Source organism: Bidens hawaiensis, unplaced genomic scaffold (genome assembly GCF_021521415.1).
Source record: "Bidens hawaiensis isolate Kalapana, Puna unplaced genomic scaffold, B.hawaiensis_p1.1 tig00032518_1, whole genome shotgun sequence".
Classification (NCBI taxonomy): domain Eukaryota; kingdom Viridiplantae; phylum Streptophyta; class Magnoliopsida; order Asterales; family Asteraceae; genus Bidens; species Bidens hawaiensis.
The window spans coordinates 20,081-164,259 of NW_027495560.1; the positions used below are offsets into that span (position 1 = coordinate 20,081).

General features: G+C 37.3%; 6 protein-coding genes, 1 long non-coding RNA gene and 2 pseudogenes across 8 annotated transcripts; 5 read left to right on the plus strand and 4 right to left on the minus strand.

The window, feature by feature from the left end:
* Positions 1-22,067: 22,067 nt before the first annotated feature.
* On the minus strand, positions 22,068-23,117 carry LOC143583773 (uncharacterized). Its single transcript, XM_077065993.1, has one exon. The coding sequence runs from the start codon at positions 22,923-22,925 to the stop codon at positions 22,392-22,394; it is 534 nt and encodes a 177-aa protein (XP_076922108.1). The 5' UTR covers positions 22,926-23,117; the 3' UTR covers positions 22,068-22,391.
* A 6,111-nt stretch (positions 23,118-29,228) lies between these two features.
* On the minus strand, positions 29,229-37,538 carry LOC143583774 (uncharacterized; annotated as a pseudogene). The gene is made up of 12 exons (XR_013144241.1): positions 37,358-37,538; positions 37,204-37,277; positions 35,137-35,208; positions 35,008-35,036; positions 34,678-34,728; positions 34,510-34,560; positions 34,303-34,362; positions 33,940-34,022; positions 33,185-33,332; positions 32,790-32,840; positions 32,074-32,177; positions 29,229-29,469 (listed from the first exon to the last, which is right to left on the minus strand). The product of XR_013144241.1 is annotated as an uncharacterized LOC143583774 (transcript).
* An 8,500-nt stretch (positions 37,539-46,038) lies between these two features.
* Positions 46,039-49,047, minus strand: LOC143583775 (uncharacterized). The gene is made up of 3 exons (XM_077065994.1): positions 48,750-49,047; positions 47,754-48,092; positions 46,039-46,833 (listed from the first exon to the last, which is right to left on the minus strand). Exons 1-3 carry the CDS (start codon positions 49,044-49,046, stop codon positions 46,351-46,353), a joined length of 1,119 nt encoding a protein of 372 aa, XP_076922109.1. The 5' UTR covers position 49,047; the 3' UTR covers positions 46,039-46,350.
* A 5,252-nt stretch (positions 49,048-54,299) lies between these two features.
* Positions 54,300-55,078, plus strand: LOC143583776 (uncharacterized). The gene is made up of 3 exons (XR_013144242.1): positions 54,300-54,605; positions 54,699-54,791; positions 54,823-55,078. It is a non-coding gene; the product is annotated as an uncharacterized LOC143583776 (long non-coding RNA).
* A 31,435-nt stretch (positions 55,079-86,513) lies between these two features.
* LOC143583777 (putative HVA22-like protein g) lies at positions 86,514-92,582 on the plus strand. The gene is made up of 7 exons (XM_077065995.1): positions 86,514-86,664; positions 86,831-86,898; positions 87,005-87,103; positions 89,223-89,279; positions 89,384-89,447; positions 89,529-89,726; positions 91,753-92,582. The coding sequence occupies exons 2-7, from the start codon at positions 86,867-86,869 to the stop codon at positions 92,002-92,004; spliced, it is 702 nt and encodes a 233-aa protein (XP_076922110.1). The 5' UTR covers positions 86,514-86,664; positions 86,831-86,866; the 3' UTR covers positions 92,005-92,582.
* Positions 92,583-95,565: 2,983 nt separating this feature from the next.
* LOC143583778 (2-Cys peroxiredoxin BAS1, chloroplastic-like) lies at positions 95,566-98,895 on the plus strand. Its single transcript, XM_077065996.1, has 7 exons — positions 95,566-95,787; positions 97,104-97,175; positions 97,426-97,507; positions 97,602-97,681; positions 97,800-97,925; positions 98,438-98,551; positions 98,662-98,895. The coding sequence occupies exons 1-7, from the start codon at positions 95,593-95,595 to the stop codon at positions 98,776-98,778; spliced, it is 786 nt and encodes a 261-aa protein (XP_076922111.1). The 5' UTR covers positions 95,566-95,592; the 3' UTR covers positions 98,779-98,895.
* Positions 98,896-105,749: 6,854 nt separating this feature from the next.
* On the minus strand, positions 105,750-110,670 carry LOC143583779 (cytokinin riboside 5'-monophosphate phosphoribohydrolase LOG7-like). The gene is made up of 7 exons (XM_077065997.1): positions 110,339-110,670; positions 109,010-109,107; positions 107,505-107,535; positions 106,945-107,044; positions 106,778-106,848; positions 106,006-106,149; positions 105,750-105,917 (listed from the first exon to the last, which is right to left on the minus strand). The coding sequence occupies exons 1-7, from the start codon at positions 110,447-110,449 to the stop codon at positions 105,822-105,824; spliced, it is 651 nt and encodes a 216-aa protein (XP_076922112.1). The 5' UTR covers positions 110,450-110,670; the 3' UTR covers positions 105,750-105,821.
* A 15,226-nt stretch (positions 110,671-125,896) lies between these two features.
* On the plus strand, positions 125,897-128,962 carry LOC143583770 (protein SMAX1-LIKE 3 pseudogene; annotated as a pseudogene).
* A 3,524-nt stretch (positions 128,963-132,486) lies between these two features.
* LOC143583771 (uncharacterized) lies at positions 132,487-133,086 on the plus strand. The gene has a single exon (XM_077065991.1). The coding sequence runs from the start codon at positions 132,487-132,489 to the stop codon at positions 133,084-133,086; it is 600 nt and encodes a 199-aa protein (XP_076922106.1).
* The last annotated feature ends 11,093 nt before the right edge of the window (positions 133,087-144,179 follow it).

The window sequence follows — 144,179 nt, forward strand, 5'->3', positions numbered from 1 at the left end:
GTACACAGCAGGCCTGGTCACTATCAGCCGCTGCCTACTCACCAACTACCAGCAGGGCACGTGCGTAGGCTACTGTTGATGAACAGGAACACTGTAGCAGCCGGCCATACCTCCTTGGAAACCTACCTTCGGCTATAAATACCCCAAATGGTATGATCATCTGAACAACATTACATTATCTTATATCATCATAATATACCTGATATCTGCTCTAGCAATCTCTTAATATACTTTTATATTTAAAGAGCAATCTAGTCTGATTCTCACGCCGGAGGGTGGTCACAAGGAGGAACCCCCCCCCCTTCTCAGTGACGAGCTCACGGTGTCTGTTTTGCAGGTTATCAGAAGAACCATCTTCCAAGGGTCTAACCCCTCGTGGGAAACAGCTATCCAACCCCCAGGTTACCACTAACCTGTCCGGGGTCCGGTTAGTGTTTCTTCATTGGCGCCATCCGTGCATAAAGCTAGAACTACAATTTTCTCCAGTTTTTTCAAACTTCTACAAAGATGGTTAGAGAAATTCCGGTAACCACAACCCCAGCTACTAGGGGGAATACCGGCAACACAGTTTTTACGAACACTACCCCGGCTACCGAAGCCGGGGCAAGTGAAGTAAATTTTACGAACACTACCCCACTTACCAAAGCTGGGGCAAGTGCAGTAAATGACCGCCTACTGGGATCCACCGATACCCAGTTTGAGAAACGAAGACTCCCCCGCCAGACTCTCGATGAAGTTAAGGCATGGGCGGAGGCACGACAAAAGGAATTCCAGGCTGAGTTGGACGAACGCTTGCGTTCCGTGCAACAGGCCGACGAATTCGAGTACTGGGAGGATGACTCGGAGGAATCCGACTCCGACGCGAACCCTCGCCATAGGGCAAAAGGGAAGCGTAAGGAAACGGAATCCCAACCGAAAAGGCATTTTGGACAAGCCTTCAAACCAAAAAGCACAGGTGGAAGTCCACGAGACTTCTCAAAAACGTTCAGACCAAACGTTGCAAATGCAGGAATGTCCAAGTTTGCAAGGGACATTGCGGAAGCAATCGCCCCAAAGAGTGCCAAACAAATGCCTAACATAGGCACATATGACGGTTTATCTGATCCAGACGATCATTTGAACAGGTTCATAGCGGGGGCAACCGTCAGCAATTGGACGGAACCCACGTGGTGCTACATGTTCCAAATGACGCTTGTTGGGGCTGCTAGAGCTTGGTTTGATCGTCTACCGGTCAACCACATCTACGACTGGGCAGACTTCCAACAGAAGTTTAGCCAACACTTCAGCCAGCAACGGAAGTATACCGAGGAGCAATGGACAATCCTCAAATGCATACGAGAGGAAGATGAATCTCTGCCAAACTTCATCACTCGCTTCAACTCAAAGAAGCTAAGTTTGGGCAATATCAGCGAAGATCTTGTTCGCGCTGCCTTCATCCAGGGCGCACATGACCCAGAGCTCATCCGCACCCTAACGGGTAAAGATGGCATGCCATCCACATGGGATGGCATCATGACAGCAGCAAAACGCTATGCGGAAACGGAGAAGCAACTGGGTAAAGATCTCCCACAGAGCACAAACCTCTACACCCAGAGGACGAGAGAGGATAACGTCCTCACAGCCCGACTAAATAAAAAACGAAAGCTAGGCATTTGGCAGTCAAGGGTAAACTTTGACACCTCATCCGGCTTGCAACATCGGTTGGGCGGAAGGGATAATGTACAGCCGCACCAAAACTCCAGATGGACGCCACTCACCAAAAGCGTCACTGAGATATTCGCCACTGAAGAGCTCCCGTGGCCAAAACCTCCGATAATCCGACATCGTCACGATGCTGATCGGAGCAAATACTGTGACTTTCACAAGACAAAGGGCCACAACACTGAAGAATGCATAGATGTAAAAGACATGGTCGAAGCATTTGTCAGAGATGGGACGCTCGCGCACCTCGTGGCGCAATAAAGGCTGAGCAGGCGGATGCGTGTAGAACCCCAGCTGGGGAAAACGAATAAAAATTCCAGCTTCAACATTGAGACTACATGCTGCGTAAAGAACGAGATCCCGAACCAGGTGCGTATCGGCTCGATGGCGCTCCCATCCCAACATGGAAGGGAGCTCATTTACACAGTTTGCATGTAAATCAATTCCAATTTGTAAAGAAAAGGCCAAGAGCCACTTCTAATGGAAATGATTCTCTTTTAAGAACATCGAAGCTGATGATTTTACATTTATACTTTTCTGAACACTAATATGCCGGTTTTCACCGCATAATTACGTGAGGTCATTGCATGGGAAGGCGGTCCTACCCGCACGAACCCAAAAAACGTGACAAACCTTCACGCAACCGCGCGTCGAACGGTTAAACTATGCAACACTGGTGACGGCATTCACATTACGTGAAGTTGTTGCGTGGGAAGGCGGTCCTACCCGCACGAACCCAATAACGTGGCAAACCTTCACGCAGGTCAGTTGAAGGAAAAGTTCAATTCTCCCATTAAATGAAAGTGCCGGTCTATCCGCATGAATCATGAAAGGAAACTGAACACTAACCTATCGACAACCGCGCGTCGAATGGTCAAAAACAAAATTCTTAAAAGGATAAGGAAAACCTACACGCAGGTCAGATAAGGGTAAAGTTTTGCCATCCTACTAAGTGCAAGTGACGGTTCTACCCTCACAATCACGAAAGAGGAAACAAAACTTCACACCTATTATCAACCACCTTCAAAGGTTAACTTATCCTCAAAGGATGAGGAAAACCTACACGCAGGTCAGATAAGGGTAAAGTTTTGCCACCCTACTAAGTGCAAGTGACGGTTCTACCCGCACAATCACGAAAGAGGAAACAAAACTTCACACCTATTACAACCACGTTCAAAGGTTAACTTATCCTCAAAGGATGAGGAAAACCTACACGCAGGTCAGATAAGGGTAAAGTTTTGCCATCCTACTAAGTGCAAGTGACGGTTCTACCCGCACAATCACGAAAGAGGAAACAAAACTTCACACCTATTATCAACCACGTTCAAAGGTTAACTTATCTTAATGCCTTAGAAATTTCGAAAAGGAAAACCTACACGCAGGTCAGATGAAGGCTAAAGTTTAGCCATCCTACCAAGTGCAAGTGACGGTTCTACCCGCACAATCACGAAGGAGGAAGCGAAACTTTAACCCATTATCAACCACGTTCAAAGGTTCTTAATTCTAAACACTTGGAAAATTGCTAATTTAAACTAAGTATGCAAGTCATAAGTTTATAAAGCAAGGAACCCAAAGAAGGAAATAACAATCTTATACGCAAAAAGATTTATATTTCACAAATTAACTATTACAAGAATGGCCGGGTAACTACCCGCCCAAAAGAATAAAACTATACAAGTCTATCTTAGCAATGGGAAGGGATCTTCAGGATCAAGCTTCAGGGCCGCTTCCACTTGGACCCGCTCCGTCAGAAGAACGGGGTGGTTCGAGGAACGCTTTGAGGACAGCTAACCCATCATCAGCAGCAGCTACTTCGTCCACCTTCTCCACCACTGGATGCGGGAAGGCGGCGTATTGGTTCAATGCTTGGTCATAAATGGCTTCGGTATCCACATCGAACAAAGGGAAGTTGGAAGGCGGGACGCCTTTCTCAACAAACCCTAGACCAAGCAGGAAGCCGGCCTTTTCCCCATCCTCATGAGAAGCGTTGAGGGCTGCGGTCATAGCATCATCGTAAGAGGTCTCTGAAAAGACCCGACGCACAACCTACAAAGAAAACACAAGTATTAGAACCTTTTCTTACAAAAGAAAAGCGTGAAGATAAAACTAAACATACCTGAGGCAACGCTTCTCGAAGAAGCCATTGGAGGGCAGCTTGGGCTTCGTTATGGGCGCGTTCGGCTTCGCTCTTGTTAAGGTTGGCAAGTAAAACTTCCTTTGCGGCAGCCTCTTCGACGCCCTTAAGCTTCCGCTCGGTGTGGTCAAGCACCCCTCTTTGGTCCAAGATTTCCTGGAGTTTCTTGGCATCTTCCATTGCCAAGGCATCATGAGCGCGTTGGAGAGCCTCTAATTTGGCCTTGAGCTCCTCATTATCCACACGCAAAGGCTCAGCAACGGCTTCAGCCTTGGCAGCCCTCTCGGTTGCGTTTCGCGCAGTCTCCCTGGCCAGCCGAAGCTGTTCATTCACAGCTTGGGCAGCCTTGGAGCGGGCCTCGAGTCGCGCCTGAACTTCAACCTCGAGGGCCTTGAAGGCCTTCTCCTTGTCGGCGGCAGCTGCCGCCAGCTGTTGGTTCTCCTCCCGGAGAGCACGCGCCTCAGATACGTCCTTGGCGCGAGCTGCCTTCAACTTGTCGTTTTCACGACAAAGCAGCTCGACGCGCGGCTGCATCCGGGCTTGGAGAACCCGAAGCTCATTGGCTAGCCTACCCTCCTGGTAGCTAGCCATGGCTTCCCCCAACGCACCATGAGGAGCAGCGTGGCGAGCCCAGTCCACGCACTCCACAGGGGTACGAAGGGTTGTTCCTCGGCGTATGTTCCATCGCGGAACATACACTTCATTGGAATCCGACACTGCAAAAGAAACAAAGGCAGTAAGGAAAAGATGATAAAAAACATAAGGGAAAAAGAAAAGAACCCTACGCACCTGTAGGGTCAATGACAGGCCGATAGCCGCCAAACCCATCACCTGAACCTAAAGGAAATCCATCCAACAGGTCAGGCAGACGGGAAGGGGGCAAAGATCGGCGGGAAGCCCTGCGCGTACCTGATGGTCCGGCCGTAGGTGCCGGTGGCGCGGGCATGGTGGCAGCCGCCGTGGTCGCCGTTGTGGTCGCCGCCGCGGTCGCCGCCTCCTCAGCAGCAGCAGTAACCGCCGGCTCCGTGAAGGATGCTGTAAAAATCGCACTCACGGCCGGCGGTGACGTCATCTCGGCCGGAACAGTTGGCTCAAAGGAACGAGCAACTGGACCAGCGGATGTAGGCGCAGGCGCCTGGGTCGATGCCTCAGGAAGGCTGACCGAACCTACCGTCATTGGCGGGGAGGTACTCCCCTGCGCTTCACCCCGGAATGCGTCAACATCCACGCCTGCACAAAGAAGAAAGTGTTCGATAAATTTAAGAAGTAATAAATCTGCAAAGACATTATGATTGTACTTACGGGTTTTCTTGACCCTGAACGTACGGACGGGCGGGGAGGAACCCGATGGAGCCGGCCTCTTGGTACCGGTCACCGTCGTCTTCGTTGGTTCTCCGGAGGTAACGGTCGTAGCCTCCGGAACAGTGGTCTTCTCACCACCGGGCTTCCCCGCCACCTCTTCCCTATCTGACTCCGAGTCAGATAGAACCACCGGACCAGCCGTGGAGGCCTTCTCCTTCCCTTTCCCGCCGGCAGCAGCTTTCTTCTTCCGCACCAATGGAGGAGCATCTGAGGATTCCTCAGAAGAAGACAGGTCAAGAATTCCAACAGCGGGTACAGCATTGAGAGATTGAGGAAAGAATATCGCCTTACCTGGCCGACGGTGGCTCAGGATCTCGTGGCCCAGCGGATAGACCTCCACAAAACGATCCGCCGTTTGCTCCAGGATGGGCAACTCGCCCTCGTCCAGAGCACGAGTACCCATCCGCGCGGGACCGTCGGTTTCCCGCGGGAACAGAAGCGACTCCAAATTATTTCCCTCTGAAAGAAAAGAAACAGTTAGAAGACAAACTTGTATCAAAAAGAAAGACAAGACATACCATAGGGAATAGAGTTCAAACCGTATTCGAGAAGGATGGGAACCTGGGACGCATCCTTCCACACCCGGCTCATCCCTAACATGACCATCCCGGACTCCGCAAACCGGTAAACCGGAGATTGGATCCGGGATATCTTCGAAAACCATTCCGCCTCCTGGTAGTTGGGGGCGTGAAGGCTCGGTATCGCTTGGCCATTTTTAAACTTCATGGCAAGGGGGATGGCGCGGGCAGAAATGTAGAAGAATTCCTGCTTCCACGCGCGAAGACTGCGCTCGGTGTCGCAAATCTTCAGACCCTTAATACGGGTCGTCAAGGTGTACCACCCCTGGATGCACCTCCAGGTATAGAAGGTCATCAGGCGGTCCACATGGGGCTCGATGCCCAAAATCCGGCACACCCACTCAAAATGGCGAATCCTGGCGATCGCCATGGGGTGCAGCTCGGTCAAATGAACACCGTGCCTCTCAAGGACACGGTAAACAAATTTTGTCAATGGGAATCTAAGATTCCCATAGACAAAAAATGCAGCATAAACCCCGATCTTGCCTCTGGGGGCATCGTACACGGTCTGGTGGGATTCAGGAAACTCAGGCTCGAGATGATCGAGCATGAACTTCCTGACAACATACCGGTACTGATCGCCGGGCAGAGCACACTGGCACTCGCCAGCAGTACCCCTGTCGTCAGCTATAGCTTCAGCATCACGAGAAGACATCTTGCAGAGAGAAGAGAACGATTTCGAGAGAATGCTCGATTGAATAAAGGAGTATTCGCCGGAAATCGCCTTAAAGATGAAGAGAAGAAGTGAAAAGTGTGAATTGCAAATAACCCTCTCCCCCTTTATATAGTAATCGCAATTAATGCGGTGAATTTAATGCGGAGGAGAGAGAAATCGAATGTGCAATGAAACTATGACACGTGGCAAAAAGCAAGCTGGCAACAGCTGTTGAAAGGACGTGTGCCAGTAATTTCGCGGCCACGCGCCCGAAAAATCGCGCCCACGCGCTTGAAAAAGCGACTGGAATGACCATGTTCTGTCACGTTACCATAACTTCCTGCACGTCCTGACACAGTCAGAAGAAACCGTCGCACGACGTTTCAGAGGTTTGGACTGTTCTGATCTTTTCACCAACTTTTCGAATTTCAAAATTCAAAATTCGAAAATATTAAAAAGTAAGCGGGAAAATACCCCTTTACCCCTTGGCAAACAAGTAACCGTAAGACGGATGCGGGTACCGTGTAAAGGCAAAACCCTTCACATACCTAGCACCCGCAGGGAATTGAAGCCAAATAAACCTTGGCAAACAAGTAACCGTAAGACGGATGCGGGTACAGTGTAAAGGCAAAACCCTTCACATACCTAGCACCCGCAGGGAATTGAAGCCAAATAAACCTTGGCAAACAAGTAACCGTAAGACGGATGCGGGTACAGTGTAAAGGCAAAACCCTTCACATACCGGGCACCCGCAGAGAATTGAAGCCAAGTACCTCGGCAACCAAGTAACTATAAGACGGCTGCGGGTACAGTGTTCAGGCAAAACCCTTCACATACCTAGCACCCGCAGGGAATTGACGCCAGGAATACCTTGGAAGTAAAGTAACCGTAAGACGAGCGCAGGTACAGTGTCAAGGCAAAACCCTTCACATACCTAGCGCTCCGCTGGGAATTGAAACCAAGAAGGATCTTCTGGGCAATGCTTGCGGATACGGAAATAACATCCCCGCATAGCGGGAACGTCGAGAACTACGTTGTTTGAAGCTCCAGGATGGAATTGGTGGTCTTAACATAATTGATCACTATGTTCAAAACTACCAAAACCTCATGGAAAATCCATACAACTGGGACTCAATGCTCCTGACTTGCGAGGAGGTTACAGACCTACCCGCATCATACCCAAAGACCAAGCAGGAAACTCGGGCATTTCTGCAAGTGACAAGGACTTCCGCGGAAAGAATCCCCATGGAAAACCTTACAAAACCCTTTTCAAAACCCTTTGCTCAAGTCCAAAAGTTCACCTCACTTTATTAAACACTCATGAGAAGAACATTGGACTGGGGGGACTTGAAGAGGTAGGTCCCAGCAGAGCCCAGTTGGACCCGCAAGACTCACCTTAAACAGGGAAGTCTGCGCAGAGACCAACTGGATCCGCAGAACCAACCATGCTCAGAGACGTGACGTCCTTACGCGCAGTACGCAAGCTGGTCCCGCAGGAAATGCCTCCCAATGGTGAAGGACTCCGCCTGTCCCCGCAGCCTCGGATACAAGCCATTAGGGAAGGCCACCCGCGCAGCATGGCTACACGCACAAGGCACTTAGCTCTCGATCATTCAGTGTCACCTGAAGGAATGAGCCAAGCCGGGAGCAATCCCGCACAGAGGCGGGAGGGGGAATACTCCCGCCCAAATAAGCCAGTCCGTATACTGAAGGATCTTTTACTGTACCTGACGAGGTATGGGCGAAAGATCTGATCAGAGATACGACAGCTCACTGATACAGTATGGCGAGCAGCATGCTCCTGTACTGTATCACTATTAGCCGCTGCCTACTCACCAACTACTGTCATACCACGTGCATAGCCGGCAGTTGGTGGAAAGGGAATAGTACACAGCAGGCCTGGTCACTATCAGCCGCTGCTTACTCACCAACTACCAGCAGGGCACGTGCGTAGGCTACTGTTGATGAACAGGAACACTGTAGCAGCCGGCCATACCTCCTTGGAAACCTACCTTCGGCTATAAATACCCCAAATGGTATGATCATCTGAACAACATTACATTATCTTATATCATCATAATATACCTGATATCTGCTCTAGAAATCTCTTAATATACTTTTATATTTAAAGAGCAATCTAGTCTGATTCTCACGCCGGAGGGTGGTCACAAGGAGGAACCCCCCCCCCTTCTCAGTGACGAGCTCACGGTGTCTGTTTTGCAGGTTATCAGAAGAACCATCTTCCAAGGGTCTAACCCCTCGTGGGAAACAGCTATCCAACCCCCAGGTTACCACTAACCTGTCCGGGGTCCGGTTAGTGTTTCTTCATTATCCGCGCAGCATGGCTACACGCACAAGGCACTTAGCTCTCGATCATTCAGTGTCACCTGAAGGAATGAGCCAAGCCGGGAGCAATCCCGCACAGAGGCGGGAGGGGGAATACTCCCGCCCAAATAAGCCAGTCCGTATACTGAAGGATCTTTTACTGTACCTGACGAGGTATGGGCGAAAGATCTGATCAGAGATACGACAGCTCACTGATACAGTATGGCGAGCAGCATGCTCCTGTACTGTATCACTATTAGCCGCTGCCTACTCACCAACTACTGTCATACCACGTGCATAGCCGGCAGTTGGTGGAAAGGGAATAGTACACAGCAGGCCTGGTCACTATCAGCCGCTGCCTACTCACCAACTACCAGCAGGGCACGTGCGTAGGCTACTGTTGATGAACAGGAACACTGTAGCAGCCGGCCATACCTCCTTGGAAACCTACCTTCGGCTATAAATACCCAAAATGGTATGATCATCTGAACAACATTACATTATCTTATATCATCATAATATACCTGATATCTGCTCTAGCAATCTCTTAATATACTTTTATATTTAAAGAGCAATCTAGTCTGATTCTCACGCCGGAGGGTGGTCACAAGGAGGAACCCCCCCCCCCCCTTCTCAGTGACGAGCTCACGGTGTCTGTTTTGCAGGTTATCAGAAGAACCATCTTCCAAGGGTCTAACCCCTCGTGGGAAACAGCTATCCAACCCCCAGGTTACCACTAACCTGTCCGGGGTTCGGTTAGTGTTTCTTCACAATCCTATTACTAATCGAGCTAATTAAGCTCGTATATATTTTAATTTGTTTCAATCCCTATGTCCTTTTTTTTAATCTTCTTTTTTTTACTAGAAATTTTCCATTTTAAAATCTCTTAAACCTAGCACTTAAAAGGATTTCAATCCCTACGTGTAATCGTGAATAATTTGTCGACCTTTTAATTTTGTTATTCCATTGTTTTATCTATATATGCATTTTAATATATATTTATAATATAAACTATACATGTATAACATATTAATTACTTGTTTTTCTATCACAATACTCTTAACTATACTGAAGAGGTAGGTCCTAGCAGAGCCCAGTTGGACCCGCAAGACTCACCTTGAACAGGGACGTCTGCGCAACGACCAACTGCTTCCGCAGGACCCACCATGCTCAGAGAAGACCTTACGCGCAGTACGCCAGCTGTACCCGCAGGGAAAGCCTCCCAATGGTGAAGTACCCCGCTTGTTCCCGCAGTTGCGGATACAAGCCATCAGGGAAGGCTACCCGCACTGATAGCAAGGCTACACGCACAAGGCACTATTGCTACTTCAGTAGTCACCTGAAGGAATGAGCAAGGCGGGAATACTCCCGCCCAAATGAGCCAGTCCGTATGCTTCTGGAAGATCTTTTGTACTATACCTACCAAGGTATGGGCAAAACAGACGATCTGACCAGAGACGCCCATGAACCAATCACAGGGTGACAGCTCACCGACAACAGTACGAGGAGGAGCACCCTCTAGTACTGTTTGTCACTATTAGCCGCTGCCTACTCACCAACCCTTACTGTGGGACGTGCGCAACCTACAGTTGGTGGAACAGTGCATAGCCGGCAGTAAAGGAACAGTATACAGCTGACCTTGTCACTGTCGGCCGCAGCCTATCCACCAACCAGCATGGCTTGTGCGTAGCCCACTGTTGGTAGAACAGGAATACTATTCAGCCGGCTGTACCTTCTAGGAAACCTACCTTCGGCTATAAATACTCCAACACCTTGGAATGGTAAGGACATCATCTGATATCTCATTATCTTATCTTATCTAGCAATCTCTTAATATACACTTATATTCAGAGCAATCTAGTCTGATTCTCACGCCGGAGGGTGGTCACAAGGAGGAACCCCCCCCCCCTTCTCAGTGACGAGCTTACGGTGTCTGTTTTGCAGGTCATCTGAAGAACAACCTTCTCTGCTGGACCTCATCCTCGTGGGACACATTACTTAACCCACAGATTATCCGTAATCTGCCCTGGATCACTTAGTGTTTCTTCATTGGCGCCATCCGTGCATAAAAGCTAGAACTAATTCTTAGTTTTTTCAAAATTTCTGAAGAAATGGTTAACGTTACTCCGGTCCCAAGGCCAGTAAGTGACCAAGAAACCCCGGTGACCACAACCCCAGCAACTGGGAACACCGGCGGTTATACAAATTTTACGAGCACTACCCCGGTTACCCAAGCCGGGACAAGTGCAGTAAACAATATTTCACTGGGGTTCACTGATGCCCAGTTGGAGAAACGGACGAGGGTCCCTCGCCAAACACTAGATCAAGTTAAGGCGTGGGCCGAAGCACGTCAAAAAGAGTTCCAAGCTGAGTTGGATGAACGCTTGCGTTCACTTCAACAGGCTGACGAATTCGGCAGTACTCGCCAACATCTCAATATGAACAGTGAGTGCGAGTACTCAGACGATGAGCGGGAAGAATCCGATACCGACGCAAACCCTCGCCATAAGGCAAAAGGGAAGCGTAAGGAAACGGACTTCCAACCGACAAGGAATTTTGGAGAAGCCTTTAAACCAACGAATGCGGAGAGAAACCCGCGTGACTTCTCCAAAACCTTTAGACCAACTGCTGCAAATGCAGGAAAGTCAAAGTTTGCAAGGGACATTGCGGAAGCAATCGCCCCGAGAAGTGTAAAACAAATGTCCAACATCGGCACTTATGATGGTCTATCCGACCCAGACGACCACTTGAACAGATTCATTGCGGGGGCAACCGTCAGTAACTGGACGGAACCCACGTGGTGTTATTTGTTCCAGATGACTCTGGTTGGAGCGGCCAGGGCATGGTTCGATCGTTTACCGGTCCACCACATCTATGATTGGGCGGACTTTCAGAACAAGTTCAGCCAACACTTCAGCCAACAAAGGAAATATACTGAAGAACAGTGGACGATCCTCAACTGCGTTAGAGAGGAGGATGAATCTTTACTAGACTTCATCACTCGATTCAACTCCAAAAAGCTAAGTCTGGGCAACATAAGTGAAGATCTTGTTCGCGCCGCTTTCATCCAGGGCACCGAATACCCAGAGCTTATCCGCACATTGACGGGTAAGGACGGCATGCCATCCACATGGGATGCCATCATGACGGCGGCCAAGCGCTTTGCCGAGACGGAGAAGCAACTGGGAAGGGATCTTCCCCAGAGTACACACCTCTACACGCAAAGGACTATAGAAAACAATGTTCGGATCGCCCGGCAGAACAAAAAGAGGAAGCTAGGTATTTGGCAGTCAAGGGTAAACTTTGACACCTCATCCAGCTCTCACCCTCTTGTTGGCGGAAGAGATAACACACAACCTTCAAGCCGAAAACACCGGTGGACGCCACTCACCAAAAGCGTCACGGAGATATTTGCCACCGAAAAACTACCATGGCCAAAAGCTCCAATGATCCGGCAGCGACCTAATGCGGATCAGAGCAAATCCTGTGACTTCCACGGGACAAAAGGTCATAGTACGGAAGAGTGTACATCCTTGAAGGATATTGTTGAAACATTCGTCAAGGATGGAAGACTTGCACACCTTGTGGCATCAATCAAGAAGGGAGGAAGGAATGATAACCGGTACAGAGGCAACGGACGAAAGCCCGTTGACATCAGCATCAACATGGTTCATGGTAAGATGAGAGGAAGAAAAAGGCGAGCGACAGAATCATGCACGTGGAAGGAAGCTGAGGTGCGCTTCCCGCGAGTGCCAGGAGGACCCAGCAAAGAAGGCCCTGTCGTCATCAAAAGCCAGCTGGGGCACTACATCACTTCTCGCACTCTTGCTGACAACGGCGCCTCGTCAACGGTGATGTACAGGCAGTTCTTCGACAAGCTAGATGACGAAGACAAGGAAAGCCTGGAAACGATCTACGCCTCGATGGAAGGGTTCGACGGCAGCACAAACACCCCCTGGGTATCCTATCTTTCCCCGTCACTCTTACGGACGGGAATCACTCACGCACAGAAGACGTGGATTTTGTCGTAATGAGGAAGCCACACCACACATATGACATTCTCTTCGGAAGAGACGGGATGGCAAGATTCAACGCCGTGGTATCTTCAGTCCACGGCATGATGGGATGGCCAACAGCTGAGGGTGTAGCGATGATCACCGGCATTCCCCAGGTATGCATCGCATCTGTCTCATCTAAACCCAAACCAAAGATGGCTAAACCAACCATCACCGAACCGGAAAGATGGGCCTTCAACGGCAAATACCCTGACCAGGCCGTTTCCATTGGCCCAACAGTTGTTGATCCCACACGCACCTTACTCAAGCGCTTATTACAGAAAAACGCTGACATCTTCGCGTGGACACCAGCTGACATGACTGGTGTACCCCGAAGTAAGGCAGAGCATAAGCTCAAATGCGATCCGGCTGTTACGCCAGTCGTACAAAAACGCAGAGTAATGGGGCCAGAACAAACTAACGCGTGTAGAACCCAAGTCAAGGAACTCCTTGACGCAGGCATCGTACTCGTTAGTAGATATCAAACATGGGTTGCAAATCCCGTTATGGTACCGAAGAATAACAAACAATGGCGCATGTGCATAGATTTCAAGGACTTAAACAAAGCATGCCCCAAAGATTGTTATCCGTTACCCGAAATTGATCTTAAGGTGGATTCGTTAGCACCGTTTCGCCTTAAATGCTTCCTGGATGCGTATAAGGGGTACCATCAAATCCACATGGCCGTTGATGATCAGGACAAAACCGCTTTTCGGACGCCCGATGGCACATTTTGTTACCAAATGATGCCATTCGGACTTAAGAATGCCGGGTCCACATACCAACGCCTGATGGACAACCAGTTTCATGCCCAAATTGGGAGGAACTTGGAAGTCTACATGGATGACTTGGTCATCAAAAGCCCTGACGCAGAAGCGATGTTGAAAGACATCGAAGAAACTTTCAACACGCTTAGGAAGATAAACATGAAACTCCACCCGGGCAAGTGTGCCTTTGGAATGGAAGAAGGGAAGTTCTTGGGGGTCATCGTCACTAAAGATGGCTTCAGAGCGAACCCTGAAAAGGTCGAAGCCATTATCAAAATGGAATCACCTACTACCATCAAACAGGCTCAGACACTGAATGGACGACTAGTGGCACTTAATCGCTTTTTGGCAAACCACGCGGATAAGTCGTTTCCTTTCGTGTCAACGTTGAGAAACTGTTTAAAGAAAACGCACTTCCGCTGGACACCAGAAGCGGAAGCAGCTTTTCAGGAGATTCGGTCACGCTTGATCGAACTCCCAACGCTCACAGCACCAAAAGCGGGAGAGGAGTTAATCCTATACCTTTCCGCAACAGATAGAGCAACCGGGGCAGTCCTGCTAGTAGAGCGAAAAGGCATCCAGATGCCAATCTATTATGTCAGCCGTATCCTAACAGACGTAGAAACCCGGTACTCTACCCTCGAAAAATTAGTCTTAGCACTTATACACGCTTCACGCAGGTTAAGACGATATTTCCAGGGTCACCCAATCACCATTCTCTCCAACTTCAGACTTGCAAACGTTCTACGCAAACCCGAGTTATCGGGACGCCTAGCCAAATGGGCAATTGAGTTGGGGGAGTATGCGATAAAGTATAAGCCAAGACCAGCCATAAAAGGCCAGGTTTTGGCCGACTTTATTGCGGAAGTGCCTGCATCGCGGGAAAAAGAGTGCCAGGAAGAGGCTCAACCCTCTCCAGCACAAGACATCAATGATGTCTGGCGACTCTACACTGATGGAGCAGCCAGTAACGAGGGTTCAGGCGCAGGGCTGAAACTAACCAACCCAGCAGGCCAAGAATACACTTACGCTATTCGACTGGATTTTCCAAGTACGAATAACGAAGCCGAGTATGAGGCATTCTTGGCTGGGCTGAGAATTGCGCGTAAGATGGGAGTGAAACACTTGGAAGCCCACGTGGATTCCATGTTAGTAGCCAATCAAATCAACGGGACGTACACGGCCGTGAACGACACAATGGCCCTGTACCTCGCACAAGCAAAAACCCTTATGCGCGATTTCAACGACTGCAAAGTCATACACGTCAAGCGTAGTGAAAACAAATCTGCGGATGCGTTAAGCAAGCTTGCATCATTAGCCTTCACCCACTTGGGAAAGGACATCCGCATTGAACTCCTCGAGGCACCTTCGGTCCCGCACAAGGAAATTTGTGCCATCCAAACCGGCACAGAAACGTGGATGACACCAATAATAAAATACCTCGCGGCAGGTACATTACCAGAGTCAAAAACACAGGCAAGAAAACTACGCTGTAAAGCATTGAATTATCAACTCATCGATGACATCCTTTACAGACGTAACTTTCTTGGCCCACTCTTAAGATGCGTGGACAACCAAGATGCTGATTACCTCCTAAGGGAAGTACACGAAGGCATCTGTGGAGTACACGCAGGTCCACGCGCTGTTGTAGCTAAGCTAAACAACGCGGGATACTTTTGGCCGGGGATGCATACGGATGCGCTGGCATACATTAGAAAATGCAGGTCTTGTCAGCTCTACGCACCCAACACGCACCGCCCGAAGAATGAACTTGTTCCAGTCACCTCTTCATGGCCATTTCAGAAGTGGGCCATCGATGTGACAGGCCCATTTCCTACAGCAGCAGGAAATGTTCAGTTCCTAGTGGTAACCATCGACTACTTCACCAAGTGGATAGAAGCAAAACCCTTAGCCCAAACAACCGCGAAACATATCAAAAAATTTATTTGGGAATTTATTATTTGTCGTTTTGGACTTCCACAGAATTTGGTGAGCTATAACGGCACCAACTTTGTTGACAAGAAGCTACAACAGTGGCTGAAAGAACTTCAAATCACCCACACCTTTACCTCAGTGGCACACCCGCAAGGTAATGGTGAGGTGGAAAGAGCAAATAAGAGCATCGTCGAAGGCATAAAGAAAAGACTCTTGGAACACAGATCCGGCTGGGTGGACGAGCTTCCGCACGTCCTTTGGGCAAACAGAACGCTGAAGAAGGCCAGTACGGGAGAAACCCCGTTCAGTCTCACTTATGGCACTGAAGCCATTGTCCCGGTCGAAATTGGTTTACCCTCACCAATGGTCTTGATTCAGCCAGAAGACAATGATGCGGAAAGACGGTTAGACCTTATGCTAACTGAGGAACGCAGAGACTTAGCCGCAGTGCGTGAAGAGAACTACCAGCGACAAATGCAAAAGTACTACAACACGCGGGTAAAACTCTGCAACTTCAATGTAGGAGACTACATACTGCGTAACAACGAGGCTTCGAACCAAGAACGCCCAGGAAAGCTGGCCCCAGTCTGGGAAGGGCCATACATTATCAAAGTTCTGGGAAAGGGCGCATACCGGCTCGAAAGGCTCGATGGCACTCCCATCCCAAGAACATGGAATGGAGCTCAATTACGCAAATGTTATATGTAGATCAATTCCAAACTTGTAAAGAAAAGGCCTAGAGCCACTTCTAATGGAAATGATTCTCCTTTCACAATGTGTTGATAGCCTTACCTTTATACTTATGAACTTCCCACACTGATGTGCCGGTATTCACCGCATAAATAGGGGAAGAAGTAAGTCGTTACGTGTGGAAGGCGGCAAAACCCGCATAAACACAACGGTTAAAATTTCAAGTTTTAAGGAAAACCTCCACGCAGGTCAGATGTAAGTAAAGTTTAGCCATCCTTGTAAATGCAAGTGACGGTCTTACCCGCACAATCACGAACAAGGAGGCAAAACTTCAACCTATTATCTACCACGTCCAAAGGTTAACTTATTCTGAACACTTAGAAAATTTCAAAGGAAAAGATGAGGAAAACTTCCACGCAGGTCAGATATAAGTAAAGTTAAGCCATCCTACTAAGTGTAAGTGACGGTCATACCCGCACAATCATGAAAGAGGAAGCGAAACAAACTTATAATTTGCTACGTTAAAAAGTTAACTTATCTAAGTACTAAAGGAATTGCTAAGTTAGATCAAAACATGCGTAAAATAAACAAGGCAAGGAATTAACACAATCTTTATTCCATCAAAATTCAAATATTACAAAGATTGCTGGGTGCATACCCGCATACAAAAGAAGCTATACAAAAAAAACAAAAATCTATGCTAATGGTGGAAAGGGATCTTCAGGATCATGCTTCAGGACCACTTCCACCCGCACCATCAGTAAAGCGTGGCGGTTCAAGGAAAGCTTTAAGAATAGCTAGCCCATCATCAGCAGCAGCGACTTCGTTTACCTTCTCCACCACCGGATGCGGGAAGGCGGCATACTGATTCACTGCTTGGTCATAAACAGCTTCAGTATCCACATCATACAAAGGGAAGTTGGAAGGCGGGATGCCTTTCTCAACAAACCCTAGACCAAGCAGGAAGCCGGCATTTTCCCCATCCTCATGAGAAGCGTTGAGGGCTGTGCTCATAGCATCGTCATAAGACGTCTCCGTGAAGACCCGATGCACAACCTACAAAAAGAAAAAAAAATATACAAGTATTAAAACCTTTTCTATTTACAAAGAAAAGCGTAAAGACAGGAAAAGCTTACCTGAGACAACGCTTCTCGAAGAAGCCATTCCTTGGCAACCAGAGCTTCTTGGAGGGCGGCTTGAGCTTGGTTACAGGCGCGTTCGGCTTCACTTTTATTGAGGTTGGCAAGCAACACTTCCTTTGCAGCAGCCTCTTCGACGCCCTTTAGCTTCCGCTCAGTGTGGTCAAGCACACCCCTCTGGTCCAGGATCTCTTGAAGCTTCTTCGCGTCCTCCATCGCCAAGGCATCATGAGCCTGTTGGAGCGCCTCTAATTTAGCTTTAAGTTCCTCATTCTCGAGGCGTAGAGGCTCGGCAACAGCTTCAGCCTTGGTGGCCCTTTCAGTTGCGTTCCTAGCAGTTTCCTTAGCCAGCCGAAGCTGTTCGTTAACAGCTTGGGCAGCCTTGGAACGGGCCTCGAGACGGGCCTGAACCTCAACTTCAAGGGCCTTGAACGCCTTCTCCTTCTCCGCAGCCGCGGCGGAGAGCCTCCTATTCTCCTCCCGGACAGCCCGCGCCTGAGCTACTTCTTGAATGCGAGCTGCTTTTAACTTGTCGTTTTCACGACAAAGCAGCTCGACGCGCGGCTGCATCCGGGCCAGGAGAACCCGAAGCTCATTGGTTAGCCTACCCTCCTGGTAGCTAGCCATGGCTTCCCCTAACGCACCACTGGGAGCTGCGTGACGAGCCCACTCCACGCACTCCACAGGTGTGCGAAGGGTTGTTCCTCGGTGGATGTTCCATCGTGGAACATACACTTCATTGGAATCCGACACTGCAAAAAACAAAAAGCAGTTAGGAAAACATGATATAAAAAAAAATAGGCCAAAAGAACCCTACGCACCTGTAGGGTCAATAACAGGCCGATAGCCGCCAAACCCATCACCTTAACCCAAGGGAAATCCGTCCAAGAGGTCAGGTAGATGGGAAGGAGGCAGAGGTTGGCGAGAAGCCCCATGCATACCTGAAGGATCGGCCGTCGTTGCCGATGACGGAGGAGGCATGGTGAAGGCCGCCGCGGTCGCCGCTGCGGAGTCCGCAGCAAAAGTAACCGCCGGCTCAGTGAAAGATGCGGTAAATATGGCACTGACAGCCGGCGGTGATGTCATCACAGCTGGAACCGTTGGCTCAACGGAGTGAGCAACTGAACCAGCGGAAGCAGGCGTAGGCGCAGCCGCCTGGGTCGTCGCCTCAGGTAGGCTGACCAAGCCTACCGTCATTGGCGGGGAGGTACTCCTCCCCGCTCCACCCTGGAATGCGGTAGCATCCACGCCTGCACAAGGAAGATAAGTATTAATGATGGAAAGCTATGAAGTTAAAAATAAAGGAAGTTTGTACTTAAGGGTTTTCTTGAGCCTAAAAGTGCGGACAGGCGGGGATGAACCCGATGGAGCCGGCCTCTTTGCGCCGCTCACCGTCGTCATCCTGGGCTCTCCGGAGGTGACAGTCGCAGCCTCCGGAGCAGTGGTCTTATCACCACCGGGGTTCCCCGCCACCTCCTCGCTCTCGGTCTCTGAGTCAGACCGAGGCACCGGATCGGCAGTGGAGGCCACCTTCGCCTTCCCCTTCCCGCTGGCAGCCTTCTTCTTCCGCACCAACGAAGGACCATCTGCGGATTCCTCATCAGAACACAGGATTAGAGGAATTCCAGCAGAGGTTTCAACATTGAGGGGTCGAGGGTTGAATAACGCCTTACCTGGCCGCCTGGCGCTCAAGATCTCGTGGCTTGGCGGGTAGACCTCCACGAACCGATCCGCCGTCTGTGCAAGGATGGGCAACTCGTTCTCATCCAGAGCACGAGTACCCATCCGAGCGGGACTATCAGCCTCCCGCGGATACAGGAGCGACTGCAAGTCGTTCCCCTCTGAAATAAAAGGCAAAACAGTTATAAGACAAACAAATATAAACAAAGAAGACAGACCGTACCGTAAGGGACAGAGTTCAAACCGTATTCAAGGACGATCGGGATCTTTTGCGCATCCGCATCCTTCCACACTCGGCTCATCCCGAGCATCACCATCCCGGACTCCGCAAAGCGGTAAACCGGAGATTGGACTCGGGATATCTTCGAGAACCATTCCGCCTCCTGATAGTTGGAGGCGTGAAGGCTGGGGAGTGCTTGCCCATTCTTGAACTTCATGGCAAGGGGGATGACGCGAGCGGAGATAAAAAAGAACTCCCGCTTCCACGAACGAAGACTGCGCTCGGTTGCGCAAATCTTCAAACCCTTTATACGGGTTATCAGAGTATACCACCCCTGGATGCACCTCCAAGAGTAGAAGGTCATCAGGCGGTCGACGAAGGGCTCAATGCCCAGAATCCGGCACACCCACTCGAAGTGGCGAATCTTCGCGATCGCCATCGGGTGCACCTCGGTCAGGTGTACACCGTGCCTCTCTAGGACACGGTACACAAACTTTGTCAATGGGAACCTAAGATTCCCATAGACAAAGAATGCGGCATATACCCCGATCTTGCCTCTGGGGGCATCATACACCGTCTGATGAGGTTCAGGAAACTCAGGCTCGAGAGACTCGAGCATGAACTTCCTGACGATGTACTGATATAGATCGACAGGCAGAGCACACTGGCACTCGCCAGCAGTACTCTTGTCATCCTTGTCGGACGTGGATGACGGGTGCTCGGCGTGCACCCCAGCCTCCTGGGCTGTACCCTCAAGATCGTAAGTAGAAGACATCTTGCAGGTATGAAAAAGAGAACGATTTCAAGAGAATGCTCGACTGAAAAGGTGAGTATTCGCCGGAAATCGTTTTGAAGATGAAGAGAAAAGTGAAAGTGTGGATTTCAAAGGACTCTCTCCCCCTTTATATACTAATCGCAATTAATGCGGTGAATTTAATGCGGAAGAGAGAGAAATCGCAGGTGCAATGAAACTATGACACGTGGCAAAAAGCAAGCTGGCAACAGCTGTTGAAAGGACGCGTGCCAGTAATTTCGCGGCCACGCGCCCAAAAATTCGCGCCCACGCGCCTGAAAAAGCACCTGGAATGACCATATACTGTCACGTCGCCATAACTTCCTGCACGTCCTGACACTGTCAGAAGAAACCGTCGAATGACGTTTCAATAGTTTGGACTGTTCTTATCCTTTCACCAACTCTTCGAATTTCAAAATTTCAAAAAGATTCAAAAAGCGGGAAAATACCCCTTACCTTGGCAACCAAATAACTATAAGACAGGTGCGAGTAAAGTGTTAAAGGCAAAACCCTTCACATACTTAGTACCCGGAGGGAATTGACGCCAGGAATACCTTGGAAGTAAACTAACCGTAAGACGAGTGCGGGTACAGTGTCAAGGCAAAACCCTTCACATACTTAGCACTCCGCAGGGAATTCAAACCAGGAAGGATCTTCTGGGCCATGCTTGCGGAAACGGGAATAACATCCCCGCATGGCGGGAACGTCGAGAACTATATTGTTTGAAACTCCAAGATGAAATTGGTGGTTTTAACATAATTGATCACTATGTTGAAAACTACCAAAACCCCATGGAGAATCCACACAAGTGGGACTCAACGCTCCTGAATTGCGAGGAGGTTATAGACCTACCCGCTTCATACCCAAAGATCAAGCAGAAAAGTCGGGAATTTCTGCGTGACATTAGGAAAACCGCGGGAAGAATCCCCACGGAAAACCTTAAAACTAAAAACCTTTTTCAAAACCCCTTGCTAGTCCAAAAGTTCACCTCACTTATTAATAATTCATGAGAAGAACATTGGACTGGGGGGACTTGAAGAGGTAGGTCCCAGCAGAGCCCAGTTGGACCCGCAAGACTCACCTTGAACAGGGACGTCTGCGCAACGACCAACTGCTTCCGCAGGACCCACCATGCTCAGAGAAGACCTTACGCGCAGTACGCCAGCTGTACCCGCAGGGAAAGCCTCCCAATGGTGAAGTACCCCGCTTGTTCCCGCAGTTGCGGATACAAGCCATCAGGGAAGGCTACCCGCACTGATAGCAAGGCTACACGCACAAGGCACTATTGCTACTTCAGTAGTCACCTGAAGGAATGAGCAAGGCGGGAATACTCCCGCCCAAATGAGCCAGTCCGTATGCTTCTGGAAGATCTTTTGTACTATACCTACCAAGGTATGGGCAAAACAGACGATCTGACCAGAGACGCCCATGAACCAATCACAGGGTGACAGCTCACCGACAACAGTACGAGGAGGAGCACCCTCTAGTACTGTTTGTCACTATTAGCCGCTGCCTACTCACCAACCCTTACTGTGGGACGTGCGCAACCTACAGTTGGTGGAACAGTGCATAGCCGGAAGTAAAGGAACAGTATACAGCTGACATTGTCACTGTCGGCCGCAACCTATCCACCAACCAGCATGGCTTGTGCGTAGCCCACTGTTGGTAGAACAGGAATACTATTCAGCCGGCTGTACCTTCTAGGAAACCTACCTTCGGCTATATATACTCCAACACCTTGGAATGGTAACGACATCATCTGATATCTCATTATCTTATCTTATCTAGCAATCTCTTAATATACACTTATATTCAGAGCAATCTAGTCTGATTCTCACGCCGGAGGGTGGTCACAAGGAGGAACCCCCCCCCTTCTCAGTGACGAGCTTACGGTGTCTGTATTGCAGGTCATTTGAAGAACAACCTTCTCTGCTGGACCTCATCCTCGTGGGACACATTACTTAACCCACAGATTATCCGTAATCTGCCCTGGGTCACTTAGTGTTTCTTCATATACATAAACTAACAAACATTTAGAAAACCACAAACAAAATAGTACAAACTTTCATCACATTACTTAAATATGCATAATCAAGTTACATACATATTATAACATCATTTCATAACACAAAGACAAACTAAAACATTACACTTAATATCATAAATGATGTTATTAGCACTTGAAATACTAAATACATCCTACAACTAATTAATTCCCTAAAACCACTTCACCTAAAATCAAAATACAAACACAAACACAAGTCCAATTTTTCAAGTGCTAATAACATCACATACCTAAACCTTAAATAACCTTAAAACCTTAGAATTAGTTAATCAAACCAAACATGAAGTGATGATCACATGCACATGGATTGGTCCCCATGCATGAGTTTGGAAGACAAAACATTGTTCCAGATTTCAGTGAAAGCCCTAATAATAATCCCATGATAATAAGGAGAGTTCAACTGCAAAAAACAATTCAACAACTCTCTCAAATCATCTCTTCCATATATATTCTTCTCCATTATCATTTGCAACATTGAATCCTTAAAATCCACGTACGGATCATCCGAATCTTTCTCCACCGCAAGACTATTGCCACCGATTCTTCCAAACCCTTGAACGGCTCTTAAACTTCTCACTTCTGAGTCATCTCCGGCGGAATATTCCGGTGAGAATGTGGTAGAGGTGGTGGTTGTGGTGGAGGGTGTTGTGGTCCATGAGGTGGAAGTGGATGACTGGTGGTGATGGTGACGACGGTGGTGGTGGTATTTGTATTTGTTTGGTTTAGGGTGGAAAATTTTGGAGAGTTTTATTCTCCTGCAACTGTCACCGCAGCCGACGTCAACTGCGGTGGTGTTGAGTGAGATCTTCTTGTTGATTGTTGGCATTGTGTTACTTGTTTTAATAAAATGGCAATCTCTTATATAAGATTCACATTTGCCTTTTAAAACTATAATAAATGTAAATAAATAAATAAATAATATTTATATAATAATAATATAATATAATATTCACATTTCTAAGCAACGAGTACAAGCTAACGTCACGGTACTTTAGGTTAAGGTTCCATGACAGTCCAATCACTATGGTTGACAGAATATAACCTTTTCCTACTAAAAGAAAATATTTTACTTTTTTTCCTAATAAAATTAAAAATATTTGAAAAATAATACCATATAAGGTTGAAAAAACTTGGATACATGTGATATGATTACCATTTAAATTGGACCCAATTACAAATTTTGTCCTTTAAAAAAAGCCAAATTACGGTTCGTGTCCTTTCCTTGCAGGCGGTGTCCTTTAAACTTTTTTTTTCTACACGTTATGTCCTTTACGCTAACTGGGTTAGAAAAACTCAGTTAAATGCCCTCACGTGAGACGCATGTGAGGGCATTTTTGTCTTTTTGCCTACCCTTCTTCTTCTTCTTCTTCTTCTGTATCTATTAACACACAGATCCGGTAACAATTACGGTATTCCCATGACCTCCACTCTTTATCCCCATCTCTTTCTCTCATCTCTCTCTCCTAGCCACCATGACCTCCACCTGCCACCGTTACTAACACCACCACCATCAGGGCAGCCACAAAACCGGTGTATACTAACATGGTTTGGGCATCACGAGGTTGCTTGTTTGCGACGACAGTAGAGGGTACAAGCCTTCTCGTTTCCGGCGACCAAAAGAAGCTCCCTTTGTAGCGATTGGTGGTGATTGAAGCATTAGACGATGATTAGAAGTCCAATCGGACTAGTGACCAAATGAATAAAGGGACGGTAAGTGTACCAAGACCTCGATTAGTGTTCCGCCGGAAACCCTTATTTTAGATCTTAACGGCGATGTGGTTGTTGTCCGTCGGAAACCCTAATTTCATACCTAATAAGCTATTTAGAACACTAATTTTAGATATTAAGTGCGATGGTGTTATTATGGTTGTTTGGTGGTATGGTGTGCAAGTGGCTGCTTCGATTATGTTGAATTGTTGTTGTAGGTTAATTAGGTTTTGTGGTTTTGTGGCTGCCCTGATGTTGGATCTGGAAGAGATGGGGATGAGAGAAAGAGAGATGAGAGAAAGAGATGGGGATAAAGAGTGGAATCTGGGTTTGTGTCTTCTCCGGAGATGGGTTTGTGTCTTCTCCGGCGAGTTTGACCGGAATCTGGGTTTATGGGTTCTCCGGCGGTGGCTGGTGGCGGAGCTATGGTGGCGGTGGTGATCCCTTGGCGAGTTTGACCGGAATCTGGGTTTATTTAGAGGTGTTCATATCTGAAGAAGAAGAAGAAGAAGGGTAGGCAAAAAGACAAAAATGCCCTCACATGCGTCTCACGTGAGGGCATTTAACTGAGTTTTTCTAACCCAGTTAGCGTAAAGGACATAACGTGTAGAAAAAAAAAGTTTAAAGGACACCGCCTGCAAGGAAACTTAGAAAAGGACACGAACCGGTTTTTGGCTTTTTTTAAAGGACAAAATTTGTAATTCTGTCTTTAAATTGTGTGAAATAGTACTATATATGCATTTGGTATTTAACTAATAATAATAATTTATGTATACCGTTAACATTCTAGTCCAGTGATATGAAATGATGGTCAATGTTTTGGATTGATTTTGGTTTCTTACAATGGTCGATTTGTTTATGGATGAGTCTGACTTATAACGTCTATGTACGGTTGATATCATGTCTTAAAAATACTGACTCGGTATATTGAGGATGGTTCCAAACATTGTTAAAAAATATATATTTATGTATGAGAGTGTAAACTTTAAAGAATCAGTTTTATAAATGGATAACGTAAAAACTAAGTATACTTTTAACTTTTGGGTATTTTGGAAGGAATTGTGTGTATTTAAATATTCTTTAATAAATACTTTAAAGTATACTCCTAAAATAAATATAAAAAGACAACTTTACTTTACAGGTTTCAGTCGAGTATTGTTTAACCCCCACCACACCAGTCACCTGCTAAATTATTTTTTACTTTTAGTTTATTTTATTTTTTAATTATAGAAACAATAAATATGATTGAAGTATAAAGTTTTTATGTGAAAATATGATTTTGAAAGAAATAAGTACGCATGGTTTTAACTTAAATGATTAAAATGGTCAGATAAATATAGAAAACAAATAAATTTGTAGGGAAATGCTTTCTGGCCCGAATTGATATTTTAATTATGAATTTTTTTATGGAAATTGAATAAATGTTATATAATATTGTAGATTTGTAGATGCTGCCAAAACAAGAAAATAAAATAGTATTAAGGTATAATTGGAAGAGTTTGGAAGCTGGCATGACAGTAGATGATTTGATCAAACTGGGAACTATAATTAAAAAAAATATATATCCTTTAATGAATTTAAAAATACATGATCTATAAATTATAGAGAAAAACCCATATAACCCGCCTGGTTTAACTCCAATGGATCCGAGATCCCACCGGATAACATCAATTTCAACACTCCATTTATTTTTCTTCTTTAAATAAAATCATATTTCAGTTTGTCGATTTTCACTATATTATTAAATTAGTTAATAAGGTGATATCTGATAATGCTTGAAACCTGTGAAATAATGTAATTATTTGGCTCTTACTATTTTAAAGTCCAATGACCTTTAGCTCAATAAGTACTCAAACATAACTAAAACTTTGGGTTAGAAAAAGCAAGTTCTCAGGTTTAAATCTGATTCTAATTTGAGTTTTTATTGTAGTAAATTTTTTGGTGGCGGGGTTTTCTCGGAACAGGATATGGTGAGCATGAGCTACCCAGTGTTATCTTCGATTGCAGGCTTGTGGGCCAACAGTGATGAGTGTTTTCGGTACTGGTATCGATTGGTATCGGTACCGGATCGATACCGAATACGATACCGATTTGATACCGTCGGTAACAAATCGATACCAAGTTTTGAGTTTTGGGTATGGTACTGATATTTCCCGAATTTTTCATTGAATACCAGTTGTTCCGAACCGAACATTTCGATACCGGTACCAAATATTTCAAATTTTCGGGATCGAGATTTCTGGGATCGCTACCGGTCAGTATCAATACCATCCCGAACTCACCACCTAGTGTGGGGTCTCCTTTTACCATTGAGTTAACCAAAGTAATCGAGGTAACGAGGTTTATTCATTGGTAGTTAAAAAAACTATCCTTAAAGTATCAATATTATTCTTACGTTAGAATATCATATTTGTGTAGCATGTCACATATTAGGTTGTACGTACATACTAGGTACGATTTTTAAGGCCATCTTCAATAACTTACCGTTTGTCATATAGCGTAACATATCTTATGTTTATTATAGCTTAAGTTTTAACTTTCTATTTATTGTTATTTTCTTAGATTATACACTTGTCATACTGTATTATTGGTATACTAAAATATAGAAGTCTGAGATGTTTAAACAATTTAAATTGTGTTTCTAACAATGTCTAACAAGGAAGGTTAAAATAAAAAGTTCATATTAATTAGTGTCGACTAGCATAAATCTCTCGGTTTATCAGGCCGGGTGACCACTTTGATAACGACTTAGCCAATAATCTTAATAGCGTTGTCCTGAGTTTGTCACAACATAAACGCATTATCAATGAATGTGTTTAACAAAATAAACTTTGATAATTTGTTAAACATGAATCCAAATAAAACAATGACGCCTCTATGAGGAGGATCATATGCGTGATAAAATCTAGAGGTGCATAAAAAACTCGAATTTGGAACCGGTTTTCTTTATACCAGGGTTTTTAATATCAAAACATGTACCTGACCCTACCCGTAGGATATAGATAGGGTATGCATTTTAGTACCAAAACCCGTACCCGAATCGGACCCGATTTTTACTCGGTAATACCCGAAAACCAGAACCGGTTCCATACCGGGAACCGGGTTTTTCAAATACTCGATCTATACCCGAAATTACCCGAAAAATATCTGAAAAATACCCTTAGAAAGTGCAATTCCTAAAAAAAATCCAATCTATACCCGGAAAAAACTCAAAAAAACACGAAAATAGGGTTTTTCCAATGCCCGGAAATAGGGTACTCAAATACCCGTTTCTATATCTGGCCCGAACCCGATACATAAGGTATTGTTTTTAGAGACAATATCCAGACCCGAACCCGCCTATTGCCAATACCCGGGCATACCCGAACCCTGGTTCGGTTCCATACCCAAAATCAGGTATTTGAAAACCCGATTTGTGCACCTCTAATGGAACCAATCGTTAGCCAATTTTACAAAAATAAAACCGCAACTAAGGTTTTACATTTTACAACAAAACAATTTAGTAACTCATGGTATTATGTTGACGTTTGCTATATATTAATGTGACATTTCTTAAGTTATGTTACTTATGTACACCTCATAGCTGTCTAAATACGGTACCATACGCATCAGGACTTGTACTCTACATTAGATAGTCCATTGACAAAGTTTGAGGTCAGTAATTGAAACTAAAGGCTATTTGAAAGACATGACAAACATTACATCCACTTTGCAGACTGTAAAAAAATGGGCATCATGACCCTCTATGGAAATAGTGTAAATATGCATTTACTCCAAACATTTATTTTTTGTTCAGTCTCAAAACTTAATATCATATCTTCCAAACTATGAATCAATAAAAGCAAACACTCAATACCCCACGAAAACAATCACAATTCCATTATTTCAAAAAAATAAATAAATTAATTAATTAAATAAATGAAAACACGTAACACTAGCAGGACGCTAGGCCATGGACATGTTAAAATTACGTTAAAAGAACTCCAATCTTTCTAATCTAAGGCAGCAAATTTGCCTTTGTCTTTCACCAAAGTATATCTCGCATTCTATGTAAACCATAAGGTAATCAAAATGATACATCATCCCATCTTATTGTAAGTCTTGGAACCATTAACACACCTATTGAAACGCAACATATTGAAAGCTGTGCCTCGCATTGTCACGTCTCTATTGCAACAAGTTCTCCGCAAGCCAATTTGCAAGAAATTAGAAGATGATCTGTCGATTCAAGCACCTCTCGACAAGCATGATAAACCGTAGATAAAATGGCTATGCTTCTTTTCGCCAAGTTCATTTTAACCGGGATCCTACCAACGCCAAGTTCAAGAGTGATTTATCTGCTTTGGCCCGATCTCATCATTTTTGTCCTTTTGTTGCCCTGATTGAGACTTTGTAAGATTGCTCTCATTCAAACACATTTAACTGTGAGGTTCTTGTTTCTTCAACAACCAAAATGTCTAAAATACGTTTACGACTTATCATTAATGGCATGATCATCCACAGGGGTTCGTCCTTACCCATGCACATCCCACACTCTCGTAATCTTATATTCTTATCCAATTCATGTCACATAACATTTTCAATGACGTCCTTTACACTAATGGTCATCCCATGGTCTTTCCCCTCTAATATATGGCTCCACATCATCTCTTGGGCTCCCTCATGAGCACCCATTAGAGATGATCTTACCGTATTTCATGTCGCATAATAATTTATGAACAAAAAAGATTTAAACCTCTTGTAGATCATTAAATAACGAGGCACTCATGTAGGCTAGGTGCATGTTAAGCGTTAACGATTGCCAACATTATATATATAGAGAGAACAAGCAAAACTTTGTGCCACAAGATTTTTTAGAATATTATTTTGGCCTTTATATAATTACTTTCATTCATCACTCAATCAACCTATTTGGTTCAATGGTTTTGGTTAACTTTCCCAACTCTCTTGATCATGTTTTACTGACCGAATAAACGTTGTTTAAAATATGTTTATTTGTATTATATGTCATAAGAGTCTCTGCTAATTTGGATGTTCACTAATTTGTGTTTTGTGTTAATACATGTACCGGTACGAACCTAACTGATAACAACCATATTCGTTCCCGCCGCCGCAACGCGACAGGTTGTCGCCTAGTTCTATCTTGACAACTAAAATTTGATACTTCCAAATCACATAACCACTTTCTGAACACAAAACACACCCTAAAGTGTTATGGCAAACGTTTCAAATTAAAGATTCACAACAATGTATTTCCCATTCTAGGGGTACTATATGTTATGCATATAGTACAAGTGTTTCAAGCAAATTTAACCATCTATAGGTTAATGATGAAAATGGGATTTTCATGATACCTATCAAGGGTGCAAAGATTGGGCATAATTATGATAGAGTGAACTTATAGATGATATAGAGTACACACACTGCATACACCTTTGCATTGATTTTTACAATTGATAAGGAAGGTACACACATTTATTCACAAGGTTCACGTTATTGGTCCTACAAAGATTGAACCTTGGGTCCCGTCAAGCTATGGTTTTGTTGATCAAGGTTGCAACGTGACGAGCCACCCACACCGAACCAGCCTCGGTGCAGCAGAACGAGTGGGTATGACCCTCTCTTTCTACTTCCACCACGGCGGTCGGCACCTCTTTCACCACCTAGTATGTTTTAATTAAAAAGTTAGAAATGAAAATAACAATTTTTATGCATGAGGTATCACTATAACATGGCTTATGGCAGATTGGCAGATATTGTCACAAAGGTGTAAAGTTGGAAAAAAAATATATGATATTAATTAGGGGTGGCAAATTTGACCCAAATAATTTTAAATGTGTCAATTTGGGTTGTTTAAAAATTATATGGGTTGGTTTGAGTCATAAGTTTTAATTAAATGGGTCAAAATGGGTCACTTGAAATTTTACATTCTTATTTTCGGGTCAAAATGGGCCGACAAATTTAAATATATAGGTCGATGTGGGTTAGTGTCTTAAGTAAAAGTGGCAGGTTCGGGTTGAAACAAGTTTTGGATTGGAACGAGATCGGTTTAGGTTTTGGCTCGGAACAGGTTTCGTGCCGACACGAGTTTTCACACTGGACGGGTCGATTTCGGATTCGTTTTCATCGACATTTCGGTTTCGTTTAATTTGTCGATTTTTTTTTATTTAGTTATTATTTTTTTATGAACGAGGACAACGGCGAAAACATTTTAGTTTTTTCTACTTTTTTCGTTTTTTATTTATATTTTGAGTTGTGATTTTTTTATTATTTTTTTGAATTTTTTTAGGGGTTTTTAATCTTAATAAAAAACCTTCAAAAAAATTAATAAAAAAATCATAACTCAAAATATAAAACAAAAACATAAAACAACTAAAACGTTTCGTCCATTGTCCTAGTAAAAAAAACCGACCCGAAACCCGCTTTAACTCGTTCCGACCTGGACCCGTTCTGACCCGAACCTGTTGACCCTAACCTGTTCCGACCCGAACCAAAACAACCCTTTTTTTAGTTGACCCATTCTGACCCTAACCCGTTCCGACCCATGACCCGTTCAACTCAGCCCAACCGTGCCACCCCTAGTATTAATACCATAAAAAGTCATTCAACCTAATTTTGATATATTAAAGTCCCTTAACTGTAAAAAAAGTATATAAAAAGTCACTAACTAATTTTTGGTCTTTAAACATAAACCAAATTGGTCAAAAGAAGATCTTATAAACTTTTTTTACAAAGATGTTGAATGTAACCTTTTCAAGTTTTGACCAACTTAGTAGTAACAAGTAAGAAAAATAATCACAAGTGGGTGCATTTTAGACAAGTCAAAACAGATTTTAATATATAAAACCAGTTTAAATTTTTTTCGTGTACTTTTGCAAGTAGAGGGACATACGAAATTAGGTTGAGTAACTTTTTCGTTTAAAATAAAAACGTATACTGGTTTTCTATTATATTAACGCAAAACATACTAAGGGGGTGTTTGGCCTAGCTTTTTTAACCAAGTTTATAGCTTTTTTAGCTTTTTTTTTACAAAATAAGCTTAATTTGGTGTTTGGCTTAGCTTTTTAAGCTTATGCTTATTAGCTTATATAAGCCCATTTGAATAAGCTTATTTGAAGATGGTTTTTTAGCTTATTTGTTAGAAGCTTATTTGTTTAAGGGTGTAAATTACTCATTTGTTCTCAAATGGTGATGGATTAGTAATTATTACTCTAACAAATTAAAGAATGTTGGATTTAACAACTTATTAAGACACATAATTAACTTATAGAATATAAGCTAATCCAAACACTTAAAAAGAGCTTATCAAATAATTGAAAAAAAGCTATAAGCTAATTTTATATATAAGCATAAGCTTAAAAATAGAAGCTACACCTAGAGGTGCACAAATCGGTTTTTTTAAAAAAACCGGTTCGGTTATTAACCGGACCGGTTTTTTTTTGACCGGAAAAAAACCGAACCGGTTAATAACCGGACCGGTTAATAACCGGTTTTTTCATCTCAAAACCCTAACCGGTCTAACCGGTTAGGACCGGTTTAGAAACCGGTTAGAACCGGTTAATAAACCGGTTTTTTAAAAACCGGTTTTTAACCGGTTAACCGTTTTTTTTTTTTTTTTTTTTTTAATAACCATAAAAAACGGTCAAAAAACCAAAAATACGGCTATATGCCCGTTATACAACGGTCAAAACCGGTTTAAACCGGTTAACCGGTTATAAAAAAACCGGTTAACCGGTTATAAAAAAACCGGTTTATAAAAAAACCGGTTAACCGGTTTTTTTATAACCGGTTATTAAAAAAAACCGGTTTTTTTTATAACCGGTTTCAAAACCGGTTTTGGCTCTAAAACTTAAAACCGATATACAAACCGGCGGTTTGTAAACCGGTCAAACCGGTTTTTAAAAAACGGTTTTTTTAAAAACCGGTTTCCGGTTTAAACCGCCAAACCGGTTCGGGAACCGGTTTTTTTGTGCACCTCTAGCTACACCCCCTAAGGTAAGGAACTTTATATTTTCTTCATTTTGAGTAACCAACTTTTTAACTGTTTAGTTTCATGGTAACCAAATTTCAACTTTTACTACTTTGGGTAGGTATGCATAGCCAAAAATGGTCATTTCAACATAAATAATTTGAAGTTTGTACCTTTTTAGGATAAAAAAAAATTGTTACATATTTATGCAATTAGCCCAAACAAATATCTTGAAAAAACACAAACTATTAAAAACAAAGATTATGATTTATGCATGCCAATGACATGAATGGTTTACCTCATCATGCATGTACAATGGGGCCCAATGATCATCATCACCATACAAGAATGCAATCCTATTTCTCATTTTCTCATGAATTCCCAATCTGGTACCTTTACAAGCTATATAAAATAAATAAATTAATAAATAAAAAACAAAATAAATAAAAATAAGAGTGAATTGCGGTTTTTGTCCCTGTGTTTGTCTAAATCTGCAGTTTTAGTCTAATAGTTTCAAATCTGTGATTTTCGTCCCTATGGTTTAAATTCACTTTCAATTAAACCCGAATTCATTAATCTCGTTAAGTCTGGTCGTCAAATCCATTAGCGTGGCCTTCATGTGAGGGCAGTTTTGTCCTTTTTTTCCCAAATACACCCCAGCCCCTCACGTGAGTGGGCTTGCGGATTAGGAATGAGGTTTATTTGGGGAGAAAAGGACAAAACTGCCCCTCACACTAATGAGTTTAACTACCATACTTAACAAGGTTAGTGAATTTGGGTTTAATTGCAAGTGAAATAAAACCACAGGGACGAAAAACCCAAATTTGAAACTATTGGACTAAAACCGCAAATTTGAAACTATTGGACTAAAACCGCAAATTTGAACAAACCACATAGATGAAAACCGCAGTGTACTCTAAAAATCTTGTTTAACAAACTATCTTAGAATGCAATTCATCCTTATCTTTTATTTGTAAAAATCGAATACGTGTTTATAAACTCGGGATTGTATACCTCTTCAAACTCGGTCATGGCCATATAAAGCACATTGCGCATCGTATGATACTGAAACAAAGATAAACAATAGTTAACATAAGAGCAATTAATTATATATATATTAACAAACATAAATTAAAAAAAAACATTACATTTTGAGGATATTAACTTTTGAAAATGAAGCCAGAAAGGACTAAATGGACCACTTGAACAAGAGGAAAATAGGACCCATAATAACTGACACAATAATTCTTAATTTGGATGCATAATAATATACATGTTTGAAGATAATAAATAATCAACACTAAATATATAAAGTGGTACTTATATGTCACATACTTATTATACTTGTTGCAACATGTTTCAAAGTCTTATTATAAATAATTATATACCAGTTTTAGAAGTAGTTTCACCTCAAGAGTGCTTGTACAAAGTGCATCGATAGCAGTACCAGACCACGACTTCGCTAGTGATTTTCTTGCTATAAATCTTGAAACCGAAATTGGTAGAAATCCCAAAAATGCCACTGTTGCACTGATAAGATTAGATAGAAGCCGGGACCTGGATTAACAAAACAAAATTAATAATTAACAGATTATTAATTCTAATTGTTCAGAATCAGGAAAATTATCAGAATATTAACAAACTCTTTTAATAATTATTATTAAATAATTTTAATTCTAATTATTTAATTCTGATTATTCAAAATCAGGATTATTTTCATATTATTAAAAAAAAGTTAATAATTATCAGATTATTACAACTTTAAACAATCTATTTATTTAATCTCGATTATTCAAAAATCACATAATCAATTCCAAAAGCACATAATCAAGATATTTGCAAGATAAAAATCATAAATTTTAGCAGCAGATATTAGGTTTTGGACTTCTGGGCTCAAACCGAACCAAAAACCGAATTTTCAGTTTTTGAGTTTTGAAAACCATACGTTTTCGAATTTTTTGGTTTCGGTTTATTATTTGGGCTAAAAAGTTTTTTTTTTAAAAGGTCCATAATGAATTTGGGCCTAAATCTCTTTGTTAATAAATGATTAGGTAATTATACGTTTGGGCTAAAATATCTGGTTACACTATTTATTAACTTCTTATAAATTACCTAACATTCAAAATAAAAAATGAAACTCCATAAACTCGGTGACACGTTTTACCTTGACAATTTATTTATAATAGATTGCTGCTGAGATCTTTTATCAACTGCCAAAAATGGATATAGCGCTATAAAATACGCAACCTGTTGTATAATATCAAAACACCAGAAGACAGCTTGTTAGTTGTAAGAATTACCGTATCATTAAATATTACCGGTGTCAAGATTGGCGGGTTGGGTAACAGGTTCAGTCAAAACGGGTCAAATCACAAACGGGTCATTTTTGTTCAGTTTTTTAAAAAAATTTACAAATAACATATTACTACAAAAGTCCAAATCTTTAAACAATTTTCAACTTGTTTGACCAGTTTCGACCCATTTGACCCGTTCCCGTTAAGTAAATGGCAATTTCAAAAGCGTTCACCTTTTCAAGAATTTGTTTAAATATTTCCAAAGACATATACGACCCGATTGAGTGTCCCACCTGTAAAGAAAATATGATGTACCGGTCTTAGGTAGTTGATGCAATAGGTGACTTCATTTAAAATAATACGTTTCATTTTTTTATAAACTATAAAATATTTCATATTTATAAACTATAAAACTAGGTGTAAGAAGCAATAAAACACACCACAATAAGAGGGACTTGAAGAGCTTGTAATTCCTGGTGGATGAAATTGATCTAAGGGAACAAGAAAATAATATTAATTATGTCGATATTCAGTTTTTAAACAGCAAAAGCAAGTCCAACTATCCAAACACCGTATCGTAATTTAAAAAAAAATACGAGAAAGATTACCTTGTGATCAATTTGTTCATTTAGTGTGAACATCTTCCCCTGCTCCCAGTCCTTCTCAAAAATAATAATAATAATAATAATAATAATAATAATAATAATAATAATAATACTTTGTGTCCATTGTTGATAACTTCGTTTGTGGGAGACTTAAAAACGTAAAAATCGAATATTTCTCGTTGGAAAAGATTCAACATTTGACTAAGCATGTGGTTAAACAAAAGTGTTTTTGACAATACAACGTAACAAGTTGCATACGCGTTACAAACACCGGATACTAAAAAAGGCGCACACGATGTATAATATTACGGGTTGTAAGACTCTAAAGAATACCTTTTCTGAATGTGATATATGCCCAATTCCTGATCATAAACACACAAACACACAAGCAGTCAAATTACAAAGTTGATCTTTAAAATTTTTAAAAATATATGAACGTAAAACGTTAGATCTAAGTCTCACCTGTTATAGAAGCGGTCTCTCCCATTTGCTCATAAAGAGACTCCAAAAAATCAGTATAAAATGTTATCACTCCTGTATCAACAAATTATTACTACCCGAAAGATTGTTGAACAGAATCATTAAAATCAAGCATAAAACATCTATAGGCTGCTCGAATGATCCGCTTCGGGACAAAATATGCAGGACCGGCGTGGAAAATATGATGGTGATTCGGTATGTCTAATGCAACACTGGTTTTGATCGCATAATCAATAAAAGGAAACTAAGACTTTTATGCGCCTCAACAAACTAAGGACCACCAATAACAAACTAACCGATGTTGAACAGCTGAATGGCAATATATGGTCCAGATAAGTCACCACATGCCATTTCAGCTATAACCGTTTTGTGACCCTCTACGGTGTATATATAATAAATAATAATGATGAGGTCAGTATGTTTTTCGGTAGATATCAAAAACAACACCGAATACATAAAGGACTACAAACAGTAGCAGTAATCCACGGTGAACACAGAAGGTTGAGAAAACTATATTAGCAACAGATAACAAATAAAAAGACACTGAGACATGAATAAGTAGCGCACATCCCCTCGAAAGTAACTATACGCTCCCCTAACAAAACTACGCGCTAAGGCTGAAGATAACTGTCAATGCAACTATTAATGTGATTATTCCAAGTATACTGAGTCTAATCCGCTCATTTCATGTCCGTTTGGGTCTGCCTCTGGTCCTCATCCACTCCATTGTGGTAGTTTCTACAGTTCTTATTGCCGTCTCTTCACATGTCCAAAACAATCTCAACCCCCCCCCCCCCCACCACGGTTATTTTGCAGTCCTATGTGCGACAAGGTCTTAGTTGTTCCACTATTTTTCCTGACATTTTCCGCAGCTTTGTTTGCTTGTTTTGTTGTGAAGCTCGAACATAGTAGAACAAAAACCTATAAACTACAAGTGCGTTAACGCCTTCACAAATTTTTCCAACACGAATATCTCGAGATAGGAGTCTTGAAGACGTTTTGAAGCATATGTCTCCGAGCTTCTGTCCCGATCATGTTCTCCCCAGACAACTCTTATCCATGGGTACAACAGTCAGCAGTCAAAGCAGTTAGTACTGCCAGGGAACTCGAGCACCCAGATTGTACCTTGAATCAACAGTATGAAGACGGAAATCTTGCTGCAAAATTCTTATGTGTGTGTAAGAATTCTGGTGTGTTTTACAGTGAATGATCACCTTAGTATTTGTAGTGAAACCAAGACGAAACAACTTCATGAAAAACTAAACTGATAAATAAACCCGACAGTGAAACCGGCAAGCGCTCGCAAGTTCCATGTGTGCGGGTTAGGATGCTACCCCATAAAGTCCTCACTAGTTCCTTTGTCTGCTTCAGACACATGGCCTATTATCGATATCTCACTCATCTTAACTCCGTTTTGGACACGGTTTGGTTCGTTACGAAGCTCTCATACAATAGAACACAAACCCATAAACTAACAGGAGATATGACACTTGAATATGTTTTGAAAATTGAAACTACAATATGACAGTCCAATCTTTCTCAAATGATCAAACTTTCACCTAACTACAATAGCAGCTAGGGGTGTGGGTGGTGCGGTTTTAGGTTAAAGCCAAACCGAAAACCAAAACTTCGGCTTTTAGATTTTTGAAACCATTCGGTTTCAGTTTTTGCCATTTGAGCTTGAAAATTTTAGGCCGAAAATAATGAATTTAAGTATAAATAATTTTGTTAATTATTAACTAATAGACTATAATACATTTGGCAAAAAGTATTTAAGTTACATATTTATTAAATTCTTATAAATTACTTCAAATATAAAATAAAATTCTAGAAATTCGGTTCGGTTAGGTTCGGTTTTTTCGGTTTTTATTACATGGAAAACCAAAACCAAACCGTTAGTTCAGTATTTATAAAAACGTAAAACCAAACAGTCGGTTTTTGTTTCGATTCGGTTTTTTCGGTTTCTTGCACACCCCTAATATCAGCATATGCTCTACTTAAACTATGTTCTAAAGAACCCAATATCATACAATATAAATATATAATTACCTGGATTTCCAGGCACAAACAGAATATGCAACCTGGGATTTGTTGCATGAATCTCCACTAACTCTGTCTTCTTACTACCTTACCCAAAATCACAAACTTTAATAATAATTACATACTAACCAAATAATAATATAATACATACATACATACATACCCAGAAACATTACACAGTCTGAAATTATGATTAGCATCCGATTTGGAGCGAATAAGCTGAGATTTATCGTGACCCATTTGAGATATGATAGTGGTGGTGTAATGGCTGATTTGAGAAATCAATTTAGGGGAAAGATTGAGTGGTTTATTGACAGTTTGTTGATTAAAGTGATGAAGTGATAGTGAAAGATGATGACGATAGCGGAGGAAGACACGAATCATAAGTCATAACATAACATAGATCCCAAGGAAACACCGAGGTTAAGTTAGATACTTGTAACTTGTGTGTGTGTGTGTGTGTGTGTGTGTGTGTGTGTGTGTGTGTGTGTTAAAACTTAAAACAGTTAAGAGGTACAAGTTTAGGTTGGGTAAGTTGTGTAAATAATGTTATAATTTTTTTTATTTCTATTTTTTTTTCTATTTTACAAATTTGATATATAAAAAAATATATATAATTTTAACATACATATTATATAAAATTTATAAACTAGAGAGTTTTTAACGTTATATGTTTTTTTAGTTATTCTTTTATAAGGTTTTAGGTATTTAGTGAAATAATATATGTATAATTAACTTTTATTTATTTATTTATTTATTATATATAGATATTAAAATTTAGGGTTTAATATAACCGAGCTAACGAGTCGAGCCAGACCGAGCCACGAGCCGAGCTGACCTTGGCTCGAGCTCGGCTCGTTCAGAAATCGAGCCGAGTCGAGCCGAGCTCATTTAGAATCGAGCTTTTTCGAGCTGAGCTTTTTTCGAGCGAGCCGCGAGCTTTTTGAACAGCCCTAGTTGTGTGTTGTGACTAGGTGTTAAAACTTGTAAGGTTCGGTTTTGGGGTTTATGCGATGACGTTTATCTTGTGTTTCGAATAAAAAAATTTACACTGACGTTTCGATAACTTGATTTTGAGAAAGGTTAACATTGAAACTTTGGGAAAAGAACATTAACGTTGTTCACTTGTGGCTTCGAGTGAATTTGCATCGACACTTTGGTTTTGAAATAAAGTCACGTTGAAACTTTAAAAATCGAAAGTTAAACTTGTTGTTTGTTTGTACCTATCTTGAATTGTTGTTAGTATATTTGTTTTCACATTAATGAAATAATGTAATAATACTGCTACTATGAAAGCAATAATTATTTATATTTTGTGGTAAGGAAAAGATTTAGTATTTCATGTAACTTATGTTCGATTCATGTTCCTAATATTTAGTTTCGGCAGCAGTTGGTGATAATGAGAGAGTAGGCGAGTAAGTGACGTTCAGATGGATCATTGAACTAAATGGGTTTTATTTCATCACTGTCATGCCTTTGGACGGGCGTTGGTCTTAGGTGGGGGTTTTTCTCAAATCAAAAGACGAGTGTATCCTGATGTGATAAATTTAACCAATAGATTATTTGAAGGATTCGTTGACCGTTCAAAAATACTACATTTTGTGCTGAAGTCAATTTGGATCTCAAGCCCATAGATTGCTTAGCCCAAATATGCATTAATAATAAAGAAAAAGACAACGGTGGTGGGTTGGTGGCCCACCTCACAAACCACCGTTTTTGATATAAGAATATGATTTATTATTATTATTATTATTATTATTATTATTTACTGTTTAGCGTCGTGTACAAATAAATATAGAAATATAAAGAAAAAATTTGAATAGTATTCGAAATTTCAAGGTAAAAGCAGTGGAAGAGAGACATATAGGTATGTATCCACCTATATTGAATTGCGGATACAGAAATGATAAAATCGTTTTTGATTGGCTCGAATATGAGCCTCCTATAGAAGATGAAAGAAGATAGACAAGAAATCAAAGACAAAGCTTTTTCGAGACAGGAGTCAGCATCTATCTAATGAATTAAATGGTTCCGAGAAAGAAAAAAAGAAACGAGATCGCAATGAGATTTTCATATCAAAAAGGGGGATATGGCTTCTTTTTTTTTCAATCTTAAAATAAAAAGTAAATATATTCAAGAATTTGTATTGTAGAGAGGTGAGTCCTAGTATAAATAAGAAAATATTTGTAGTGATCACTACTAACTTAGTGAGACGTAAAAATAAAATTACTACTTGGTGAAAAGTAAGTAGGTGAGCACTGCCGATCTAGTGAGAAGTTAAAGCGGTGATCGCTATCATTCTAATCAGTGCCGTCCCCGAGAATTTCAATACCTCGGCCGAGCCGATATAAAAAGGCCTATAGGCCTTAACGAAAATTTTTTATTCGCTAATGTGTCTGGATAAAACTTTTATGCACTAATTTATTATAAGCAGAAACCATTCTGAGCATGTAATCGTCTCATTAACCATTGCATTAAACCTTATTTTTAACACCAAAAACATATATATGTAATATGTATAAAAAAGTTTGGGCACCCGACCTTATGTGCCCCGGCCGATGGTGCGGCTCGCACACCCTCCGAGCCTCCCCTGATTCTAATGAGACGATGTGATATTACTACCTTTTAGGGAAACGATTCAAAAGGCGATCACTACCTTTTCGATAAAAAAAAGGGTTCTTGTCTCAACTATTTCTTATTATTCGTTAATCGTGTTAAGTGAACCACATAAATAATAGTGTTACTGAATTGCTTGTACTTAACCGTGTTAAGCACGTTGTAAAATATAAGATTCTTCAATTGCTGACCAAAGTTTTGAAGCTGAATTTATTCCTATAGCGAGATAGATGGTCCAAGAGTAAAACAAATAGATGTCGATACATATCAATATGCTTTCACCATTTAAATTACATTTGATATTTCCAGCTTAGAAAAGCTATCGTTATCAAGTTTTAGAGACGTGAAATAGCATAATTTTAAGCATGAAACTCATTTGAGTTTTGACCCTCTAGTTTTGAGAAGAAGCGAAGAAGACTTGTAGCTACAAACATATAATATATTTTACAAGAAAATTATCTTATATTGAAAAATAATTATTCTTAATTTTTTTTCATATTTAAACTTTTAGTTTAAGCTTATTATCTTTATAAAGTACTAACATAATTTTTATATGTACACATTTAGTTCCAAGTTCCAATAATGGTGCAACAATGACCCAAAGGTATAATAAATGAATAAAAATAAATAGATTAAATATTTCAGAATACAACATAATGAAAGACATAGATATTCTCTAACACTAACTAACGTACTTTTGACAACACAAACAAACAAAACATGCCTTCTAACTTCAAACCGGCAGGTAGCTAACTACTTATTGATCACAACACAAGCTTCAAGGATAAGGGAGTGTACCACCACCACCACCAAGTCCACCGCCACCAAGAGTAGGTAATCCACCAATACCGTTACCTAGACCACCAAAAGTTCCCACACCACCAGCAGAAGCACCCTGTCCACCAAATTGATATTCACTACCAACGCATCCAATCCCATTAGCATTACCAAAGTTACCCCCTACATCGACTCCTGAGCCCATCCCACCCACGAGCAAACCATTGCTTCCAATGCCACCAAACCCACCTGTTCCTCCAAAACCATAAATGTTCTTTTGATTTGTAAGACCAACATTATTCTTGTTTTCTCTTGGAATGTCTCTAGCAGTACCGGTATAAGCCGATACTGCTAACGCTACAACTAAAAATTTATGAAGTGTATGTAATGTAACATAATGTATGGATACGTTTTTTGACAGTTTAAAAAAATACGTGTTATTTTAAAGACATCTTATATGCCTCCCATACATTACGATCTCATTTAGAAATGTATGTTTTGGTGATGCACATTCATCAAGTTGTAGTATAGTTAAATAGCAAGCTGAAGTGTTCTGTTAAATGTTTTTTAACATTTACCAATGAGTCACTAATCCCATTAAGTTCCGTATTTACTTGCTTTGTTAACCAGCCTCATTCAGTCATTCGTTCATTTTCAGTTTTAAAAATCAAATTCAATGTATAAATTCTAATATGCTTTTTACATTAAGAAAATCTTTATGTTTTAAATTTATCAACTTAATTTGTACAAATTTCAAAGGATAAAAATAACTTGTTTGATCAGAAAAACTTTGTATAGTTGTATGCAATATTGCTGGAAGAAAAAAAGGTGATGATGGTAAACATTTTTTTTCCAAATAAATGCACTTAGCAAGTGTCCGAATCTAGGGAGGCAAGAAGGTGTCACTTGCATCCCCAAAAATGATGTGAAAACGCTATTTGTTAATCGTTAATAAGCTAGTGGTGGAGTGGTAAAGGAGAGACTTGGTGTTCATATGATCTAAGTTTGATTCTTGTTCCCATCATTTAGTTTCGGTGGCACCAGGTGATGATGATGAGAAACTAGGCAAGTATGTGACGTTTACTAGTTGGATCCTTGAACTGAACCAGTTTTACCTCACTTCACTGTCGTTTACTAGTGGGTGGATTTAGGTGAGGGTTTTCCCCATATTGAAAGACGAGTGTATCCCGGTATAGTGAATTTAGCCAGTAGCTCATCTGAAATGTGACATTTAAACAGATTATAAAACGAAGCCTTTAAAGGGTCACCTTATACTTCTTTTAGTGAAAGTTGTAACCTTATATAGTTTGTATATCAAGTTGTTGTAACTACGCTTCAACCGGAAAAAATAAGAATATGAACTGAAAAAAATTAAAATTTGGTTTTCAGGTTTTCAAGACAAATCATAAACCAATTTGAATTTAGATTTTGGACTTAGTTGAATGTGGGGATATGAACTCTATGGTTAAGTATGGTAGGATAATTACAAGGATATGTGACTTCTTGAAAAGTCATTATCGAGAAAACTAAAAAGTAAATCCATGTGTTCTTGAATGGACAATCCATAGGAGCAAAGTATATAAACATGGTTAAAAAAAGAGAAAGCTGATAATAGCTCATAATGAATTAAAAAACACAGGTAAATAGGAAAAATGTTTTTTTAACTAAATTTGTGTACTTTATATGGTTTGAAACGATGACCTCCTATTTCATAAGAAGGTATCAACTTTTGCTATAGGAAATAAGATTCACCAATATGACTATTTCAACACGTTTCGTTTCAAAGCTTCAACATCACGTTCTCTTTTGATGATGAAGTAACGGGACAACTCACCCTTGTCGGGTCCCACTCAGCATCAAACATCGTCTTCCGACAAGAATCATTAGATCCGGACCCACTATTTTCTAACACAGCGACCAAGTTCTTGAGTTTTGGTAGATTGTAAATTGTGGAACTTGTGTTTGATATTTCTTTGTTTCTCTCTTTGGTCGTAGGTGGCATGTTTAGGTCGATACTCTTCTTTGAACCATTCGATTTCCAGTGATGCCTAACTGCATAATCGGTTCTGTCACGAAAAAAGAATAAATTAGTTATTAATTCATAAAGAATTATGTTTTGATGTAAACACTCTATTTTACTATTAATAAAAACCTGAACGAATAATTAAATCAAAAAGAAAATAAAGATAATATTTTTACCTTTCCGGTCGGAATCGAGCAATTTCAGCCCACTTGTTACCGAATATCTCATGGTAATACGTAAGAGTTAATTCTTCATCATCTGTCCATGCGCTTTCTTGATCGATGGATCTAACCGATTACCGATCGTACCACCTGAAAAACCATATAGTATGTATAAACTATAAATCAAATGAACTAAGAATGAAAATGTGAATAATTTCAGAGTAATAGTTTTAAGTTATTACCTTTCGCGCCATTGTCTGCCAATTCGACCAGCCATATGACGTGCAATAAACGACCAATTCATGCAGCCATATGACGTGCGATGAGCGTTTAGTTTGACCGCTACTTCTACAAACACAAATAAAAAGAATGTACATCATTAATCTATGATAGGATAAACAAAACATAATACTATAATAGTGATCAATTTACTAACTTGGGGAAACCATCAGTGGAGTCAAACAGGTCATGTTTGCAGGTTGGCGGGTCCCACCCAGCACAAACCCAAAAATTTGACCCAAACCCGAACCCGAACCCGAACCCAAAAATAGCGTATGACACATGAACCCAAATACAATCCGCATATTCACGGGTTGACCCGAAATACGATCACCGTTACATTTAGATTATAGAATATTCTGTCAGTTTCATTTTTAGTTTTTAGTTTTAAATTTTTACATAAGATACCCAACCAATATTTTATTACACAAAACATATTTTAAAGAAATAAAATATATAACAAATTGGTTAAACGGGCCAACCCAACCCGTTTAGTTAAACGGATCCACTGGTTTGACTGGAAACTGACCGAACACGTGAATTTCCTGTTAGTTCTAGTAATGATGATTTAAATAAAGCATGCAGTTTTCTCAGTTAATATCAAAAACATTAAACTTGAAATTTTAAATATGTTTTAAGCAATAGAGAGATAAACCTGTTGTGTCGAGGAATGCAACAAAATAACAACTAGAGTAGCCTTGGAAGATTGGAAGACATATTTGGCTATGTATGTAGCATTAGCATACACCCCTTTTTATAATAGGCAGGCAAGGAAACCATATGAGAATAAAAATATAAAAAAAACATAAATAAGCTGAATTTGTTTGTTTGTATGTACCGTTTTATTCTATTCTTGTATGTTAAAAGCTGAACTGGCCAAGGTACCGGTATGGGTACTATATTGTTGTGATTGGTAGGGGTACCAGCATGCCAAAACCAAAAAAAAACCAATAAACCATGTAACAAAATGCCAAAACTATGTTTAGTGTTTTCTCTAAAACAATATTATCTTTTTTCTTAACAAATCTACGTACACCAAACATTCTTAAAAAAATATGGATTTATCACAAAAAGCTAGAGGTATGAAGAAACCAAGAGCCAATAGTTCTCATAATCCCGAACCATTCAAAACATGCCTTCTCAAATGGGGTTCGGTGTTGTTGTAACTCCACCATCACAATACCAAAGCGTGCATCCGATTGCAACTCCACCAATCCGACTTTTGGGAGTTTTCAATCTTTTGACCAACTCTTGTACGACCTGTACTGTAACAATTCGGATTTTTCATTTCTTATTATGTATTTGTACCCGACCCGTTTCTACGTTCGGGAATTTTTATCAATAAAATATCGCGTTATTCGAGTATTATTATTATGTTATTGTTATTTGTTATTATATTTATGTAATATATCAAAATAACTTTGAAACATATACAATTTATATCCTAAATTATACTTTAAACCCATTTTGTTTCTATCTCTATAGATAAATGACCAAACTGCAACTTATGCTAGAATTATTATGTTATATCAAGTAAACCCAGTAACCCGTTTACCCGTACCCTATGACCCAGTTGTTATCTTGAACCACGATTTTCATCGTAAACATGGTAATTGAATCGTGCATATTGTTATACATGCCATATCCAGCCTCACCCACGCTCGTAATCAGGAAACCTACTTTTGGGTTGAATGTAATGAACTGGAAATTATCAACAGATCAGATGGAGTCCAACTTTGACGTTACTAGGCTCTTTTTAAAAGTTAGCAATTATCATTGAGTTTCTCTTAATTATAAAGAGATGAATCTTTGAATTTTTATTTAATGGAAAGTTGTTATTGGTATGGTTATTGGTAACAAAATAAAAAATGGGATTACCACCGGTCAGATTGTTAGTTGGATTATTAGTGGCCAATGATTGATAGTTTGGATTATTAAAACCCAATTTTTCATTTATTTATACGAGCCACACAAAACCCAAAGGTTTTACTTGTTTAATTCAACCAGCTGACCCGTTATCATTTGTTTAATCCATCTAGTACAGCTCAATTTTTAATTACACCCTTACACCTTAGTTATTATTGCTCATTAACACAATTAACACGTTTAGATAAATAGGTTTACGAGTAATGTTAGAATTACAAGATTTTAAGTGTGCACGAGTGAAGGTTAATTTTTTTTTACATGAATAGATAGATATACAGGCCGTGTTTGGGTTGAACAATTCTACTTGTCAACCATAAATTTGATGACCATACGTGATTCACGACGATTAGGACCCCTGCATAAAAGCATTGTTTTAAGAACTAAACATGATCGACTGGTTAAAGCAGGAACCATTGTTTGTTTGATTACAAACCAATAAACTAGACGTAGAAACAAGTATTATGTGAACCAAATATAATCGATGATCGGGTCAAAACTAATGAAAAACTAGACTATCTGGTTCAAATCAGTAATTTAACAAACTATATTTTGTTGAAAATCTTTTCTAAATGCAAAGTAAAATCATGTTATACTTTTTAATGGGATATATTTTGTATATAAAGACTTTATCTTTTCTCTCTTATCTTTATTCCATTCTTTATAAAAGTAAGGCTTTAAACGAACCAAACGAATACGAACAAGGCCTTATTCATGTTCGTTTATTAAAGAAATAATGTGTTCATGAACGATTCACGAACACTTACCGAACGAGATTTTATGTTCGTGTTCGTTCATTAAGGAAATGAATGTTTATTTGTGGACATTTTCTATGGACATTTTCTCCCTAGTCATACGTTTATTTGTGGATAACTGCAATTGGTTTTCTATGATGTGTAGGAATTTTGTTCAATTGATATGGAACAATTTGGAAATTGCATACGTTTATGCAGTGATTATACTTGGGTTTAGGATTAGAATACAATTACATCTATGATTTAAGCATTCATAAAAGAGAATAAGTATCATTTGACATAGATTGTTATCTTGTTCGCAACCGAATTTAAGAGTATTAAGTTCACATGAAAGAAGATCATAGCTTGAAGAAATATGGATATCAAACCCATGAAGAACAGACCCATTCTTTTATACAGGTCCAATCCACCTATTTAATTACACGCGTTTGTTTGCCGGTTTGCATCCCTATAGAAAGAACAATGTATTCAACATATATATTGCGATTACAGGATTTTGCATGTTTGCAACCTATTATCATTGAAATCTTTCGTTTAAACGATCTTTATGTTGTTCTTCACATGGTGTCATACACGTGGCCCCTTAGTTCTTCATAGTTACAAAGTTGCCGCACCTGAATAATCAAATGTCTTTTGTAAACTCAGAAGGAGGATTAAAGAAATCTTTATTCAATCCCCAAACATTGAAATGAACCTCTTCAATCTTCCATTTTTCTTCAAGCTCCCTCTTATGATTAGATGACTGTTCACCGTATCTAAAGATAGTAACCGATGTTTTCCCGCTATGCGCGATATTTACACCTTCGACGTTTTTATAATCTTCAATAACCGACTCGGTGCTGGTTTCCCAAAATATGCCATCTCCGTTTTCAGGATTCACGGATAGTAATCGTGAGTCCTCAAATTTGACCAAAAGACCCGATCTTTGGCTAAAGTAGCCCCAAATTGTGTGATGTATGATCTCGTATTTTGGATTGGACTGTGCCTCTAGATCGGATTGGCTCGTGTCAAGCTTTAATATGAAGCATTCCTCGTCATTTATGATCTTTTCGCCTATGCATACGGCTTGAAGAAACAAGTCTCCTGTGGACTTCGGGTCCAAGCCCTACAAAATATAAATGATACGGAATATTTTCAGTTATGGCTTGAAGAAACAAGTCTCTTGTGGACTTTGGGTCCAAGCCCTACAAAATATAAGTAATATACTTATATGGAATATTTTCAGTTATGTTTGGTTTTGACTTTCATATATGTCGTTTTGACCTTCCATTCTTACTTGGGTCAAAAAAGTTTTGGGGTTGAAACATGACTTTTTTTGTAGGTGTTGGTCATGTCGTTGGTGTGTGGTATGGGTCGGTTTTAGCTTTAAAAAAAACCCGAAAATATGGTTTTTGGATTTTTTATGTTTTGAAACCACTTTTTTAATATGTTTTGCCATTTGGTAGAAAAAAATGGTCCAAAATCATGAATTTTGGTAAACTTTTTGCCTAATTTTCTTTTTTTAAGTTAATGGTTAACTGATTATTAAATATTTAGGTACATATTTGGGCTATACCGTTTATTAGCATTAGATGAGTTACTTTACATTCAAAAATAAGAATTATAATTCATAAATTTAATAAAAGAAAACTGTTTAATTATTGCAAAATTAGGTTATATAGGTCCAATTCATTTTTTAGGGGTGCAGTTCGGTTATAGATGTCGGTTCCGTTTGTTTTTACAGTGATTAGTGCATGCAAAACAGAAATCGAACTAGAAATTTGATTGTATAGAGAGCATAAAACAACCTGTCGGTTTTGGGTTGGGTTCGGTTATGTCGCAATTTTGGTTACAGGTCAGTTACAACGCTTACATATTTGTATAAAACAATTTACGTGGTTGTACCTATTAGAGATAGACATGGTCGTAGTCCAACCCGTTCTCTTTTCAATCAACTAATGAACTTTTGTTTGACACAGTTGGTATTAAGCACAATCCCAAGTTGATCCATTATAAGTGAACAGGCTGTTAGTTAACCATGAGTACCTGAAGAAACCGACGAAGAGGACGAGCAGGACCTCTGTCCATAGGTCGTAGTTGGTTTGATGATTGTCTCCAAGAATTCTTACCATTGCATCCTGATATGACTTTGCAACCCGAAACGAGTAGCTCTAAGCACCATAGATCTGGATTCTTTTGCCAAAGAACGAATCCGCCTCTTTCCTCTTTGTTTTGTGCCTTGACGGGTTCATCACCTTGGTGGAAATCCGACGCATTGATCTTCACTTGACCGATAGCACATAAACTTTGTACTGAGTTTAAAGCTGGTTGTCCTCCTATCGCCGCCATGTATTGTTGCACTATGTATTTTGCTGTTGATGCTTCCTTTATAACACACGACATTTCATTGGTTAGTTCATAGATGATTACCAATAACACAATACATACCTAACATGAAATTTATAGGTTTGGGCTTGTATAACGTGCCGGTCAGTTTTAGATCGAATTTGCTATTGTAATTATTTAAATGGTTTGTGTTGAGGTTGACATATGCAGGTTGACCTAGTTAAGCCGTTTATTTTTATATTTTAAATAATATGATTGGATCGTTTATCTCAAAGTTTAAAAGATAAAAGAAAAATTAACATTTATTAACTTGTATAGATTAAACGTAATTGATTTATATTCATGTGTGTATCAATTAAATGTTGATTGGTTATAAAGCTGTTTTTAGTGTACAAGTATACAAAAAGAAATTTGTTGGTAAAAATTGGGTCGTGTTTGTATTGATCCAAAAATATGGTGTGGTGTTTTGTTAATATGTTTAACATAATTTTTGGGTTCGTATGTGATCGAACCTGCCAACGTGTTAAGATGACCCATTTAATACCCACACTAATGAGCAATTTTAGATTTTACATAGGTTCGTATGATGACCCATTTAATACCCACACTAATAGTATGTTTAATATGATTTTTGGGTTCATATGTGAACGAACCTGCCAACATGCATGCAAATAAGGAATTTTAGATTTTACTTACGATGGAAGAATTGCGAATAGAGCTAGCGCTTGAATTGTCTAGTTGAATCTGAAGGGGCAGAGTAGGAGATCCAAGCATGTAAAGCAAAAAACTAAGCTCGTTGTAACGGTTAGCTATGATAGGAGAGGACCATTTGTCAATCGTTTGAGCCCTCATCCATGTCGCCATGTTTTGCCATCTTAGACCAACAGTGCTTCCCATGCGTGTAAACATCTCTTCTGGTATCGGTACATCAAGGACAGTCTCCAATGCATCTTCTCTATCGAGATTTGGGCAAAGTACCCTCATATGTACCATTTGATTAGGATTTGCTATTTCAAATTGTCGAGTTAATGCAAATTCAAAGAGATGAATAACTATAATTCTTTGGCTATCTTTGGCTATCACATTTGATTCAAGGGTTGCCATTAATTATAGGGTATGTGTGGCCATTATTTTGGTTTGGAGTTTTTCTAGCAGTCAAATATGTGCCCTTATTTAGACTAATCCATCCTTGAGTCCAACCTTTTTTTTTCCTCTTAGATTTGTCTTAGATATTTAATGGGTCGACATTGATGTTTAAAATATTGTCTAAATGAACTTATTAGAATTGAAACTAGAAGATTCCCGGCGCAACATGTTATTGACAGTCGTACTCGTACAACTTATCAAATCGTGCAGTGTGTTTACGAATCAAGGTGAAATTCGACCAGTGCCATGTTACGAAACCAGTATATAACCCCCCCCCCCCCACAAAAAAAAAAACATTTATTAACGCAAAAACACAACAAATTAACATAACAAAACACGCGTTGCGGTTACGAACCGATGACACTTCGATTGGTATCTGGTTACGACCCATAAAATAAAGCAAACCATAAATTCGTCCACTCTTAAATATACAACAATTGAACATATTTTAAAAAAATTTAAAATGTGGTGAACAAAATAAAAAAACGCGCGTTGCAGTTGCTAACTGATACAAATTCGTTGATTTTGGAATCGATAGATAAAAAAATTATAAAAAACCCCACACATTGCGCTTGCGAACTAACACGAATTCAGTCGGAATCGACGTTGTCGAGACTAAATCGTACATAGAAAACCATGTGTTGTGGTGGTGAACTGATACGGGTTCACCATCGACACGGGTTTGGTTGGTGTCAGGTTACGACTCCGAATAAGTTAGTTCTTCCACACTCTAAATATAACAAATTAACATATTTACATAAAAAAGACCATGGAGAAAACCAAAAATATAGGCGCGTTGTGGCCTTAACTTGATGCGGATTCATCCAGAATCGATGGACTGAAAATAATCCACGGGGTAAAAAAACCTTGGGTTGCGACGCAAGCTAACACGAATTTGACTGGTATCATTTGATGGTATCAACGAATAAAAAAACCTCGTATGTTCCGTTAGCGAACCGACACGAATTTAAAAATGTGACAAATTAAAAATCAAATAAGAAGTTTGGCGACCGATCACGTGATTACGTAGCCAAACTTCTTAATTATTATATACTAGAGAGGCTTTTCTTGAAGTGTTAAATAATGTATGAAAAAAACCTCATTTAAAAATGAATAGGGTAGAAGAAGGTTGTGGGGTCGTCGGCGAAAAATCTAGGATTTTAGGTGATGTTGTCCTTGTCGTTCAACCTGCAACGTTCGTACCATCTTGTTCAAAAGATGCTTCACTTTACTGTTTCCGGACATGGGTTCTTGTTTCCTTGCTATCAAATTTAACAAACATTTAGTTAATTATTTATTTATTTAATATCAACTGTAACGTTATGTCTCCTTCCGTTTTGGGGGATTTTGGGTGGTGTTGTCCTTGTCGCTCAACCTGCAACGTTCGTACCAACTTGTTTAAAAGATGCTTCACTTTAATCGTTTTCGGACATGGTTTCTTGTTTCCTTGCTATCAAATTTAACTTTTATTTATTTATATAACTAGGATTTAGGACCCCGCGCTTCGCGACGGGATCATTAAACCGAACAAAAAGACATACGTAAAATGTTAAACAACAAAAGTGTTTTGAGTCAATGTGAAATTAACATGTATCGGGTACGACATCGAAAGTAAACAAAAGAATAAACTTGTCAATGCCAAAATGCAACAACCTATCACATATGGAAAAAAAGCCGGCATGTTATAGTTGCGAATCGATGCAGATTCGGTTAGTATCGGCAGTACCAACAAAGATAAGTAAGCATGAATTTGTAAGTCAAAAAATCAAATTTTAAAGGCGTGGTATCAAACGTTGAAACGCGAATATAAAAACATGTGATAATTGGATAATTTTAAATTTTAAAAAAAGTTTCGGTCATTTTAAAGACCAACCATAAAAATATAAAAAGCAAAGTTTAAGAAAATTTTTACCAACAAATAAGACATGTAAATCCGACTTTTGCCAACAGGTTTGTTAAATGTACTTAATTTTTTAAAGTAAAAAAGAAAAAGAAAAAAGGAATAGTAAATGGAATAGTACAAATGTGAAGGGAGAAGAAATCCCCATTTTATATATAACTAGAATTCAGGACTCGCGCTTCGTGACGGGACCGTTAAATCTAACAAAAATGTTAGTCGATGCGGAGTCAGTATGTATCAAGTTACGACATCGAAACTAAACAAAAGAAATAAACCCGTAAATGACAAAATACAACAAATTACCAATACAAATTCGGTTTGTGGCGGTACCAACACAAATTCGTAAACATAAATTAGTAATCCAAACTAATATTTTAAAAGCGAGCTAGGTATCAAACGTTGAAACGCGGATATAAATCATGCGACGATGAGATATTTTTAAATCACGAAAAAAGTTTCGGTCATTGTAAAGACGAAATATAAAATATATGAAAGCAAAGTTTAAGAAAATCATTTAACCAAAAATAAGATATGTAAAACCGACACTTGTTTAAGTTTGGTGTTTAAAAATATAGTTAGTTAAATATTTTAATTAGTTGATAAAAAATTATAATTAAGAAAGTAAAAACTATTATTTTTATTAATGAAATTATGATTAATAATTAATTAATGGTTATAATAATTAATAAAATATTAAAAATGAATAGCAAAACGAATAGTAACTTTGTGAGTAGGATGTAATCTCCTTTTAATAATAACTAGTATTTAATACCTGCGCGTTGCGCGGGTATGTGATAGAAAAGAAAGGGTAAAAGTTTGAAAAATACTAATGCTGGTCAAAACATAAATGAAAAAAGGAAATTTATAAAAACGAACCTATTAAGAACAATTTGTATAACCATTCAAAGCAAGTACGCAGCTGTACTTCCAAAATCAAATGCAACCAACTCTTGAAGCCTACAAAATGGAAATATACAAAATTAGAAGAGAAAAACACCTTTTGTTATTTCCAAACAAAAGCAATTGTGTCTATGCATCTTAGTAGGCTTTACCAGCATGCGTTTTTTTTCCCTTTGCTCCTATCTAACTGCCATGCATAGACACAATTATAGTATACCAAAAAGGATTAGTTATAGAAGATAACATAGATTTAATTGTTGGTTGCTCACATCGAACACCCACAAAATCTAGCAGCTCGCTAATGATGTAATGCTCATAAAAGTGATCATAGTTTGTAACCATTTTTAAACCATATCAGTTTATACTAATTCACAAATTCGTATAATAATCATAGAAGAAACCGAAAACTGGTTCATTCTACAAAATTATTAAAAAGAGGATATGAGTAAGAAATTTGGATACTTAGGTAATGAGTTGTGGTAAGAGAACAAATTATCTCGTCCTTGTTATGATCCTTCAATTTGTAAGAATCCATTTTTATAAGGCACAACCAAATATTCATTATTTGTGTAAGCTTCTCTTAAAAGACTAACATAGTTAATTACAAATATTTGTTCTGAAATTACTTATAAATTGTTTTTCTAACATTAGGTTCGGCTCGGTTTTGTTTGATATTGAAACCAGATCGGAAAATTGGTTTTAAAAAAAAAACATAAAACCAAATCGTCATTTTTTTATTGAGTAGGGTTACTTTGATTTTTTGTGTATATCCTCTGTGTATCAATGTGACTGTACAGTACAACCACCGATAACGGTTTAGAGAAGAGATTACCCGAAAGTGAGAGAAAGCTTGACGGAGCTCGGTAATCCTCGGGATGCTATGAGCTTATGAGTTTACCAAAATTGATGTGACACTCAGTCGGGAACAACACAAATGGACCAAACCAAATAGGCCACGTATGAGGCAGACAAGGGTCACCTAGCAAAACACATATGTTTTCTGTTAAAATATAATAAAACCAATTCAACATCTCCAGGGGCAAATTAGTCTTTCGAAATCATGGTTTAGTTGGATGGTTTACCTTCTATGGTGAACATTACGAAGCCAGGTACCTCGTCTAACCAGTTCCTGTAGTCTTCCTAGCTTTCACATTCCGGTTGTCTAAAACCAAAAAAAAACACATAATGATGCTTAATAACAGTCAACAACAAATTACAATGATTTGCATTACCACATGACAAGAGATTCAAGTTCAACGGATTCTTACTTGGTGATAAATATAATAGATATTGACAGGGTATATTAAGTAATAAAGTAACCTATTGCACTAATAAAATGTCATTTGAAGTATAGAAAGATAAGCCAATCTAAAGTTAATTATATAGAGCTTAAATCAAGAACGAAGAATAAAATCTTACGTCACAGATCAGGTTCATGCAACTACAATATTAACAACAAACAGGAATAAATAATTATCACTTCTTCAAGCCTTTGATTGGATTGGATTGATGATGAGGGAAAGTGAGTAGAAGAAATTGACAGGAGGACGAGTGTAAAGCAACATCAAGCTTTCATAGGTTGTACGCTATGCATCACGTTACCCAACACAGATGAATTTGACCGTAATCAATTTTGTTGTGCCACCCTCTAATCAACCATTCATAACCACAATTGCTACGAGGTTGTGTGTCAATACTATCGGCCGATCATCAGGTACGTTTTAATTTCTGTTGACTCGGGTGATTTTTGTTCGTTGATTCGCATATGTCTTCATCGTATCTATTCGATTTTCCCTGTGTTTTTATTCATAAATTTTGTGTTGAATATGAATTTGCATAACTAGAGTTTTAATTCTTTAGTTTCAGTAATATCAATTCGCTAAATAGTATATGTTTAAGATCAATTAGCAATCGATAACGCCTAACATATATATGTTCCAATTATTCCATTTTAGTGACTTAGTGTTTGAGTAAAGTTTTATTTTTAGTGATTTAGTTTCGATTTCTTTGTCGGTTTTGAGACTTAAGCTCCTCCTCAACTAATAAGTGTCTCTATTTTACACACAATAAAGTTAACTACCGAGCAATTACAAAAGAGAAACAATTAAGTACATAGAGGTTGATGTCAGTTGATGTTGGCATTCCATTTATTATGGTTATTACTTATTTCTTTACAACAGTGGCTTTAATTGAAGGTGTTATTCAACTTCAACGAGACATAGCAAAGCCACCAGTCACAACAATGGCACCACCAACGCCATCCAACAAAGCAGCGAAAAAAAATTTCCATAAACAAATAGATTTCTTACCTCTGCTAGCTAGACTTAACGTTACTGACATGTGTTTGGGGATTGAAATCTTCTGTTCTATAGAACTAATATGTGACACTTTAGTCATATTGCTAACAAAGCTTTAAACACAAGCTGTCGAGTCAAAGCTGTGATGTTTGCATATTCTATTCTATTCTTTTTATGAAGCAAATGAACATGGCTTTTCCAAAATGATTAGATCAATCTGACTCGAAAAAATGACAGTAGTGTTTTTAATGGGATTTAATGGGCTAATTACTTCAATTAGAAGTTGGTTCAGGCTTCAAAAATACCTCGGTAACTATCTAGAAATCAAATTTGACAGCCGTTATCGGTTTACTACATAGACAACAAAAGCTCACCTATATCTTAAATCCAAAAAAATTGCAGGTAGGTTAACGCAACATCGAAGTTGCTACTTCTCCTTGGCAACTTCTGCACATGCTTGGGTTTCCATAGGAATTGGACATTAATATTGTCAAGGTTACAAATCATGTTGGGTGCCCGGCGAAAGAAAAGCAGAACGTGGTGAGTATTTAGTTTCCAATGGACTTCTTATTTAAGGCATCTCAATAGTATTTTTACTTTTACATTATTTATACTAGGGGTGTTCATCGGTTTAGGTTATTCCGTTTGGATTAGTTTTCATTGTAATGCGATGATATCGCTATATTTTCTTTAGTAGAAGATAGAAATAAAAATGAAGTTGTGATTGCAACATTGGAATGAATTACTCATGTAGTCATGTGTGTTCTTCAGAATGTGAGAATATTGAGACGGTTTTGATGATTGTTGTGAATTTAATTTCAAAATAAAGGTTGTCCTCACAATGTTTTTAAAGATTAGTAAGCGTGTATTCATGATACTTGATTGTTGTCGGTGTATTAACAACAATACACTAAAGAAAGTTTCATACTTGACCTTCTGCTAACATTATTAACCTCATTTCATGTTGCCATTTTGCAGTTCAAGAACATGTAAATGTTTCATGTATGAAAGCTTTTGTGGCTAGGATTGTAGCATGGTTTCTGGATAATTACTTTTCAGGTTAGTTATTTTTTTTTATTTTTTTTTCCTTTTTGATGATTTTGGCCATTTTCTTTTTAAACTGACCCGTTTTGATCCAAACCTATTTTGATCAAATCAATATTTTTTTTTGGCACGGATTGGACTGCCAAGATCCTTTTTGTAGTAAAACTCAAATTGTTGTGTAATTGTATTAATGTTATATAGTGTGGTAGATTTTTAAATAAAATGATTTCAGATGTATTATTTACTTAATATACATTGTGGGCGAATAATGATTTGTTTTGTCTTCAGGTCAGAATTGAGACCTTAAGTGGATATGGTTTGTATTGAAGAAAGGATCTTGAATCCATGGGTTATGTTTGCCAAATAATATAACTTCCTTCCACTTGTTGCTCGTGGATCTACCAAGTATTACTCAGTTTTCCTCCTATTAACTTTAAATTATTATTGTAACATATGAAAGTTAACAGCTTAAATGGAATGCTATTTTTTAACACTTTAGTATATATTTGTTGATTACATAATTCAACCTGTGTATGTTGCTGATATCGCTTTGTCAGTTGGTTTTGCTTATTTTATTCACTTATTTTGGTTAAAAGGAGCGCACCTGGCCTTGTCAGATATCGAGCATGGGAAAAGTGAATGTTCTTGGTGGGTTAGAAATCTATAAAGTGCATCAATTGGTGAATCAAGTTAAAGACTCTATGTTAAGCAATGGAGTTGGGTTAGGGTTAGTATGCAACCCAAATGATAATTTGATGATTAAAAATTCAAAAGTGTATACATGTAAGTGGTTGTGACACACCACACACATCCGGTTGATTAAATTTCATATGATTAAGTTGGTAAAAAATGATTTAGTGATACAAAGACTGCAATCTATGAATGTTTAATATTGGTTTCGGTATAAGGTGTTAATATGGTTATGGAAGATATAGAGTGATCATTATTTATGAATAAGATTTTAGATATATTTTCAAAAAAACCGCATGCCGAAAGAGAAACTTATTGTGGTTAGCATTCCCAGCCAAACGACAATGAAATGAATGTTTCACGAAAACATAGACTTAAGGGACAGTTTTCAATTTTCCAGGCACTTATGAATGTTTTTGTTTAAATCATATTTAGTTGATTGAAATCCTAATCATCACCATAAGACAGTGAAATAAAGGTTTCATGAAAACTTAGCCTTACAACAAAAGTAGATATGAAATGGTTATATCGATCATTCTTTTATGTCATCATAAAAATCAACAATTTCAATAACCAGGGTCTATTCATTCATGTTTTTACTGGTGGTTTTTTATTTCTTACTAACAATTTATATTTTTTATTGAAATTTATGTTTTCAACATGTATTACTGAATGCTTTGACAACAAAACCTCTAATTTGTTCCTTTTTATGTATTAATATGTATTTGAATTGTCAGTTACACTTTCTTATAGATGTTAAACAACAAGCATGCTAATAAATACATGTATACACCAAGAATTCTTAATTTAAAATGTGCCTAAAATATTATTAGTAGTAGATACATCGATGAATATGGGCATAGAAAAAGAATCAATCATATTTTGACTTGATATTGGCTTTTCAATATTAATTCGATGAGGATACATTGCATAGCGTATTGCTATGTGATAATCCCAAACACTTCTAAATTGTTTTCGGATGTTATAGATGACATTAATAGCATGTTTAATTGAACAACGATAATTTTTTTCCTTCACGTTATCAAATACTTTTTATTTATACATTCTAACTTTTAATTATGTATTATTCTATTTTGTTATTTGATCATGTTCTTTTTTCAATATATGTTAAACATAACTGATGGTGTTAAGTTAAAAACTTTTGTACCCAGCCCCGTGTAGTACACGGGTTATAACCTAGTAATAATAATAATAATAATAATAATAATAATAATAATAATAATAATATTTCTTGTCTCATGATAAATTTTTATATCTGGGCTTGGGCATGGAATTGGGTAAGGTCGTAAGGAGCTGCAGGCTGCTTGCTTATTGAATTGGGCTTGGAGCTGACTTGTTGGCTGGAACTCTGGAAAGTTACTGGATTAATGGGCTGAAGGTTGTTAAAGTTCAAGGCCCACGCGTTTTTTGTGATTTACATAAAAACAAGAGTTATGTTTGTAAAGATACCGACACTAAACCAAAAAATAAATTAGTAAACGACCAGGATAGTAGTGGCTTGTATAACTTATGATGCGAAAATATAATATATTAAAAACGATATTTATTCAGTAGGTAAAACACGGGAGTAGTTTCCGCGAGTCGGCGCGAATTTGGTCGGTATTGGGTACGTTCGTTATGGTGCCATAGCTAAACCCAAAAAATAAATAAATAAATTCCATCGTATTACCTATTTAAAAAAAACAAAAACATGGCCGTTACGATAGCGAACGAACACGAATTTGATCGGTATCAGATAGATTCATTACGATGCTGGGAGGAAAAAGGAAACAACAAAATCAAAATTGTAATGTGTCTAAAATAACTTCAACGCGTGTTTGGTTAGTTGCTTTCTTTATTATTTAGCTTAGATACAACTATTATTTAAATTTTTAATTACTACAAATACTAATTTAAAAAATTAGAACTAATGAAAAGACGGAGGTTAGATAAATAAATTACAATAAATAATATAATACAAATAAAAAAGATAATTAAGTGTCTTTATATTATGTAAAAAAATGTATTACAATCATTACATATATTTGAATTTTAAATCGACAATGAGTTGTTCTACCATCGGTATACAACAATGTAACAATGCAACTAGAAGCAACAATTAAAACAGTGAGACATTTTGATGTGAAAGATGTAGCTAAAACTTTTTACAAAAATGTTATATATTCTATACCCGGCCATAGACAAAAAAGACAACAATTTTTTTTAACAGATTACATGTTGTCCTTATAACACACTATTGTTCAACTATCACAATAGTTTTATACTAAATATAAATAATGGAAAATTTGTCTATGATTTTTAAGACTAAATATTTGTAAAAAGGTTAAAGAAAAATTATTATAGTTTTCTTTAATACGAAGATTTCTCAAAATATTGAATGTTAATGTACTCTTTAAACATAAACTCTTTTATATATACATTTCAGTTTTAAAGAAAATATATTTAGACACGTAATTATTATATTAATAATTTTTTATATTAAGTATGTTTAAAATATAATTTATGGCATTAATAATTCAATCAATTGAGATTGGCCAATTAATACGGTATGTTGAATTTATAATCAATACTATATTTAGAACCAATATTTTTTCCTTTTCCATCAATAGAATAAAAGTGATTTTGGCGGGAATTTGATAGTGAGAATTAATCTCTAAATGTCATGTGTCAGAATTATTTTCTTTTATATGTTGTATTAAAACAATATTACAATAACATACCCTTATATTATTAGAATATATCAAATATTACAATACCATACCCTTATATTATTAGAATATATATCAGTTTCGTTACAAAATGTTTACTATCAGAATTTGGTTTCCATTAATTACACAATTACATCATTAAACTCTACTTCCAATTGCATCTATATAAAAGAATAAAACTTAAGCATTTTAAGCACAACCAACTAAATCCTACCTACCTTAGTAATCTAAATCAAGCCATGGCTCATGGCATGAAAACATACATGTTATGTTTGCTAATTCTTTTTGCACTTTCCTTGGTCGATACAACAAATGGTATTTGTCCTCAATTAATCTGGGATATGGGAATCATTAATGGCCTCCAAAGCGGCGCACTTGTAGTCTACCCTACAGACAAAGATGGTGCCGATTTAGGACCTCACAACTTAAACCCGAGTGAAAATTATGGTTGGGAATTCTGCGAGAAGTTTGCTGGAAGTACTCACTGGTATACACTGTTTTATTGGCAACCACACCAGCAAAATTATACTGTTTTTAATGATACAATCCGATATGAGTGTTTTCGTCATCGTGGATCAGAAGCATGTTATTGGCTAGTGAGAGAGGACGGTTTTTATATGAATCCTTGGAACGATCCATATCCAAAGGGTTGGGTGAAAAAATATGATTGGTAATTATGTTTAAACGTTCTTAATCTAAGAAATTACCTTGCTATAATATGATTGGTAATTATGTTTAAACGTTCTTAATCTAAGAAATTACCTTGCTATAATAATGATATAGTTTTATTTATTATGATTAATCGCTAATTAATCATAATAAATAAATATTGGTTTAACCAAGCGATAAATTTATGCATGTTATTTGAATCAAATTTTAAATATCGTTTCTAATGTTTAAAAATTACATCTACTCTCTCCAGCTACGCTCTTTGGTCTCATCTTTGTTCAAAACGTTAATTGGGTTGAATTTTGCTTTTAAAGTTAATTGGAATTTACCTTTTTACCCTTATTTTTATAAAAGATAATAAAATAAATGTATATAAGTAAAACTCACCACCATTACTAAGGACATGTGTAATGGCGATGATTTGGGGCGATAAGTGGCCAAAATGAGCGACAACACCGACCCCTAGGCGATAAATGGGGCGAAAAGGGGGGGGGCGACGGGTTTTTGTTGCGTGTTGTGTTTGCTGGCTTTTTATTATTATTATTATTTGTAAGAATAAATATATTTTATATATTTATTTATATGGCCATCATTATCATTTATATAATAATAAATCAAAATAATTAATTATACCTTATTATATATCAGCTTGGTAATTGTTAATGGGTCATATTACTCTTAATAGCTAATAAAGGGTTTCCCCTTGGGTGTATATATAGAGAGATAAATATTAACATCATAACATAATCACACACACATAACAATATTGTGTGCCTCCTCTCTCCTAAACCGGGTTCCTCTCAAGAACCCTAACACCATCCTTAAGTATACATCCTAAAGGGGAACTCGATCAAGATGACAAGCATGTCGATTACATCATACCCTGCTGTGGTTACTACTCTTCATGCTGTAACAGGTTCATAGGTTTAATATTTATCATGTTTTATATTACTTACATGAAGAACTGATCAACATTATTATTATAATAGTATGTCTGTATGGATCTCACCAAACCCAAATAGCTCTTAAATGTGTTATAAGAGCATTCTCAGCTATTCCCTATATTTATGTGAGGGGATTTTGTAAATTATATGATATGGTTTTGAGTGTTTCTGAGTAAATGAGAGAGAAAATATTATATGAGAAAGTTAAATTTGGGGTTTCACTGTTCATACCGTATAATATTTTAATATTTTATAAAAGTCGGTGTGAGTGAAAGAGAGAGAAAAGATAATGATAAAAATAAAAAAAAAATATTATTTAATTAACCAGAAGAGAGAAAATACAATGATTTTTAGTGTAATTATATGATATATATATATATATATATATATATATATATTGATATAAGGTAGGGAATAGGCTGGGAATGTTCTAACCTCTCATTGAATTAAAAATTAACCTCATAAAATATTTGATATGAAAATACTATAAAATAGGGATATACTAAATATTAATATCCGATTTTGTTTAAAAAGATATTATTTATGAGGGTTGAGTTATAGTAAGAAGATTAGTTTTTGTAGGAAAGATAGAAAATAATCTTGTCCATTCATTTTAGACTTGGATTGTTGAGATTGGATTAGAGAGAAAATCAAGTGTAAAACAAGGGTAAAGAATAATTGGGATAAAACATTTGTTGACTATCTCTCTCCACATGCAAGGAAAATGTCAAATTCCCCCATCATTATAAAACGTTCATAATTTTTTTATACGACATTTTTTTTCAAAACAATTTCACCTTAATAACGAGTGTTTTTTTATCTTTTATATGAGTACCATATTGCTATATAAAAATAAAAAAAATCATGGTTTTTTACAAATTGTGTTTTACCAAAATTATGTTTTACAAAATTGTGTTATGCAATTGTGTTTTATTTTTTTCATAGTGTTTTTTGCATTGTGTTTTTTATTGTGTTTTTGTCATTGTGTTTTTATTTCATAGTGTTTTTTACATTGTGTTTTTTCATAGTGTTTTCCATTGTGTTTTTTCCGGTGGCCATTTTCAGTTGATCATTTCCGGTAATTGTTTTTCAGGGAATTTTCGGTAAATTTTTCGGCGATTTTTGCGATGAAATTTTTTGGGGATTGTTTACCGGTGACTTTTCGACGAATTTTCCGAAGACTTTTCTGGTAAGGTGGTGGCGGTGGGCAGTGGTGGTTGTAGGAGATGAGTGAAAATTTAAGTGGGTATTTAAGATTAAATAAATGGGTTTTGAAATTAAATTAAGTGGGTTTTCAATATTAAGGTAGTAGACTAAAATAATCTCCTTCCTTGCCTTCTTAGAGCATTCCCAGCCCATTCTCTAAAGTTGTCAAACCCATATAATTTATGATAAATTTTGAGAAAATGTAACATCCTAAAATATTATAATGTTAAATAAAGAAAGTTACGTTTAGTGATTTCGCGTTATTAATTTATTTAATATCGAGTAAAGAACGGATCATGGACTTAGATTAATTAAGGTGGATTAAGTGGTAATGGGCTTTAGGTCCACGGGCTTCAAGAGGTATAAATATCCTCCTAAACCACCATAAAACCCTAAACCTCATTTCATTCCATCTTAATCTCTACACACTCAAAAACACACACATCTTTCACCTCACACGGCCGCGAGAGAGAGAGAACGGGACTCGAGTCCAAAATCAAGCCAACATTATTAGACCTTTGATATACGAGCTAGATACGAGATAACCAAGCAAACCGCGACCACACCGAACGCGTAAAGGTATGCCTTTTACCTTAAAGTTTATGTTTTTAGGATCGGTTAGCTTTGAAACTTAAACATAAAGTAAATCGGGTCTAAACGAAACGTAAAGTAACAAACTTGATGTTGGAAATGAACTTGACAAACCTATGGCTATGTACGGCGACTTGTTATTAAACGTTTTAAGCCGAAAGCTCCAAACTTTATGTCTTTCCGGGCTAAGTTTTACCCGAACTAGGCCATGGGAATGATCGCGGAGTTAGTTAACGTAATATCCAAGAAATTCTCGATGAAATAAGGGTGATTGTGGTGATTAAGTTTGAACAGAGACGGCAGCTAGGCAACTTTGCCTGCAAGCCATAACTTCGCCTTCATGCAAGTTCGCTTGCAAGCAAGTTCGCCTAGCTGATAACTATGACAAACTGAAAATTTTTCTTACTTTTTCAGACACTCATCACGACTTGACTCAAATTTTCGGGACGAAAATTCTTTAACATGGGAATGATGTGACAATCGTCAATTTCTGGTTAACTCCGTTAACTCAACTCCGTCAATTCAAACTTAAAGATTACTGAATCTATAACGCACACCTCATTACATTTAAACTAGGGTTTAAATGACGCTTGACACTTACTACATGTGTAGTCTTTCTGGAATTGCACCGAAACGCAAACGAGTTGACGCAAACAATTGATGAATAAACGAAAAACGTCAATTATGTGATAATTATGTGTTAGACTTATGTGTTATGTGATAACATTGTTATAAACGTTAACTCAATGTGCTAGAACTAGTTAATTAAGCTAGAAAAATAACATTTGAAAGTGGAGGGACCTAGATGTAACATGATTATTATTAATAATATTATAAAAACCTAACTCTCCTCCCTCTTTCCCTCACATAAGTCGACGGCAGCCCCCCCCCCCTTGCTTCTCCCTTGCGATCGGCCCTCATACACACATACAATCAAGATTGTTCAAGTTTGATTGAAGATTAAGGTGCTAGGAAGGTATAAACGACTATCCTATGCATCCTTTATACTTAATTTCGATTTTTAATGGGTTAATTACAAACCCTAGATTCCGAAAATTTCATATATTGTGTTCATATGATTTTTGTTTGAGTTGATGATGTATTAATGATGATTTGATAACTAGGATTGATATTGTTACATGTTAATTGTTGTGTCTTTGATTTTAAGATCAAATAAAACCCTAACCATGTATGTATGGTGTAATTTATGTGCATGGATAGTGGTTATGGTGTCTAGAGTGTCATATGAACGGATTATGGTCTATAGATGATTAATATGTTGAATTTTGTTGCAAACAGTTTCTGGACAGATTGTGTTGTTGATGTTCAATTGACTGTATCAGGGTGTAAATGTGAAAATTGGTTGAGAATATTGATACTACAGTAAACTAGGTTGAGTCTAGTTTCTGAAGAATATAAATTTGCAATTTTTGGACGGTAAAAGTTAACCTTTATGATTTTACAAAAACGTTGTGCAAAGCTGAGTTGTTAGACCTGCTGTTAGGTTGTTTTGTAAATATTATATCTCATGAACTACGAGACTAATTGGGTTGGTTCCACTTCTGGAAGTTGACTTGTTGAGTTAAGAACCTAACCCAAGTGGTCTTGCATTTGTTGGATTTTTCGTTTAACGGGAATTTCAAATAACATTCTGTTGCGCATAAATTTGACTGTTGTGAGTTTGCTGTGGTAAATTGATCATTGTGAAAAATATATATGGAATAAAAATACAACAAAATATGTTATGGAAACCTAACACATACATGCTTTTGTGATGATTTTTGGTAAATTAATTGAGATGCTATGATCGGTGGAATAGACTAGTTTTTCAAGTAGAATTCTGTCGATAAGAAAACTAGTTGCTGAATTTTGCAAAAGTTGCATGAAACATGGTAATTGCTAATTGATTGTCGTGTTTTGACCAAATTGCCCTTGCGGGGAATAATTGCTAGTTAATTGTTATAATTTGACCAAATTGCCCCTGCGGGGAATAGTTGCTAGTGATGTGCATTATTAATACATGACACGTAAATAATTGTTTACACATGTATCGTATCACAAATGTACTTGTTAAGTCACACACGATTCACAAACGAACACGAAACGTATCTTGTGGTTAGGAATTATGTGCCGGGTCTAGAGACTCGATATTAGTTCCGATACTTAGAAAATCTCCTTGTTGTTTTAGAACGCTAGAGAGAGTTTTCTGTGACGCGCATCACTTGGTGATTTATTTTGGGAATTCTTCGCAAACAGTGAGTTTCACTTACCCCTTTAAACTGTTTTTAAACGCTTTTCACTTGTGGGAGATAACATACTCCGAAAAACGCATTTAAGATTTTGTTAGTAGATTATATATCACTTGTAAAGGCTAAGTGGCAAACGAAACAATTGAAGTCCTACACATCGAACCGGTTAATATTTGGATAATAGCGAGTCACTGTTGAGTAGTACTACTGGGTTTGACAAACCCCACCCAACGCTAAACTCGACTGGAGGTCGAGCGGGTGTAATTTTGGCTAACACATACCATGGTCTGGATGACCTGGTGGCAAGGCACTTGATAAACAGTTAGCTTCAGTGTCGAACACTTAGTAATACTTGTTGTATAGGCTAGCTATCTATCGATATATAATTGATTTAACACTATCTGGTAACGCAAAACGCTAAACGCAAAACGCAAAAACGCTAAACGCTTTATTTTATATAAACTTGTGAACTCACCAACCTTGTGTTGACACTTTTAGTATGTTATTCTCAGGTAGCCGAGGCGGGCGCACGGTATAGGATCATGCATTGCTTGAAAACGCTTTTGTTATGCAAACTATTTTAAAACTGTTATCATTGGGTTTAAGTCGTCCTGCGTGACGCAACATTTATTTTATGGTTTTTACGCTTCCGCATTTAATTACTCGTAAACGTTTTTATGGTTTGATTATAACTAATGAATCCGATCCTGTTAGTTCACACCCTCTGACGGTAAAACTCTGTTAGTGGATTTTGAGGGTGTGACAGATTGGTATCAGAGCCATTGGTTATAGCGAACTAGAAATTGTATGCATACTAGACTATAACCGCGACGACCCATTTGTTTTAATGATACGCACTGCATATGTTTGTGTATTCTTTGTTATCTTATCTCTTTACCTCTTTCACTCATACGCGCGCGCATACACGGCTTACCTGTAGGGATGTCGACGCCACGATCATCATCATCCGATCCGATGACTTATGCTCATGGGAAGGAACCGCAGCTACCTACCTCATCGCCACCTCGTGTAGTCCCGGAACTCGAAGCTCCAGCACCGAAGAGGTATCGCTTATCCGGAGGTATGTACAAAAACGAAGTTAGCTGGGATTGGTACCCGAATATGATTAGGCGTATGGTCTATCGCGAACAAGTTCCCCCACTACCTCACTCGAGCCATCCTGCTTACCCCAACACCCTACCACCTATTACCGAACCTGTAGAGCGTGTTCTCGCAGCTGTTGTTTCTTGTTTGGAGCGTGACGTTGGTTATATGCGCTATACGAGAGCGAACGTTTCAGGACTGTTAAAGGATGGAACCGAAACTAAAGAGGAAAATTCCCGCCTGAAAACGACTATAAAGGAAATGCAAGATGCTAATGATCAGCAGATGAAGATTATGAGAAAAATGCAAGCCGAGATGATAGACTTGCAAGAGCAACTCCAAGAGGCAAGGGCCCGAACAGAGATAGCTTTAGAGCGTTGTGATGTCCTACAAATGCAAGTTGCTCAGAACGCGGCCGAACCCGAGGAAGATCCCGAGGAGGAACCCGAAGAGGAACCGGAGGAAGAACCGGCTGAGGAGGAGGCACACTCAGAGGCGTCCTCAGACGATGACATATAAGGATGATAACACCTAGATGGCTGGAAGAAACGCTGGACACGGTCGCGGTAACATCAACTTAACCGCAGCAGAACTTCAGACCTTATTGAATGACCATGCGGCGGCAGCTCTAGCCGCACATGTCCAGAACCAAGCTGGAGGTCCAATTGGAACGTGTACCTTCAAGAACTACCTTGACTGCAAGCCCAGTTCATTTAAGGGCACTGAGAGAGCTATAGACTTTCTGCGTTGGGCTGAGAAGGCCGAATCAGCTTTTGAGATGTGTAATTGTCCACCTGCCAGCAGAGTCAAATTTGCTGCTGGAATACTGGAAGATTCTGCTCTCACTTGGTGGAATTCGAATGTGCAGATTCTTGGATTGGAACTGGCTAACGCCATGAACTGGGAAGAGTTCAAAAACATGATGTGAGAAGAGTACTGTCCGAGAGAGGAGATTGCAAAGTTGGAATCCGAGTTTTGGTCATTGAAGATGATGGGTTCCGAAATTGAAGCCTACACCACCCGTTCTCACGAGTTAGCTGTGATGTGTCCACGGATGGTAGACCCGCCGAGTAAGAGGATTGAAATGTATATTGATGGGTTAGCATCGCAAATTCAGGGTATGGTGACATCTTCCAGACCAGCCACGATTCAACAAGCGATCCGGTTAGCTCACAAACTGACGGATCAAGCAGTGACCCAAGGTGCGGTACCACCTAGAGGTTCAACCACTAAAGCCCGTGACAACCCGAGTGCTGACAGCAACAACAACAATAACCCGAGCAATGGAAAGAGAAAGTTTAACAACACCCGATCCTCATCCTCGAACCCCCCACAGCAACAACACTACCGTAAGCCCGAACTCACTCGAGGCTTCAACAATCAGGGTCACAACAACAATAACAACGGTGGCGGGCAGGGTTCGAGCGGCTATGCTGGGAAGTACCCGAAGTGCAACAGGTGTAACTATCATCATGCTGGCCCGTGTGACCGTGTCAAGTGTCTGAGATGCGGAAAGATGGGTCACCAGGCAAAGGAATGTAGAGGAGACCTTGCGCAAAGGGTGCTCCTAAACCACCTATGACGACTAAGGGATGTTTCGAATATGGTCAGGAGGGTCATTTCAGGAAAGATTGCCCCAAGCTGAAACAGAACGAGAACAATGGAAGTAATGGAAGTGGCAGTGGTGGTGGAAACAATGGTAAAGGAAGAGCTTTTGTTATTGGGTCGGGTCAAGCCCGCAATTGTGACATCTGCCCCGATCCGACCCGACCCAGGTACCCGTTTCTCTGACCCGATCTTTCTTTTATGATTTAATATTTATTTATACTTATATTTTACTTTTAATAATAATAATATATTTTCCTTCCCGCCTCTCTCTCTCTCTTTCTTTCCGCCGACCCGTCCCTCTTCTTCTCTCTTTCCGCCTTCTGTTCCCTCTTGTCGCCGTCCCGCCCTTAAGCCTTGTTTCCTTTCTCCTCTCCTTGTCCTTTGTTTCTTCCCGCCTAAGGTTGTCTGCGCAGCTCCACGCGCCAGACTCCTTACAAGGAAACCTGCGTGAAGACCATCTGTTCCAGCAATACGCGAGACGAACTCTTCTCGCAGCGCGCTAAGAACGGTAGTTCTTCCCGCGGCGCGCTAAGAACGGTAGTTCTTCCCGCGACGCGCTAAGAATCGTAGTTCATCCCTCGACGCGCAAAGAATTATAGTTCTTCCCGCGGCGCGCTAGGAATTGAAGTTCCTCCCGCGGCGCGCTAAGAAATGTGATTCTTCCCGCGGCGTGCTAAGAAATGTGATTCTTCCCGCGGCGCGCCTTAGCCTTCTCGCGCTAAACCCTTTGAGTTTTCTTCTGTTTAATCTAGCCGTTTGCTTTTGTGATGTCTTATTTTTTGAGCCGTTGACCTAATCTGCTTTATGTCTGAAAAGTTACTTTCGGCGCAGCATGCGCACCAACCCCATTGGTTGGCAGGAAAAGTGACTGACATTATCTTTGGAGATCTGCTTTTTCCGTGCTTGACCAGTACCTTTATCTGACCCGCCCATGCCTGTTTACTGTTCCATGTCAGCTTTCTCTTGTCCCCTGCAGCTGCCATATCTTTTGATATCTTTTGCTTTTGGAATCTTTTACTTTTTGGAGATCTTTTCCCATTTTCTAGGGATTGTGTTCCCTAGGGTTTCTCTATAAATAATAATGTTATTTTCCTAACACTACACACACAAAACACTTAATCTCTCCTGTTCTCTCTTGCTCCTTGCCGTTGTTCTTCCTCTGCCGTCTCCTCTCTCTTTGCCTTCGTCTTCTATCCTGTTCTGCCCTGCTTTTCCGGTAATATATATTATATATAATAATTTACTTATTAATTATGCTAACTTATAATCAAGACTTAAAACAAATCATTAAAACAATAATCTTATTTATAGGTTAACTTGTGCTTGTTTAAAGTTGGTTCTTGCTTTATCTTACACCGCATCGTTTATCAAGTGAGTAATCTCGTATCTAATCCCTTTTTGCTTTTAATGTTTTGGGATGATCATGTGTTCATACAAACTTAGAGTCTTAAACTGTTTATGAACTTTAGTCGCGCAGTATCCCATGTGTTGAGGACGTAGACTTGGCTGTTTATTTGTATGTGTGGATCATTAACCGTCTTGTCGGTCTATTCCGCAGTTCTCATGGTACCATTAGATGAACACGGGAGAACTATCGTTTATGATTTTCTCTTTTGTTTACACTTGCACAGTCTTTCTTGTTTGTGAGCTCAATTGTGAGCACTGGCAGTCTATGAATCTTAGAGTTGGTCCTGATCGGATTACACCCTTGTTGAAAACCAGACATACACATGTTGCGCGCAGATTTATTGTTATCTATGTATTGTATTAAACTTGATTTCTCACCAACACGCAAGTGTTTGACGTTTATTTTAACACATGTTCAGGTTTGCTGTAGCTACATTTGGAGCTTGTGGACACGTAGGACGTTTTTACTTTTGGACCTAGATTAAAATGTATCAAGACAAGTTATTGTTGTTCGAATATTTTGCCTTATAATATATTGAATTATGTTGCTTTATGTTATCTTGTGTTTACTTTGCGCGTGCGCGAATGAATATATTTATTAAATATTGACACCCAAATAGTGTCACGAGTAATGAAACAATATGTGGCGCCCCGATGTATAATCCGCCTTTGGTCGGGGTGTTACAGATTGGTATCAGAGCTCGTTGACTTTAGGATAGGTGGTTAGACGTAACGGCCTAGAATACCTAAGAGTCCCTTCTCGCGCATGAGAGAAATCTCATGTTTGCGCGCTTATTGTTAATTACTCGTTATTTATGAATATGCTCGCGCTTGCGCAGTATATGATCTTATGTTTTATTTCGCGATATTTCGATTTTTGTAGAATTTCGATTTTTATTGATTTTACTTACATATTCGTTTGTTGGATTTGAAAATCCGAAAAGTCATGGTGATACATGAATAGTTGATTTTCAATTTCCATTTACGATTATGTTCTGAGGTTGGAGACTTGAAAAGTCATGGTGATACATGAATTGTCAACCTCCAATACTCATTTTCTTGTACATTTTATATTGAAGATTGAAAAGTCATGGTGATACATGAATCGTCAATCTCCAATACTCGTTTGCTCGTATATTTTAAATTGGGAATTCGGAAAGTCATGGTGATACATGAATTGTCGATTCTTGATTCGAATTTGTTACCTTTATTAAGTCTGCATTTAGGGTCATTTATTTTACTTTAACTTTTGATAGTATCTAACTCCGCGAAACCAAGCTTTATAAGATGATACTTTGCGCTAAAACCAAGATATTAACTAAAATTTACAACTTTTATAGAATGCCTCCGCTATCAGCTCGCCATCTCAAGAAGAAAGAAGCCGCGCGCAGACGTTCGCTGCAACGTTCCCAGGAAATGGCCGCCGCAATAGCCCAAGCCTTAAACCAAAACAATGCTAACACCTCTGGTTACAACATTAAGTCCTTTAATGCGGGTAACCCTCCAAAGTTCACAGGCCTTGAAGGAGCCACCGTGATGCTCCAGTGGCTTGAGAAAATAGAAAACACTTTCCTCCACACCCAATGCCCCTCAGACAGACGAACCCTGTATGCAACCAGTGTCTTGGAATCTAGAGCGCTTACATGGTGGAATGGAGTAGCTCATGCGCGTGGCGCAGAAGCTGCTTCTAGCATGACATGGGAGGAATTCAAGGAAATTCTGACGCGAGAATTCTGCCCTCCCAACGAAGTTAAGCGCCTGGAGGAGGAATTTTGGAATCTTAAGCAATACAGCGGTGAAGCGCGCGAGTACGCGACGCGTTTCCATGAACTAAGCCTGCTTGTCCCTCACCTTGTTACCCCTTCTCGCCGAGCCATAGAGAAATTCCTTGGGGGTCTCCCCATGGAAATTCAAGATTCTGTATGGGCCAGAAACCCAGTAACCCTCTCTGACGCCATCGAGTTGGCCGCTGTGCTCAGCGACAACCATGTCAGAGCAGGAACCCTGTTCCTGCGGGGATCTGAGAAGACCAAACTCACCAAGACTGTTCCTGAACCAACAGAAACCAAACCAGAACCCTCAAACCGTAACAACCTCAAGCGCAGGCGCAAAGCCTATGCGCTTACCAACCCGCCCATTGTCCAGCAACCCATCTACCAACCTCCAGTTTACACGCCTAACCCACTGACAGCCTACCCAACACCTCCTATAGTCCACAACTATGCCTTAACCAATCCAGCACTCCCTGCCCCGCCAACTAAGAAACCTTACACAGGAAACCACCCCTTTTGCCCAACCTGTAGACTCCACCACCCACCTCAAGTCCCATGTCGACTTTGTAACCGATGTGGCCGCGCTGGTCACCTTGCAGAAAACTGTAGAGTCCTTCCCGCCAATCCAATTGCGCCGACACCACCAGTCTACCCGCAGAACCCACAACCAACCTACCAAAACCCACGACCCAGATCGTGCTTTAACTGCGGTGATCCCAGTCATTTCCGGAACGCGTGCCCGAGGCTACAAGTTCAGATTACGCAAGCGAATCCGGTGAACCAGATTTCGAACCAAGTGACGCGCGGACGAGCTTTTAACATAACCGCGCACCAAGCACAAGCGAATAATGACGTAGTTAATGGTACATTTTTGCTTAACGGATTTTATGCTTCTGTACTTTTTGATACTGGCGCCGATCGAAGTTTTATTTCTCGCGCGTTTGAGCAGAAGCTTGCGCCACCGCGCAACGATTTAAAGGAAAATTTTTCAGTAGAATTGGCTAATGGCGAAACTATTTTAATTAACTCAGTGATTAAAGATTGCACGCTTAATCTTAACGAAAACGATTTTCTGATCGACCTCATCCCCATGCCTCTTGGAAGTTTTGATGTTATCATTGGTATGGACTGGCTTTCGCATAATCGCGCCGAAGTTATTTGCGCCAAGAAGTTGATTCGCATTCCTCGAGAAAATGGTGATCTTCATATCTACGGCGAGAAACCCTCCAGTGGTCTTAAGCTTATGTCTTGCGCCGAAGCCCGAAGGCTCATGCGGAAAAGGTGTATTGCATTTTTAGCCCATGTGGTTAAACCTGATGAAGGAAAGAAGAAGCTTCGCGATATCCCTGTTGTGCGTGATTTCCCTGAAGTTTTTCCTGATGATCTTCCTGGTATCCCTCCCGCTCGTGAAGTCGAGTTCCGTATTGATCTTGTCCCTGGTGCTTCCCCCGTAGCCAAATCCCCTTACCGTCTTGCGCCCGCTGAGATGCAAGAATTGGCAAGCCAACTTCAAGAGTTGACCGCTAAAGGATTCATTCGCCCTAGCTCTTCGCCCTGGGGTGCTCCGGTGTTGTTCGTTAAAAAGAAAGATGGATCGTTTCGCATGTGTATTGATTACCGCGAGTTGAACAAACTCACCATTAAAAACCGGTATCCCTTACCGCGTATTGACGACCTCTTTGATCAACTCCAATGTGCCTCTTGTTTCTCGAAGATTGATCTCCGCTCTGGCTATCACCAGTTGCGCATCCGCGATGAAGATGTTCCGAGGACTGCTTTTCGAACTCGTTATGGCCATTTTGAATTTTTGGTCATGTCCTTCGGTTTAACCAACGCACCCGCCGTTTTCATGGATCTAATGAATCGGGTGTGTAGGCCTTTCTTGGATAAATTCGTGATTGTGTTTATCGATGATGTTCTGGTGTATTCTAAGACCAAGGCCGAGCATGAGCAACATCTTCGGTTGGTGTTGCAAAAGCTTAGAGCTGAGCAACTCTATGCTAAGCTTTCCAAGTGTGAATTTTGGTCTGATGAAGTACAGTTTCTTGGCCATGTTGTGAACAAGATGGGTATTCATGTCGACCCATCCAAGATTGAAGCAATCAAGAACTGGATTACGCCATCTACTCCTACCGAAATCCGTTCCTTTTTGGGCTTAGCTGGTTACTACCGGCGATTTATTTCGAACTTCTCAAAGATCGCTTTGCCTTTAACAGCTCTAACGCACAAAGGTAAACCGTATATTTGGGGCTCGAAGCAAGAAGAAGCCTTTCTAACGCTCAAGCGTTTGTTGTGTGAAGCTCCTGTCCTTGCGCTACCTGAGGATAATGAAGATTTTGTCGTGTATTGCGATGCATCCAACCAAGGTCTCGGTTGTGTTCTTATGCAACGAGGCAAGGTTATCGCTTACGCATCAAGGCAACTCAAGGTTCATGAAAAGAATTATACAACTCACGACCTCGAACTAGGCGCAGTTGTTTTTGCCTTGAAGATCTGGAGACACTACCTCTATGGTACTAAGTGTATCCTTTACACTGACCATAAAAGCCTTCAGCATATCTTTGATCAGAAGGAACTTAACATGAGGCAACGCCGATGGAACGAACTCATCAGCGATTACGATTGTGAGATCCGGTATCATCCTGGTAAGGCTAATGTGGTAGCCGATGCGCTCAGCCGAAAACCCTGCCAGCTTAACTGTATCTTGCCGCGCACGCAGCTTCACTTCGCGCCGATCCAAAGCAACCTTGAATCGCGCATTCGTGACGCGCAGCGCGCATCCATCAGTAATGGTAACATTCGCGCCGAGTTAGCGTGTGGCGCGGAAGCTCATTTTGTCCCTAATCTGAGTGGAATTCTCTGCTATCTCAATCGCATCTGGATTCCCTTTGATGAGAATCTTCGCGCTGATATCCTGAGTGAAGCGCACAAATCTCGGTATTCTATTCATCCTGGCGCTGATAAGATGTACAAGGATTTGCGCATTACTTATTGGTGGCCCGGTATGAAAAAGGATATTGCTATGTTCGTAGCTAAATGCCTGACTTGTTCTAAGGTAAAAGCTGAACATCAACGCCCATCTGGTTTGCTCGAACAACCAGAAATTCCTACGTGGAAATGGGAAGGTATAGCGATGGATTTCATTACCAAGTTACCTTTGACAGCAAGCAAACATGATAGCATTTGGGTAATAGTGGATCGTTTGACTAAGTCTGCTCACTTTCTGCCCATTCGTGAAAACTACCGTGTTGAGCAACTCGCGCAGCTTTATGTCAAGGAAATTGTCTGCCGTCATGGTACTCCTTTGAGCATCATATCCGATCGCGATGGCCGTTTTATATCTCGCTTTTGGAAATCTCTCCAATCTGCGCTAGGAACTCGCTTGGACATGAGTACTGCATATCATCCTCAGACTGACGGACAGTCTGAGCGAACTATTCAAACTCTTGAGGATATGCTCCGATCTTGTGTTCTTGATTTTGGAGGTAATTGGGATTCGCACCTGCCTTTGATCGAGTTCTCTTATAATAACAGCTATCATTCAAGTATCGGTATGGCCCCATTTGAAGCACTTTACGGTCGTAAGTGCCGCTCCCCGATTTGTTGGAGCGAAGTGGGTGAAACTCAAATCACAGGACCCGAACTTGTTCAAGAGACAACCGATAAGATCGCCAAGATCCGTGATCATCTACTGACTGCCAGAAGCCGACAGAAGAGTTACGCAGATCGTAGGCGGAAGCCTCTCGAATTTCAAGTTGGTGATCTTGTTCTCCTCAAAGTGTCGCCCTGGAAGGGTGTTGTCCGCTTTGGGAAGAAAGGTAAGCTTGCTCCTCGATATGTTGGACCATTTAAAATTCTCGCGCGTGTAGGGAAAGTTGCCTACAGACTTGACCTACCGCTCGCGCTCAGTAATGTGCATCCAACGTTCCATGTATCCAATCTCAAGAAGTGTTTAGCTGACGAGAACCTTCACATTCCACTTGATGAAGTTCAAGTTGATGAAACTATGCATTTCGTTGAGAAGCCTGTTGAGATTATGGATCGTGAGGTTAAGCAAACCAAGCGCAGTCGCATCCCTATCGTGAAAGTTCGCTGGGAGTCCAAGCGCGGAGGCGAGTTTACATGGGAAAGGGAAGATCAAATGAAGATCAAGTACCCGCACCTGTTCGCTGCGCAACCTACTTCGAGATAAATTTCGGGACGAAATTTCTTAAAGTAGGGGAGACTGTGACATCTGCCCCGATCCGACCCGACCCAGGTACCCGTTTCTCTGACCCGATCTTTCTTTTATGATTTAATATTTATTTATACTTATATTTTACTTTTAATAATAATAATATATTTTCCTTCCCGCCTCTCTCTCTCTCTTTCTTTCCGCCGACCCGTCCCTCTTCTTCTCTCTTTCCGCCTTCTGTTCCCTCTTGTCGCCGTCCCGCCCTTAAGCCTTGTTTCCTTTCTCCTCTCCTTATCCTTTGTTTCTTCCCGCCTAAGGTTGTCTGCGCAGCTCCACGCGCCTGACTCCTTACAAGGAAACCTGCGTGAAGACCATCTGTTCCAGCAATACGCGAGACGAACTCTTCTCGCAGCGCGCTAAGAACGGTAGTTCTTCCCGCGGCGCGCTAAGAACGGTAGTTCTTCCCGCGACGCGCTAAGAATCGTAGTTCATCCCTCGACGCGCGAAGAATCGTAGTTCTTCCCGCGGCGCGCTAGGAATTGAAGTTCCTCCCGCGGCGCGCTAAGAAATGTGATTCTTCCCGCGGCGTGCTAAGAAATGTGATTCTTCCCGCGGCGCGCCTTAGCCTTCTCGCGCTAAACCCTTTGAGTTTTCTTCTGTTTAATCTAGCCGTTTGCTTTTGTGATGTCTTATTTTTTGAGCCGTTGACCTAATCTGCTTTATGTCTGAAAAGTTACTTTCGGCGCAGCATGCGCACCAACCCCATTGGTTGGCAGGAAAAGTGACTGACATTATCTTTGGAGATCTGCTTTTTCCATGCTTGACCAGTACCTTTATCTGACCCGCCCATGCCTGTTTACTGTTCCCTGTCAGCTTTCTCTTGTCCCCTGCAGCTGCCATATCTTTTGATATCTTTTGCTTTTGGAATCTTTTACTTTTTGGAGATCTTTTCCCATTTTCTAGGGATTGTGTTCCCTAGGGTTTCTCTATAAATAATAATGTTATTTTCCTAACACTACACACACAAAACACTTAATCTCTCCTGTTCTCTCTTGCTCCTTGCCGTTGTTCTTCCTCTGCCGTCTCCTCTCTCTTTGCCTTCGTCTTCTATCCTGTTCTGCCCTGCTTTTCCGGTAATATATATTATATATAATAATTTACTTATTAATTATGCTAACTTATAATCAAGACTTAAAACAAATCATTAAAACAATAATCTTATTTATAGGTTAACTTGTGCTTGTTTAAAGTTGGTTCTTGCTTTATCTTACACCGCATCGTTTATCAAGTGAGTAATCTCGTATCTAATCCCTTTTTGCTTTTAATGTTTTGGGATGATCATGTGTTCATACAAACTTAGAGTCTTAAACTGTTTATGAACTTTAGTCGCGCAGTATCCCATGTGTTGAGGACGTAGACTTGGCTGTTTATTTGTATGTGTGGATCATTAACCGTCTTGTCGGTCTATTCCGCAGTTCTCATGGTACCATTAGATGAACACGGGAGAACTATCGTTTATGATTTTCTCTTTTGTTTACACTTGCACAGTCTTTCTTGTTTGTGAGCTCAATTGTGAGCACTGGCAGTCTATGAATCTTAGAGTTGGTCCCGATCGGATTACACCCTTGTTGAAAACCAGACATACACATGTTGCGCGCAGATTTATTGTTATCTATGTATTGTATTAAACTTGATTTCTCACCAACACGCAAGTGTTTGACGTTTATTTTAACACATGTTCAGGTTTGCTGTAGCTACATTTGGAGCTTGTGGACACGTAGGACGTTTTTACTTTTGGACCTAGATTAAAATGTATCAAGACAAGTTATTGTTGTTCGAATATTTTGCCTTATAATATATTGAATTATGTTGCTTTATGTTATCTTGTGTTTACTTTGCGCGTGCGCGAATGAATATATTTATTAAATATTGACACCCAAATAGTGTCACGAGTAATGAAACAATATGTGGCGCCCCGATGTATAATCCGCCTTTGGTCGGGGTGTTACAGCAATGATCCGTACGTGGTGACTGGTAAGTTCCCTGTGAACGATTGTTTTGCTTCTGTATTGTTTGACACTGGAGCTGATAGGAGTTTTGTGTCGAAAGCCTTTAGTCAACTCTTAGACCTAACTCCAACCCCGTTAGATGCTAAGTTTCCTGTTGAATTAGCTGACGGTAAGACTATAGTAACGACTCATGTACTTGCGGGATGTAAGTTAAAACTGTCAGGTCATATTTTTGATATCGACCTCATACCTTTTACGCTTGGAAGTTTCGATGTCGTTGTCGGCATGGACTGGTTATCCGAGAACCGAGCGGAGATTACATGTCATGACAAGATAGTCCACATTACTACCCCTTCCGGCGAGATCATTTCGATCCGGGGCGAGAGAAGCGGCATGACCACCAGCGTTATCACCCTCATGAAGGCGCATAAGTATCTACGAAAGGGTCATCCGGCAATTTTGGCGCAGATTGTTGAGAAACCCGCGGAAGAGATACCGATTGTGCGAGATTTTCTGGAAGTTTTCCCGGAGGATTTGCCTGGACTCCCTCCTATACGACAAGTCGAATTCCAAATCGAGTTGACACCCGGTGCAGCACCCATAGCACGAGCCTCGTATCGGCTCGCACCGGCGGAGCTTCAGGAACTGTCCACTCAGTTGCAATATTTATAGGATAAAGGTTTTATCCGACCTAGCTCATCGCCATGGGGAGCCCCCGTCTTATTTGTCCGAAAGAAGGACGGGACTTTCCGCATGTGTATCGACTACCGGGAGTTGAACAAGGTTACGGTCAAGAACCGTTATCCTTTACCCCGAATTGATGATCTGTTTGACCAGCTCCAAGGATCGAGTTACTACTCGAAGATCGATCTGCGGTCTGGTTACCATCAACTAAGAGTGCGCGAAGAAGATATTTCAAAGACGGCTTTCAGAACACGGTATGGTCACTACGAGTTTTCGGTTATGCCTTTTGGTCTAACCAATGCACCAGCCGTATTTATGGATCTCATGAATCGAGTATGCAAGGCGTACCTCGACAAGTTTGTGATTGTGTTTATTGATGATATCCTGGTCTATTCCAAGGACAAGGCAGACCATGAAGAACACTTGAGAATAATTCTGGAATTATTAAAGAAGGAGCAACTGTACGCTAAGCTCTCGAAATGCGAATTTTGGCTTCGCGAGGTTCACTTTTTAGGACATGTGATCAACGAGAACGGTATCCATGTCGATCCCGGTAAGGTAGAGGCCATCAAAAACTGGGAAGCGCCTAAGACTCCGACTGAGGTGCGGCAATTCCTAGGGCTGGCCGGCTACTACCGGCGTTTTATCGAGGGATTTTCAAAGATTGCTCAACCCCTCACCGCTCTGACTCACAAGGGTACTAAGTACAATTGGGGTGACGCGCAAGAATCCGCTTTCCAACTGTTGAAAACCAAACTCTGTAGCGCCTCTATTCTAGCCCTACCCGAGGGAACAGAGAATTTTGAGGTACACTGTGACGCATCGATACAAGGTCTCGGTTGTGTGCTGATGCAACTCGAGAAGGTTATAGCCTATGCCTCTCGACAACTACGGGTTCACGAGAAGAACAACACGACCCATGACTTGGAACACGGAGCTGTGGTGTTTGCCCTTATGATATGGAGGCATTACTTATACGGTACCAAGTTTACCATTTACACCGACCACAAGAGTCTCCAACATATCTACGATCAAAAGGAGCTGAACATGCGACAGCGTCGTTGGGTCGAGCTGCTTAAGGATTATGATTGTGCCATCAAGTACCACCCTGGCAAAGCCAATGTAGTGGCCGACGCTCTCAGCAAGAAAGAAACCGATAAACCCAAGCGAGTGCGAGCATTGCAACTCATGATTCATGCCAACTTACCCGATCAAATTCGCGAGGCGCAACTCGAAGCTTTGAAAGATGATAATCTTCCATCAGAACTCATGCGGGGCATGAACAAGCAACTTGAAACCAAATCGGACGGGGTCCGATATTTTGAGAACCGGATTTGGGTTCCACGATACGGAGAGTTGAGAACTCTAGTGATGGACGAAGCTCACAAGTCCCGATATTCTATCCACCCCTGCTCGGATAAAATGTACCATGACTTAAAGGCACTTTACTGGTGGCCGAACATGAAAGCCGACATTGCCACCTACGTGAGAAAATTCTTGACTTGTGCCAGAGTCAAAATAGAATATCAGAAGCCGTCTGGCCTGCTACAGCAACTGGAACTTCCAATGTGGAAATGGGAACACATTTCAATGGATTTATCACGGGATTACCTAAAACACCGACGGGATGCGATACCATCTGGGTGATCGTTGACCGGTTGACTAAGTCGGCACACTTCTTAGAGATTAAGGAATCGGACAAAATGGAAAGACTGACTCGCGTCTACATGAAAGAAGTGGTGTCTAGACACGGAGTGCCTGTCTCAATCATTTTTGATCGAGATTCCCGTTTTACTTCGCACTTTTGGAAGTCACTGCAAAGCGCACTAGGCACCCGTCTTGATATGAGCACAGCATACCATCCCCAGACGGATGGGCAAAGTGAACGAACTATTCAGACCTTAGAGGACATGTTACGTGCATGCGTGTTGGATTTCGGAAAAAGTTGGGAACCTCACCTACCTTTGGTAGAGTTTTCGTATAATAACAGCTACCACGCAAGTATTAAAGCAGCGCCGTTTGAAGCACTGTACGGACGGAAGTGTCGATCACCTCCCTGCTGGGCAGAGGTGGGTGACAGCCAAATCACTGGTCCAGAATTGGTACTCGAAACCCCTGAAAAGATTGTTCAAATCCGAAACCGCATGGCAGCAGCACGAGATCGCCAAAAGAGTTACGCCGACAAGCGCCGAAAGCCTCTCGAATTTCAAATGAACGACCAAGTATTACTCAAAGTCTCACCTTGGAAAGGTGTGGTTCGCTTTGGGAAGCGAAACAAACTCAACCCACGATACGTTGGCCCTTATCGAATAACTGAGCGCATTGGTCCGGTGGCGTACCGACTGGACCTACCAACGGAACTCAGTGGCGTACACAATGTATTCCACGTATCCAATTTGAAGAAATGCCTATCTGATGAAACCCAAGTAGTCCCTTTGGATGAACTGCAAGTTGATGAAAAATTACGCTTCATTGAAGAACCAGTCGAAGTTTTGGATTGGGAAACCAAAACACTCAAGCATAGCAAAATTCCAATTGTTAAGGTTCGTTGGAACTCGAGACGTGGACCGGAGTTCACGTGGGAATGCGAGGATCAAATGATGAAAAAGTATCCTCACCTTTTTTTTGAAGGGCTGACCAAACACAGAAAACCGCGAAACCAGACAAACCGTCAGAAATCACCGGAGGTATGAATTAAATTTCGGGACGAAATTTCTTTCTACTAGGGGATGATATGACAAACTGAAAATTTTTCTTACTTTTTCAGACACTCATCACGACTTGACTCAAATTTTCGGGACGAAAATTCTTTAACATGAGAATGATGTGACAATCGTCAATTTCAGGTTAACTCCGTTAACTCAACTCCGTCAATTCAAACTTAAAGATTACTGAATCTATAACGCACCCCTCATTACATTTAAACTAGGGTTTAAATGACGCTTGACACTTACTACATGTGTAGTCTTTCGGGAATTGCACCGAAACGCAAACGAGTTAACGCAAACAATTGATGAATAAACGAAAAACGTCAAAAGAATAATTATGTGATAATTATGTGTTAGACTTATGTGTTATGTGATAATATTGTTATAAACGTTAACTCAATGTGCTAGAACTAGTTAATTAAGCTAGAAAAATAACATTTGAAAGTGGAAGAACCTAGATGTAACATGATTATTATTAATAATATTATAAAACCCTAACTCTCCTCCCTCTTTCCCTCACATAAGTCAACGGCAGCCCCCCCCCCCCTTGCTTCTCCCTTGCGATCGGCCCTCATACACACATACAATCAAGATTGTTCAAGTTTGATTGAAGATTAAGGTGCTAGGAAGGTATAAACGACTATCCTATGCATCCTTTATACTTAATTTCGATTTTTAATGGGTTAATTACAAACCCTAGATTCCAAAAATTTCATATATTGTGTTCATATGATTTTTGTTTGAGTTGATGATGTATTGATGATGATTTGATAACTAGGATTGATATTGTTACATGTTAATTGTTGTGTCTTTGATTTTGAGATCAAATAAAACCCTAACCATGTATGTATGGTGTAATTGATGTGCATGGATAGTGGTTATGGTGTCTAGAGTGTCATATGAACGGATTATGGTCTATAGATGATTAATATGTTGAATTTTGTTGCAAACAGTTTCTGGACAGATTGTGCTGTAGATGTTCAATTGACTGTATCGGGGTGTAAATTTGAAAATTGGTTAAGAATATTGATACTACCGTAAACTAGGTTGAGTCTAGTTTCTAAAGAATATAAATTTGCAATTTTTGAACGTGTAAAAGTTAACCTTTATGATTTTACAAAAACGTTGTGCAAAGCTGAGTTGTTAGACCTGCTGTTAGGTTGTTTTGTAAATATTATATCTCATGAACTACGAGACCAATTGGGTTGGTTCCACTTCTGGAAGTTGACTTGTTGAGTTAGGAACCTAACCCAAGTGGTCTTGCATTTGTTGGATTTTTTTTTTAACGGGAATTTCAAATAACATTCTGTTGCGCATAAATTTGACTGTTGTGAGTTTGCTGTGGTAAATTGATCATTGTGAAACATATATATGGAATAAAAATACAACAAAATATGTTCTGGAAACCTAACACATACATGCTTTTGTGATGATTTTTGGTAAATTAATTGAGATGCTATGATCGGTGGAATAGACTAGTTTTTCAAGTAGAATTCTGTCGATAAGAAAACTAGTTGCTGAATTTTGCAAAAGTTGCATGAAACATGGTAATTGCTAATTGATTGTCGTGTTTTGACCAAATTGCCCTTGCGGGGAATAATTGCTAGTTAATTGTTATAATTTGACCAAATTGCCCCTGCGGGGAATAGTTGCTAGTGATGTGCATTATTAATACATGACACGTAAATAATTGTTTACACATGTATCGTATCACAAATGTACTTGTTAAGTCACACACGATTCACAAACGAACACGAAACGTATCTTGTGCTTAGGAATTATGTGCCGGGTCTAGAGACTCGATATTAGTTCCGATACTTAGAAAATCTCCTTGTTGTTTTAGAACGCTAGAGAGAGTTTTCTGTGACGCGCATCACTTGGTGATTTATTTTGGGAATTCTTCGCAAACAGTGAGTTTCACTTACCCCTTTAAACTGTTTTTAAACGCTTTTCACTTGCGGGAGATAACATACTCCGAAAAACGCATTTAAGATTTTGTTAGTAGATTATATATCACTTGTAAAGGCTAAGTGGTAAACGAAACAATTGAAGTCCTACACATCGAACCGGTTAATATTTGGATAATAGCGAGTCACTGTTGAGTAGTACTACTGGGTTTGACAAACCCCACCCAACGCTAAACTCGACTGGAGGTCGAGCGGGTGTAATTTTGGCTAACACATACCATGGTCTGGATGACCTGGTGGCAAGGCACTTGATAAACAGTCAGCTTCGGTGTCGAACACTTAGTAATACTTGTTGTATAGGCTAGCTACCTATCGATATATAATTGATTTAACACTATCTGGTAACGCAAAACGCTAAACGCAAAAACGCTAAACGCTTTATTTTATATAAACTTGTGAACTCACCAACCTTGTGTTGACACTTTTAGTATGTTATTCTCAGGTAGCCGAGGCGGGCGCGCGGTATAAGATCATGCATTGCTTGAAAACGCTTTTGTTATGCAAACTATTTTAAAACTGTTATCATTGGGTTTAAGTCGTCCTGCGTGACGCAACATTTATTTTATGGTTTTTACGCTTCCGCATTTAATTACTCGTAAACGTTTTTATGGTTTGATTATAACTAATGAATCCGATCCTGTTAGTTCACACCCTCTGACGGTAAAACTCCGTTAGTGGATTTTGAGGGTGTGACAATAACTTCGCCTAAGGCCAAGTTCGCCTAACTGATAACTTCGCCTGGTGATAAGTTCGCCCATGATAACTCCGCCTGGTGATAAGTTCGCCCATGATAACTTCGCCTGGTGACAAGTTCGCCTAACTGATAACTTCGCCTGGCATATGTTCGCCTAGGGTTAACTTCGCCGATCACTAACTTCGCTTATTGTTAAGTTCGCTTAATGATAAGTTCGCTGGAGTTAGCAAATTAGAAAATAAATTAAAAGCCTAATGAAAAATGTGTTAAGACAGTTAATGGAAATAAAATTTTTCCAAGCTGACCTGGCAGCTCGACCCCAGCCAGGGGCTGCCTCCCCTAGACCCCGCTGCCAGGGGCGCTGCCCCCGGACCCCCGTTCGTTGTGGGTTATATTAAGATAGAAATACTATACGAGTAGTAGTAGTTAATTGATACATGTAAATATTATACAGTTATCCGTGCACAGCTCAAGAAGGGAATAACGATTAACGGAGAGCGTAACAGGATTCAGGTGAGTTTCTAGCCCCATTTATGTGTTATGTTTTCGGGGCTGTGTGCATACTCAATATGTTTGTTAATACGCTTATCCTAAGAGATAAGTGTATGCCTTATGTGAATAATGTGAAATGTATGAATGATTGCTTGATGGTACGTGAACGATCTTCGGGTATTGCACGTACTGTCAGGTTGTAACGCTATGTATAAGGTAAGTATGATATGTATGCTTATGTGTATGAATGTGATAAAGTTAATAAAAGAAGGAAAGGATGGTTGTATGGTTGTATGGTTACGAAGAGGGTACCGGGCCCTAATAATACTCGAGGTATGATGTATGGTTGTATGGTAACGAGGAGGGAATCGAACCCCACTAATATTCGAGAACTAGGGAACCGAACCCTACTAATATTCAGGGTACCGAGCCCTAATAATACTCGAGGAAAGAGGGTACCGAGCCCTAATAATACTCGAGGAAGCGAGCCCTAATAATACTCGAGGAAGCGAGCCCTAATAATACTCGAGGAATGTAGGGCGTAATTCTCTTTATAACGTAAGATATGAAAGCAAGTTAATACAAAAGAAAGTATGAAAGTATGAAAGTTTGAAAGTATGAATGAAAGAATATAAGTTTGTGTGTATTGTATAATGTATGATTAACTAGAACTCACTCAGCGTAGCTGACATTTAGTATGCACGCATGTGAGTAGGATGAGGCAGCTCGCTTGAGGAGACACGTGGCACTGAATAAGAGGCTGACATCGGAAGACTCAAGACGTTTAAGTTTAACGTTTTGTTTATTTTGAAAGACAAGATGTTGTTTTAAGACAAGATGTGTTTTTTTATGAAATGTTTTATGAAAGTTTTTATATTCCGTGAATGTTTTAATTAACTCTGATATTAGAACTGCGTTTATGAGTAAATCCAACACGAAAGTAGGGCTACCGGTAACGGGGCCTTACAGAAAATCATTAAAATCACCTCTCCAGTCCATTCCTTATTATATGAATGAGTTATATGAGAACTAAAGTAAAACCTAAATATAGGGACTCATTTTTTATCCATGCCATATAATATATCAACTATCTTCCAATCACCTTATACTATATAACAAGACAAAAGAGAAAAAAAATAATAAAATAAGAGTTTATGGATATGAATATGGAATAGAATGTGGAAGATTTTTGAAAAATGATAGATAAATTTATAGAATAATGTTTTTTAGCTAAATTATAGGAAAAAATATATGGAATGGGCTGTGAATGCTCTTAGGATAATCAAACTTATTATTTAAACATTTCTCTTATTTATGATTAAGAAACAATTTTGAAGTTGGGCGATGGGTTTTTGTCGCCTGTTGTTTATTATTATTATTATTATTATTATTATTATTATTATTATTATAGCAATAGTTGTCACAACTTCATAATGAAGAATAACTTATGTTTGAGCCTTCAACTGTTTTGATATTTGGTCATAAGTTCTTTACAAGGTTCAACAATCTCCCCCTGAACCGATTATGTCAAAACCATTTATTCTTTTTGCTCAATTGTCTTGTTTCACAATCTTCTTTAGGTTAGGTTGAGTCTTTGATGAACTATAGAAACTCAATGCCGAGACTGTCATCATCTTCCATCTCTAATGGAAGGTCTAGTAATATTTTTAACATCTCTTCTTCCAGCATGGGTACATCTTGCAGATCAACCCTTTGTGTATTACCAGAATCAAATTCGAATTTTACAAAGGAGCAATTTTTAATTTTACTCCATCTGAAAACCTTCAGACTTGATTGGCTTTTAGCAGCAGCAGCAACCAATGTTGGCAAAGAAGTTGACGAAAGTGTCAAATTTATATCACATACAAATCCCATCTTGATATCTCTGCGTATACCTTCAATTGATTGTAGTTCTTCTTCTTTAGTCAACTGTCTTCTTCTGGCTTGAAGGGCTATCTGTCTTGCAGTGCAGAGCTTGGAATCAGAGCAGTTGTTTTAACAAATCTTTGCCTTTTTGAGAGTTTGATTGTTGATAAACCTTTGGGTGCAGGGAACTTACTTGGATTCTTCTTTCTTTCTTATACAAGATCTCTGTAAGTAACCACTAGCTTTTCAATTCCCCATCTGGATTCTGACAGTTTCTTTTCTAGAAAAAAATAGCCTTAACTAATTCAATTTTCATCTTTAAGATCTCTCTTTGCTTTTCTTCTGAGATCTTGGAATTTACTACATCCCAGCCAGGTTCAGAATGATCTTGACTAGGGTCTTGTTTGAGAAGCCTTTCAATCCTTTCACATTCGGCTTGTAGCTCTTCATAGGTACACCCATTGAATTTGTAGAGGGTCAGTTTATATTTTGTGTTCTCTTTCAACCAGATGAGAGCACCTTTCTTAGCTTCCATCAACAACCATTGTCAGCTATTGGTGTATCTGAGACTCTTAAGCTTAGCGCATAAGCCTCTTGTTCCAAGTCTCTTGTTTTTAAAAACTCTTGTTGATACACTCTTGTAGCTTCTTCATCAGACATCATTTGTGATGCTTCAGCCAAAACTCTTGTAGCTTCTTGTTCTTGCTGTAAGATCAAGTCATCACCATTTTTAAGCTTGAATTTATTGGCAGGTGGAGTTGGTGGTGAATCTTCCTCTTCAGGAAAAATAAGTTTTATTCTCTTCAAACTACTGTCAGAGCCCTTTGTTTGAGTAGGCTTAGACTTCAAGGTTTCGACCACTTTTGGAATAGTAGTTGATTCTTGTGTTACCTTGGGTGCATCAACAGTCTCTGAAACTACTGTTGGTTCTTGTGGAGCACCAATAGTTTGATTTGTAGCAGCATCATCCGTTTTGGTAACAGCTGGTCTTGAATCAGCTAAAGGTGTAACAACTGATTGATCATCAACAGTTTGATTACCTGCTGGTATGTCTTCAGATTCATCAGTAATTTGTTTTATATTATTTGTTCTAATATTTATTTATTTTTTGAATTATAATATACTTATGATTTGATAATAAATTGTTTCATAAATAAATAAGATGTTATAACCCGGTTTAAAAGCTATATGGTTTGATGAGACCCAATACCCGTTTATTTTTTTTATTATAAAATTGGTTTTTTAATTATAAATAATAATATATATCTTTTTTGAAATAAACCATATATTAATTTTTAATATATCCTTACTTTATAGGATTTGTAAATCAAATATTTGGTGAGATTAGTTTTTAATTTAATGAGATGTTATAACCCGTTTAAGAAATATCTGGGTTTGATGAGACCTATACCTATGAATTCAGGTCAAATTCATGAGAAGCCCCATTTAAAGATCAAGCAAATACGGTTTCGTTTATATATATTATAGATAAAAACAAAAATATGAATCTCCAAACAATTTATGAAAAAGGTATGCAATAAGAAGTAAAGGATGCGTTGGAGGCAAGTAAACCCCACTTCCCAACCGCTTTCTTTCTCTTTTATAAATACTCACACATGTTACTACTACTTATATTATATTAACCTCATTCTTCTTCATCACTTCTCATTATTATTATTATTACTATTATTATTATTATTATTCAAGTTCATCATACTAATAATATCTTCGTATTCTTGGATCTTCATCTGTTACCCAAAGGTAACTAACCAACATGTTCATGTTAATTCGATTCGGTTCGGTTCGGTTCGGTTCGATTTGAATGCTTTATGTAAAGATTTTTTATTTACAAAAAGAATTATTCTTTGTTGACTGCATCAATCTTTACACCTTTTGTATAACTGAAGTAACACTTGAATCCAGTCAGGTTAAATTGGTATCAGTTTTTATTAACTAGAAGAAGATGTTGGGTGAGCTCATCACAAACAGTCTTATGTAAGTGAATTTGATTTTGATTATAGAATATTGGTGTTTGGATACATGGGGTTTGTGAAATTTGTTAGTTTTTGAATGTTTATACCTTGTTTGGATATGGGTGCAGGTTGATTCTTGGATATGCTTATCCAGCTTTTGAGTGTTTTAAGACTTTGGAGAAACATGGAGTTGAAAATGGTGAATTGAGATTTTGGTGTCAATATTGGTGAGTTTTTAGTTTTTACTAGGGGTGTTTTTCGGGTTTCAGGTTTTCGGGTCTGGTTTTTGGTTGGGAAAAAGTGATTGGTCTAGCCTACCCCTATTTAAAGTCTGGGTTGGTCGGGTTTGGGTTATTCGGGATCCGTTTGTTCATTTTTGGGTTTAGATAATATAATCAAAATTCAAACATAATTTGACGATACGATATGATAATATTAAAAAGCCCCAAACAAACTATAATCCCGCAACTCAATCTTCCAAAACATGTTTATATAAAAACAAATAATAACTGTTCAGATTTTTTTTCCGGGTTTATGGGGTCGGGTTGTTTGGGTTTTTGATAGGAAAATGTGACCTAGTAACTAGCCCTGTTAAGGTTCAGGTTGGTCGGGTTCGGGTTTTTCGGGAATTCTTTAATTCGGGTCCGACGGCTTCGAATTCGAGTTAGTTCTTGCCTTCTAAGTTTCGGGTTAAAATAATACAACTTTTTTTTTTTACCTCTTATTATGTGTAAGTTGGAAGTTCAATTATTGGGAGTTGACTTAAGTGGGTGTTTGGTCAACTACTTAGGTTTATTGTTAGAAGGGGTCAAAATTGGGGGATAAATAGGTAATTGGGTTTGAAAACATTCATGATTAGAGACGGAAGGTTTGCAAGCTACCTTTTGTTTTAATGATTGATAGAGTCATGATTGGGTTTGGGTTGCTTGTTCATGTCATAATCAACCAATATTTTTCTCAAATTTTTATGAATAATATATTTCAAATAGGACTAATGTATCGAAATGTTGTGTTGCAATTGGACAGTTTATATGTTATCATACTTTTAAAATTGTTATCATTTTGATATAAATATTTAACACTGACTACACTATGAATTGTGTTGGTTTTTATAGGGTCGTAGTTGATTTAAAATCATGTTTTATAATTAGTTTTTTTAAGAGAATTGCAGTTTTCGTTATTGTGGTGTGGTCAAACCTATAGTTTTAGTTCAGTAGTATCAAATTTACGGTTTTTATCTAATAGCTTTATTTTCACTTCAATTAAACTGAACCCACTAACCATGTTAACTCTGGTCGTTAAACCTATCAGCGTGCCCCTCACGTGAGAAGCAAAGTTGTCCTTTTCTGTCCAAATAAACCTCAACCCTAATTCTCAAATACAATTTTCATCTTCGTCGTGAGAGAAAAATGACAAAATTGCCCCTCACGTGAGGGGAACACTAATGGTTTAACGACCAGAGTTAACAAAGGTAGTGGGGTAGGGTTTAATTGCAAGTGAAAACCAAACTATTAGACGAAAATCGCAAATTTGAAAATATTGGACTAAAACAGCACATTTGGTCAAATCACAAAGACGAAAACCACAATTCTCTCTTAGTTTATGTCTTCTCGTACTCGATTAGTTGTTAATAGTCGGATTTATGTATGTCTTGCGACTATCTATTGGGATCTCATTTGTAATTTTAGGTAGTTAAAATTTACACGTCGACATACGCATTACTCGAAACTCAATACCAAATTCATCCAAAAGAAATGTCAAATATTAAATGTATTAGTAGCTATTAGTTTGTGTCTTATAAAAGTTTCTAACAACTTTAAAATATTGTTTATTATAGGAAGTCAATTAAAATGACCAAAATTGAAAAATATTCTAAGTTAAATAACTAGTTTATCAATTTATTTAATAAGATTGACCAAGATGAAACATTTGAGAAAGTTGTTTAGCTATTTTATCATTTTAAGACATTAACTATTTCTTTTATGTGACGTGTCTATCGGTTAACCGAACCTTAATTTTAGTAACAATGGATATGTATGCATTTGCTTTTACTTATGCAACAAGAGGGGCCCACTTGAGTCATGCTCTTGGTTGATGTTTTGAGTGATAATCATGAATGACACTCACATGGAACATGTTTGCTTGTATGTTATTGTGTCTTCTAACTTTAGCAAGATATAGCAATATTCAATTCTATATTGCTGCTTATTTCACAAGATATCCATCTTTTTCAACTAATTATATAATATTTTTGCATAAATTTTGCTATTTTCATGTAACGTGTTAAACAATTACTTAAAAATTTGATCATATAATACGTAGAATAACTGATTTGATATCTTTCAGGGTGATCGTTGCAATACTCACTGTCTTTGAAAGAATCGGGGATATGTTCATCTCATGGTACAATTTTTGTACACTTCAAAACATATATTTCATATTTCAAAACTGCGTGAACGTTTTATTTAGGACTGCGAAAATAACCGAATTGTGTAAAATTTTTGTAGGGTGCCAATGTATGGTGAGATGAAGCTAGCTCTTATTATCTATTTATGGTATCCTAAAACTAAGGTAAAAGAACATTAAATTGGGTGGTTAGTGGTTATACTTTATGCATTAAAAGGTGTACTAATAAAGGAAAGTTATATGTAGGGGACCTGGTATGTATATGAAGCAATGTTGAGGCCTTTTATAGAAAACCATGAGACAGAAATAGAAAGGAGTTTAAAGGAAATGAGGGCTAAAGCATGGGACGTGGCAATTTATTATTGGCAGAACTCTACAGAATTGGGTCAAACAAAGTTCTTTGAAATTTTTGAGTATTTGGTCTCTAAGCCTTCAAGACCTGAGGTTTGTCATCTTTTACCCTTCCTTTTGAAAGCACTTCTTTTTAAGTAGATTTTTTGAGTTATGTTTAAAACTAGTGGAATAAAAGTTACAATAGTATCAAACTTTTAAAATAGAAGTTATGATTTATAAAGTTACGGGTTACAAAGTTATGTTGCGGTATGATACTGTTTCGGTATCGGTAGTGAATTTTTTTTTTAAAAAAAACCGACTTTTGTTGAAACTATAAACCATCATAACGAGTACTGATGTTGTTCGGGTTTCAGTTTGATTCGGTAAGAATTTTGTGTATTACAAAATAAAAGTTTATTACGATGGTTTGATTGGACAAAAGTTGTCTTGCACAACGAAAAATATCAACATATGTTCACAAGGGGGTAGCGACACGTTTTTACATTGATCGAAACCCATAAAAGCTAATATCGATACCGAAACTTGGTATTGTTTACAATAGCAAAAAACACGTTATTCAAAAACCATAAAAATAAATATCGACACCAATGTAATAATTTGGGTTGTATTGGTTGGGTTCAGTAAAATAATTTGTGTATTATAAATTATAAAAAGTTTATTTACAATTGTTTGATTACATAAAAGTTGGCTTGTGTAACCTAAAAAACAAAGTCATGATATGCTCAAAAGAATACCAACATGTGTGCTACATCAATTGAAAACCATAAAACCGAATACAAGTATCGGTTTCTATGATACCGCCACCCGTACCGATGTTGTTCGGTCGGTATCGATTCGGTTCCGTCAAGGTACCTCCGTACTTGTACTCATTATAGTTGACGATACTAAAACAAACTTTATTTCGAATATAACTTCATTATCAATAAAATTTCATATCGGAATAATGAGAAAAACAATTAATCCCAAACGCATCTTTAGTTTTGTTTTTTAAAGTTAACGGACATAAGTTATTAGAGAAATATAATATTATTTGTAACTTTGTAAGTATAATTGTATAAGAGGTGAAACTGAAATTTAAAAATAATAAAATAAAACAAAGTATAATAACTATTTCGTCATGTTATATTGTTATAGCTGATAACTTGTTTTCACACGAATAAATTATGGGTCGTGTTCGGATATCAACTCAACCCGTCCCTAGGGGTTGTATAGAAAAATTGATTAATTGAATAGACAAATAGTAATTGAAGAATTTGGTTAAGTGGTAAGAGACTTGTCCTCCCTAGTAGAGAGACATGTTTGATTTTCACTCTGGCCATTTCGATGGCAATATGGGTGAAGAGACAATCAATGCTTTAATCCCATGTTCGAACCCGGAATGGGCAAGGGTTTACGGATTCCATCCGGTTTCTGCGCGTCAGGGGGTACAGGGTCACGAGGGTCGAGGAGTCAACCTTGGACATAACCCCGAACATGGTAGGCTTGCACGTGAGATCCTCTATCGTTTAATATATATATATATATATATATATATATATATATATATATATATATATATATATATATATATATATTTGAAAATTGAATAGTAATTGTACCAGTTGAGAAAAAGTGAAAAACAATTACTTGGTTATATATGTAAACCAATCTTCATATTTATATTTTTCATAAATAAAGTGTTACATGTGTAACAAAATTTATATAAATTTTACAAATAGCAAATTGGTTTTCACTTATTATATTCTAAAATTTAAATATTTGATAACATTTATATGACATAAAAATGTAACTGAACTTTTTTTTTATTCAAATTAGTTTGAATCCACCATGAATATATATAATATTATTGCTTAACCGGATCTTTTTCAATAATGGAATCAACTAAACTGTTTATAAAACAAAACAAATACATTAAGCAAATTTAAAAACCAAACCAAACTCAAGTTACACATGGAGATGATATAATCAACTAAATCAACACAAACTACATTATTATTTGCTTAACCTGCATAAAATCACTAACTATTATTTCATCTATGCATATTTTGCAACATTATTTATTAATGCTAGAACAAAGTATTAAAAATTTCATAAACTTTATTTTGTTGTGATGCAGCTTCTACATAACCATCATAACTCCGGTGACGGACGTCCGCCACCACCACCGGTCAATCCAACATCTTTTTTTCGATCAGAGCCCGCAGAAGACACGTGGGCTCCCACGGCCCCACCATTACCAAACACCAGTACTCGCTACCGCAATGACCGGGCTGTATACTTAGAGGATCTCCACCTTCCACCATCACCAAATCGATCTAGTTCCCGAGAAACGGGTTGGTTTAGATTCAGACGATCCCGGGGAAGTTGATTAGTTGAATAGGTACTAAATTGTACAAAATGTGAAAAAACAAACAAAGGATATAGGAAACTTCTTTATTCAATCAAAAGTTCAAAACAATTTTTTTTTTATACAAATTGGTTACGATTCTGTTATCTCTATGTGTGAGAGATAACACAATCGAAGAGGGTGGTTATGAGATAGAGGGTGTCAGAGAATTGGTCCCACATGCGCCGAAAGAATGTGGGCCCATTGGGTACAGGGGAGGTGGACATGGGCTTAAGATAAGCCCATGCTGCATGTTTCACAAGGGGGTCTCTAATCAGAATTTCGTACCTTGAATATGCGACGGGGTAGGGAGATTTTGGGGACATGATGTCGCTTGTGGGCGTCGGGAGGATGTCTTGGAGGGAGGTGTAAGAAGTAGGTTCAATGGGGACGAGCTTAAAATCCGAGGAAGTATCATAAGTTGGCGATGTTGTGGTGGTGGTGGTGGAGGGAAGACGGTAGGATTTGGCGGTGGCGTTCCTTCGGTTGATGATGGAGGAGGTGGTGGTAGCCATGGTGGAGATGAAATTGATAAACTATAGAATAGAGGAAGATTTTATAAGAGAAACTTATAGATGAGATGAAGTTTATTTAAGAAAAAATGTTTGTATTTGAAAATTGTGATGTGTTTTGAGTAAAGCTAATAATTGGCGTATCTTGTTGATGTCTTAAGCATCATTTGTATTTCTTCAAGAATTATTAAGATATTTGTTTATAAATATATGCAAATGGACCGGATTTAGGTAATTAATCATTCATATCGATAATATGACAGTTGTAATCAGATACGATGCTCCAATCGTTATAACTTATAATCGATTTACACTTTATTATCTCACTCGATTTTGCTTCCATGAATGGTTATGACGAATCTTCCTTATAAAGAGATCGTGTTGACTCGAATTTAAGTATATAATAATTATGCAAGACTGGTAAAAGTGAAAGTTAGAAATGAATTAAATTGTTACTGTAAACTATCATTAGCTAATATATGTTCTATTAATATTATGTATCACATGCTATGTATTTTGGAAAAAGATTTATTTATTAAATCTATAGAATTCAATGAAGAATCATCAATTAAATTTCACAACTGTAAACTGAAAATAATTAAAAGTGAAATTGAAATTGATTCATGAATTAAATTGAACTTATTATGTATCTACCTGTTTATAAAAAATGAACTTGTTTTGTAACTTTTATAGTTGTAGATAGGCTATTCTTACTTTTATGAGGTGGTAAAGTAGTTAAGATGTGAAATAATGATCATCTGCTTTGAGATAATGTGAGAAAGGCGATGCCCAAGGTTCGAACCACGCACGTGCCAAGAATTCCCCGCGAACCTCTTTGGTATCCCGGTTTGATTTCAACAAGTGTAATAGTGTACGTCCCTAATAGGCTAGAACACTATTGTTTTAATATTCAAACTCTGATAAGATCGGTTATACGCGAGTGTTATTTTGAAATCCCCCGACAATTATTAGTTACACTAAAGTTGTTCAAAAAAACTATTAAGTAAAAAACTAAACTTATATGTATTTACTTTAATATAATGATGTATTCAAATTAAAATCAATAAAATCATTTTCTAAAATCTTATAAAATTATACACACTTTTTTTGAACGACCAATTTATTAAAAAAACAAACAAACCATAAATAGACTAAATACGTATACGCCCCCTTGTGTAAATAACTTAGAATTAAATAATATAATAAAATTTCAATTGTGCAATTAATTTTTAATAATTATCAAATCTTATTCTAAATTAATGGATGAAAAGATTCGCATAATGTATTCGGATTTTGATTATTTGGTCCTACATTATACTAAGTGAGCGTGAGAGGGGTGAGCGTCACGCCATCTTGACTCCGTGAGCACATGACCATGGAGCTTCATTTTTTTATCATTAAAGTTGGATTGACAATTATATATAAATTTTACAAAAAGATAAAAATTCATCAATAAACACCACCCAATCCTTTTTACTTTAAACAAAGATCATTTACTAATGGACTCATCATCATCCTCTTATTACAATTAGATTTCATCACACTAATTATAGTCGCAACAATATTATTAGTACCACAAGCTCAAAGCTTGTGTCTTAGAACAAGAATAACTAGTTTAAACTAGAACCTAAAGCTGCTAATGATCACTTGGTCCATGACAAATTTTCTGATGTTTAGGTGTTGTTTCGAATGAGCCGGCAACTATTTCTACAAATAGGCAACACTTTGCATAGAGACATATCGTGGTTTTAATAAAAGTATGACGCGAGAGGTAGACTAGGGTTTTAGTCCTTTACAAAAGCGTGCATCCGGAATTCATCAAATGGCAGACAACCAACCTCTGTCGAGTAATCAGATTAATTCTTAAAGATGTCTGAAATAACTACACTAGTCACTATTAACAAATTTTGTAAAGCTGTAACTTTGTAACTAATCTTTACGATAACAAATGTTTATGAAAACCGACATGGAGTGAAATTCAACTATTGTATAAGGTGCATGAAACCAAACATGGCTTTCTTGGTATACTTGGTAATATTGGTTACACACATTGAAAGTGGTCAAGTGGTCCTAATGCCTAACGAGGCCCGTACAGGTGGGGTGATCATCTACACCCAACGACAATGTTTGAAGTTGGGACGTCACATAAACCATGGACTAGCACTTATTCTTTGGGGTTATCGATTCCAACAATGATATCATTGTTTGGGATCAGTCCCTAATTTTTTATAACGTCATAGATAGAATTTCACCAGAGTCTTGATTTATCTTACATTGTGTACAAGCAAATGTATTATCTACACGATGGAATATATCCCAAATACTCTGTGTTCTATCATTTACATCTTCAAAAGATATAAAAAGGTTTGAATTTATGCGTACTTCAAGAAACTGCTAGAAATGTTCAAACAGGCCAGACCCGACCCATACCCATTTAGTGGTATTCTCAGCACTCGTGTCTCGACCCTTATTGCAAATAATCATGTCTAATGCGTAATGAAATCCGTACAGGTGGCGTGATCATCTACACCCATCGACAATGTTTGAAGTTGTGGAGTCACATGAAACATGGATCAACATTCATTCTTTAGAGTTGTCAGTTCTAACAATGATATCATAGTTTTGAATAAGTCGCCAACTTTTGCTAACCTCATACTTAAAAATTTCACTTGTGTCTCGATTTATGTTAGAGGAGCGGAGTACAAACACATGTATTATACTCTACGTCTGTCATATCATATACATTTATGTGTACTTCAAGAAACAACTAGAAATGATATATATGAGTGTGCAAACAATTCAGACCCTTAAGACCTGACTAAGACTCGTTTAGTGGTATTCTCGTGACCTAGGACCCGATTTACATAAAGAGAAAATAGTCAGATATATTTTTACTCGGGTATGACACCCAGATCTCGCATATCTTACTCGGTTTATACTGATATCAAGTAATCAACCCACCCCCACAAAACCCCTTATCTTCCTTTATCCTTTACACATCACATCTCCACCTTAAAACCAAGACCAATCACACCACTTTGAGAACACAACAACAACAATGGCTGCTGCTTCATCTGCTTTTGCAGCTGTCGTTTCATCCACAAACCCCAGGTCTTCTTATTCAAGTTCACCAAAATCTCAAGCCTTAAGCTTCTCTAATTCATCTTCTTTAACCTTCCAATCCAAATCCCTCCGGTCATCGTTATCTTTCCGACAGTCAACTGCCCGCCGGAGTTCGTTTGTCGTTAAAGCTGTAAGTAGTCTGCTTCTGTTAATTGATTCTTTATTGCTTGCTAATGGGTTTTGATGGTAGTGTTGTGAATTGGGGATTGAATAATGTTAGACCCTTGTTCACCATATACTTTTTAAGACTGACAAACGGGTCGGGTCGGGTGGGTTGATTCAAAAATGGGTTGTTTTGGTTCGGGTCGAAAGAAAGGGGCCGGGTGAGTAATGTGGAACCTTATTCACCAAATAGTTAGGACTGAAAAATGGGTCGGGTCGGGTGGGTTCGGGTCATAGTGGGTTAGGGTTGGAACGGGTCGATTCAAAAAGGGTTAATTTGGTTCTGGTTGAAATGGGTCGGTTAGAACGGTTCGGGTTGAAATGGGTCGGTTAGAACGGGTTCGGGTGGGTTGATTAAAAAAATGGTTGTTTTGGTTCGGGTTGAAAGAAAGGGGTCGGGTGAGTAATGTGGACACTTATTCACCAAATAGTTATGATTGACAAATTGGTCGGGTCGGGTGGGTTCGGGTTGGAACGGATCGGTTCTAAAAGGGTTATTTTGGTTTGGGTTGAAAGGGGTCGGGTGAGTAATGTGGACCCTTATTCACCAAATAATTAGGACTGACAAACGGGTCGGTCGGGTGGGTTGGGTCATAATGGGTTAGGGTCAAAACAGGTCGATTCAAAATGGGTAATTTTGGTTCTGGTCGAAATGGGTCGGTTAGAACGGTTTGGGTTGAAATGGGTCGGTTAGAACGGGTTCGGGTCGGGACGATTTTGGGTTAAAAATGCGTTGGGTGGGTTTCAGGTCATAACGGTTTAGGGTCAGGATGGGTCAAACGGGTCAGGTCATAGTGGGCTAATGTCAGAACAGATCGAGCCAAAAAAAGGTTATTTTGGTTCAGGTTGAAAGGGGTCAGTCAGAAAAGGTTCGGGCCAGGACGAGTTTCGGTTCAAAATACGTTGGGTGGGTTCGGGTCTGAACGGGTCGATTCAAAAAAGGATTATTTTGGTTCAGGTTGAAAGGGTCGGTCAGAACAGGTTTCGTGTTAGAACGGGTTCGGGTCGGGGCAAGTTTCGGTTCAAAACAGGTTGGGTGGTTTCAGGTCATAACGGGTAGGGTCAGAACGGGCCGATTCAAAAAGGGTTATTTTTGTTCGGTTCGAAAGGGGTCGGGTCAGAACAGGTTTCAGGTTAGAACGTGTTCGGGTTTCGATGAGTTTCTGTTCAAAACGGGTTGGTTTACAAATGTATTTTTTTTATGTTAGTATCGCGAGTTTAAATGTTTGATTACAGTTATGAGAATTCGGTATTGAATAATGTTGATCATCTTTTTACTTGCAGGGACTGCCACTTGTCGGAAATCAAGCCCCCGACTTTGAGGCGGAGGCTGTTTTTGATCAAGAGTTCATCAATGTAACTAAAAGTTTCAATTTTTACTTTTTAAATTTAAATTTTGGCATGTAAGCGTTCGGTTAAAGATAAAATGAACGAACACGATTTAGCCATTAAAAATGAACGAACGTAAACATGATCTTGTTCGTGTTCGTTCGGTTCGTTTACATGCCTATTTATATTATTTTAGTGAGTATTGTGCGCCACTGATCCACTAATTTACGTTAAGAAATAGAAAATTCTGTAACTTCGTAAAAAATGGTCGTTGCAGGTTAAGCTCTCCGACTACATCGGCAAGAAATACGTCATTCTCTTTTTCTACCCTTTGGACTTCACTTTCGTTTGTCCAACCGGTGTGTCAACTCATTACTCGTTAAACATATTTACTGGAATACGGATATAGTTTAATTTGCTTCAGATTTTACTAATTTTGTTTTGTTATTGTAGAAATCACTGCATTCAGTGACCGATATGCAGAATTCGAGCAGATAAATACTGAAATATTGGGCGTGTCTGTAGACAGCGTGGTAAAATTTCTGTTACTTTTTTTAACATTTTCTTGCATAAGTAAAATATCGTTTTAATGGCGACAAAATACATAACTTTTCGTTTCAAGATTATTATTATTATTTTATACTTTTGCAGTTTTCGCATCTTGCGTGGGTTCAAACCGATAGAAAGTCTGGTGGTCTTGGTGATCTTAACTACCCACTGGTTTCTGATGTTACAAAAACAATTTCAAAGGCTTTTAATGTGTTGATTGAAGATCAGGTACGTATTTATAAATAATTTTTAGTTAGGGTTGTGCGAGAAACCGAAAAAACCAATCCGAAACCGGAAAAATCAAAAATTCCAAACCGAAACAAAAATAGACGGTTTGGTTTTATATTTTTATAAAAACCGAACCAAACTGAATTTCTAGATTTTTATTTTTTTATTTTAAGTAATTTATAAGAATTTAATAAATATGTAACTCATATTTTTGGCCAAATGTATGATAGTCAATTAGTTAATTATTAACCAAATTGTTTTATACCTAAATTAATTATTTCGGCCAACTTTTTTTCGGCCCTTAAATTTTCAAGCTCAAACGACAAAAACCGAAACTGAACCGAAACCAAAAAAACCGAAACAGATCGGTTTCAAAAATCCAAAAACCGAAGTTTTGGTTTTAGCCCAAAACCGCACCGAACTGCACCACGCACACCTCTATTTTTGTTAACTTTTTGGCTATTTGTGTATAAATATTTACTATGTGACAAAATGTTTGTTTTTAATTTCAGGGAATAGCATTGAGAGGGCTTTTTATTATTGACAAGGAAGGTGTAATCCAACACTCCACAATTAATAATCTTGCGATTGGTCGAAGCGTTGACGAAACGTTGAGAACACTTCAGGTAAACGTTGACTTGACCCGTTAAAGATAAAAGTAACACGGCCCGAATCTATCGGTTTTTTTAATATTTGAAGCTTATTGGTTAATTGTGTTTTTATGATTGTACCTTAGGCGTTGCAATTTGTACAAGAGAATCCGGATGAGGTGTGCCCGGCTGGATGGAAGCCCGGGGAGAAGTCAATGAAGCCTGACCCGAAGGGCAGCAAGGAATACTTTGCAGCCATATAATTAGAAACCGGTTTTTTGTATTGTATCGAGTTGATTTTTGGGAAAAACCCTTGTGAAGTCTGGACTGAATTTGTTAACAAATATTGTTGTAAGCATGTTAAAAGCTCGAAACTTTCGGTGAGTATTTTGATTATAATAAGAGTATGTTCAGTTTCACAAATGTGCGAGTTAAAAGGTACTTCGTTACCGATTTGTAGGTTAGTGCGACTGAAACCGAATTAACTGATAAAATTATACCGAAATAACTGACAGTTTGGTTTTGGTTATACCTTGTTTTCGAATTGATTCGCACCGAACTTGACTATTGTTTGTTATTCGATTATGGTCCAAAACATAGACTATGATATTAGGGGCGGCTAAGCCAATAACATCTAAAAGAGTATAAAATTAGATGAATCATTTGTAAATGGTAGATTTATAAGAACAAATAATTTTTACAAAAATATTATGTTTTTATATTTATAACAACTTGAAGACATATAAATGACGATAATAGTGGAGTATATGATTTAACAATTGAAGGTGTCATTTAGTAGTAGAATTATTATTTGGTGGATAAAATTATTATATATACATAACACCGATGGTAAAAATTTTTTTTTTTTTGCAAAATTGGAGCAATTAGCATGTACTATTATGCAAAATAATGTTACAAATAATGAAAATAAATAATAAATAATACAAAGATAAGAAACATTAACGACAAAAACTTCATAATTGTGACAATCATTTTTGTAAATTCTTCTATCTTAGATTCTCAAAGGGAGACACCACCAATAACCAGAGGTGAAAAAAAAACGGAACCCAGAACCGGACCCGATAAAAATACCCAGAATCGATTTTTTTATACCCGGGTTTTTAATACCTGAATCCGTACCCGACCCTACCCGTAGGGTACGGATAGAGTATGCATTTCAGTACCAAAACCCGTGACCCGATTTGTACCTGGTTCCATACCCGAACCGGGTTTTACAAATACCCGATTTTAGCCAAAAAATACCGGGAAAAATAATCCTAAAAGGTGCAACCCCTTAAAAAATCCTATATTTATCCGAAAAAAAAAGCCAGAAAAAACTCGAAAATAGAGTTTTTTCAATATCTGAAAATAGGGTATTCAAATACCCGGTTCTATTCCTGACCCGAACCCGAACCCGAACCCAACCAGGTGTTGCCAATACCCGAACCCTTTCATACTTAAACCCTAATATTTGAAAACCCCGATTTATACACAAGTCAACTTGGATTCACATAAACTCAATATTAAAAAATGAAAATTAAAATAATTAAAAAAGGTAGGCCCAAAGGCCTAATCAAGAAAAAATGAACCCCATGACTAATGAGGCAAGTTTTTGGGCCCAATGCTTAAATTTCTTTGGGTTATATTCTAACCAAAAGGAGCTTTATATTTTGTGGGTTCCTAGTCTAGGCCTTTTTTCTACATGTTCATTAATTTGTCCCACACAACCATAAATTTGTAGTGTTTGGAACTTCTAATTCTCATTGTTCCTCTCTCAAAGTTACATCAGGTTAGGGCTTATTGACTCATGATTTAGATTCTTATTTTGAGGCATATGATATTAATTTTTTTTCATTTCACCCTTTTTGTGGGACTTATAATATGAGATAAATCGTATTGACAATGACCTCTTAACCAATTATTAATCTCTTTTCCGAGATTCAGAAATGATAACTAATTTGATAAATCTTCAATGAGAGATTTATATAAAAATGTTCAATTCCTACAAATAAGTCAGTATTAACTTGGAACCACATGCGCCTTTTACTAAAAAAATTAATTCAAAGTTTCGAGTCTAAATATATTATTTCTTCCCGAGACTTAAAAACCGACACATAAGCGAGCTTAACAAAAACATAAAAACACATGCTTACCACCTTAGATTTCTGATCATTATCTTCACAACATATTCTAATCATTATGATCACATCATATTCCTTTTACAATCTGTTTTCTTACATGAGCTTACTATTAGGTTTGTGTGAATGATAGTAGCTAACTATCTGGTTTCTAGAAATATCAGTCAGTTTTATATGTGTTGTATTATATTGTAACATGAGTACATGACACAAGATGATTTTATTTATAAAATAGGTTTTTTAAGTATTTATATATATAAGCGTTTAACTTGAGAGAATGATTTAATGACATTTATTGTTATAGGACTTTTAGTCGGTTAGTGTATGGGTTGTTTAGTGTTATTTTAAAAGATTAGTTAAGATGTGTGCCTATTAAATTCATTAGTTCAAGTCAAGCAAGATAATATCAAATCAATGTCCTCCAATATGATCATGTCATATGTAAGATTTTATTTAAATTATAATAAAAAAAATGTAACATCATAAGATTAAGATCAAGATCTTAACAACCAAGCATTCTCTAATCATTATCGCTAACAACAATCGAATCAACATACTAATTTGATCTCTATGAATTATGTACTACTTATACTCTAATTACTAAACATTAAGTTTATTGATCAAGTATGAACTAATTAATAAAAAAAACCTCAAGTATATGCATTTAAAAATTTAAAATTGATCAATGTCGTTATGAAATCAATAATATTAGTGATTAATTTTGAAGGCAAATTGGATTTTAACAATCTCAACTTAATACAATTGACCAATAATTATCCCAACTTTAAAAATAGTTGTCACTGGTCCCAACTTTCACACTATTTGTTTCCATTGGACATCGTTAAAAAAAACTTAACAACGTGAAGTTTTTTTTTTCCAAATTTCAAAGTGATATTTTAGGTCTTTTGATCGGAATGAGGATACAAGTCGATTGATGTAAAACTTACCTTTAAACGATGGTCCAAAAGACTAAAGGATGGTTTAATTCCGGTGTTTAATATTTTAATTAACAAATATCAAGCTGTTTGAAGTACCGTTTCGAGTTAAGTTTTACATTAATTGATTCGTATTCTCATTCCAATCAAAAGTCCCAAGACATCAATTTGAATTTTGGAAAAGACTTAACGTCGTTAAATTTTTTTTAAAGAAGATTCAATGAAAACAAATAGTGTGAAAGTTGAGACCAGTAAAAGCTATTTTAAACTTAAGATTACTATCGGCCAACTGCATTAAGTTTGAAACTTTGGATTATTAAAATCCAATTTACCAATTTTGAATTAAAATTTATAAAGCAGAACTCTAAAGCAATATTTGGAACTCCGTGTATGACTTTTATAATGAAGTAATGAACTCTAAATTATATGAATGTAGTGTGAATTAAAATAAAGAAAGATAAGTGTGCTACATGATCATAATATAAAAAGATTGAGGGATTCAATTGATCAGATAGTTGGTGGCCAACAGAAGCACGAAACATGAGGTTTGGAAGTTCTAAAATAAGTTGCTAGTTGGTGTTGGTGGATGCCTAGTTGCCCTTCAAAATATATTAATAAAAACTACATCGTAGAGTAAAGTCATATGTTATATGTCAAAAAAATGTAACATACAAAAGGTTTTGTTTCTTACACAATCACTGAAATATAAACAAATGTGTTATAATTTTTCTTATATGCGAAGAAGAAAGTTAAACTCACCACAAAATCATAGTCAGTGTATCGAATTCAAACAATTTTGCCAAAGCTTAGTACTCATTTTAAGAAACCGATTTGAAACTATCTATTCCGCATTTTTACATTCTGCGATTCCATTTGGACTACACCAACAACAAGAAACACATAATGAAACTCAAAACTCAAAAGACATTGTCATACTTCATTTTTGGCATTTATTTAACTGTTGACAATCATCGTGTAAAAATATATAGTTAAAAACAAACAACCAAAATTATGAACATTATCATTTCATCGATAGACTTTGTTTCAATGAAGATGTCTTTAGTGAGAAACCAATGATCATAAACAGGCGAAACTATTGTGACTCGAACCTTGATAGCATAATTATTGTTGAGTACATCAATCTCATTAAGCATGCAGTTGTTCTTAAAAGCTCCATTGACCTATGGTAAACATTCATTGCGTAATCAAATAATAATAATTATTTTTTTGCTATGAGAGGAATTTCGTATTTGACAAAATGAAAAAAATAATTTACAATATGATATGCAATTCTTTCGGACCATAGATGTAAAGAAGTTTGAGTAAATAATAAATTGAGTAAGTTGTAATGTTATATAGGGATTAGAATTAGAATAACATAATAGTATGGTTTAAATTATAAGAAATTACGGAAATCGGTTTTTAATTATAGTTTGCTTTAATAATTTTATTAACATTATCAATTAAATATGATTTTATGTTATTTTAATCAAATATGTGATTTGAAACTTATTGAAACAACTAATCAAATAAAAGAAGTGTTATAGTTGCATTGTTATTAAGATGAAAACGATTGGAACAACTCTAATAACAAATATCAATTCTTACTATTAATAATAAAAAATAGTGAAACACGAATAACAAAATCAATGGTATACGCTTAGAAATAATAATTATAATTTAGAGTAAAGTAGAAGAACATTTCATGTATCATTACATAGTTATAAACATTTTTGCTATTAATAATACTTGTTGTCTATGAACGAAGTTAATGCTGATGGATAACATCGTACTGATGGGCGATATTGAAGAACACAATAACGTTGATGTCAAGCTAATGCTGATGCAAAGTCATATTTATGGACAACTTAATATGGATTGTAACTTTCTTATTACTTATAAATAACTTGTTACCATTAAAAAAATTATATTTATAATTATTTGACTTTATATGTAATTATCGACGGATAAAATCACTTCTTCCACATACCACATGCCGCCTTCTAGTGGCCACATACACTTTGTAAGCTAATACCTGTCATTTGTATGTTAACTTACCCTAATTTTTTAATACTCAATTTATTACATCAAAACCTTTTGGTAAAATAAATTAAGACGTTACCACTTCATGGCTTATAAGGCTATGTGTAGTGGACGCCGATTTGGGCGATTGTTGGGCGCGAAGGGGCGCGAACACCGACCCCTGGGCTATTTTTGGGCGAAAAGGGGCGGGGGCGAGGTCTTCTCGTCGCCTGGAAGAAGGGGCGAATTTCAGGGTGGTGGGGCCGGCATGTATGGATGTGTTATATATATATATTACTAGTTGTAGCCCCTACACCATTACAACTCAAAAACAAATTCTCATCCCTTACTGATTGAACGCCACACTGCGCAAAACGCCCCAATTTATAGCCCCTCCACTACGTATAGCCTAAGTCTCGTAAATATGGATGTAGCTCAAATGGTACCTTTTTAAGTTCCTGTCATAGTTTAGCTTATTTGTTTCTATATAGTTGGTCAAGTATGAATCAATCAAGTATGATAGCGACATAAGAGGCAAAAGCTGAAGGATGGTGATTGTCACACTCACGTGATGTCGATGGAGATTGTGATATCGAGTGTTGACGGAGATGGTATGTTGTTATTATTATTATTATTATTATTATTAGAACTAAATTTAAAAGGCTTAGGATCTTCCACACCACCTATGATCCTCATACACCATTTTTTCTTTATGCGGCTCGTATAGGGCTATACGGTCATATAACACCTTAATCGTGTCGATGTTGTAGGCCATCGTTTATAGTGCCTCGTATAGCCCTATACGGGTCGTATAGGCCTAGTTATACGGCCGTATAGACATTTTTTATGAATTTTTTTATATATTATCTGACTTGTATCATTTTTTTTAGCAATTTTAAATGTTCTTTTTTTCAACCATTTCATGTGTTGTATAGCACCATTGAAAATCTATCTATACGGGTCATATAGCACTATACGTTTCGTATAGTCGTTTTCCGGCAGCGATTAATGGTGGTCAAAAGAAAATCTGAATTTTTCTGTAAATGTTTTCTATACGGTCATATAACCCTATACGACCGTATAGGTGGTATAGGTTTTATGGTTTGTCTGGGAGCAATACGAGCCATTTAATGCCTATACGGCTCATATACGTCTATACGGTCGTATAGGCTGCAAAAAATGTTTTTTTTCCCCTTGTTAGTCATTCGTATCCTACACGACCGTATAGTCGTGTGAGGATAATGTATGAGGATCACATCCTATTTAAAATTGGCTTAATCACACTTTCAAGTTTCAAATTAACTTACTAAAATAAAAAATGCAAGCCACCTGTAACTTCTTATCATGTTGACAACCAAGTTGGCAATAGGTAAGTTCATAGCCCCCCCCCCCCCCCCCCCCCTCATTCGCTTTTTCGGTCTTAATAATCCATAAAATAGCCCCTATTTGTGACAAAAAGATGAAAAGTCCTATAAGATATTATTATGTGTTGGTGCATTTAGAAAAGAAGGCGATGATAAAACATTTTCGGTTTCAGATATAATGTAAGACGTTAAATCCTTACCGTACTTATGGATTAAAAATAGGTCCTCGTACCAAACTCTAAAATAGAAAGATCTGTCTTTTTTTTGTTTTTTGTTTTTTCAATTTGCTTCTTTTATTTTTTCTCTAATTTCTTGCTAGTTAGTTCGCTGTTTTAATGAAAGTTAGAATATTATGAAAAGAAATTATTAAAAATTCATGTATTCTAAAACCAATAATTGCCGTTCCAAAAAAATTAATATATTATCTCCACCTATGTAAACAACAATGTAACCACAAAGTTTCAAATATATTAAATCATTATTACATTATTTTATTATAAGATAGTAGACACATAATAAAAAAAATCAACTAAATCAAATATAAACAATATATTATATACACCAAGAAACAACCAAACAAGATTTTAGAAAACAAGAAAGATAAATATTAATACCCATTAATTAAACTTGCAAAAGTTAAGATCAAAGGTATCATCTCCATAGTATCATATACATCAAATTGAAGGACATTCATCCCCGCAAAACCAAAACAATCACCACCTTAGGAGATGTACCATTTCATAAGTGTTTCTATATATATATATATATATCTATATATAGATCATTAATATATATACCCCCATAGCATACTAACTTCACCAAAAATAACCATCATCAAACCGCCACTTCACGTCTGAACGCCTGCATCGGGTACACAATTAAGTCTATCCACCTCGTCCCACGTCAACTTTGCCACAATTTCATCATATTCCGGGACAAATTCCTAAAAACAAATCAGATGACTTTCAGTGACAGACAGACAAACATAACTAACTAAATGTATAATAAAAAATAATATGGACTACTCTAACCTCTAGCTGTCGGACCAACTGTTCAGCGGTTGGGGCGGAGACAATGATCCGACGAGCTGTTGGGGAGATAAAGCCTTCATCAACAGCCTTGTCTATGAAAGACAACAATGAGTTATAGTAGCCCTCCACATTCAAGAGACCAACCTGGACATGATCCACAAAATAAGATGACAGTTATTAAAGTGGGGCCCATTATGCTTTTATCTTTGGAACACAAAATATATAAAAACAATATTGAAAATGCAGGATGATGATGCAACAAATCTTCTAAAAACATCTATTCACATGTATTTGATTCTTCTATGCTCTACCAACATTTGACCAAAAAGATGCCCTTTTAAATTCTTCCATATTTGGTTGCAATCAAAATCATTGGATAACAACCTTTTATGCATGATTGTACAACTTATAGGTGTTGGTCAATGTTTTCTTAACAAGATCGGGTCAGCGAACCAACCTCCTTACCGCTCTCACTAGTCGAACAAGTTTAAAAACCAGATGATGTTATAAATAATAAAAATAAATAAATAAATACATATATACCATCTTAAAACATAACATGGAACAATTAATAAAAAAGATCAAACATATATACACATATACATACAAAAACTAAGTTAAACCATAATATGAAACAATTTTATCTTTTGTGTGCAATTTAATGTTAACAAAATATAAAGTATCCTATAAGCAAAATTTACATCCTAAAGAAGTAACTAATTAGTAAATTAGACTTTAAAGAAAAAAAGCTTTAGAATTTTTTTTTACTTACAGGTTTATGGTGGATTTTGAGCTGAGCCCATGTGATGACTTCTAGCAGTTCTTCAAGGGTGCCATAGCCACCTGATAAAAATTTAGTAGTCCAACATGACATGTTTTTCAAAATGTTTTCAAGATTTTAAATCTTTATAATTTATAAACCATTTATATAAATTATACCCGGGAGAGCGATAAACGCATCAGCTTGACGAGCCATCTCAGCTTTTCTTTCATGCATATCCGCCACAGCTCTCACTTCACCAACCGGCTCACCAGTTATCTTTTAAAACACAAAAAAATAAAAAAAAAGTATTAAACTTCACCAAAAAAAATAAAAATGGGACCCACAAAAAAAATAACTTGAAATCCTTAAATGGGTGTGTAAAAAGTTAAAAAGTTTGGGTTTCTTTGTCAAGATTTCAACAAAGTTAACTAATTTAGTTAAACTGTAACCAGCAACTAACTTATATAGAAATAATAAGTTGGTTTATTGCTATTTTTGGTTCATAAAGTCAAGAAAGACAAGTTTTAGAAAATGACATGAAAAGGGAAGCTGATTAAATGCAGTTTGCATCAAGACATGTCAAATCAATATTAAGAAGCCAATACAGCTTTTATTAATGGCTAGTGTACAACTCTTGCAGCACAATGTACAAGTCACTTTAGCATTAATATTTTTGTTATTTGACACTAAAAGAAGAAAAACTTTGATATGAAGGTTCATGAATAATTGAATATACCTCTCTGGGCATTAAAGTCCTTGGTATAATCCTGCAAGAAACAAAAAAGATATCCCATTATGATTGAAATTTGAAATACCTAAAATACCCTTGTAGCAGTAACTTGTGTTAGTGGAATCAGAAGGGTAAAAATGTAATTTTGTCAGGGTTTTTTTAAGAAAGTTGGGAGAGACATACTTGAAACACTGCCTAAAAGGTTACATACTTTTTGAAAAAAAATTATAACTTTTCACATGATGTGTTTTACCTTTCTATGTACATAAGGCTTAATATGGACTGACAGACCCATATGTATGTATGTATGTATGTTTGTTGTTGTCTTTGATAAATCATAAACAAAAAGATGCTTCATTTAATCTGTGTAATCAAGAAACCTGTATTATTTTTATATACAAAACACCATGCTTTTTAGAGTGTGGGACTATGTTTTCAATCTTTCACAAACTAAAGGTGTCAACTTTTTCAAGAACTTGATGTTTATGTTCAGTTTTCAACAGGAAAAAGGTGAAAAATAGCTTGATTAAGTACAACATCAGAGATTTTAAAGCATTTGATCCCATGATGTCTGCAAGAACTCATTTTGCATTGAGTACCGTGAAACATGCATGATTACCTTTGTGTAATCTTTGACTTTACCCTGTCAAACTTGCATAACCTGAAGACTTTCTAGCAGTAAAAAAAATTCATCTTTAACCCAAGTTTTCCTTGCATTGAATGTGTTTTAATATTTGAAGATGAACCCACTTTTCATTTTAAGAAATTTAACTGTATGGTTGTTAATTTTATTTAGTAGAAAATGGTCAATTTGACTATCTAAGTCAAAAAAATTAAGCAAGCCAACACCACAAAAGGCAAGAAAACAAAGAATAATGAAGTGAAACTGTGAAAGTGATGTTTGTCTCTCTTGGAAACTTATATTTTAATAATCTTTATATTTAATTATATAAATCATCAATCTTTACTTTCCTTGTCTTTTGGAAAGATGATATTTTTATCAAATAAAATAAAACTTGTTTAGTAGCATCCGTTTTGCTATCCAAGAAGGTTTGTAACGCAACTTATTGCCCGTTAACATATTAAGACATTAAAAAACAAAACTTTTTTAATGACAAACTTTTAAAAACCTTAAAAGGAAAAAGCTTGTTCAGCAAGGATACGTTTTGCTATTCAAGAAAAGTTATGACATAGCTTATTGCCCGTTAACATATTAAGACATTAAAAAACAAAACTTGTTTAATAATAAACTTTTACAAACCTTAAAAGGAAAAAGCTTGTTCAACAGGATACGTTTTACTATTAAAGAAGAATCATGACACAACTTATTGTCCGTTTACATATCAAGACATTAAAAAAAAAAAAAAAAACTTGTCTAATACAAACTTTTAGAAAACTTTTGAGTAATATTATATGAATATTGGCCTAAACTTAAACTTGTGAAGTACTCAAAATACATATAGGTAGCATAGACACATTTAAAACTCTAGAGAGAGAGTGAGTGAGCATACCCTAGAACATGCCGTCCACCATCATGAACTGCCTGAGAAACAAGACCCATCAGACCCACGCTGCCACCTCCATAGACTAGATCAATCCTTCTTTCCACCTTCCAATAAAAATATTTATAAAAAATAAAAAATTTAATAACATTGACACGTGTCACACACCCACTTCACCATTTCAGAATCAAGAAAATTAACCCATCATTATCACATTGTAAACAATAATACCCTTTTTTCAAGATTCAATTTTTTTATTATAACATCAACTGATTTCATTAAACCCCATGAACTAAAATGATGATGGAGGCCTTTGATTGGTGTGTAAACATGCTTAACAAATAGCCATTATACTAATATGGCACGTTTGGTTCCCCATTCATAGGCACACACACAACATTTTATTTGTTTGTTATTTTTAATCTTTTTTTTGTTTTACATTCACAAATTATATTTTAAATATAATGTTTACGTTAAGACAAGACAGAAGAAAAACGGTCAATAAACTGTATAGCTAATCTTTTTTAAATTACGATTAAATAAATTTTTTGTTTTTTTACAACCTCCCACCATAAACTTAGATCATGCAAGAAGGCTGCTCAACTGACAGCATGTTACAGCTAGCAGTTTCTCTTTCTAGACACACACATACTCTCTCTCTCTCTCTATCATGCCAAACAGAAACCCTAACTTCCATTCTTCATTTCCCACCAAATAATCAAATAACAATAATCTTAATGAAAACTAAAATGACCAAATGGGTATGGTTTGGGTTACTTAGAAATGGTGAAATAATGTAGAATAAAATAAAATCTTGTCATAAAGCAAGAAACTTGCAAGAAATAATGGTTTGTTTTGATCAAAAAATGGGTTCTTGAAATCTTTATATCTTGAAATGGTGTAATAATGTTAAATAAGATAAAATCTTGTACTAAATCAAGAAACTTGCAAAAAACAATTATGGGTTTTTATCAACATTTGTGGTGTAAAAATAGGTTCTTGAAATCTTGAAATTATTAAATAATGTAAAAGAAAAGAAAATGTTGTACTAAATCAAGAAAATAGCAAGAAACAATGGTGGGCTTTGATCAAGAATGGTGTATAAAAATGGGTTCTTGAAATGGTGAAATAATGTTAAATAAAATATAATCTTGAACTAAAAAAAGAAACTAGCAAGAATTTAACAAAGGTGAGTTTTGATCAACAATGGTTGTATAAAATGAGCTCTTGAAATCTTGATCAAGAAATATTAAAAGGGTATGCTTTATATACACACACATATATATGCAACATATTATTTAGATTTTTTTTATGTAGATTTTAAGGATATATTTATACCAGTTCTTTGCCAAGTTCAATAGCAGCTTCCTGGTAACTTGGTTTCTTTCCTGAGCTGCTTCCACAGAAGACACATATTCTCTTAAACCTTGATCTTGTTTCACCTTCCATATCTTACTTTCTCTCTCTATATCTCTCTCACTTTCTCTCTCTAGAAATATTATTAGGAGTTAGGAGAAGAAGAAGATGTGCTTGCTTCCTGGAACAAGGGAAGAGGATTTAACTATATAAGAAAGAATGAAGCCAATATTTTATTTTTATTTAAATATGTAAATGGATTTAAAGAAATGAAATGAAAACACCACTGTCCCACCTCTCTCACGTTCTCCTAACCCCGTGGACAAGTGAGATATTTTTCATAATTTATTGTGTATTATATACATATTTATTGGTTTATTTAAAAAAAGTTTGTTAGTTTAATGGCCGTTAAAAGCGAATGAGCTTACGGTGTGGTGGTAAGAAAGTAACTTGGTGTTTTAGAAGACTCAGGTTTGATTCTTGTTTCAAGTAATTAGTTTCGGCGGTATCAGGTGGTGATGTGAGACTAGACGAGTATGTGGTGTTCACTAGTTGGATTTTTAAACTGAACGAGTTTTATCTCACTGTACTATGGTGCCTTCGAACGAGTGTTCACGGGTGTTGTCTTTAGATGAGGTTTTCCCCGGATCGGAAGGTGAGTGTATCCCGATATGGTGAATGTCGTCAGTAGCCTATTGGAATGATTCGTTAAAAATATGGCCGTTAAAAATAGTATTCCACCCGTCTCATTATAAGTGTCATAGTTTGACTTTGCAAGTCTTTCTTTTGCAACCTTGACCGTAAATATTTTTGTTCGTGTCATATAATACTTGATGAGAATTATATCAATGTAAAATACATTTAAAACCCAATCCATTCATATATTTTACATCAAGTATTATATAACACAAACAAAAATATTTTCGGTCAAAGTTAAACAAAAAAGACTTGAAAAATCAAACTAGGACACTTATAATGAGACGGAGGGAATAATATATAAGGGGTACTTGCGAGAGCACCGTCCCACTTGTCTTGGTACTGCTCAAAACTTGTTGCGCTCGGGTGTTACATCCTGAATGTCATCTTTGTTTGTCTGTTCTCTTGACTTGTACATTATGTTTTAGATATTGTACATGGTACAAAAGAAGGGGGTTCATGATGGGAGGGTTGAGAAAAAAATCCATTTTTAAGATTTAGAGTGTTAGAGAAATTAAAAGCATCGTAAAAGAAACTGATGTGACGTTAATATAACATCGGTACAAGTTTGAGAAATAAAAACATCTTAAAATGATCATTCTGAAAAAAAAATTGCTTGATATTGTAGGTGTCATAGAAATAAAAACATCTTAAAAACATTTTTTGCTTTTATTGTTTTGTTTTGAATTTGTTTGCAAATTTATTTCTCTTTGAAAAGAGATATATAAATAATGTACAAATTAATAACAGGATGGCATTATTTAGGATAAGATAATGGAGGAAAGACTGAGATGGTTTGAATATGCAGATAAATGATAGTTAATGACTCTCGTGAGAATCATGGAAACCGTAAGTGTTGAAGGGAGACGTTTAGGCCAACCCAAGCTGACATGATATATTTGCACCTCTCGAAGGATATGATCAGGGATATCTGTCCATGAAAAGGTTGTATTAGGGTTATGAACTATTTAGAGAGGGTGTAGTTTTTCTGGCTCCATTTTTGTCATGGGGCCTTTACATATACTTTATTGTCTTAGACATTTATAGGGTTAGGTTAGTACTCCTTTTGCATGTCTATATGCTCTTTTATAGGTTGTTAATGGTGTTTTACATTGCATGATAGTAGTCATGTAAGATTGTGGGCTATGATTTTCTTTATTATGTGTATTTTTAGTGAGGTTGGTCGTCATGATTGATTAATGTGGGGCGTTAAGGCTGCTACATCACCCCATTAACGCTGGCTACATTGTGCCAAAGTGTTAGTGGGACGACGTTGTGTGTGTGGGGGGGGGGGGGGTTGTCAACATGGTAACAAGCTCTTTGACGGATGAAAGGTGTGACCACCCATTAACAAACCAATCAGTTATTATTATTATTATTATTATTATTATTGTTATTACTATTATTATTTTGCTTTTCTATGTTCTACACCATCATAACTAGTTAATTAAAACTAAATGGGTATGCTAGTTAAAACCCTCTTGCTATATGGTAGTGACGTGACCTTTTAAATAGCCGTTGTTGGTTAAACCACAACGACCAAGTTAATGGTTGGCTAGTTAAAACTGCCTTCTGCTTATATAGTGGTAACGTGACGCTTTAATTATCCTCTCCTGCCAGTTAACCGTAACGCATAGCGTGATTATTTGAAAGTTGGTATTATACCGTACATAATAATAATAATAATAATAATAATAATAATAATAAACATTGGGAAAGTTTTTTTTTAGAACCGGGCCCTTAGCGGGATCTAACTTATTTTATCCCATGTGGTAGATCAATAAATGGTCTATGAAGATTTAATGTGGTAGCTCTTACGTGATAAATCAATAAATGGTCAATGCCTTTAATTGAACTATACAAAATTAAAATTCAGAAAGGGTACGCGTGGGTGGGGGGTTTAATTTTGTTGTTTGTTATTTTCGTAATATTTACAAGGCTATGTGTTGCGGGAGTAATAGAATATTCAAGTCGATCTCATATTCAGTTAAATCATATCTAATAACATTTTTGTTGAAGCAAAACAAAGGAGCAAGATACAGCTAAAATATCATAATATATTTTAGGACTTCTATTTATATATGTTGACACCTTCAAAGAAAATGTGTGAATTTTATATTTTATAAATAATTTATTGTATATTATATTTGCTATAATTTTTTATACTCCAAAATATTAATACACAATAATACATAATATAAATTAAAAGTTAAGAGTTTTGTTAATGTAAAAAATTTATTTCCTAATAAAGGAATAACATCACCTGGGAAAAAGATTTCGTTCTCTTTTGGCTCTTTATGGCCTATGTATATATATAAATTCAAATTCACATGTTTAAAGCGGGAATTTTTGCCGGAAACATATGTGAGAGGGCGGTGAACTCAAAGTGTATGCAAATTTCGGTTGAAGACACTTATATTGACATTACTAAGCAAAAAAAGATTTAGGACCTGAGCCATAAGAAAGCTTCGCCCATGATCTTCAACATCATACTTTGACATGTGACTGTCGAAATTTTGAATCCAAGTTGATGATTCCCGAAATTGTGCAATGAGAAATCGACAAATCTTCACATTATACTTTATGTTCTAAATTTTGCATCTGGTGTTTATAATATTTCCTATAGATTACAAACTTACAATAAGAAGCTTAAGGGCCAAAATGCTGAAACTAATAGCTCGCATAACCAAAAAAGAAAAAAGAAGTTTATGGTCAGAACATCTAAACAACTATTTAATATCGGAAACATTAATTAAACAAAACTTTAGAAAACAATAGATAAGAAATGCAAGTAAAAAGCTTGAAACATGATGTTAGTGCACAGAAATTTGACACTGTGGATATGTTATCCTGGCATATGTCTGGATCAGTTATCTTTAGCATGTATTCCAGATCATATCAGGATCAATGATCCTCAGTACTTATTACTAATTAACGGTTGTTCTCATGTGTAGTCTTATATATAGCAGGTATAACGGTTAGAATACTCAGTCTATCCACTAACTTGCAATCAAGAAGATATTGACGTATTTGGATCAATTATCCTTCTGAAGAGTTCCAGAGTTATGTCATGATCATGGATCCTCGGTATTTGGCGCCATAAACGGTTGTTTCTTATATGAAGGCTGATATTTATCAAGTATAACGGCTCCAAGACCTTGTCTACCCCTTATTTCGCAGCCTGAGTGATGGAGCACGTGGTCAAAGTGGCAGTTACGATTATATTGAAGGCAATGGCGGATTTTTAGGGATTATTAGTTAATAGTCTTTAATATTAATAACTCCATTGAGTTATTGTCTTTTATGTATAAATAGAGGTATGATCAGCTAGGAAAACACACCCAATACACTCTGCTCTCTACGAACACAAAAACACACACACACACTTAGAATTATTGTAAACACTGATCATAATCTCCAAACCTTGTATCCTCATTTTTCATATTAATAAAGTGGTGATAGACAATTGTCATCACCCGGGGTTTTTGTGCCGGCGATCCGACCAAGATCAAGGGCTTTTCCTCGTAACAAATCATCGTGTTTGTGTTTGCAATCTTTACATAATTGATATTATCATCATAGCATTATACCTCACAATTACGAATTTGGATACATTATCCTTAGCAGATTTTTATCCAAAACACATGAAACATTTAAACTAGAAATTAACATATGCTTAAGTGCTTAACTACTGCTTCAAGCCATTTATACATGTACCTTGTAAGTTTTAAATAATTGATATATAGACAAAGAAGAGACACATTATCATCATATCATGTCCTTTAAAAAACTCGTCTGATATTGTTAATCAATAATATTGTTTCCTTATTCAATCGGATCCTTTTCAATTCCATTACCTATACCTAGTAAATTGTTACTATTTACCGTCACGTGTTACAATTTTGTAAGTTTAACATACTTCTTCTTATTTATGTTGTTTCATATTTCATCCTTTCATAATATGTAAATTTAAACTTGCAAATATAAAGAAACTTTTCTTTATTTAATGTTTTCTTTATTTGACTTATGCAATATTTTGTACCCTATTTCGTCATTATTATTTTTTTTAAAAAGTGTTTAAAACCTCTAATACCAGAGAGTCTTTTCGAGATATAATGTCAACCGTCCATACTGATTTTGAAGCCTTAGGCCTGACTAACTCAATATTATCATCAAAGAGAAAACTCATCACTGTGGAAACCCATTTAATAGTTAGGTTTCGAACTTCAAACCATAAGATCCAATCCTTAACCATCATCACATGCCATTAGATCAGAAGACCAACTGCTCACATTCATTATTATTATTTACTATAAATATAAGACTTTAATTATTTATTTCAAAGAAACAAATAGGCAAACAAGAAATTTAATAAACAATCCAAACGTCCCTCATATGTAATACCCAAAAATCCAAAATAGTTACATTATTTATTATTTTATAAACCTAAGATAATTTAAAACTTCAATGGATTTTTATAAACCTAAACAAAATTTTATAAGTTGTTAATATTTAAACAAAGCAAAAAAAAAAGAAAAAAAAGAAAATGATTGTTGCAAATCAACAAAAATAGACGGCTAGATTTTAAACAAAATTTTAACCTTAAACTTAGAAAAAGGCGAGATTAGTGTCAACTTTACCATGTGACAAGGATATACCAAATTATTTGAGAAACATCATGTTTCTAGAAAAATCTAATCCCATAAAAGACATAAGAGGGGAACTAATTATGTTGAGAAATATTCCCGTGTCTTGCGTCGCATGTACATGTCGTGCTTCGCCCACATTTTCTATACCCAACAAAATAATTTTCATGTTCTCTTTTGGAAAAATCTCATAATAGTTTTTTTTCCCCAATTATATGATTATTTTAAAATATTTGTTGGTAAGTTTTAGATTTTTTAATATGATTAGTTTAATTATAAATTTAAGGATTATTAGTTACTGGTTCTAGAACCCGTGTAATACACGGGATTATCTAAATTATAAAATTACAAGTAAAGAAAATAAATACATCTATACTTGTATCTATCCTATGTGTATATAAATTGATTTTATTTATATCACAAAATAAATTATTTATATGAAACTTAATAAAAAAATGCACATGTAAAAACGTACCCGAGAACGCTCCTTTCATTGTCAGTATCATATATGTATAATTAAAAAATTCAGGAAGAAGACTTCTCATACAATAGTAGTTCTGACCACTCAGTCTAAATACTGAAGGAGTGTTACCTTTATTTATATATTTATTAATTTACAATCTATAAAAGGAAAGAATAACATTAAATTATAACGAGGGATGTTTTTTCAAGAACTATGTTTTTCTGACCTAAACCATGAAAAAGATTTGATAAGTTTGACAACATAAATAATAGCATGTTAACCTGTTCAATTTTGTGAATATTTTACTTCATTTGAGCATAGTTTTGCATGGCATGCTTCACATACAGCGTTCTGATCACCATTGAAGGAAAGAAAAGTTAACACTAACATAAATGTTCTAAATTTGATACAAGTTAGAAGCATTGATATGCATGGGGGTGACATGTCGTAAGTGCTCACTATATATTCTTAAATTTTAATAGTCGAGGGAAAAATAGTCAATTTACCAAATCCTAAACCTTTTAATTTTTTTTTTCAAAAATGTCATTGAAAATAAATTTGAAACTCAAATCATGTTTATAATTCTAAGTTTTATACGCTTGACATTTTCAAGTCAACACTTTGAACCCGTAACAAATTTGACGATATATCTATTTGTATTCTCAAATTTTAAAAATACCCAGATTTCTCATTTTTGACCCATAACAATTTTTTACTCAATGCAGTTAACTTGTACTAAACAATCTATTTACCAATTTTTTACTGTAAAAACCAAATTATAATCTTCAACAATATACATAGTAAAATATGTTAATGATAACATTTGAAATTATATATTCTTTTCAATCTTTAACAATCATGATTTGTTATTAATTGTTGGATTTTACCAAGTATTTTGGAAATTGGAATACATAGTAAAATAATATGTCAATAATTAGTTTTATAAAAATTTATAAATATAATATAAATAAAATGTAAAAGGAAACTAAATATGAACATATACTAGGGTAAATTAAAATCTTGGTTGAAGTAGCAAAGGCGTCATGTAACAAGATGGAAAGAACTAAGGCGGTTCTTGAGAACCTGCTTGACAGGTTTCGAGTGTATGCGTAGTAGTTGATGAATTGGGAAGTGAGTTCCTTTCAGGTGCGATGGTTACATCTTTTGGTCTTGTGGGTTCAAGATTGGGTATTAGATCGATGTTAAGCATGGGTTTCCCTTTTGGATCGTTTTCATAGGGATCCTTTTGGCCGTTCATAGTTTTGTTCTTGCTAGATGTCTGTTAGTTGTTTTTTTTGTATAAAGTTTAGCCGTTTCAAAGTCACGGTCGCGAGTTACCTTCTACTATGACTTGATTTATTACCTTACACATGCTCCTTCACCTACATATATGTTACAAAGGAGTTGTGCAACATTATATTGAGTAACACTCTAGTCATCAAACATATATGACTTTTAGCCTAACATGCATAGCAATTCTTTAAAATAATAAATCTTTTGCATGGTATGAAACACAAACAATGATTCATAAGTGGGACATGGAAAATGATTACTACATATATGGGACGAAACTTAAGGAATATTATGTCTTTTTCTATGAAGTGGACTTACATATGTGGGAAATCCCAACATAACATAACTAGTGTACTATTCCTTATATGATTGTTGTAAAATAAAGACAAAAGATTGTAAGATGTCAAAAACATCAAGATGAATAAAAGATATAGTACATATGAATTATGATAATAGAAACAACATAAAATACAAGACGTACACATGAGCTCAATTATGTCTAATTGAAGTCATTACAATCCTTGGTATGTACACAAATTACTAATGAAATAAAACATGCTGCTATCTTTTCTTTGTTTTTTTGAATTGCGTTTGGAACCACCCAAATACCCGAGTGAGTCTTCCTGAGACGAGATGACGGTCGTCCATATTAATTTTAATACTCCAGACCTGACTCACTCATGCCATTGTCTAAGTTCTAACTAATCAAAATTTGTTTTCTTTTGATGTATCTTATTCTTGTTTCTTAAAATCTGAAAGCCAGCCTTTATGTTTTCCAGCCCAGAACTATCTCACTTGCTGTTGGTATATGGGTCTCTTCCTGTCATAACTTTTGGTTATTTATAATCTTTATGTTTACATGAATAATAAAAACGATATGATTCTTAAATCTATATACGCTTATTTTTAAAAGTGATATATGTAGTATACTAGTATTAGACGGGTTAAATAATGTAAGAAATCTTCAATTTATAAGAATGTTATATTTGACTTTTTTTAAATATTTTTTTTATATAAAAATAATGACAGGAGAGAAACAAAAAACAAAAATTTATAGAAATTAATTGAAGAAATATGCATAATTGATAAGCTAGAGAGGTGAGAAAAGAATGGTGAGGCAGCTTCTGAGAGTGACATGTGGCAACACGCTACCCTTTTATTATTTAGATAGAATAAATGAGGCTGGCTTTTAAGGAGGGCAGGGTTGTCGACCAACACCGGCCTAACCCTCGCTCAGCCAGAAATTATTTTTTATATATATTTATAGAAAAATATATATTTTTAATATTTAAATCCAATTACTCATCTTATTTAAGCCTATTTTTATAAACAATATTTTTTTTCACAACCCAAATAATAACCAAGTAATCCATAAAAAAATTAATTGCTTAAATCCAACAAAAACCCTTTTATTTAATACCCAAAAAAGTTTTTACCTTCGACAAAGTTTTTTTTAACAATTCCTAGAGACAGCCCTGAAAACAATATAGACATGGATTACTTTTTTCAAAATGTTTCCTGATCGATGTCGAAAGGTCAATCAAAAATATTTGTAAAATACCTTTACTAGCTAGGGCAAGTAAGGTGTCGAATCCACAAGGAATCAGTGGAAAGTGCAAGTGGAACTCAATTTCTATTATAAAAATACTTAAAAGTGGACAGACGATGTCAAGCGGTTTAAATGAGTAGTTTGTAAACAATTATGTGAAAATAACCAAACTCCAGGGTTCGGGTTTTGCAACAAGTTAGGGAATTGATAAACTTCTTTGGACAGTTTCTTATAGAATATGTAAACCAAAAGACTTAACGATTGACCGTGTTGATCGTCATAACTGAATCCGAACAATTGACAAGGTTAAAGGAAAATCTATTTGATAATTGGTTTTACTTGTTGAAACACAAAATCAATAATATGGTTAATGATAAACGGGTCAATGACGAAAGAACTAAATCCTAATTGTTGATGACCACAAATCAATTAACTGACAAAAGATTAAGTAATCAATTAATTAAAACCGTGTAAGCACAAAAGCAAACTTAAAGAATTGATTAATCGAATGATTAATCAATTATAAATCCAAAGTTAAAGTTTAGAATAAACAAAACCTAACAAGCAACTCAACCCTACACCCGAAGATGGTTATGAAGCCTTTAGCCTTGCATCTTGATCTTCATGTTCTTGATTATGATGTTGGAGAAGATGTTCATGGATCAATCTTGTGATTAGGATGTGTTATGGTGGTGTAAGATAGCCTCAAAATCACCCCAAAACTGAATAATATTGAATCGAATCGACCCTAGGGTTTTTGGGCTTAAATATGGAAGAAAAATCACCCAAAATCCCTTTTTCCGTCAGACCAGACCGTAAGCTACGGTCTGGCCACCGTAAGCTACAGTCTGGTCAATCTGCTTTATGGTCCTGCTAGGCCAAAACTGTTTTCTTCATAAAATCTTCGTTTCAACTCCGTTTTCCTCCCCGTTTGCGGCCACGTCTTCGTATTTCAATTCTCTATCATCTCATAGATCATCACTTTAATTTCCACTCAATCATGAATGCTCTAAATTAGCTTCTTTAAGCTCCGTTAAGCTCCGCACACCTGTAAACATAAAACATATCAAAGTATTTGTGTTCGATACATATAAACAAGTAAAACACACAATATAAAACACTTAAAGCATGTACTTTTACCCACACATCATTTCCAGACATAAGAGATGTTAAAATCTTACAATACTAATAAAAGAAAATATTGAAGCTTAGGTGTCAACCCTACATTTATTTTAATTTCTAATCTCCCATCTCATTCATTATAGATATCCATGGGTCAAAATCATTTTGTCAATGGGTTATAACATAGTGTGGATTTTATTCATCATTGAGTTAAGTGTCTTTTCATACCCGGGGTTGACCAACTATGCAACTTTAGTACCTTTTTTAAATTTCATTCAAATAAACACCCGACGTTTGCGAAATCATGATATTTTAGTACTTTTTGTTAACCGTTTTGTTTTTTCCATTAGGGATAAAATAGTTTTTGTTTCTCTCATTTACTTAACCATTTGGTCAAAAACAATGAGCCAAATTAATTTAATAAAAACAAAAATCGAATCACTTTTTTTTAACAAAAAGAAACGAACTGAACCACTTGTAACAAAAAAATAAATTTACCGAACTACTTTTGTAACAGAAATAAACGAATTGAATTGCTTGAAAAAGCAAATAAACTGAACCACTTTTTTTTGACAAAAATAAATGAACCGAGCCACTTTTTTAGCAAAAATAAACGAACCAATTCAGTTTTTCTAACAAAAAAATAAACAAACAATGACACTTAACTCTTCATTGTTTAAAGATTTGTAAATTTCACATTTATAATCACCTTTAAAAACAATTGATGCTAAATACAATCAATTATTGGGTTGGTGGTTGTTTTTCAGCACTATAGAAAATATATATTTAGGTCTGTATTTATATTGTTTAATGACATTATGATCTAGATTATTGTTTATACACATTAATTATTGTGTTTTAAATATTGTTACACGAGAAATTACATTAAGCTCAAATTTTCGATCATGTAGTACACAAGGTGAAATATTGAAAAGTACATTTCATAAATCGTGAACTGAAAAAAGAAATAATTCATAATTTACTTCGTACATTAAATTAATTCATAAATATTTTGAGAATCACAATTGAAATAACGATCTTATGATTTTTATCACTTGAAAAATCCCGTGTAATACACGGGTTCAAAAGCTAGTATCTTATATACTGTTAAACAGAAAGTCCAAATTAACGGAGTCAATGCTGGTCAAATAAAGTTAAGGGGTGAAGTTGTCATTTCCTAAAGTCTATAGTACTTTCTTAAAGTATTTGTCAAGTTACTAAAGTTACACTGATTAAAGATGTTAATCTTGAAATTGATAGATGTTAAATGTTAATCATATGGTTAAAGGCTATATAGAGCTTGAATTACTTTGTAATCGTTACCGTTTTTCGTTTCAGTTTCTTTTGTAATCACATTTCAATTTCGTTCGTGAATAAGTAATCGTTCGTTTGATCGTTTCAATTTTGTTTGTGAATAAATAATCTTTGGTTTGATCGTTTCAATTTTGTTCGTGAATAATAATCTTTGGTTTGATCGTTTCAGTTTTGTATTCTTAGTGTGAATTCGTAACATATACAATATACATTATACCCAAGTACATATAGGAAACCCAACATAAGTAACTTTTGAAGAAAATAAAAAGATACCATTACAAATTGGGCCAGTTGTATTACTCAGTCTCACATCTCAGATTGGGCCTTGTTGAGTTTAAAACATACAAGACCCATTGGCCCATCATGCAATTTACATTTCTGTTGACGTTTTTTTAGATGAATTAATTTATCTATATCGAAGGTACTTGTATAGCTAGCTATATGTAATTAGTAATTTGTTTACGTACATACACTATTCGTAATTCATTCCATGTGGTACAATCTACAAGAATGATAACGTGTTCCTTTTGTTCGAATTGCTTTGCCTGTTAAATTGCAGAATATGATATTTGTTACAGGAATCGAAGTCAGGCTATTTAACAAGTGAGCTAGCTAGCGTTAGGGAAGTTAAACGAGCCAGCTTAGCTTGGCTCGCTTGCCATCGAGGTGAATTTTGAGCTCAAACTTGATTCGTAGAAAGCTAAAGTTGGCTTGTTGTAAATTAAAATTTAGCATTCAAACAAATTTAATATTATGGTGGTCTCTAGTAAGTCCATGAACCATATATATTATATGTACTTATTTATGAAAGGAATTGAGTTATAAGTTATAACCTATAAATATTAAAATTTGGGTTTAGCAGAAATAGTTCAAACAAGCAAAGCCAACGAGCAAGCTTACTTTGACATGAGCCTGGCTTATTCACAAACCGAGCAACATGGCTCAACTTGTTTATAAATGAGCCGATTTTGTAGAACTTCGAGTTACAAGCTTTTTGAATAAACCTAGAGTCCCTCATGATATCATCACCTTGATAAGAATCTCCCAGCATAATCATCAATGTCTTGTCAAAGAGAAACTTGCCTTAATGTTTGTGACTCAAATGGTCAAATGGCGTTTTCAGACTTCTTTTGGTCATTTTCCGTCACATACACATACACATACACATGTATTTGTTCATGTGTTGGGTTATGTAGACTTCGATCTACTTTTGGGCTAACTTGTTGCAACCTATTTACTTATTTTTACGTTTAGCCCTAACTGTATCTCTATATAATTTTGTCTTGTATTTGTAATTTGAATTCTTCAACAATAAAGAAACCCTAGCGGTAGCTTGTTGACGTGAGCTAGATTAGATCGAACCACCTTAAATCCCAGTGTTCTTTAATTTTCGTATCTGTGATCGTGTGTTAAATACCGAACACGTATGTGCATGCACACACACGGATCACATGACCACACAATTTGAATTGTGAGTACATTAGTAAAGAAAATAGTTACCTTAAAATGCCTACATAAATGGCATCTATTTCTCCATCTGTCTTTTCAACTTGAACCTTATATAGTTCTTCCAACTTTTAAACATACGGACACATGTTTCCCAATTGAATGGTGTGCAGTACTGAATCTAAATTATACTGTACATGATCATATATATTATTCTCTCTTTTTTGTTTCTTTTTTTTTAAAATAAAAGTTAAAGAAAAGAGAAGTATTTTTGTAATTTAAAACAAGAAAAGTGGTGAAGAATTTCAGGAATATAAGTTGGTTTAAACGCAACACATGGAATAAACAACTTTTAGGAAAAGAAATGAATAATTTGATTAGTCTCCTTTATTATTAAGGAAGGCTGTCATGTCAAAATCTGAGCAACTTTTTTGCAGTTTTAACCTTTAAAACTTTAAAGCTTTACCCTTTTCTCTTTATGGGAATTTAACTTAATCGGATCACTAATTTGATTAGTCTTCTTTATTAACATAACAAGGTTGTGATGACATCCTCCCGTTGATGCTCTAACAGTGTCTCCTTCATGGACGGATTGGACGCTCTCTTTCTCCTCCGTAAAGTTGGTGCTATCCGCCTCCACCCGCGCGCTCGGATTTCTTCCAATCTCCATGAATGTTTGTATTTAAGACATACCAAATGATTTCCTTTATACACAAGGGTCAAACCATCATGCTGATTGGGATGAAACGTTGTAACTCTTTGTGAAAGAGTACATCCATTTACATTTATAATTTTTCAAATTATCTATTATATCATCAGAAAGTACCCATAAAAATAGCGATTGCTCGATTTATACTCTATAGTTATCCTTCGACCCTTTGGAATGCCGCCCTAGGCGCCCCACAAAGGGGATGGTGTCCCATGGAACCTCATGGGCTAGGATGTTGGATGCCTCTTAAAACTATTAAGCTTATAGTGCTTGAAATTAAAATAGACTTGTTCGAACATGTACTGTGTGCTGGACACACCCTCAAACTCGAGTAGTTGTTAAAACTCACGAGCTAAGTTTTCTTATTTTTTTCTTGTCTTTATACTAACGAACTAACACAATTGTAGGTTAATTTACAAGAAATTTAAAGAATCTTATGCTAATAGTATAAATATGATCGATGTTTCCACTAGCATCTTTTTGTAACATGTGAAGTAGCAAACTCGTTTTGGCGATAATAAGTCAATGGTGTAACATCAAACCCTTTTTCGCTTTTTCGGTTAAAAACATCCACAACTATCGTAATTTCATATCCAGAAGTAAGGAAATGAAAAAGGCGTTAAGTACGGTATTTAGAGTTGCATGTTAAGTCACTATATCATTGTATGTTTTGTGGTACTAGCTTCGGCTAGCCATGTTTTCAGTATATAATACGATAATAAAAACTAGTCTACTCAAAATCTATAAAATTGTTACTATATATATAATTACCTAGAGTCGAGGCCCTAACTTCAAAACATTATTCCTTAATGACAAAAACACCTTTTTAAAATATGGTTTCTGGTTTTTTCTAAATAAAAGAATAGTATGTTTGATTTTTCACATAACTATGGTTGAGAGTACGTACTTTGCTTTATGCAAAAGCAAATGAAGACTAATTATTAGACACTTGATAAACAGCAACAAAAGAAAGAAAGCTTCACTTTGATGCAGAAATATGTAATATAGTCAGGGTTATATTTCCATTTATATGAGAAAGAGAGGGTGCATGTTTGTTTCATTCAAACACTCCTTTTGTAGCATTGGCCATAAACACTTTGCATTCAAATTATTTGCTACTCTTTTTCTGTGTGTGTATGTCTTTTTAGGCCATCATCATATAAATTAAATTAAAGATTCATTCGTCTTTTTGACTAGATATGTATTGAGTAATCATATCATAGAAAAATATTTGGTGGCCACTTGTAGGATCGATTGAATACAATTAATATAAGAACCAATTGTGTTCTTGCTTGTGTTTGGTTCAGGTGAATTACAATGGTGGCACATAGTGGTATCACCGGTCGTGAAACTTGAACTTTTAAATTGTGTGTGTGTGTGGTGGTTGGGTTGGGGGGGGGGAGTGAAGTATTCACGAGGCACCAAAATTTCCCGCTAAACTTATACATTACCCTATATACCCATGACATGTCATCGCTATATTAGGGGATGCTAATTCGACTAAAAATGTTGTCGCGTCGTAACAATTTTCTTGTAGTGTATCATATCCACAGAAGAGGGACGCGACACTTTACCAAGAAACACGGCGCATCGATTCAATTTAATTAGTTACGAGTTTCCATACCTTCCATATTAATTACATTGCATAAATGACATGTGATAAAGGGCACTAGCTACACTGACAAAGTTAGGGGCTGTTTGGTTCATTCAGATCTGAATGAGTCAGATCTGAATAAGCCTTTGTCCCATTCAGTAACAACAAAAAGTCTGAATGATTCAGACCTAATTTTAACCATTCAGATGCTTTTCTGTTTGAAACCAAACAGTCTGAATGAATCAGATGTAATGGTTCCATTCAGATGTAAACAAGCAGCCCCTAAGTTAAACTAATCCTTAATAAACTAACGAGATTGCCAGATTGGGATTAATTCCAGCAAAATCTGTGGAGAACCTAGCTAGGCATCTAATGAAGCATATTATATCTCAAACAATCAAACAATTAAAATGATAACTTGATACTTTCATATAAATTTGTTTTGTTTATTATGAGGAGTAGATTATAAAGGTTCAAAAGAGTAGTCAGCTTCAAGAATTTGGTACAAATATTGTTCCTGATTCCTTTCAAAGCTGAGTTGCCTTTGGGACTGATGAATTCTTCCTGCTTGTCAGCACATGCATTCTGCTTTCCACTACAAAATCCACTTTGGCCCTCTAAATCTTACCCCACCCCCCATCTCTCTTCTTCATCATTTCAATATTGAACTTAAATCTTTATGTTATAGCCATTTATCAATTTCTTCAAGAAAGTAACCATGAGAGCTGGTGGATTCACTATCCAACAAGCTTTAAGTTCAGATGCAGCAAATATTATTAAACAAGCCGTCACACTCGCACACCGCCGTGGTCATTCTCAAGTGACCCCTCTTCATGTTGCTAACACCATGCTCTCATCCGCCACAGGCCATCTTAGAATCGCCTGTGTTCGGTCACAATCCAACTCGCATCCTCTTCAGTGTAAAGCTTTAGAGCTTTGCTTTAATGTCGCCCTAAATCGTCTACCAACGTCTTCATCTAGCCCTATGCAAACCCCTAATAACTTATCACAACACCCGTCCATCTCAAACGCTCTAGTGGCGGCGTTCAAGCGTGCACAAGCTCACCAGCGGCGTGGATCGATTGAAAGCCAGCAACAATTGATGGCTGTAAAGATTGAGCTTGAACAGCTTATAATATCCATACTAGATGATCCTAGTGTTAGTAGAGTGATGAGAGAAGCAGGGTTTTCAAGTACACAAGTGAAAACTAATATAGAACAACTTGTTTCTTTAGAGTTATCATCTCAAACACAAGTTACACAACCTCCTACTTCTTCCAAGGAGTGCACAAAACAAAATAGTATCGATAATCGACTACAAAATCAAGTTATGGTGATGAATGAGGATGTGGTGCGCGTAATTGAAAATCTTATAAACGCAAAGCGATCGCAAAGTCTTGTGGTTGTAGGTGAGAGTGTTTCTTCCATTGAAGGAGTGGTTGGAAAAGTGATGGAGAAGGTTGATAAAAGTGAAGTTCCTGAAGGTTTACAAGGTGTTAAGTTTATAAGTCTTTCTCTACTCTCTTTTGGCCAATTATCTAGAGAAGATGTAGAAAAAAAACTTGGAGAATTAAGGAGTCTAATTAAAGGGTTTGTGCAAAGAGGGGTTGTTCTTTACTTAGGTGATCTTAAGTGGATTACTGAGTTTAGGATTAACTCATGGGGTCATGGAAGAGGAGTCTATTGTCCGATTGAACACTTGATTATCGAGTTAGGGCGATTAGTTTGCGATATAAATGACAACGCTAAAGTTAGGGTAATAGCGATATCATCGTTTCAAACATTCATGAGGTGTAAAAGTGGGAACCCTTCATTACAAGCCATTTGGAAGCTTCATCCTCTTACTATACCAGCTGGGAGCTTAAGCTTGAGCCTTGTTCCACGAAGGTATAACCGGCTTTTAGGGCAAGTTAATGAGTCATTGAATCAATACATGGAATTTCGTTTTCGAACTTTAATTCGTAGTCCAAGAAAATTGATGCATTATTGTCAATCCCTTTACTCAAAAGTATTCCTATGATGTTCATTTTAAGTATATACACTTTTTTCCTTTATGCTTTTCTTTGATCATATATCATTTGTAAAGTGGCATTGATCTTAATCAGTATTTCTGTACAAACTAAAGATGACTTTCTGACCATTTAATCAAAGTATATATAAATATATACTATATATAAGTATCTAATAAATTAGTCTTTATCATATATGGCCATTTTAATTCCTACAGTGATATCCAAAGTGAATGTGGAACCCAGAATGGCTACGATGCGGTTAGAGACATGATGCGTGAAAGCGGAGAGATCGAAAGCGAAGCCAAAAGCTTAACATCCTCAAGCCTAATTCCAACATGGCTGTCTGATAAGAAAGTAGTAGTCAATAGCCAAGATCAAGTGAGCATCATAATTAAACATTAGTATATAGTCTAATATTATTCTTATATAATGATACTATAATAATTTGTTTAAAAGTTAAATAACATTAGTATATAGTCTAATATTATTCTTATATAATGAATTCAGGAATGTGTTTCAGTAAAAGATTTGTGCAAGAAATGGAACTCAATCTGCACTTCACAAGCTTCTTGCTTTTCCTATACTCAAGAAAACCCTAATTCTACTTCAAATTCAGTTTCTTCAAGTGATCTTATGGAGGTTGAAGTTGAATACGTGCAAAAGTTCTGCGAGTTCAATGGAAAGAACTTGAAAGATCTATGCAATGCCTTAGAAGAGAAGGTTCCATGGCAGAAGGATATTATTCCCGATATCGCGGGTACAATATTAAAATGCAGATCCAGAATGTTGAGAAGAAAAAAAATCAAAAACGACGATGAGCCGAAAGAAGATACTTGGTTTCTCTTCCAAGGAACAAACTCACGGTTAAAAGAGAAGATTGCTAGAGAACTAGCAAAGATTGTTTTCGGTTCGTATTCAAATTTCACTACAATTGCCCTAAGCAACTTCTCAAAGTCCCCAAGAGCGGATTCAACCGATGAAATGAGTAATAAGAGGTCTAGAGATGAACAAAGTTGTAGTTATCTTGAAAGATTTGCTGAGGCAGTGTCTATAAATCCTCATAGGGTTTTCTTGGTTGAAGATGTAGAGCAAGTAGATTATTGTTCTCAAAAAGGGATCAAACTAGCTATGGAAAGAGGGAAACTAACACACTCCAATGGCGAAGAGATTTGTTTTCAGGATGCGATAATCGTATTGAGTTACGAAAGCTTTCAATCAAGATCAAGAACATGTTCTCCATTAGTCAAGAAGAAAGTAGAAAAAGAAGAAAGCACTGGTGTATATTTGGATTTGAACATTGCCTTTGATGAAGATGATGAGGAGCAGTCCATGCCCATGGATGATATAGGGTTACTTGAATCTGTAGATAAATGTATCAATTTCAATATTCAAGATTTGTCATTGTAAATCTTGAATCTTGAACTTAATATCAGAAGTGTCTCAAAATTCAAACAAGAAGGCTATTTTTTTTCTTAAACAATGAGAACCAGTCACCACTCATAGGTTCGTGTTAGTACAATTCTAACCAATGAGATCATGTAAATCTCACCTTACGTTCGACGTGTGATCTTTAAGTGGTTACAATAGTAAAGCAATATGGAATCAAAATTTGAATCCAAACTCTACCAGAGGGAATCATTTGCTTACCACTATGTACACCATGTAATTACTATGTTGATTTTTCATCTTTTCGTGCTTGTTTTACTTATGTTGTGTCATGTTTCATCCTATGGTACATGACTCATCATGTATCTAGATGCATTTGGGCTATAACACATTCACAAAAAGGCGGACACAGGTAGATCAAAAGGTAGGAGATTGATACCACCTAATTTTTACTTTTTTTTATATATAAACATAATAATGATGCTTAATACTTTTCATTTTAGGAAGAATACACTGCATTTTCTAGAAGATTATAAACTTTAATGAAACTTGTGCACAAAGAGGAACACATGGCAATCAACATGTGCATATAAGATTAAATGATTTGTTTATAGTTTCCCACAAGGAGTTCTAAAGCATGACTTAATTAAAAGGTAGTTTTGAGAGTAAAATAATAGTAACGTCCGTTTAACTTTATTGATCGGTTAATTATTGACATAAAGGTAGCGTTTGATATGTAGGAATGGAGGGCGGAATGGAATGATTCATTGTGAGGGAATGAAGAAAAGTGTGTTTGGTTAATTAAATGAATGGAATGACCCATTACCTAGTCCATTCTATTCCCTCTAAAACACCTCAATTTCATTCAATCCATATCCCATGTTTTTTTTCATTCCTTCCCTCTTTCACCCTACATCACCTCCACAATCCTCCTACCACCACCATCAACATTAACCACCAAACACCACCACCGCCACTGCCACCAACCACCACCACAGCCGTTCACCGCCACCGCCACCGTTGCCGCCGCCCCCACCCACCGACACCGTTACCACCACCACCACCCACTGCCACCGTTACCGCCGCCACCACCCACCGCCACCACCACCCACCGCCACCGTTACCGCCGCCACCAACCATCGCCATTAGTGCCAACCGCCCACCACCGAACCATCGACTGTCACCCCTGCTCCTCACCACCACCACTCGTTGCCCACTCCCACCACCACTACCGCCACCACCCACCCCAACACCACCACCACCACCAACCACCATTATCCCTCATCACTCACCACCCACCCCCACCACCACCATCATCGCCCACCAATGCCACGACCGCCACCTACCCCCATCACCACCGCCACTCACTACCGTTTTAATTTTATTTTTTTCTTTTTTTCCTACATACCAAACTACGCAAAGCAATCATTTCATTCCCATGTGGTAACCAAACATTTCATTGGAATGGTAATAACCTATTCCATTCCTTTGTCCATTCCATTACCACGTTCATTCCATTCCATCGTCCATTCCATTACTTCATACCAAACATACCCAAAATATTAGACAATTTTCTAGTGCTATAAGAAATAATATTTGCATCCAAGTAAGTAGCAAGTACCTAAAGTTTATGTTTATAACCATAAGACTTGTGCATAAGTAAAAGTTTTTAAATATATGTGAAATTGATAGAAAAGTTAAACAAAAAAAAGTTTATTATTTTTCTTCTTGTAATGATTTGGTGTTTTATAATGAACATTTCTCAAAGAGAGTAAGGTTTCCGTACAAAATGGACCGACGAGAATGCAATATGTATGCATATTTTACGGGTGAGAGTGTTTGCGTCTATTTATAAACGCGGGATTCCTACACTCTGACAATACGTTAACACCATATAAAATGATATAACACTCTATTTTTGTAATGAATAACAATTCTAAGTGTGATAATAATCATGTTTTAATTTAGTCTATTTGTGGAATTAGATAACTACGGTGTTGTTGGTGAATTACAGGTTTAAAAGAGGTTTCCGGGCCCATTAACGAAGAAACCTATGGAACCGACGAGTTAAGAAGATCAAACAAGTGAAGAAAATGAGTTTTGTGGCTGAAGTCCACCGTGGTCCACAGTTGGAACCGTGGGCCACGGTCCAATTTGACCAAAGAACACAAAGGCCACCGTACCGTAGACCTCTGTGCCACCGTGAGGATCACCGGACCCACGGTTGAACCGTGGGCCACGGTCCAGTTTTTTTCAGAAATCACTGTGACCCATGGTGTGAACCGTGGGCCACGGCCCGGAGTCGATCCTGCCAATTTTTCTACATATTTTATGAGTGTTTGGGCTGTCTTTTCATTATCTTTTTTTTATCCAAAACACCTTAGAGATGAATTTTGGAGAGCAAGGACAAGACTTTGGTGATTTTAATCATTTTTTTGGGTTTATGATTCGTTCGATTAACCTAATTGATGTGATGATTAATCAAACGATGTGTGGCTAGTACTCTTATTGTTCTCTCCCGAATTGTAAGGTTTTCTAATTGGATATTTGTTAATTGTTTATGTTATTGGTGAGATAGTATTGTGATCATATGATTATTGTGCTATGGTGATTGTGTGTTTGTTTTGTAATTGTTAGTATGGTATAATTAGTGTTCTTGACTATCCGTTCTTGGTGCCATAGGCAATCAAGATTTAGTAGAAGAGAATTAGGGTTAGCAATATTAAACTGATTATTGAGTGACAACCTTGCGTTTTTGTAATCCAAGTACATAGTACTCGCTTATCACATCCAAACGCATTTTCACGAATTATAATTGTGTAGTTCACCTCACAAGTAAACATTAACTTTATTAACATTGGAAACCTGAAATCGGGAGAGAGCATTCTTTCTTATATTGTTTAAAACTCGTTTATTGTTTTAGTTAATTTTGTTAATTAAAATCAAACAACCAAATCATTGAATTTACATTTTGCACTTAAATTACTTTAGATTAATTTTATAGCTACTCAGTAACGCATTTTCCACAAACTCCCTGTATTCGATACCCACTTACAGCTATCTATTTAGTTGTATTTGGTTTATTTTTGAGTAAGTCTTCGACTTCACGTCATGACACATGAGTACTACATCATGTAAATAAGATAATAATACCCTATTTTCAGTAATAAAAAGTCATTTTATACATGGGCAAACATAACATCGTAGTGTTAAATGGTATAACGTCGTTATTTTGACAATATGTTACTTGGCTCAAAATGACGTTTTTGTGGAGAAAATTAAGGATTTTTAAGAAGAGTTTAGAATCTGACATAAGAAGCTTATGTGACGTTAATTATGGATGCTATAATGAAATATCAAAAGAAAGAAAGAGCACAACTTTTTATGTTTTGTGATGTGTTTCCCAAAAAGGGTTGCGCACCTCCATTTTTAGCAAGACCCAACATTCCAATACTAAGGAAAAAAAGAAAACTATTAAAAGTTGGGATTTAATTTTAAAAAACGCTATAACCTTGGGAATTTATTATCATAGATAAATTCAAAACTCGTCTTTCGGTTTGGAAGTCGAATTTATTATCTATTGGAGCTAGAGCTCTTTTAAACACTTCGGTCCTTGGAGCCTTGGGAATTTATTTCTTTTCCCTATTCGTTGTGCCTCCAAGTGTTTTGAAGGTTTTGGAAAGAATTCGGTCTCGGTTCTTTTGGGGTTTTAAAAATGACGAAAGAAAAATTCATTGGGTGTCTTGGAAACAAGTGTTGGCCTCTAAAGAGAAAGGAGGTATCGAGATTGGGTCCTTGGAGGCATTTAACAAGGCTCTTTTACAAAAGTGGCGTTGGAGGTTTGTTTCAGATAGCAATTGTGTGTGGGTTAAGTTGATCAAAGCCATATATGGAGTTGAAATGAATCCTAACTATCGTGAAAATAGTGGGTTAGGGTCGGGTGTGTGGTCGTCTATGTGTAACTCATTTAATAAACTACACGATTTAGAAGTAATTCCTCTTTCGGCTGTTCAAAAAAAGATAGGAAATGGTCAAGAAACTAGATTTTGGTTAGACTGTTGGGGGACAAGTAGTACGTTGGCGGTCAAATATCCTCGCCTTTATGCGTTGGAAATGGACAAGCAATGTTTTGTTAATCAAAGGGTAGACGGTGGTTCTTGGAATTGGAGAAGAGAGATTAGAGGGGGGAGAGAAAGTGAACAATTTGATAATTTGATTGTGGAGTTAGGACATGTAAGTTTAACGGATTCTCAAGATAGATGGATTTGGAGTTTTGGGGATATGACAGACTTCACGGTTAAGGGTGTAAGGAAGGTTATTGATGACTTTATTCTTCCTTCGTGGGCTCGAAAGACAATATGGTTCAAATTTCTTCCTAGAAAAGTTATTATTTGTGCTTGGAGGGTGTTACTTAAGAGACTTCCTATGAGAGTCAATCTGGTGAGTAAGGGTATAGACATTCCGAGTTCTTTATGTCCTATCTGTAATGATCATGAGTAGTCTATTGACCATGTTTTCGGTATGTGCTCGGTGGCTAATCGGATTTGGGGTCTTGTTGCTTCTTGGCTTGGCCTACCGTTGTCTTCCTCTTTGGCTCCGATTGAGCTGATGTTTTGGTGGGACACTTTAAGAGTCCAAACTCATAAGAAAGATATGATCGGGATGATTATATTTGTCACTTGGTGGATAATTTGGAGATTCAGAAATGACTTGGTATTTGAGAAGAATCGGCATAACAAAGAAACGATATTTGATGAAATTTTAAATTTCTCGTTCTTATGGTATAGTAGCAGAAATCGTAAATGTTATATTTCTAGGATCGAGTGGCTTAAGAACCCTCTATTATATTTGTAATGTTTTATGTTTTTTTTGTTCTAGCTACTTGCTAGGACTGTTTTTATTTATTTTTATAAAATACCGCCTTTTCAAAAAAAAAAAAAAAACGCTATAACCTAAGAAAGCAAAAAGCAAGAAACTTTAGTATTATGTAATCGAAAGATAAGCATATCTTATATATCTTTAAGATTTTTACTTTAGAATCGGCAAAAGAAATAATTATCATATTACTATAATGATGGAATTTGTCCCATAATCGTTATCTGTCTAACCTAACTAGGTTTTATTCTTCCAAACGAATAGCATTCTTAAGTTAAGCAACTTAACATGGACCATACATTTTAAGAACCAAAAATCATTAATGATAACACCTAGAAGTATATGTTTCCCTGCAAACGATAACAAATATGTTGGATTAAACCCCTTGGCAAAAATTAGGAACCGTGGATAAATAGTAATGGAAAAAATGAGTGTGAGTAATTAACGAAATTACCCACGGATCACCAACAATTATAGGGGAATTTGACGGATTTTTTTTACTTGAAGTCTAGTTATTAGGAATTAAGTCACAAGTCTCTAAGAACGTTCGCTATGGCCGTCCATGGGGGAGGCTTTGGGGCGCGGAAGGCGTGGCACACCGCCAAGTGCCGCGGACAGTGGAGGCGGCTTCACAATGATGGGCGTCGTTCTCTCTCACACAGATATATATAATGGGGCGCTAAAGGGGCTTTAAATCACAGCGGGACATTATGGAGAAGGACTACGAAGCCTCGTTTCTTACGTGATGATGATGTGACATTGTGAAGGGAATTCAATGCCCCCACCATAGAAAACAGCCTAAAAAAACCGGCATTTTATTGTTCCTTTTTATAGTTTGTTGTTGTCCATACGTGATAGTGCTTTCTTATTAGACATTTTAACGCTAAAGTATTATATTTATTTGTTCATATAAAGTTGTTAACACTTTCATTGCTCCGAAACAATTATTACACTTTTTAACAACAATATATATAATTTATTCCTAATAATTAATATTAAATAAATCTTTATCACGAGACTTGAACCCGGCCTTGATTTTTAAAAGAGGAATCAATCACCTTGTAACACAACAAAATACTACTTTTTCTACAAATTTCTTATTTGCCAATATCAATGGACATATTACATAGTTAAGTGTATTACTTCAAATTTCATGAAGCGAAGCTTAAAAGATTCTGTATTAAGAATGCCCGACCGAGATTTGGTGGGGAAGCTTGTTCAACAGTCTGTAACTACTATGCCACAAAGTTGCGAAACTTGATCGACTAACAAAGATGTCTCCTATAGATCCTCAAGTTGCTTTAGTTTAGCAAGTTTACATCGATGTTATGTGCATCAAACCATATTGGAAACTTTATGTTAACCTCAATGTTTTTTCCAACTAATATGTGTGATTATGTTAACATGGTTTTAAAAGAATTACATAGTTTTAGTGCTTTACTTTTGAAAAAACTTCACCTAAGTGAATGAAAATATCAAGATTGTATATTTGTATGTAATGCACTTTTTTTGTTCATGCATGTGGGGATTCTGCATGTTTTGCTAGTCGTGCCCACGCTCCAAAAGGGAATAAATCTCATCTCGCTTGATGTGAAACGTAACATATCATATTAAATATTAAGTATAATAAATTTATAAAATAGTTGAAATAAAAGAATATAAGGCGCGTATTTAATATACTGGTGATAAAAAATATAAAACTACTATTCTGCGATAACTGATGTCACTGTAAGATAAATGAGTCGCAATACACTACTAAATATATGAGTATCACAGACGTTTAGCTTCGTCCAAATCTCTTGGTGAAATTAATTGTCATTAATGAGGAGTCGTTAGTGATAGATCATCGATTCATCGAAAACATGAGCTTGGATAATTTGTTTACCAAAGAAAAGAATTGTTGTGAATCTTATCTGAAATCTTATAAACGTTATTGATAGTTTGCCCAGGGATCCTATGTGCGTCGGTAAACCAAAACTAGCAATGTTTTAAAAAAAATCACTAGTTTTTCAAAAACCTTTTGTATTTTGTTTGATTATTTGTCAAAAGTTACCGACGAGAAATGTATGGTCAGTAAATCGGTAATTACATGTCGGATTTACTTTTATGTTTAGTAGTGAAATGTTGAATCTTATATAACTGATTATTACTTCATATATAGTTAATCAATATACTAAGAAATATACATTAACTAATAAACATATGACTTAAGCTTTTTATTCTGTCATTTGGTTTTTGTTGATTAACAAATAACCCACATCTTTAAACTTTTATCAACCAACTTCAACCTTTATTTTTTCTAAAAAAATGGAACATGAGTTCTCCTTTTTACTAACCTTCTAGAAAAAAGTTTAGATATCTAATTGTTTTTAGATTAGAATACAACTAACATCTTTCATGTCTTAACTACCATGACTCCATAAGGAAGCCATGCACGAAAAACAAAGATTTAACATCAATTTTTGAATAACATATGGTCAAGTTATATGTGTGATGCTTAAAATTAAAAAGAAAATGATAATAAAATAATTTAGACGTATTTAACGCGTCCCCTAATTGACAATATATGTTAATGATCCGTGAACATTCTATTAAACAAAATATATTATTAAATCAATGTTGTGAAATATAATTTGGATCATACTAATGTTAACCCGTGAATACAAGGGTGATGTATAAGGTGTGACTTTCGGGTTCCTGTCATGTTCATATTCCAGTATAAATTTCCTTGTTTATGCCAAGTTCGACCCACTAACCTATGAACATAACCATATAAGATACGGTACATCTAAGAGTTTAATGTAGTAAAATGATATTTTATTGCAGTGTTCGACCATACACCTTGTCCAACATACCGTTAAGGACACACTTCTAAATTTCTCCTAAATAAATATATACCTTGTCCACCCAGAATTATAACATCAACCACTAATTACTAGCAACATCTTTTTACATACTTGGTACCATTAAGAATACAAGTTCTTGGATCTTAAATGTTAGTTTGGTTAACAAAGTTTAAAACGTTATGTATCTCAAACTTGGTAATTTGCTTATGATAATCTTGAAGGTTTGATTTGAAATCTTACATCAATATATGTATTATCTTATAAATTATTTTAAATAAAGGGCATGATATAAGTGAATTGCTTTGGATTACTTTTTCCATGTACGAATTAATATTTTTATATCTTGTACTTACTAAATTACAAGAAATACATAAATTATTGTATAATTTCAACTTAAACCTTGTAGAACGATTTGAGATGAGTAAAATTTTCAGCTTTTTATAAATAAAAAGTAATTGCGGAATTTAACTATTTAAGTAACTATCTGATCGAGCTGGCTTGTTAAAATGTGGAGCAAACATTCATTAATTAGTTTATTATATTAGTAATTAGTAATTAGTAATAATTAAATAATATGAAAGATGTTAATAACTGAACGGCCCTTTTAAGACAAAAGGTACTCACTTTCTAAATCCCTTTGTGGGTAATATAAAAACTTTACTTTTGTGCATCTTTTCCCCTCTTTTTTATATGCCTTTGCCTTTTTTTGCATTTCTTGATATTAGTACTTTCTATAATAATTATTTCGTAAATTGTATAAATTAAATCGCTTAAAAGATGTTAAAATTCTTAAATTGTAAAAGCATCTCCATGATGGTGCGTATTTGTCCGGTTTCGATTCGTAAGTCGCTTAAACATATCTATATTGCTTAGAGGGAAATTGTTTATTGTTAACTACTTACATATTACTATATGCTTTCCACTGAGCCGGGTGATATCTTAACATTATTGAGTATTGACGTCAAGTTGTATCCATTGTGTTAACTCTCAGTGTTTCTCATGTTAAGAACCAAAATAGGGACATTTCGTCGTCTGTTGGGAGACATGAGGATGGTGTAGCTTTAATGACTTAATGCATATTATTTTGGTTAATGCATAACGAAAATAATATGAAATGATTATTAATTAAGGGACACTCGTTAGGGAGACCAAATACTCACACTTTTTCACCTTTATGTGTGTGAACTTTATATTATCCTATCTTTCCACAAGAGCCATTGATTTGTTCTTCGATTCCTTGTATCTTTTTGCTATGGAAACCTTTAATTTTCTTATGTCCGCCATTATTAATATTTTACCTAATTAAATAGCTTTTGTTTCCTTCTAATTATAAGTTTTATCATCATCAAGATAAGAGTTGCCTTTTGTAAGTGAGTGATGCTTCTTTTTGTATATCATTGTATCTTCATTATATATATGGACGAGTTTTGATTTGATACTATATAACTTCTAGTGAGCTATTAACATAAACTCGTGCCTTTTGAAAAGCCATAAAATCTTATATTGTTATAAAACTAACAAACTGAAGCAACCATGCTAAAATTATATTGTTTTAACGTTAATCGTCATTGAAGAAACACGGATCTGATACCCTTAACGGGCCCTGGATCAAATGAATCAACAGGGTAGGATACGGATAACAACCAACTACGATATGAGCACAATTCCCCAAAGTTCAATGAGTCTTCCCGTAACCACCATCCGGCGTGAGAATAAGTACAGTTCTTAAGAGAGAAAGTACTAAAGTATTAGAGTAAGTACGGTGAGAGTGAATGAATACCTCATGAAGATTGAGAGGGTATTTATAGACGAAGGATGTAGGAAGGTGATTGGACCAGCTGTCCTTTTCAAAAAATGCTCTCGTAACCACCTGGACACGTGTCCTCAAATGATAGGTTCAGTTATACGTCGCATGTGCATGTATAACGACCTGGACACGTGTCCTCATGTGATAGGATGATAAATAACCCTGGCCATGTGCACGGTTATAATAGCCTTGCCAAGTGTCCTTTATTCATTGGCCGAGAGGTCACGTATTGTCCAAGAAAGTAACTTGGTAGATATTCTAGAAAGTAATTAGTTAATCGTAGCTGTCCTGAGGCATTGTCTTCCGGCCATTTTGTGCGAACGGATACTCCGTCTTGCGGATGACCTCTGAGGATGTCAGGATGCCTCTGCATACGTCATGTGGGTGTTTTTTCCTTAGACAGTTAAGCGGGTGATCCGTATGTCCCGCGGGTGACTTGTGAGGAGCTCTTAGTTGACCCGCGGGTATTACTTAAGGGTTTTAGGTCTTTTTGGTACCTTACCTCTATAGTCATTAAAAAATTCGTTAATTACTCGTTAGGGCCTGCAAACATTTTTCTTTCAACTCGGCCGAGGAATTCAAATCCTCGGGACTGCCTTGCTAAAATATATACATGATCGTTTTTAATCAATTTTGCAATAATATATAGCATAATAGGGGAGACATTTGGTATGCGTACGTTTAATTGTATATATACACATGGATCACAAGAATATTATGCAAAATCCCTTAGTATTAATTAACTTGGAACATTAAGTAATATGGTGAGTATCAAATCATATTAGTTTCTCGGTAGAGCACTTTAAACTTTCTATTGAAATGTATTTTGAAGGTCGTTGTGATTCATTAACAAGTTAATGAATCACAATCCCCTAAACACACACAAACTCTAGTCATAACAACTTACTAAATCACGAGATAAACCTTCACGTGATCGTCACGTTTTTCTTAACTGCAAGTGATGGATGGGCCTGCGACCCGCATTTTGGATTGTCTTTAAGGTATCTACAATTTAGACTTCTTACAGTTAGCTTTAACTTTAATATTTTTAAGGTAACATGTTTCCGAGAAAGAATCATGATTAAAACTTAATCTTGAAGACTAATGTTAAGACTTAAGACCATGATCAGCACCATCAACAAGGCTACAAATGGCATCTAAGCCCACCAGATTAGAGGAATATGTCTTGCTTAGTTTATATAATTTGAGTCTACTTTAATTGATTAAAATAGCCCATGAATTTGAAATTTGGGCTTTATTGCTTTCATTTATGTAATCATTATGTTGTTTTTCCATGTGTGTAAAGTGATTTTCCCTAGAGGTGTACAAATCGGGTTTTTCAAATACCTGGGTTCGGGTATGAACAGGTTTCGGATATGATCGGGTATTGAAAAGTCGGGTATTGAGATAAATCGGGTAGGGTTCGGGTAGGGTATTGAGGAGAAAAACTCAACCCTATGTACCCGGGTAGGGTATGATCGGGTTCGGGTATTGGAACCGGGTACGACCGGGTATTAATACCCGGTTTTGAATTTGTAATTTTTTTATACATTTTTTAATTTGTTTAAAATTTAAGTTTGCTTTGTAATGAATTAAACTATATTATAAAAACCATAAATCCACTTAATTACAAATTATTTATTTAGTAATATGCATTTTACAAAAACTTAAACATAAAAGTTGTGAAATAAACATACAAGTATACTATAAAAACTCATATATTATTTCGGGTATTAGAAAATTGGTATCGGGTATCGGGTATAACCAGGTATCGGGTATAGGGTATGACCGGGTCCGGGTATTTACGGGTATAAATCGGGTACGGTTCCGGGTACGGGTATTGACCTCAAAATGCATACCCTATACATACCCTACGGGTAGGGTCGGTTCCGGTTACGGGTATAGAATACCCGAGTATAAAAAAAACAGTTTCGGGTTTTTTTCGGGTCCGGTTCCGGGTACGGGTTTTTTGTGCACCTCTAATTTTCCCTTTATTTTTATGTACCAAGGATTCGAATACGACATCCGTATTTTATAATGAGAGAATTTACGTCGATCAACTCTTGTAAATGGTTCTAGACGCACCACTATACGGTTTGGCCATTATAGTTCACTCGTCTTTATAACTATTGATACGATTCATCTGAATCGGATCATAAATTCGGTCTTGAATACTACCATACAATATCTTACTACCATAAGAACGAATCAGATCAATAATTATGCCCAGACGCTACCCCATGACCCGTTCGAAATTTTGCCAGTATTGCCAAAAAGGGTATGTACACGGCTCGGCGAAAAAACTGAGTATGGGTCGAACCACTTAATCGGATCAGAAATTCGGTATTGGAGACTTCCATACATTATTTTATAACCCTACGAAAGAATCGGATAATTAATTATGCCTTGACGCCACCCCCGTGGACCGTTTGAAATTTTGCCAGTATTGCCAAAGGAATATGTAGACGAGCCGGAGAAAAAACTAGTATGCGTCGAACCACTAAATCGGATCATAAATTCGGTCTTGGAGGCTTCCAAATAATATTTTATGACCCTACGAAAAAATCTGATCAATAATTATGCTCTGACGCTACCCTGGGGCCTGTTCGAAACTTTGCCACTATTGCCAAAGGGGTATGTACACGAGCCAGAGAAAAAACTGAGTATGGGTCGAACCATGCAATATCTTATCACCCTACGAAAAATTGGATCAATAATTATGCCCGGACCCGACCCCGGGGTCTGTTCGAAATTTTGCCAGTCTTGCCAAAGGGGTATGTACACGACCCGACAAAAAAACTGAGTATGGTTCGAACCACTAAATCGGATCATAAATTCGGTCTTGGAGACTTCCATACAATATTTTATTACCTTACGAAAGAATCGGATCAATATTTAAGCCCAGACGCTACGCCGGGGCCCGTTCAAAATTTTGCCAGTATAACCAAAAGGGTATGTACACGAGCCGGAGAAAAAACTGAGTATGGGTCGAACCACTGAATCGGATCAAAACGTCGGTATTGGAGACTTCCAAACAATATTATATAACCATACGAAGAATCCGATCAATAGTTATACCCTGACGCCACCCCGTGGCCCGTTCGAAATTTTGCCAGTTTTCGAAAGGGGTAAGTACACAACCCCGAGAAAAAACTGAGTATGGGTCGAACCACTGAATAGGATCAGAAATTCGGTCTTGGAGACTTCCATACAATATTTTATGACCCTACGAAAGAATCGGATCAATAGTTATGCGCTTGCGCCACCCCGGGGCCCATTCTAAATTTTACCAGTATTGCCAAAGCGGCATGTTCACCGAGCCGGAGAAAAAACTGAGTATGGGTCGAATCACTGAATCAGATCAGAAATTCGGTCTTGGAGACTTCCATACACTATTTTATAAACATACGAAAGAATCGGATCAATAATTACGCCCTAACGCCACCCAGGCGCGCGTTCTAAATTTTTCCAGTATTGCCAAAGGGGTATATTCACCGAACCGGAGAAAAAAATGAGTATGGGTCGAACCACTGGATCGGATCAGAAATTTGGTCTTGGAGACTTCCATACAGTATTTTATTAACATACGAAAGAATCAGATCAATAATTTTGTCATGACGCCACCACGGGGCCCGTTCGAATCTTCGCCAGTACTGCCAAAGGGGTATGTTCACCAAGCCAGAGAAAAAACAGAGTATGGCTCGAATCACCGAATCAGATCAGAAATTCGGTCTTGGAGACTTCCATAAAGTATTTTATAAACATATGAAAGAATCAGATCAATGATTACTCCCTGACGCCACCCGAGGCCCGTTCGAATCTTTACCAGTATTGCCAAAGGGGTATGTTCACCGAGCCAGAGAAAAACTTAGTATGGGTCGAACCCCTGAATCAGATCAGAAATTTGGTCTTGGTGACTTCCATACAATATTTTGTTACCCTAATAAAGAATTGGATAAATAATTATGCCCTAACGCAAACCTCGAGGCCATTTCGAAATTCGCCCAGTATTGCCAAAGTGGTATGCTCACCGAGCCGGAGAAAAAACTGAGTATGGGTCGAACCACTGAATCGGATCAGAAATTCGGTCTTGGAGATTTCCATACAATATTTTATAAACATAAGAAATAATCGGATCAACAATTACGCCCTGACGCCACTCCGGGGCCCGTTCTAAATTTTGCCAGTATTGCCAAAGGGGTATGTTCACCAAGCCGGAGAAAAAACTGAGCATGTGTCGAACCCCTGAATCGGATCATAAATTCAGTCTTGGGACTTCCATACAATTCTTTATAAACATACGAAAGAATCGGATCAATATTTATTCCTTGACGACACCCCGGGGCCCGTTCTAAATTTTGCCAGTATTACCAAAGGAGTATGTTCACCGAGCCGGAGAAAAAACTGAGTATTGATCGAACCACTGAATCGGATAAGAAATTCGGTCTTGGAGACTTCCATACAATATTTTATAAACATACGAAAGAATCAGATTAGTTATTACGCCCTGACGCCACCTCGAGGCCCATTCTAAATTTTGCCAGTATTACCAAAGGGGTATGTTCACCAAACCGTAGAAAAAACTGAGTATGTGTCGAACCACTGAATCGAATCCGAAATTCGTTCTTGGAGACTTCCATACAGTATTTTATTAACATACGAAAGAACCAGATCAATAATTATGCCCTGACGCCACCTTGGGGCCCGTTCGAATCTTTGCTAGTATTGCCAAAGGGGTATGTTCACTGAGCCAGAGAAAAAACTGAGTATGGGTCGAACCCTTGAATCGGATCAAAAATTCGGTCTTGGAGACTTCCATACAATATTCCTTTCCTTAGCTGTACTCGACTAACTGTATAACGAGTACACATATTAATCTAACTATCACTATTCATATTGCGTTTCAAGTCTAGTTATAACCCTCAACACACGGGGGTCCAGGGGCAGCACCCCTGGCAGCGGGGTCTAGGGGCGGCAGACCCTAGTAGGGTCAAAGGGGCAGAGCCCCTGGCTAGGGTTGATAATTATGCCCTGACACCACCCCGGGGCCCATTCAAAATTTTGCCAGTATTACCAAAGGGGTATGTTCACCGAGCTGGAGAAAAAACTGAGTATGGGTCGAACCACTTAATCGGATCATATTTTCGGTTTTGGAGACTTCCGTATAATATTTTATAAACATACGAAAGAAACAAATCAATAATTATGCCCTGACGCCACCCCGGCGCACGTTCAAAATTTTGCCAGTATTACCAAAGGGGTATGTTCACCGAGCCGGAGCGAAAGCTGAGTATGGGTCGAACCAATGAATCGGATCAGAAATTCGGTCTAGGAGACTTCCATACAATATTTTATAAATATACGAAAGAATCGGATCAATAATTATGCCCTGACGCCATCCCGGGGCCCGTTCAAAATTTTTCCAGTATTGTCAAAGGCGCATGTTCACCGAGTAGGAGAAAAAATTGAGTATGGGTCGAAGAACCACTGAATCGGATCATAAATTTGGTCTTGGAGACTTCCATACAATATTTTATAAGCATAAGAAAGAATCATATCAATAATTATGCCCTGACGCCACCACGGCGCCCGTTTGAAATTTTGCCTGTATTTCCAAATGGGTATGTTCACCGATCCGGAGAAAAAACTGAGTATGGGTCGAACCACTGAATCGTATCAGAAATTCGGTCTAAGAGATTTCCATACAATATTTTATAAACATACGAAAGAATCGGATCAATAATTATGCCCTGACGCCACCCCCGGCGCCCGTTCGAAATTTTGCCAGTATTGCCAAAGGGGTTATCTTCACCGAGCCGGAGAAAAAAACAGAGTATAGGTCGAACCACTGAATCGGATCAGAAATTAGGTATTGGAGAGTTCCATACAATATTTTATAAACATATGAAAGAATTAGATCAATTATTACGCCCTGACACCACCCCGGGGCCCGTTCTAATTTTTGCCAATATTGCCAAAGGGGTATGTTCACCGAGCCAGAGAAAAAAACTGAGAATGGGTCGAACCACTGAATCGGATCAGAAATTCGGTCTTGGAGACTTCCA

What these genes read in the sequence shown, in the direction of transcription:
- LOC143583773 (XM_077065993.1), bottom strand. Translation starts at nt 22,925, where the DNA reads ATGCCAACAATCAACAAGAAGATCTCACTCAACACCACCGCAGTTGAC.
- LOC143583775 (XM_077065994.1), bottom strand. Translation starts at nt 49,046, where the DNA reads ATGGTACATATGAGGGTACTTTGCCCAAATCTCGATAGAGAAGATGCA. An exon ending in CTATTCGCAATTCTTCCATC is followed by an intron (nt 48,093 to 48,749) that starts GTAAGTAAAATC and finishes TGTGTTATAAAG; the next exon opens with GAAGCATCAACAGCAAAATA. An exon ending in CTCTTCGTCGGTTTCTTCAG is followed by an intron (nt 46,834 to 47,753) that starts GTACTCATGGTT and finishes TATATTTTGTAG; the next exon opens with GGCTTGGACCCGAAGTCCAC.
- LOC143583777 (XM_077065995.1), top strand. Translation starts at nt 86,867, where the DNA reads ATGTTGGGTGAGCTCATCACAAACAGTCTTAT. An exon ending in GGGGATATGTTCATCTCATG is followed by an intron (nt 89,280 to 89,383) that starts GTACAATTTTTG and finishes AAATTTTTGTAG; the next exon opens with GGTGCCAATGTATGGTGAGA. An exon ending in CTAAGCCTTCAAGACCTGAG is followed by an intron (nt 89,727 to 91,752) that starts GTTTGTCATCTT and finishes GTTGTGATGCAG; the next exon opens with CTTCTACATAACCATCATAA.
- LOC143583778 (XM_077065996.1), top strand. Translation starts at nt 95,593, where the DNA reads ATGGCTGCTGCTTCATCTGCTTTTGCAGCTGTCGTTTCATCCACAAAC. An exon ending in GTTCGTTTGTCGTTAAAGCT is followed by an intron (nt 95,788 to 97,103) that starts GTAAGTAGTCTG and finishes TTTTACTTGCAG; the next exon opens with GGACTGCCACTTGTCGGAAA. An exon ending in AAACGTTGAGAACACTTCAG is followed by an intron (nt 98,552 to 98,661) that starts GTAAACGTTGAC and finishes ATTGTACCTTAG; the next exon opens with GCGTTGCAATTTGTACAAGA.
- LOC143583779 (XM_077065997.1), bottom strand. Translation starts at nt 110,449, where the DNA reads ATGGAAGGTGAAACAAGATCAAGGTTTAAGAGAATATGTGTCTTCTGT. An exon ending in GGTGGACGGCATGTTCTAGG is followed by an intron (nt 107,536 to 109,009) that starts GTATGCTCACTC and finishes TGTTTCTTGCAG; the next exon opens with GATTATACCAAGGACTTTAA. An exon ending in AGTTGGTCCGACAGCTAGAG is followed by an intron (nt 105,918 to 106,005) that starts GTTAGAGTAGTC and finishes ATTTGTTTTTAG; the next exon opens with GAATTTGTCCCGGAATATGA.
- LOC143583771 (XM_077065991.1), top strand. Translation starts at nt 132,487, where the DNA reads ATGAATCCTAACTATCGTGAAAATAGTGGGTTAGGGTCGGGTGTGTGG.